This window comes from Ranitomeya variabilis, chromosome 7, assembly GCF_051348905.1.
Source record: "Ranitomeya variabilis isolate aRanVar5 chromosome 7, aRanVar5.hap1, whole genome shotgun sequence".
In the NCBI taxonomy this organism is placed as follows: Eukaryota; Metazoa; Chordata; class Amphibia; order Anura; family Dendrobatidae; genus Ranitomeya; species Ranitomeya variabilis.
In genome coordinates this window covers 165,360,456-165,504,634 of record NC_135238.1, presented here as the reverse complement: position 1 = coordinate 165,504,634, position 144,179 = coordinate 165,360,456, and the positions used below count along the sequence as shown (strand labels likewise).

The window sequence follows — 144,179 nt, the reverse complement described above, 5'->3', positions numbered from 1 at the left end:
TACTAAGACCTTTCTGATGATCTTTTTACTTATAGACCTGAGACAGGGACAAAGGGGCATCCTCTACATCTGGAGGAAGGAAGGTTTAAGCATAATCACAGATGCGGATACTTTACTGTAAGAGCAGTGAGACTATGGAACTCTCTGCCGTATGATGTTGTAATGAGTGATTCATTACTTAAATTTAAGAGGGGACTGGATGCCTTTCTTGAAAAGTATAATGTTACAGGTTATATACACTAGTTTCCTTGATATTGCTTTGATCCAGGGAACTAGTCTGATTTCTATATGTTGAGTCGGGAAGGATTTTTTTTCCCAATGTGGAGCTTACTGTTTGCCACATAGTTTTTTTTTGCCTTCCTCTGGATCAACATGTTAGGGCATGTTAGGATAGGCTATGGGTTGAACTAGATGGACTTAAAGTCTTCCTTCAACCTTAATAACTATGTTACTATGTTACTGGAAAAATGACTTCCACGATTGGGTCAAATGCTGGTTTACTATCAGCACTTTTCAGAGTCACACTGACTCCTTCAGGATATCCATACATCTGATGGGTATACATCGGGATGAAACTGAAAGGGAGAAGATACAGATTAGGTATTATAAAAACAATTTTTGACAGTGAGGGTGATCAATGAGTGGAACAGGCTGCCACAAGAGGTGGTGAGTTTTCCTTCAATGGAAGTCTTCAAACAGAGGCTGTACAGACATCTGTCTGAGATGGTTTATTGAATCCTGCACTGCATTGAGCAGGGGTTGGACGCAATGACCCTAGAGGTACCTTCCAACTCTAACATTCTATGATTGTATGATAAGACCCTTTTGCGAGACAACCTGGAAGCTGCAGACGGACATGAAGCAGGGTTACTGGAAGCTGCAGGCAAACAAGTGAATTCCTGGAGACCACTGACAAGTAACAGATTTACTGGAAGCTGCAGACAAACAGGTGAAGTCCTGGAGACCACTGACAGCAGGGTAACTGGAAGCTTGATTAACAAGTGAAGTCCTTGAGACCACTGACAGGTAGCGGGGTTACTGTAAGCTACAGACAAATAGGTGAAGTCCTGGAGAACACTGACAGGTAGCAGGTTTACTGGAAGCCGCAGACAAACAGGTGAAGTCCTGGAGACCACTTACAGGTAGTGGGTTTACTGGAAGCCACGGAGAAACAGGTGAAGTCCGGGAGACCACTGACAGCAGGGTTACTGGAAGCTGCAGATAAACAAGTGAAGTCCTTGAGACCACTTACAGGTAGCAGGGTTACTGGAAGCTACAGACAAATAGGTGAAGTCTTGGAGACCACTGACAGGTAGTTGGTTTACTGGTAGCTGCAGACAAATAGGTGAAGTCATAGAGACCACTGACAAGTAGTGTTTTCTGGAAGCCACAGACAAACAGGTGAAGTCCTGGAGACCACTGACAGGTAGCAGGTTTACTGGTAGCTGCAGACAAATAGGTGAAGTCATAGAGACCACTGACAGGTAGCAGAGTTACTGGAAACTGGAGAGAAACATGTGAAGTCCAGGAGACCACTGACAGGTAGTGAGGTTACTGGAAGCTGTAGATAAATAGGTGAAGCTATAGAGACCACTTACAGGTAATGTGTTTTCTGGAAGCCACAGAGAAGCCGGTGAAGTCCTGGAGACCATTGACAAGTAGCCCTTTTACTTTAAGCCTCAGACAAATAGGTGAAGTCCTGGAGACCACTGACAGGTAGGGGGTTTTATGGAAGTCACAGGCAAACAGGTGAACTCAAGTAGATCACTGACAGATAACAGGTTTACTAAAAGCTGCAGAAAAGCAGGTGAAGTCCTGGATACTACTGACAGGTAGTGTGGATACTGGAAGATGCAGACAAACAGGTGAAGTCCTGAAGACCACTGACCGTAACTGTGCATAGACAACTAAAAAAATTACTAGCATTTCTTAATACCAAGACACAGGTGTAGGTTGTAGGAAGCCTTATATAGGTCTAGGAAATACAACACCTGAGACCACGCCGGGCTACTTGCAAAGCCCAATGTGGAGCGCAAAAAAGTCTAGTGGACCGGGGTGTAGGAAGCAAAATATGGATCCGGGAACAGCTGTGTAATAGCATTCTTGACTTCTTTACATTTTACTCAGCATCCGATGTTTTTAGAATTAGAGTTGTAGATATATAAATGAAATTTGTCCTTGTTTTGCAGACAAATCAGCTTCTACTTTACTGGGAAGGTTTGTACAAGATTTTGGAGGTGTTTATGGGAATTTCTGTCCATTCACCATTCATTGAGAAGAGCATTTAAGAGTTCAAATGCCAATGTTGAACTCAAAGGTGTTGGATGGAGTTGGGGTCAGAGCTCTGTGTGGCCAGTCAAGTTCTTCCACACCAAATTCACCAACCATGTCTTTATAGAACTTGCTTTTTACACCAGGGTACAGCGACGGTAATACAGAAAAGGGCCTATCCCAAATTCTTCCCACAAAGTTGGAAGCATACAATTTTCTAAAATGCCTTTATAGAGATGTTATTCAGATTAAGGCAGGAAAAACAACCCATAAGATTTTCCCTTCTCCATAAAACTTTACAGTTGACACAATGCAGGCAGGCAGGCATTCGCAATACCAAGACTTATCCTTGAGACTGCCAAAGAGCGAAGAGTGATTCATCACTCCACATAATGCATTTCTACTGCTGCAGTATTTAGTAGGGATTTCATTAACTGACTTGGATTATATACACCTGTGACAATGAGATTGAATGACAAACCTGAATTTGATGATTAAGACATGTGTCCTGTCATATTATTCATGAGTTAATAAGTCTGGTCAAATCATGAGGAAAGTGCTTCCTCTTCACTTTAGCCCACATTCCCACTATGAGTATTTGATGAGTTTTTGATGTTGAAGATTTCCTGCCCTTATTGGTTAAATTAGGTTACTTGCATTTTTGTCATTACGGTTTTTAATGCATTTTTTTGCATAGAGTTTTTGACTTTATGTTTTTTTGTGCCTTTTAGCTATGTCATGTTTTAACCCCTTTAGATACATCCAATGTCGCCTCTCCCTGTTTGATGCAGGCACTGGCAATGAGCCTGAAAGTTTTCCGGCACATGTCAGCTGACACATGCCCCTAACAGCTGCGGGTGGAGTTGAGATCCATCCGTGGTTGTTAACATGATAAATGTTGCTGATTGTACCTGAAGCGTGTTACAATCCCCGCCAATTGGCACCCGTGTCACATGACCATGGGTTGCCGATGGCTTGCCATTACAACCCGGAGTTTGCAGGAGACCCCTGTGGTTGTCATATCCGGATAGCTATGAGCGCCACCCAGTATCCGGCACTCATACCAGATGAGCATTTTAGCTACACATAGCAGTGCCGAAGCCCTGCCATGTGTAGTGCAAGTGATCAGAAGATTGTAGCTTCTAGTCTCCCATGGAGACTATTGAAGCCAGTAAAAGTCAAAAAATATAAAAGAAATTAAAAGTTAATCTCACTCCATTCAACATAAAACAATTTAAAATAAAAAAGCACATATTTGGTATCGCTGCTTTCAGAATCGCCCAATCTATCAATATATAAAAATAATTAATCAAATCGGTAAACGGCGTAGCAAGAAAAAAATCTAAACTCCAGAATTAAATTTTTTTGGTTGCAGAATATTGCATTAAAATGTAATAACAGGCAATCAAAAGATTGTATCTACAACAAAATGTCACCTTGGCACGCAAAAAATAAGCCCTGACCCAGTCCTAGATCAGGAATAATTGATACACTATGGGTCTCGGAACATGGCGACATTTTTTTTTTTTTACAAAATCTAGATATTTTTTCACCACTTAAATAAAAAAGAACCTAGACTTGTTTGGTGTGTATGAACTCGTAATGACCTGGAGAATCATAATGGCAGGTCAGTTTTAGCATTTAGCCAACATGGCAAAAAAAAAAAATGGTAGAATTGCACTTTTTTTGCAATTTCACAGCACCTTGAATTTTTTCCCCATTTTTCAGTACATTATATAGTAAAACCAGTGATGCTGTTCGAAAGTACAACTCATTCCGCAAAAAACAAGTCCTCATATGGCACTATTGACGGAAAAATAAAAAAGTTATGGCTTTGGGAAAAAGGAGAGCAAAAAACGTAAACTCAAAAATGGAAAAACCCAAGGTGTTGAAGGGGTTAAATAAAGCTATTTTATTTTTAGATATATTTTGCTTTGACAAGATTTTAATAATACAGTCATTTCCGCAGATGAAATGCCGATGTGGTTTTTTTACCTGCAGATTTTCCGCATTTAATACAATTCTACGTGGAAAAATCTGCACATAAAACTCAGCGTACCCACAAAAAGAAACTGACACGTTGTGGATTTGAAACATGCACGCAGGTCAGTTTTTGCTGCATAAAAAAGCACAGAGGGCAGGAGATTTCTATAAATCCCTTCCACTTCGCTGGAACTGTAAGACCCTGCATTTTTGATGCAGCAAAAATACACAGAGTCAAAAACTCATGGAGCTTAACCTTATGGTGATGATTCACAGGCTGTGATAGCAGCATATCGATCACATGCATGGGAACCATACAACATCGAGAAACCAGAGTGTAGAACTCTAGCCTTTTCTTCATACTGGCAGAACCTCAGCAGATTATTACACCTTTGTCACCCATAGTGTCGCCACCTCTAAAGACTGCATACGTCCATCATGGGCAGGTGACATATCATTGGTATGGTAAAGTGTCAGTATTTTGGTTCTTATTCATGTTGGGAAACAATTAACCATCATAAAATGTTGAAATAATGGTAATATGCATTTTTTTCCAAATTCCTCATATTATTAGTATTAGCAAGTGTTACATTACAATAAAATAATAATAACCTATAATGACTAAATTGTGGGGTAAATACACGAAACTACCCAAGGGCAGTAGAATATTCCCTCCATTATCATTTGCTTTATAACTTTCTAAACTTGTTGCTATGTTTTGTTTGATGCTAGATGAGCAGCAGGGCCGGCGTTAGGGGCAGGCAGACCAGGCAGCTGCCTGTGGCCCCCGCTCCCCCAGGGTTCCCCAGCTAGCGGCAAGTCATGCAGCCGCTATGGGGCCCCTGAGAGGCAGGGGGACCCGCCTGCGCCGACTCCCCCGCCGCATTGAACTGTACCGGCGTCTGCCTGTAAAGTTCAAAGCAATGATGGAGGAGAGAGCGTCACCTGACGCTCCCTCTCCCATCATTCCCTGCTCTGCCTCTGACACAGTGGGTGCGTGTCATCGCACACTCACTGTGTGCCAGGCAGTGCGACTGCAGCCGCCGACACAGGAGCAGAGAGCAGCGCGGGCATGAGGAGAGGTGAGGAGCTTGTGTTTTTTTTTTACTGGACTGTGGGGCCATTCTCGGGAGGAGAGAGGAGGGGAGGGAAGGGGGGATGTGGGCAGTGCTGTATACTACTATGTGGGCAGTGCTGTATACTACTGTTTGGGCTGTGCTGTTTACTACTGTGTGGGCAGTGCTGTATACCACTGTGTGGGCTGTGCTGTATACTACTGTGTGGGCAGTACTGTATACTACTGTGTGGGCAGTGCTGTATACTACTGTGTGGGCTGTGCTGTATACTACTGTGTGGGCTGTGCTGTATACTACTGTGTGGGCAGTGCTGTATACTACTGTGTGGGCAGTGCTGTATACTACTTTGTGGGCTGTGATGTACACTACTGTGTGGGCTGTGCTGTATACTACTGTGTGGGCTGTGCTGTATACTACTGTGTGGGCAGTGCTGTATACTACTGTGTGGGCAGTGCTGTATACTACTGTGTGGGCAGTGCTGTATACTACTTTGTGGGCTGTGCTGTACACTACTGTGTGGGCTGTGCTGTATACTACTGTGTGGCCTGTGCTGTATACTACTGCGTGGACAGTGCTGTATACTCATGTGTGGGCAGTGCTATATACTACTGTGTGGACAGTGCTGTATACTACTGTGTGGGCAGTGCTGTATACTACTGTGTGGGCAGTGCTGTATACTACTGTGTGGGCAGTGCTGTATACTACTGTGTGGGCTGTGCTGTATACTACTGTGTGGGCTGTGCTGTATACTACTGTGTGGGCAGTGCTGTATACTACTGTGTGGGCAGTGCTGTATACTACTGTGTGGGCAGTGCTGTATACTACTGTGTGGGCTGTGCTGTATACTACTGTGTGGGCTGTGCTGTATACTACTGTGTGGGCAGTGCTGTATACTACTGTGTGGGCAGTGCTGTATACTACTTTGTGGGCTGTGCTGTACACTACTGTGTGAGCTGTGCTGTATACTACTGTGTGGGCTGTACTGTATACTACTGTGTGGGCAGTGCTGTATACTACTGTGTGGGCAGTGCTGTATACTACTGTCTGGGCTGTGCTGTATACTACTTTGTGGACTGTGCTGTACACTACTGTGTGGGCTGTGCTGTATACTACTGTGTGGACAGTGCTGTATACTACTGTGTGGGCAGTGCTGTATACTACTGTGTGGGCAGTGCTGTATACTACTTTGTGGGCAGTGCTGTATACTACTTTGTGGGCTGTGCTGTACACTACTGTGTGGGTTGTGCTGTATACTACTGTGTGGGCTGTGCTGTATACTACTGTGTGGGCAGTGCTGTATACTACTGTGTGGGCAGTGCTGTATACTACTGTGTGGGCAGTGCTGTATACTACTGTGTGGGCAGTGCTGTATACTACTTTGAGGGCTGTGCTGTACACTACTGTGTGGGCTGTGCTGTATACTACTGTGTGGGCTGTGCTGTATACTACTGTGCGGGCAGTGCTGTATACTACTGTGCGAGCAGTGCTGTATACTACTGTGTGGGCAGTGCTGTATACTACTGTGCGGGCAGTGCTGTATACTACTGTGCGAGCAGTGCTGTATACTACTGTGTGGGCTGTGCTGTATACTACTTTGTGAGCTGTGCTGTATACTACTGTGTGGGCTGTGCTGTATACTACTGTGTGGGCAGTGCTGTATACTACTGTGTGGGCAGTGCTGTATACTACTGTGTGGGCAGTGCTGTATACTACTGTGTGGGCAGTGCTGTATACTACTGTGTGTGCTGTGCTGTATACTAGTGTGGGCAGTGCTGTATACTACTGTGTGGGCTGTGTTGTATACTACTGTGTGGTCTGTGCTGTATACTACTGTGTGGGCAGTGCTGTATACTACTTTGTGTGCTGTGCTGTATACTACTGTGTGGGCTGTGCTGTATACTACTGTGTGGGCAGTGCTGTATACTACTGTGTGGGCTGTACTGTATACTACTGTGTGGGTAGTGCAGTATACTACTGTTTGGGCTGTTCTGTATACTACTGCATGGGCTGTGCTGTATACTACTTTGTGAGCTGTGCTGTATACTACTGTGTGGGCTGTGCTGTATACTACTGTGTGGGCAGTGCTGTATACTACTGTGTGGGCAGTGCTGTATACTACTGTGTGGGCAGTGCTGTATACTACTGTGTGGGCTGTGCTGTATACTACTGTGTGGGCTGTGCTGTATACTACTTTGTGGGCTGTGCTGTATACTACTGTGTGGGCTGTGCTGTATACTACTGTGTGGGCAGTGCTGTATACTACTGTGTGGGTGTTAAGGGCTGGCGGAATGCACCGAGTAAATAGTGAGATGATATTTGGTGCGTTCGCAGCCCGGGGTCCACCGTGCAGGAGAGAAACCTGCTGCTGGCAAATGGCGGCACTATATCGCAGTAGAAGCGAACTCTGTTACTTCACAAGTCACCCCTAAATAAAGCAGTGTCCTGTTTAGCTCACAGGAGTACACAGCAACTGCTGAGCTGATAGCAGTCTGTGGTTACGCAGTCAAAGAGGCACACATACAATCTCCTCACCGGAGGTGCCGTATTCTAGCGGCTTATTTCAGCCGAGCCCTGAATACACACATGTATGACCACATTGGGGCAAAACTCATGGCATGAATTGATACTAGTGCATGGCCGTGCGGTCATGCGAACCTTTTATAGCTGCAGCAACTTCAGGACCTTCCCAGAAGGACCAATAGAAAGCTGCCGCAGAACTTGAACAGGTTCAGGACCTTCCTAGAGGACCAGTGGGAGTTGCTGCAGTACCTGAGCATGTGACCCTTGATCTCCAATGAGAGATCTTACCCTGGGACTTAGTCCCAAAGAAGTTTGCTCGCCGCTGACCCGTACTGGCTACAATGGCAGAACCTAGAACGGCAGCAGTAACCCTTTGCACAGTATCAGGCTGACCTAGATGCTGGGACCGATGTCTGCACTGAGCAGGCTCCACTGTGGCAGGAGAAGAATGGGAGAATGCAGTGGAGATGGCTCGAGATTCCCCCTGTGCAGAGGCGAGAACTCGACCCCTAACAGTGGGCAGTGCTGTATACTACTGTGTGGGCTGTGCTGTATACTACTGTGTGGGCTGTGCTGTATACTACTGTGTGGGCTGTGCTGTATACTATGGGGGTATATTATATTCTATTGGGGAGGCTGTTTAATATATTTTGGGGGGTACATTATACATTATCTTCTCTATGGAGGAGGCTGTGTTATATACTATGGGGGGCTGCATTATATTCTGTGGGGTGCTTTATTAGATTTTATGAGGGATGATTGCATCATACTCTTTGATGGGGCTATATTATATTCTTTGGGGAGGTGGGCTGTATTACATCCTGTTCGGGGCTACATTATATTTTATGGGGGGGCTGTATTATATTTATATTCTATGAGAAGTGATTGCATCATACTCTGAGGCGACTACATTATACTATATATGGGGGGCTGCATTATATTCTATGGGGAGGTTACATTATACTCTGTGGGGGTTACATTATACTCTGTGGAGTGGCTGCATTATACTCTGGGGTGGCTGCATTATACTCTGTGGGGTGGCTGCATTATACTATATGTGGGCTGAAGTATACTGTATCGAGCACTATAGGGAAATACATTATACTATATGAAGAACTATGGGGTGCATTATACTATGGGAAGTGAATTGTACTTCATGGATGACTATAGCGGTGCATTATACTATATGGAGCACTGTGAGGAGTGTATTATGCTGTATGGAGGACTGAGGAGTATATTTTAATAAGTGGAGGACTATGAGGAGTATATTATACTATATGGAGGACTATGGGGCACATTATATGGAGGACTATGGGGTGTGCATTTTACAATATGGAGGACTGTGGTGCACATAATATATGGAGGAGTATGGGGTGTATTATACTAAGCAAGCAAAATGCTGCATATTCATTGGGTGATTGGATTGTTTATGATGGGAATAAAAATCATTGTTCTCAGCAGCACATCGCCGGTGTAAACTGTAGATGTGCTGCTGATAACATAATACTGTATGGTGATCTGTTAGTGATCTATTAGTGATTGTTCTGTCCCCATCATTCTTTCTCAGACGGTGGAAAGAGGCCGGGAAACAATCGTTGAATGACTTCAATATTGTCGATCACACGCGTTTAGCAGCCTGAGATCAGCGCATGTAAATACAGCAGAAATGCTTCTGTGTAATGTGCAATATGTTAGCATTTGGGGCCCCATTTTAAACATTGCCTAGGGCCCCACTTTGCCTAAAACCGGCCCTGATGAGCAGAACCCCTCTTCTTTCATGTTAGCATCTGTGGATAGATATTTGGTTGAGTGGCTGTGTCTTGGATCTTTTGTGGACATGGTGATGAGACGCTGATCTTATTGCTAACTGAACCTTCATCTCAGGCCTGTCCCACACGTCCAGATAATTCCGGTACCGGAAAAATCGGTACCGGAATTATCTGTGTCCGTGTGCCCGTGCGTTTCTGTGGCACATCAGTGTGGCACACGTGCGGCACACGTGTGCCGCCCGTGTGCTGACTGGGTACCACAAGCACCGTGCAGGAGACAGCGCTAGAGATAAGCGCTGTCCCCCCCCACGTGGTGCTGAAGCCGCCATTCATATCTTCTCTGCGGCAGCGTTTGCTGTAGAGAAGATATGAATAATCCTTTTTTTTTGTTTGTTTCTCGTGTTTAACATAAAGATCCTTGTCCCCACCCCCTGTGCGCCCGCCCGCTGTTATTAAAATACTCACCCGGCTCCCTCGCAGTGTCCTGACCTGGCCGCACCTTCTACTGTATGAGCGGTCACGTGGGGCCGCCGATTACAGTCATGAATATGCGGCTCCACGTCCCATTGGGGTGGAGCCGCATATTCATTTCTGTAATGGGCGGCCCCACGTGACCGCATACAGGAGAAGCTGCGGCCAGGACAGGACACTGTGAGGGAGGCGGGTGAGTATTTTAATAACAGCGGGCGGGCGCACAGGGGGTGGGAGGGGGGTGGAGACATGGATCTTTATGTTAAACACGAGAAGCAAAAAAAAAAAAAGGATTATTCATATCTTCTCTACAGCAAACGCTGCTGCAGAGAAGATATGAATGGCGGCTTCAGCACCACGTGGGGGGCACAGCGCTTACTGTAGCGCTGTCTCCTGCACGGCACACGGACTGCACATGGACAACGTCCATGTGCGGTACGTGTTTTACACGGACCCATTGACTTTAATGGGTCCGTGTAATCCGTGCGCTCCCACGAACACTGACATGTCTCCGTGTTTGGCACACGGAGACACGGTCCGCAAAAAATCAATGACATCTGCACAGACGCATTGATTTCAATGTGTCTACGTGTGTCAGTGGCTCCGGTACGTGAGAAAACTGACACCTCACGTACCGGAGCCACTGACGTGTGAAACCGGCCTCAGAGACTTCTCTATGATTGAGCTGTTTTTTCAATGGTGTGGCTATTGGAGTAAGGTCAAAGCCAGCAATAAAGTGAGACAAACCTCGCAAATCACCTTACCAGTCTTAGCCTGTTTTGCACATCATTTATACGTTTGCACTAAAATGAAAATATGTCATTAGTTTTCTTCTATACAATAATAAGCTGCCCACTCCTGCACAGGGTCCACCAGAGGAGTCACCTTTTTAACCATGGGCCAGTCCAAGCCTGCTACTATATTACACTTCACTATAGCTCTAAAACTACATGATCCCAATTTTTCATATAATTGCTCATAACATACAACCATATACAAAATATGGAGTGTGTAAATAATACAAAAAGGTAAACCATCACATTTTATGTTATGCATTGTGTTACTGCGTTTATTATTCAGACACAATCTGAAGTCCCTATAGCTTCTTTGAAGGACATCAGACGACAATTTTGTTACATCAGAAGTCAGATTTGTTTTATGGCATAATACAAACTAAAATAAATGTCCACCAGTTTCCTACTAACAGAACCACAGAGCAATGTTGGGGAACTTGAATTCATCACTGCTTTTCTATAATTAGATTTCATCTGCTTATACAGCAGAACTGAACCTGCACTAGAATATCTTGCAGAAGGTATTTCCCGCATTATAATCATTAGGATGCCCAGAAGTAGCACATGTGACAGCAAAGTGACCATCATTTTGGTGCTTAGGTTTCAGTGCAATGTAGCAGTGACCTCGCTATGAGGAATAGGACATGATTTTGTATGTACATATAGTATTGCGTTGCAGTTTTTCCAGTGATGGTCACACTAAAGCCTCTAAGGTGACAAGTGTGTGAATTTTATTCCTAAAGTCGTCTATACACTTGAGATATCTGTTGACTGAACACTTCAGCCGAGAGCTATTTTTCATGACGGACATTTGAGTTACACCCAGCTTTGGCTATTTCTTCTGTACAGTGACCACAGTTGCATTACCAGTGACCAAGGATCTGGCAGGAGTATTAAAACATCTATTGTGATAGTGTATCACGTTACATAATTCATGATTTACCTAAGTATATGTCTAACACATTCATAAAGAATCTATTACTTGCATCCTACTGAGTGTCGTTGAATATTCTAAGGTCCTTCGTAAACTTGAACTCTTGGTTTGGTCTACATGAGGAGAAGTTAACAAACTTCTGACACACCTTTTTTGGCAGCTTGTCTTCTACTGGAACAAAAGACCAAGCCAACATATTTACTAAAACCAGTCACACATATCAGATGGCTGTTGGTCGAACAACGCTTTGGCCGATCGTTTGGCCGAGAGCAGCTCCGGTAACAGCTGATCGGAGCTGGATGTCACACCCCCACCCATTGCATTTTGATGACCTATTTAAAAAAAAAAAAAAAAATAGAGACAGTTCTAAATTTACCATATTTAGTTACTGTAGATCTTATAAAGCTAAATCACAATAAATTCTTACCGATGACTTGTAAGTTCTTCTGACATCAGTATAGTAACACTCCTGCTGTCACTCACCTTGCTTCTATCATTGCCCACTGATGACATCTCTACTCAGGGAAAAAGACAGAGGTGATAGCAGCAGGGACTGAAGATGTGGGCAAGAGGGACAGAAGAAGTTTGATGCCAGCCACTGCAGATGCGGACAGCATACACAGATGAAGTGTAGCAGTCACACTTTACAAACATTTGTTATAGGTGAAATTGTCCATTTTCATAAACTTTATTATGTACGGGCATCCGAGCTCATGGCGTGGCCTCTAATAAATAAAGATGAGGACTATAGCTAAAGTGGCTTTTGGTCCTAAATTCTATCATTATTTTCAGTGGTCATACTGTCATGCTTTTTTTCCTATGATAATACAGGGAAAATTAGCAGTTATATTACAGTAGAAAAGAGATAACATGTTGTAAGGGTTTCACTAGCAAGATACACTGCTATATGAACTACTAGCAGGATACCCACAATGTGAGTATAGGAAGACCCAAATGTGTCATTTTGCCCATGTAAGGTAAGGTTTTTTCCTGAGGAAGAGGTCCTGCATGAACTCGAAACGCGTTGACTGTTAACCTGAATGAAAACAAGCATTGAAGAATATCATCCGCCATTCATCTTTATCAGCAGCGCAGATTTGGACACATACACCGTTTCACCATTATCCTCGGTCTCTGGACCTGTGTCCTGCAACAGCTGATCCATGCTTTTTACATGTTGCTTAGTTGCAATAAAACAAGGTGAGTGTACCTCTCCCCGGTGCACCCCATGTTTTTAACCAGTTAAGACCCTATTTGTGCTTTATTTTCTCTCCAGATTTTTTACTTCAGGAAATGGTTTGTGTCCCTTATATAGGACGGTACGACACTGCACCTAGTCATTATTAAGGGTCATAGTGATGGCGGGTGACAAAGGAGAATTTTAAGGTTGTGTATACTGTAAAAGTTATTTTGATAACACCCAAAGTCCTTAAAAATTGGATGCAAAACATCAGTATGATATACTGATTTTTTTTCACACTCATATGCTTGAGTAGGTGAGTCTAATCCGAAATACCGAAGAGAATGGTGTTATCTGAACAGCTCTGTAAAATAACATTGATTTGAGTGCTGTCCGTGTGAGGTCTGTTGAGGCCATGTGAGGACAGCAGTAAGATGGAAAATACAGTAATGTGAACATACACATAGGAAGTGGTGTGATTTGACTTCTCTACAGTTAATATTCCGGCACTTGTGTTTTATATAAAGTACTTTACTTCTAACCTCTGTGACACTAGTTACTACTCACGGATAAGCAGTGAGACTGGGTAGTCAAGAGGTTCGAGGTCAAAAGCTGAGAGAGTACGTCATAGAGAAAGAGAGAAAGGCATTGTCAGGAAACAGTCTGAGGTCAATATTCTAAGAAGATAGTGGATCAGGACAAAGGGGCTAGGCAAACGGATGGTCAAGACAAATCCTAGGTCAAGGAGCAGAGATCAGAATACCAGACAGGGAGCACAGAGCAAACACACACCTCATAACCAAAGCTACAATTGGCAGCAATCAAAGGCAGAGGTCCTGATTGGATGACTAAACTGTCTCTCCTGACACTAACAGGTCAGCACTAGAGATGAGCAAATATTTCAATGTTCGGTTCAGATTACGATCGCCGAATTTGCAATATTCATCAATTTATTCATCAAATATTCACCGAACATAACCGAACGCCATTCAAGGCAATGGGAGGCAAAAACCAAACACATGCACAACACATTATAATGGCCCCAAAAGCTGCCAAAACACATCAAATGAGGGACAGACACCAGGAAAGTGTTCTCAATTCACCCACAGTACAAATTGTAGCATGGCACTGCAGCAATCAGCCAGGCATGATATATCGGGGTCTGGGCCAGCATTTACAGCTTTCAAATGAACATCACAGTAAGACGAGGTGGGTGAGGGATCAGTGTAGGCCTCCTGTGCTGGGAGCCCTGATACTACATGCAACATCTCAAACTGCTTTCATGCTGAGCCATGCTCAGGTGGCACAAATATATACATTTTGTAGACTACTATTGTCAGAAAAATCTAAGGATAGTAACACAGGTAGATGACTCCAATGAAGTGGAGGCCTGAGAGTCTCGGAGGCCTACTGCTACAGACAACATGCATGAGGGAGACCAAACCAGGAGTTTACACATTTCCAAAAATTAGTGGCAGACACCAGCAAAGTGGCATCAAATTCACCACAGTATATGTAGTGTAATATGGACCGATAGATCTTCCACTACACCCAACCCAGCAGATGGACACTCAACCAGGAGTGTTCACATTTCCAAACATTATTGGCAGACACCACCAAAGTGGCATCAATTTCACCACAGTATAGATAGTATAATATGGACTGACAGGTCTTCCACTACACCCAAACCAGCAGATCGAGACTCAATTAGGAGTGTTCACATTTCCAAAAATTATTGGCAGACACCACTGCAGTGGCATCAATTTCACCACAGTATAGATAGTATAATATGGACGGACAGGTCTTCCACTATACCCAACCCAGCAGATGGACACTCAACCAGGAGTGCTCACATTTCCAAAAATTATTGGCAGACACCACCGCAGTGGCATCAGTTTCACCACAGTATAGATAGTAAAACATGGACCGACAGGTCTTCCACTACACTCAAACCCTGCAGATGGACACCCAACCAGGAGTGTTCACATTTAAACAAACGAGGACCTGACACCACCGAAGTGGCATAAACTTTGCAAGAGTAGAAATAATATAATTGGGTCCGACACATCTTCCACTACAGTCAACCCAGCAGATGTAGACCAACCATGACTGTTCACATTTCCACAAACTTGTGTTGGAATGTTATAAAGGAAGATTTGTGGATTATGTCCGCGCTGCCAACCAATTCGAAGCCAGACGTAGCGAAGGACTTAATGGTGGTTTATTCAACTCGTTTCAGAGTCTATATGACTCCTTCGGGAAATACCACATCAACAACATTAATGTTGATGTTGGTATTTTCTGAAGAAGGAGTCATATAGACTCTGAAACGCATTGAATAAACCACCATTAATTCCTTCACTACGTCTGGCTTCGAATTGGTTGGCAGCGCGGACATAATCCACAAATCTTCCTTTATAACATTCCTGCTATGGTCGCGTGTCGACCCGTGGATCTGCGACAACTGGCATATACATGCTTTCATTACACCACAATCAGGTGAGCAGCTCTTTGCTAATACGATACTTGTAAATCTTGAGATAATACCCTATCTGGGCTTTTCTTTTTCCTGCAAGTTTTTATTAACACAAATTTGTGTTAACATCTGCAGGAGCAGCAACAGCAGGCACTGAAGCCACACTAAAGATATCACAGAGTGCAATTACGTGACATTATTGCAGCATACTAAAAAAATGCAATATCGCCTAGTCTGTACAGTCTGTGATTGGGGTGCAAAAGTCCTTGGAGATCCATGACTTGTTCATCTTGATGAAAGTTAGGCGGTCTACACTTTCAGGGGACAGCCAGCTGCACTGATCCGTCAGGACACCACCAGCAGCGCTGAAGACATGTTCTGAGAGAACGCTGGCTGCCGGGCACGATAAAACCTCCAAGGTGTGTGAGGCGAGCTCAGGCCACTCATCCATTTTGGAAGACCAAAATGTGAAAGGCTCCAAACTCTCTCTGGTGGTATTGATATTCAGTTCTAGATACTCCTGTACCATCCTCTCCATTCGTTCACCACGTGTAAGACTTGAACTCTGTTGTGCTGGTCTAAAAAAAGTGTCAAAGGTCTAACAGAAATTGCTTCTTCCAGTTACACTGCTGCTGCTAATGTTTTGGTGCTGACGAATTGACAAGCCGGAGGCTGGAAGTCTAGAGCTGCAATGTGAACTGTGTGCTTCACTGCTGTCTTGTGGAAAAGCTCTCTTTAGGTTGTATAAAAGTGTTTCGATACTCCAGCATTTGTGGATCCCTTGCCAGGGTGGGAAGCATCTGGAAAAATTTGGCTTTACAACGTGGATCTAACAGAATGGCAACCCAGTAGTCAGCACTATTTCTAATCATAACTATACTGGCATCTTGTTGCAGATAGTGCTGCAAGAAGGCACTCATATTTTGGGCTCTACCATGAGGTCCAAGCCCATGCTGTGTTGGTGGCTGGGTAACACTGATGTTTGTTTCCTCCATCCCCTCCCGCTAACCCCGAACAACAGAGAGGGGAGGATTATCCTCTTCATCTCCTGACAATTGCTTGCCCATCACCTCTTCCTCCTCCATTTGTTTCTCTGATCTTACACCTTCACTAACAATTTGTCTGTTATCACCTGCCTCCCTCAATCGCAGTAATCCACCTTCCCTTGGCACCTGCCTGTGGAGCGCCCCCAGTAGGGCTATGGGGTACTCGGTACCGGGTCCTTCGGTTCTCGGTGGGGATGTCATGGTGGCTGACCCGGTCCGTGGCCCTAGGGATGTCCGTTGTAAATGGGGGAAAGGTCTTTAAAAGGATATGTTCGTGACGCCACCTGTGGTATTCGGTCAGGGTGACCGACGCTGCTGTGAGGGGTCCACTGGGGTGATGTTTTGGCAGCTAGATGGTATACCATCCCACAGGTGAAGTGTATCCCCAGGGCTTCCCAGAGTGTAGATGGTGGATGGTGTGAGGCGCAGTGAAGAACGAGGACACAAGGTTGCAGTCTCTTTACCTTTACTGAAGGCTTCAGTGTCCACAGTTCAGGGTACGGACCACAGGGTAGGCAGAGTCCGGCCGGTCTGAAGGCAAATCCAGAGTCCCCTTATCCAGATGGAAATCAGTAGCTTTCCTCTAGCACCTGGGTGTTGTAGTGCCTCCCTGCTGAGCTTCTCGGTAAGGTCCTCACAACTATTGTAGATGTTATGTCTCTTTCTCTCTGTCCCCCTGATGGATAGGATAGGACAAACCCGTATGACTGATGGCCTGAGGCTTTTTACAGGGACGCTATCACGCTCCGGCCCCCACAAGTTGCCACCGTGCCTCCTGGGTATAAGGTCGGGCAGCTAAAGTGGAAGTAACTGTCCTGCCAGTCTCTGAAGTAAAGGGTAGAGATCCTTACTCCCTCGGTATGCTGGCCACCGGATTCTGCGCCTCAGAAGGAGGCAGCCTTTCACAGGGCAGAACTCCTTCTGGTTTCCTCTCCTTTTTGCTATGACTTCGTTTCTCACCCTCTGCAATACACTTCTCTTCTAATGTCTCTTTCGTAGGATGCTGCCGCACGTGGGGCAGGCGCAGCTCCGTGGACCCTTGTCCTCCTCAGACCGCAGTCTGGATCTGAGTGGAACTCGCTCCAGCCAGCTTCTCCCTCCTTCTGCCTAACTTTCAGTCAACACCACCAGTTTTATCTAATTGTGAGGAGTGCCCTAATAGATAGGAGGGTAGCTCCCCCTGGCGGCCTGGAGTGTGAAGTGTAGTGTATGGTTTGTGATACCTGGTAAAGAGATCTCCTTTTTTGCCTTCAGAAGTAATATCGCTTCCCCTGGTGGAAGAACGACATTGCTGCAATGACCAGGACTCTGGGGCGCTGCACCTGTGTGATGATAATCTGGAACTTAGAGACAATGTTATCCCTTCCGCATCCTCCTCTGCTTCCTCCTCTTCTTCTGGGACCACCATCCCTCCTGCAGGCTATTCAAAGTCTGCTCCAGCATATAGATAACCGGAATAGTGATGCTGATGACGGCGTCATTAGCACTAACTATCTTAGTAGCTATTTCGAAACTGTGCAGAAGGGTTCAGAGGTCCATAATCTGTGCCCACTCCGTAAACGTGATATGCGCCATGTCCTTACTGCGTTGGCCTAGGCTACACAACATGACACACTGTGTCAGGGCTCATTGCTGCTGCAACAGTCACTGCAACATGTGCAGAGTGGAATTCCACCGTGTTGGCACATCGCACATCAACCTGTTAACTGGCATGGACAAAGACCTCTGTATCGATGCAAGTCGATGACCTGAGAGCTGCAAATGTCAGAAGTAAGCACACAGCTTCCGTGCTTTTCTGCAGCAGCTCACCCAAGCCAGGATACTGGCAGAGAAAACACTGTACCACCAGGTTGAGGACATGAGCCATACAAGGCACGTGTGTGAGCTTGCCTCGCAATAGGCTGCTAACCAGGTTCGCACCATTATCGGACACCACCTTCCCAGAATGCAGGTTCAGCGGAGCCAGCCATTGATCAAACTCAGCTTGGAGAGCTCTCCAAATATCTCTTCAGCTGTATGACTGCAATTTCCAAGGCATATCAATTTTAACACTACTTAATTGAAGTGAGCCCTGGCTGCACAGTACGGAGGTGGTAGGGATTCGCTCTGCACTGTTGGAACGTGTGGCAGAGGTTGAGAGCGCAGGTGGAGGCCCTAGAGGAGATAGAGGAGGAGGCAGAAGCAATGGAGGAAGTGTTATAGAGGTTTGTCCTGCAAGCCTTGGGGATTCCAAGACTTGTGGAGCAGCGCCTGCCCCCACAGCCACCAGAGTCACCCAGTGCCCAGTTAGCGAGATGTAATGCCCTTGGCCATGCTTACTCATCCAAGTGTGTGGTGAAATGCACCCTGGCAGACAGAGATTTAGTCAAGGAACAGGTGATGGATTGAGAAAGTTTTGGTGAGCTCTTTCTTTGAGATTGGTCAAAAACAGCAGGCATGTCCGCTTCCGTTACAGGTGACGGCGGGCTTTCAGTCAGTGTGACTGGAGCGGGTAAAGTACCCGAGGTTCTGCAGTCGAAGAACTGTGTCTCAATGGTTGGCATAGTAACAGAGGAGGAAGAAGAAGCAGCAGATGCAATTGATGGGGCAGCCGATGGTTGTTGAGGTCAGCATTTTAGCGAAGTGGGATTCCCAGAGTAACGCAGGTTGATTGTGCATGTGAAGGTTCATACATATAGTAGTCAAATTATTGCACTTTTTAACTCTACTCAGTTTTCTATTGCAAAGTTGGCAGATTACTTGAATTAGCTTATCTTTTGCAGTGTCAAAAAAGGGCTAAGCTAGGCAACCCTTGCCACCCCTGCGAGCTGCAGACCTGTGGACGCTGCTGGTCACAGCCACACTTGTGGCTGAGGATACATTGCTCATCATGGCTGCATCACTACGTGGCAACACACGGCACAATGTAACCTCCTTGTCTTCCTCCTCAGATGACCTCCTCAGCTGTGTGCCTCTATGTTCACCCCAACTGGGATCTAACACATCATCATCATCCTCTGTGTTATCACATTCCTTGCCCTGATAGCACAGTACAGTCCGCTTGCACCTCAGATATCTGAGTCTCATAAGACTTTATTTTCACTTTCATCCACTTCCCCTTTAACTGGACACCTAGGGCCATGGACCGGGTCACCGCCACTGAGAAAACCACTTTAAGTACCACAGGACCCGGTACCGAGTACCCCACGGTCCTATTGGGCGATCCAACTTTGGTGTCACGAACAGGATTCGTACCCCGGCATTGCCGGGTGCTGTGTGCCATAGACTTTGTTAAACTGAGTGATAACTGCCATTACCACACCGCGTGGCTCACAAGGAACAGAGGAGGTGTGTCTTTGTGGGTGGAGCCAGAGAAAAGGAGGGTGAAGGAAGCTGCGCTTCATGCTCTGCTGTGCGCGGATAAATGAAGCAGGAGGCCCCGGACTGGAGGACCGGAAGGAACACCATACAGACCGCCGGTGAGGCAGCTGCAGACTCCGGTAACAAAGCAGCGGGTCTGGCTGAGGTTAACTGGGGGGAAGGAATATGTCCAACCCGGGTGGAGATTCTGCAGCGGTTGCAGCCGCAGCCCCCTTGATGCCGCCAGATCCTGCAGCGGCTGTAGCACCTATAAACCGGCCAGATCCAGCTGCAGTTACAGCCTCCATAATGCCACTATCGATGCTTTACATACTGGGAGCCGCCTGGTTACTGCAGTACTCAGGGGAGTCACACACCCTGAGTGATTTTAAGAAGAGATTCTGCAGTTTGTTTGAGGTGTACCCCCTGTCTGAACATCAGAAAGACAGCATCATCACTGGCCAGTTAATTGGTGCAGCTCAGAGGGAAGTAAAGTCCTGGCTGGATGCTGATAAAAGGACTGTTAAACAAATCATGGCCAGGTTAAAGGACATCTTTGACACCCACACTGCAGCAGAGATAAAGATGAGATTCTTTGGGTGCAAACAAAGGGTGCAGGACAGTACACGGGACTGTGTTCTTAACCTCCAGGAGGCGCTGTGGGCCATTAAGCAGATTTACCCTGACAGCGTGCAGGATGGGACAAATTGTTAAAGGAGCAATTTATTGAGGGAATTCTGTCTAGCACCTACAGGACACAGCTGCGCATCTTGGCCCTACAAAACCCTGACCTGGACTTTGCACACTTTAAAGATAGGGCCATGCGGGTGCTGCATGAACCAAATTCCAGCCACATGGGGCCCCCTAGGCGCCCAGCAATTACATACCACCAGGAGGTGACATCTTTTCTTCAGGACCCCATTGAGGCCGACGCACAGACCCTGGTTAATGACTCTGATGCAGGACTGCGTCTCTAGGTCCAGTAGCTGACCAAAAGTGTGGCTGCCTTATCTAAAACTGTGCAGTCTATGCAAGTTTCCGCAAAGGAGAAGATCCAGCTGGCCTCCCATCCAGATGATGTCCTGTGGAGACAGCAGAAGAGGATCCCACCGACAAGAGGGAGAAGCAACGACTGCTACGACCAGGATGGATGACCCATTTGCCATGCTGCAGCAAGGCGGGACACATCGCAAGATTCTGCAATTTAAAGAGCAACCCCTGGGGCAGAGGGCCAATCCCCAGGAGTAAGATGACCAGGCCCACAAAGCTGGTGGTGAGCCAAGCACGTTAGAGGATGACCAGTCCTCCCAGTTGTGATTGATGGCATCCTGATAAACGCTTTACTGGACAAGACCTCTCAGGTGACGACTATGCCATTTATTCTTTACAAACGGTACTGGGCAGACTCTGATCTTTTGCCACAAGTGGGGTACAAGGAGTTGACCATTAAGGTGAGGCGGGTAGAGTTGAAAGCCCAAGGTCTGATAATTGTAGATATTGATCGACGAGAATGTAACCCAATGATGACCTTAGGTACTAATGTAATAGAAAACTGTCTTGGTGAGGTTATTGTGTTGTTGCAACAGGTGGCTGAAACTGCTGGTTCCAGTGAGCAACGGGTCCTGCAGAAGGAGATCAAAGTACTAATGCAAAGACAACAAGTAGAACTATCTGGTGGAGAAGTCAGCAGTGTCAGAGTGAGTGACCCGATCCCTATTGCAGTACCCCTAAGGAGTGAAATGTTAATTTGGTGTCAGGCAGCCATAAGCCCCTGGGGCCAAGATTATCAGGCAGTAGTAGAACAAGTGTACTGCGACAGTAGGTACCAATATGTATCCTGAATTGTGGGGAAAAAGAGGTCCATTTTCCCAGATACAGTATGCCACCCTTCCTAAACTGTTCACTGTCAGTAACAATGCCATATAAACAGCAGAACCCTCGGTTCCGTCCGACCAGGAGGAGGAGGACAATGGCTCTGCAGAATGGAGGATTGGTGTCAGAAGTTACTAAATTTAGTAAGAAGAGAAAGTTATTGGATTTTTTAACTCGGCACACTGGCACCTGAGGGGTTAAATCTCATCATTGAAAAGGTCACATAATGGCTGGACTTTTGCCCCGTTCTCTTATTATTTTTATGCATTTTATTGTTTTTATTCTATTTGATTTTATAATTATTATGCTATATCCTGTCTTTTTTACCTTTTTAGATATATATGTTTTTAAACTGCGTTTGCAACTTGTATCTTAATTAATCATGTGATTCCATCTAATCATGTGTTCCGAACAATTGCTCCTTAAATCTCATTGGTTGGTGCTCCTTTATATACTCACTCTGGCCCACTCTCTGTATACTGCCACCTGATGAAGACGGAGCTGTTCCGTCGAAACGCATTGTGGATTTCAATAAACAAAGAAACTTTAAATCCTTTCATCTGTGTCCTGTGCGCTCCCATGTGACCGGAGTATCTTGCAACTCAGAAGTTACATGTAGGCACTGATTCCACTCCTTTGCACCAAAATCATGGGGCTTCCCGGGTGGTCCAAGAATATGAGGGGGTATTCAGCAAACACCGACTAGACTTTGAGCAGGTAAAAGGGGTTCAACATCATATCCACACTGGAGATCATCTGCCCTTTAAACAAAGGTACCAGCCTGTACCACCAGCTCACTATCAATGTGCCAAGGGTATGTCAAGGTAGATGAAGGAGGCGGGTGTGATCAGAGACAGTTGTAGCCCCTGGGCAGCTCCGTTATTCCTCGTTAGAAAGAAGGATGGTACAATGAGGAGATTAACCGAATTACACATAAGGACGCCTACACATTACCCAGGATAGAGAAATCGTTAGCTGAACTGAAATCCAATCACTATTTCGCCACCTTAGATCTCACCAGTGGGTATTGGCAGGTTCCCGTGGCAGAGGCGGACAAAGAGAAGACTGCCTTCTTGACACCGATGGGCCTCTCTGAGTTCAACTACATGCTGTTTGGACTGTGCAACGCACCAGGGACGTTTCAGAGGATGATGGAGTGTTGCCTCGGGCACAAGAACTTTGAGACCATTCTGCTGTACCTGGATGACATCATTGTCTTCTCCAAAACCTATGAAGACCATTTGAAGCACCTGGCTGAGGTGTTTGAAGCCCTCTCCAACTTTAGCCTGACGGTGAAGCCATCCAAATGCCACCTGCTGAAGCTCAAGGTGCAGTACCTAGGTCACGAGGTAAGAGCCGAAGGTGTGGCACCGGACCCTGACAAAGTCACTGTGATCAGGGACTGGCCAAAACCCAGCAACATTCATGAAGTACGGCAGTTCCTCGGGTTGGTAGGCTACTACTGAAGATTCATCAAGGATTTCACCAAGCTAGCCACACCTCTGCCAGACTTGCTAGTGGGCCAATCTAAGAAGGCTAAGAGCAAGATTCCTCTGTTTGAGTGGAATGACAGGTTGGAAGAATCCTTCACCCGTTTGAAGTTGGCTCTCAAGGGAGGTGAAGTCCTGGCTTATCTTGACTATGACCAACCATTTGTACTCTACACAGATGCCAGCAATGTGGGATTGGGAGCAGTGCTGTCCTTGGTGCAGAAAGGCAGGGAGAGAGTGATTGCATATGCCAGCAGGAAGCTTCGTCCCACCAAAAGGAACCCCGACAACTATGGTTCCTTTAAGTTAGAGTTTCTCACCATAGTCTGGGCTGATGTGCTGTCCAGAATGCCCAATTTGCCAGAAGAGGAAGAAGATCTGGAAGCACTCAAAGAGATCGAGTTACCAGCCTTCCACCGCCCCGAGGCGGCTCAGTACTCCCATTGTGCGAGCAACAAGCGCAATAACAGGCGAGAAGCCACGCTGAACCCGTTTCCCCATCATGGATGGACAGAAACACAGGTGTCATGATTCCCCAATGGCATGGGAACATCAGAAACACAAAATAACAGACTAGCCCTCGGGTGATGGAAACTCAAGCTGACCGTGACCTAAATCTACCACACAACTAACAGTAGCCAGGAAGCATTCCTACGGCTGCCTAGATGCCATGCGCCAGCCGGAGAACTAACTACGCCTGGAAGAGGAAGGAACAGACCTGGCTTACCTCTAGTGAAATTCCCCAAAGATGATAGTAGCCCCCACATATATTAACGGTGAGTTCAGAGGAAAAGACATACACAGTATGAAGGTAGATTTAGCAAAGCGAGGTCCACTTACTAGATAGAGGAAGGATACAAAAGAGGACTTCACGGTCAGCTGAAAAACCCTTTCAAAAACCCATCCTGAAATTACTTTAAGACTCCTGTGTCAACTCATGACACAGGAGTGGCAATTTCAGTCCACAAGAGCTTCCAGTAACAGGAAATGACAAACTGTAAACTGGACAAAAAATACAAAACAAAAAGGACAAGAGTCCACTTAGCTGATCAGCAGACTGGTAGCAGGAACATGCAACTGAAAGACTCAGGTTACAATGATGACCGGCAAGGAAGTGACTGGAGAGCAAGGCTAAATAGGGAACTCCCAAAACTGATGGAAGCAGGTGAGCTGAGGCAGAAAAGAACACACAAGTCTCCAGTACCACCAGCCACCACTAGGGGAGCCCAAAAAGCGGATCACAACACACAGGATAGTGACCCATCAGTCCGCCTGGTAAAGGAATTGCTGACACAAGCTGAGTCACACACTGGTCCAGATGCTCCACAAGAGACCCAACAGTTGTGGAGGAGAAAGGCAAGCTGTTTATCTATGAGGGTATGTTTATCTGTGTCGGAGGAACATCGACCCAAGCACTCACAAGCTGGTCTGGCAGGTGGTAGTCCTGAGGCGGGATGCGCCAATGATCTTGGAAGCATACCACGAAGGAGCAGGACACATCGGATGGAAGAAGTTGGAGGTTCTACTTCGTGAAAGATTTTGCTGGATTTGCATGAGGAAAAAAGCCATTGAGACATGGTGTCGAGAGTGTGGCCCCTGCAACCTGCGCAGGAAAGATCGTAACAGCCAGAGGGCTCATCTACAGCCCATAGTCACCAAACAACTGCTTGAACTGGTAGCCTTGGACCATGTGAAGCTGACCCCAAGCCGTTCAGGCTATGTCTACACCGTGACAATAGTGGACCATTACTCAAGGTTCCTGGTAGTCATGCCTGTTAAATAGAGATGAGCCACCTCCCTAGTGTTCGGGTTCGGTTCGGTTCGTCGGACAGGGAGATGTTCGCTGAACTGTTTGACGAACTGTTCGACGAACACCGTCGAACCCCATTGAAACCAATGGCAGGCAAACACAAACACATACAAACACATGGAAAACACATAGAAAACACCTTAAAAGGTGTCCAAAAGCTGACAAACTGCTCAGTAGACACAACAAACACATGGAAAAGTCACAACTACACATAGTCATGTGAAAAGAAAAGAGGTGGAGGAGTAAAAGGAGGAGGAGACACAGATATAGGCATGTCATGCCCTTCTAAAGTTAAGAAAGGCTGGAGTAAAAATCTAAACTCACTCTACCAACACCCAGACGTCTTGAAAAAAAAAAAAAAGAAATATCATTAGGTAGAATAGCGGGGGGTCCATTCAGAACACTTTCCCTAGAAGACGTAGTGGTACCCCCGTTGGGAGTTGTGTCAAAAAATGAACCCAATACATTCAGACTAATCCACCATTTGTCATATCCAAGGGGCAGGTCAGTAAACGACAACACCGACGAGGAACCAAGTACAGTACTATGTACTGTACCTCCTTTGACGAGGCAATCAGGCGGGTCAAGAAGTTGGGAAGGGGCACCCTAATGGCCAAAACAGACATTGAGGGGGCGTTCCGGTTACTACCTGTGCCTCCGAATAGTGTCCTCCCATTGGGCTGCTTCTATGAAGGAGCATACTACATAGATCGCTGTTTGCCCATGGGGTGCTCCATATCCTGCTCACTATTTGAAGCGTTTAGTTGCTTCCTCAAATGTGTCGTCATGGACGTTTGTAAGGTGGCACATATTATCCATTACATCGATGACTTCTTATGCCTGGGCCCAAAAGATTCGCCACAGTGTGAAAACACGCAGTAGTCCACTTGTGAGAAGGAGAGAGCTGGAGGGAGAGTGGACACCCCAGAGCCGAGGGGTTAGATTGAGAAAGAAAGAAGGTGGTGTAGCTTGCTTCATGGGTGGGGTACTCTGCTGAGTAGCAGAAATTGCTACTAGGCCCAAAAGGATTTCCTTGGCCAAATGCCATTAAAAAATAGTAGTTAGGTAAACAGGTGGTGTAGCTTGCTTCATGGGTGGGGTACGCTGCTGAGTTGCACCAAATTCTACTAGGCCCAAAAGGATTTCCTGGGCTAGATGTCGCTACAAAATAGTAGTTAGGTAAACAGGCGGTGTAGCTTGCTTCATGGGTGGGGTACGCTGCTGAGTAGCACTAAATTCTACTAGGCCCAAAAGGATTTCCTGGGCTAGATGCCGTTACAAAATAGTAGTTAGGTAAACAGGCGGTGTAGCTTGCTTCATGGGTGGGGTACGCTGCTGAGTTGCACCAAATTCTACTAGGCCCCAAAGGATTTCCTGGGCGAGATGCTGTTAAAAATAGTACTTAGGTAAACAGGTGGTGTAGCTTGCTTCATGGGTGGGGTACTCTGCTGAGTTGCACCAAATTCTACTAGGCCCAAAAGGATTTCCTGGGCCAGATGCTGTTAAAAATAGTACTTAGGTAAACAGGCGGTGTAGCTTGCTTCATGGGTGGGATACGCTGCTGAGTAGCACTAAATTCTACTAGGCCCAAAAGGATTTCCTGGGCTAGATGCCATTACAAAATAGTAGTTAGGTAAACAGGCGGTGTAGCTTGCTTCATGGGTGAAGTACGCTGCTGAGTAGCACCAAATTCTACTAGGCCCCAAAGGATTTCCTGGGCCAGATGCTGTTAAAAATAGTACTTAGGTAAACAGGCGGTTGGTGGCTGGGCTACTCTGCTGACTAGCAGACACTGAAGCTTTGGAGCAGACCTCTGAATCCCAGGCCATAGTATGAGTAAACAACTCTGCAGATGACCCCACCCACCTGGAATTGACGATGGCAACGTCATGTAAAACTCAGCAAGGAGACTAAATCAAAGAGTCTCCATTTTTTCCAAAAATTCGGCCACAGACACCACTTAAGTGGCATCAATTTCGCCAGAGTTTTTTAAAACGGTTGGTGAGGTGATTTTCAAAAATCATCAAGCTTTAAGTCTCCCCAAGATGACACAGGGGTAGAAAAGTCCTTGCAGATTCAGGATTTGTTCATCTTGATGAACGTTAGTCAGTCTACATTGTCACTGGACAGCCGCGTGCGCTTATCTGTCAGCACACCACCAGCAGCGCTGAACACACTTTCAGAGAGAACGCTGGCTGCGGGGCACGACAAGATCTCCAAGGCGTGAGTGGCGAGCTCAGGCCATTTTTCAAGATTGGAAGCCCAAAAGGAGCAAAGGTCCAGTTCCACAGTCATGGCATCGATGTTAACTTGGAGATAGTCTTGTACCATCCTCTCTAGGCGTTGGCTGTGCGTCAGACTTCTTGTCTCCTGTGGCCTTGCAAAGGATGGTTTAAAAAAATCTTGAAACGATTGGAAAAAATTGCTGTTACCACCAGATACGATGTTACTGTTAGGCCATGTGCACACGTTCAGTATTTTTCGCGTTTTTTTCTTGTTTCTTCGCTATAAAAACGTGATAAAAATGCGAAAAAAACGCTAACATATGCCTCCCATTATTTTCAGTGTATTCCGCATTTTTTGTGCAAATGTAGCCTTTTTTTCCACGAAAAAATCGCATCGCGGAAAAAAAAGCAACATGTTCATTAAAATGCGGAATTGCAGGGGATTCCGCACACCTAGGGGTCCATTGATCTGCTTACTTCCCGCACGGGGCTGTGCCCACGATGCGGGAAGTAAGCAGATTATGTGCGGTTGGTACCCAGGGTGGAGGAGAGGAGACTCTCCTCCACGCACTGGGCACCATATAATTGGTAAAAAAATAAGAATTAAAATAAAAAATAGTCCTATACTCACCCTCTGATGGCCCCGGAGTGTTCCCGCCTCTGTGCTGCACGCTGGCTTCGGTTCCTGTAGCTGGTGTGCGGTGAAGGACCTTGCCGAATGACGTCACTGTCCTGTGATTGGCCGAGACCGCTCACGTGACCGTGACGTCATGGAAGGCCCTGCGCGCACACATCAGCTATAGGAACGGACGCCGGTGAGGAGATCTGATGTCTGCGGGTGAGTATAAGCATTTTTTTTATTTTTTTTATTATTTTTAAACGTTCTATCTTTTACTATAGATGCTGCAAAAGCAGCATCTATAGTAACAAGTTGGTCACACTTGTCAAACGCTATGTTTGACAAGTGTGACCAACTTGTCAGTCAGTTTTCCAAGCGATGCTACAGATCGCTTGGAAAACTTTAGCATTCTGCAAGCTAATTACGCTTGCAGAATGCTAAAAAAACGGAAAAAAAACGCAAAAAAAACGCAAAAAAAAAATGCGGATTTCTTGCAGAAAATTTCCGGTTTTCTTCAGGAAATTTCTGCAAGAAATCCGCAACGTGTGCACATACCCTTACGGTTAGAGTGATGACTCGATAGTCCCACGGTTGGCAAGTTAGAATTCAGAGATTGACTACGTGTACCACTGGTGTTTTGTAGAATAGCAGATGTTAGATTCTGTAACAGTCTCTGCTGATACTCCTGCATGAGTGAATCCCTTTCTATGGCAGGAATTATATCACCAAATTTGCTTTTGTACCGGGGATCTAAGAGTGTGGCAACCCAGTAGTCGGCATTACTTCGGATTCTGACAATCCGAGGGACATGTTGCAGGTAGTGCAGCAAGAAGGCACTCATGTGTCTTGCGCATACAGGAGGACCAAGTCCTTGTTGTCTTGGTGGTGGCGAGGTGAGAATCATGCTTCCTTCGTCTGCCCTCTGCCTCCAATCTCGCACAACAGAAATTTGATCAAGTTCTCCCTCTTCTGATGAGTCTTCCATGCCCAGCGCCAGTTCGTCCTCCACTTCTTCCTGCACCTTCCTCAACAGTTTGGTTGCTACCATGCGCCCTCGGTAATCCCTCTCCCCCAGCCTCCAATGCCAGCCGCCTTGGTGCTGCCAACCTTCTTGACCTTGGAGATATGATCTCCTCCGTATACGACTCTTCCTGTTCCTCCTCCTCCTCTTGTTCCACCACCTGACTCCGAACACTGTGTAAGGTGTGCTCCAGCATGTAAATCACCGGAATGGTCATGCTGATAATGGCATCGTCAGCACTAAACATCTTCGTTGCTATTTCAAAACTGTGCAGAAGGGTACATAGGTCCTTGATCTGAGACTACTCCTGCAGCGTGATTTGCCCCACCTCTTGAGCTCGTTGGCCCATGCTATACGTCATAACGTATTGTACCAGGGCTCGTCGGACAGTGCAGACACTGCTCCTAGGCCCTAAACTATTAACTGGATTAGATGCAGTGAAAAAAGAGATACACAGGCGGTGTAGTTAGTTTCACAAGCGGGCTACTCTGCTGACGTGCAGACACTGCTCCTATGCCCAAAACTTTTAACTGGATTAGATGCAGTAAAAATTGAGATACACAGGCGGTATAGTTTGTTTCACAGGCTGGCTACTTTGCTGACGTGCAGACACTGCTCCTAGGCCCTAAACTTTTAACTGGATTAGATGCAGTGAAAATAGAGATACTCAGGCGGTGTAGTTAGTTTCACAAGCGGGCTACTCTGCTGACGTGCAGACACTGCTCCTAGGCCCTAAACTATTAACTGGATTAGATGCAGTGAAAATAGAGATACACAGGCGGTGTAGTTAGTTACACAGGCAGGCTACTCTGCTGACGTGCAGACACTGCTCCTAGGCCTTAAACTATTAACTGGATTAGATGCAGTAAAAATTGAGATACACAGGCGGTATAGTTTGTTTCACAGGCGGGCTACTCTGCTGACGTGCAGACACTGCTCCTAGGCCCAAAACTATTAACTGGATTAGATGCAGTAAAAATTGAGATACACAGGCGGTATAGTTAGTTTCACAGGCGGGCTACTCTGCTGACGTGCAGACACTGTTCCTAGGCCCTAAACTATTAACTGGATTAGATGCAATAAAAATTGAGATACACAGGTGGTATAGTTTGTTTCACATGCTGGCTACTCGGCTGACGTGCAGACACGGCTACTAAGCCCAAAACCCCAAAACGATTTACTGGGTTAGATGCCGTAAAAATTGAGATACACAGGCGGTGTAGCTAGCTTCACAGGCGGGCTACTCTGCTGACGTGCAGACACTGCTACTAAGCCCAAAACCCCAAAACGATTAACTGGATTAGATGCAGTGAAAATAGAGATACACAGGCGGTGTAGCTAGCTTCACAGGCGGGCTACTCTGCTGACATGCAGACAATGCTACTAGGCCCAAAACTATCAACTGGATTAGATGCAGTGAAAATAGAGATACACAGGCGGTATAGTTTGTTTCACAGGCGGGCTACTCAGCTGACGTGCAGACACTGCTACTAAGCCCAAAACCCCAAAACGATTTACTGGGTTAGATGCCGTAAAAATTGAGATACACAGGCGGTGTAGCTAGCTTCACAGGCGGGCTACTCAGATGACTATCAGACAATGTTACTAGCCCAAAAGGATTGGCTGAGCTAGATTACACCAAATGCTGTGACTAACACTTGCACAGCACTGGCTCAGACCTGCCTGGCAAACAGTGCTATGAACTGCTGTAACCTACCCTGAAAAGGGCTGATATTACAACTAGTCCTAACTCCCGACTCCCTAAACCTATCTCTCAGAAAATTCGCTGGCAAAAAAAGACTCTTTGACTGTATAGCGCCCACAGCAGCAGCGGTGCCATCTAACACTAAGCTGCAGCAGTGAGGAAATGGTGACGATGGGGCAAATGGCTGGTTCTCATTGGGCAAGGAGTGACATGTGACATACACAGCCAATGACACATGCCCTTGCTTGTCTGCATCGCATGCACATTGTTGTGTGTGTGCGCACTGCTGATAGGCTGAGAGACTGCACCGCCCCTCTGTAAATGCGGGAAAGAAAAAAAAATGGAGATCGGCGTTATTTCAGCACAGATCTATCCAACGCCCCCCCCCCGCCCACTATACACTGAAACAGTCCATTAACAATGATAAACAGTTTTAATGTGCAAATCAAGCTAGGCTTTTGGTGAACAAACAGTTATCGAACAGAAACTCGAACAGCCGAATTTTAAGCAAATTGTTCGGGTTCGTCCGCCCAAAACAGCTCGAATTTGAAATTGGCGAACAGTTCGACTCGAACACCACTCATCTCTACTGTTAAAGACCAAACAACACAGACGGCAGCCAAGGCATTTCAACAACACTTTGTCGTCCACACGGTTACCATGAAAAGGTGCTCACCGACCAAGGCCCAGCCTTTGAGGCAGAAGTGTCCCAGGAGTTCTGTAACCTGTATGGATGCAAGAAAATCAGGACAACGCCATATCATACACAAACAAATGGCATGTGCGAGAAAATGAACCAGGTGGTAATTGACTTGTTGAAGACCTTGCCCTGAAAGAGAGAAACCAATGGCCAGAGAAGTTGCCGGACTTGGTAGACCTATACATCCATATCCTGGTGAATTCCACCAACTGCACTCCAGCCTACTTGATGAGAGCGAGACCTGGCAAGTTACCTGTTGACTTCGACATGGGAGTCTAAACACCTGACACCACATCATCAGATGCAGACTAGGATACAGAGCAGCAGCAGCAATACCGCAAAGTAGAGGAATGCATGGAAAGAAGTTTGTCCCAAGCAAGACAGAGGCAAGAGAGAAACTATAATCAGCACGACCCTGCAGTTCCCTTGTCACCTGGAGAACAAGTTCTCAAAAGAAAAAGAAGAATGCGCAAACTAGATGATGAGTGGGAGGCTTAACCATACACCGTCATGCCCTCAAACTTTGATAACACCAAGGTGTGCCTCATTAGTCAAGATGGAGGAGAAATCTCAACAGCAGTATCAAGAGATCATCTGAAGGTATGCCCTGATCAACCAAGTGACAGAGAGAAAGACCAAGATACCCCTCAACCCATAGAAGAGAAGGAAAAGAAAATCAACACCATTCTTGGAGACATTCCCCAGTCATGGACATAAGTAAACCAAGCTATCATAGTGCCCATTTTAACCTTTCCCCAGTTTGTAGTGCCAGAAAGAGATGTGACTCAGGATCAACCTGAAGACCATCAGGCTTAAGCAGCAGATTGCACACCAGCAGCGAAGCAAGAGAATCCACCCCCTGCCAACGGTGAATCTGTCATGCCCACGGTGACCAGGAACAGTCGTAGGAGATCAGGTATACCTGTGCTACATAGAATCACCCGTAGCATATCTAATAATGAGCACACTACACCAGTGGTAGCAAGTATAGTGAATCCAGTCAGGACACTATCAATAACCGTACTGCGTAGATCTACCCGTAGTACTAGAGGTCAGATTCCAGTCCGGTATAAGGACTAAAATGTGACTAAAATGTGAATGTATTGAAAATGTGTAAATAAGTTAAAATGTTTACTGCATATATTGCAAAGCATGAGTACCTACATAGACTACTGAATTAACTTTTAAAAATGCATCATAACCTGGAAAAGGACAATTGGGCCACAGGACTATGTGTGGTCAGGACACTCTGTTTGTACATAGTTACCCTGGTTTGGCCAAGAAAAAAAACCGCCCGCATGGCCGAAGATTAGGCCCACCAACAGAGAGTCCTGTAGCCACGCCTGGGAACGAAGCAAAGGTGGGTTGGGGCGGTTCCCACCTAGGCAACTCAAAAGTCTGGAGCTGCTAGTAAGATGGCAGTGCCCATGACAGGATCAGGCTGTCAGCCATATGGGTTGGGAGTATAGAACACTGAGAGGACTTATGCAGAGCTTCAACACACGGTTTGGGAACCTACCCGTGCACCTCATACGGTTGTGCACACGTGTATCTCACTAAATTATGCAGAGCTTCAGGCAGCAAGGGCCAGAGTTCAAAGCGCAGAAGGAAGGCCTCTGAACCCACCTGGCTAAGTGGATCCCAAGCTGTTTCCAGGCTGCCCGGACCCCAACACCACCTGCTACCTGTATCCTGGACTGCATGTGTATTCCATCAGTAAAAGGTAAAGGAAACTGCTACCCTTGTGTTCCTCAATAAATAACTGCACCCTCGGTCCTGCACCCCATCATTTACCATCCCTTACCAACTGTACCAGGTAGCCCTGGGGCCCCGCTCTACCTGTGGAGAGCCGAACCATGCAAGCTGCATTAACATCAGCCCCAGTGGTCCCTTTAAGCAGTGTCGGCCATCCCGGCCGAACACCACAGGTGGTGTCACTAATCATCCATTATAGCCTTTATTTCCACTTTCATCCACTTCCCCTTTAACTGGATGACCAGGGCCATGGACCGGGTCACCGCCACTGCGACCACCCCTTTATGTTCCACCGGAACCGGTACCGAGTACCCCATGGTCCTAGCGGGCGCTCCACTTCTATATTAAAGGTTTGCTCAGTTTAATCGTATATGCCTTTTTCATCTCTACCCTAAGCGCTACATTAAGACCGCTACTCTTCTTCTTTATTCGATACAGTTACAGTAGCCTAGCTTTGGGTGGTCCCCATAATTTTTTTTCCCGTTTTCCAGTACACAATATGTTAAAACCAATGGAGCTGTTCAAAAGTACAATTCGTAAAAAACAATCCCTCACATGGCCATATTGATGACAAAATAAAAAGTTATGGCTCTGGGAAGAAGGGGAACAAAAAACGAAAATGCAAAAACAAAAAATACCTCCGGGGAGCCATTTCGGGTAGGTTCCTCTCTCTTCCTGTACCACTCATTGACTTGTATGGTTCAAGATTATTGTACTTGTTTTTTATTATGTATACCCCTTTCACATATAAAGCTCTATGGAATAAATGGCGCTATACTAATAAATAAATAATAATAATCTGCAATCTGATGGGGGGGGGGGTTTCAGAAAAATCCAAGTTTTTCCTACATGTAAATGAGCTGTTCCAGGGTATGGGCTGGACACTGATCTGCATGAGAATCTGCCTCCAGGGATTATATTAAATGAAAGGAGGCATTACAAGTGTGAGACATGTAATAGCCGCTCACTTATCTTACTGCAGAGCTGTGTGTGAATATACCTAACACAGCTGCAGTTTACTCTCACTGCTTCTGTCGCGCCCCCTCCACCGCCGCAGGGCCGAGGGGTACCCGGTACCGGGCCTCCGAGTTTCTGCTTCTGGGGTTGTCACGGCGGCTAGGCCCCGGTCCGTGACCCTGCCGTGGGGGCGCACAGTAGAATGCAAGGTGTGGGTGTTGGTGGTGATGATAGCGATGTAGCGGTGCAGTTGTGGGGTGCAGGTCGCGATAAATAACGAGGACACCAGGTTGCAGTCTCTTTACCTCTTTACTGGAGATCTCTGAGTCCTCAGTCCACAACACGGTTCACCAGGCTACGCAAGTCCAGCCGGTCCAATGGCACCTCCAGAGTCCTCCTCTCAGGTGGAAATCTGTGCCTTCCTTCTAGCGCTATGTGTTGTAGTCCTTCCCTGCTGTGCTCACGGAAAGTGACCCCACAACGGTTGTGTCTGTTTCTTAAGTTCCCTCACAACTCGATTTGATGTTCCTCTGTAATCCACCCCTCCCTGTATTCAGGTTGGAATGGCACCCGTTTGTCAGGTAGGCCTGGAGTTCTTCCGGGACCCTAGAGACGCCCCTCTCCCGCAATTGCCCCCCAAGACTTCATAGGTGATATGTGGTAGACAGCCCGCCTGAGACCGACTGTCCTGCCGCTGTTTGGAGTATGGCTTGAAGCTGTATTCTAATCCACTCCCTCGGCGTTCCGGCCACCGGTATTGCGCCTCAGCAGGGTGCTGCCTCTTTCAACAAAACCCCTGCTGGTATTCTCCTTCTGCTTGATCTCGTTTCTCACTCAGCACAATCTGCCTCGCTTCTAGTCCTTTCTTGGGCACCGCCGCTAAGCTGAGCAGGTACGGTCCCGTTACGTTCTCTCAATGCCAAGCCTCTGCCAGGATCCCACCCCTGGCAGAGACCCTACAGTCTCTCCCTTCACAACACCCTCTGCCACAGGGTGTTGCTCTGTTCAATCCCGTCAGCGTTCTCTCTAACTTCCTGCCTGACCCCCAGTAACACTATGGTGGGGAGTGGCCTAATGAATAGCACCCTTAGCTCCCCCCGGAGGCCCTGCTGTGAAACATATTGGTGTCTGTGATACCTGATTGGAGGAACTCCTTCAGTGCCATCGAACGTACCATGGCTCCCCTTAGTGGCTGAGCCACAGTACTGCAACGACCAGGACTCTGGGGCGCTGCACTCCCCCCTGGTTAAACACAGTACTCCGGGACTGGGAAGAAAAACAACAATACAGATTAGTAAACAGACATACAATTTTGTTGAGTGCAATACAATAAGTATACTTGAACAGGCTTCCCTTTATGGGAGGTGAGGACACTTTTAACGTTACAAACATAGTCAACATTATAAATTACAGGCTATACATAACTCCTGTTACCCAACCGGGTATTCTACTTAGTGCAAATTCTGGAACAATAAATTAACATTGCCTTTAAGAAACATACACTCTTAGTTTACCAAAGGCCTTCCTATAATCACATTACAGGGTAGGGTAACTTCACATTCTCCTACTTTGAACCTGCAGGACCGCCTGTCCCTATGGCACCAGACCTACTGCCTCTCCTTTCTTTTACAGGACCGCCCCGTTCAGCCAGGGCCTACTGCCTTTCGCTACTATACATAGTATAGACATAACATTCCTTTCGTTTAAAGAACTCTGAGCCAGCTCTACTCGGCTCCTTTAAGGACTCACTCTCTAACCCCTACGGGTTCGCTTTCTGTCCTTAGTAACAAAGTAACTTTCTATGGGGACGCAGGGTTTACCTTCTATCCTCACCTTCATCATTACTTCTTTACTTTCAACTATGCAGATCTCTACTTCTACCCCTGCGGGCTCTCTGCATCTCTTCCTTTCACAAAACATTATTTTCAGATTTCACAATTCAAACAATTTAAACACATATAACTTTTCGTGTAAAACAGTTACATTCTTTTCAAAGCATCATCATATTACTGTTCTAAAACAGTATCGCTTTCAAGTTCAATTCCACGCATCCCCTTTAAGAGGGGACCAAGCCTTTCTGAGGTAGCTCGTCTTCTCAGCCTACCAGTCCACGCAAAGGCTCCGGAATGGCATCTTCGCAAAGTGTCTTTTAACTAAAACCAGTAGGAAAGGTATCTTCGCAAAGTGTCTTTTAACTAAAACCAGTAGGAGGCACCCTTAAGAAGGTGCAACTATTTACAAGGAAGTTCGAATCATGCACAGTCCATGATTACTGCAGTTTGTGTAACTTTTGTGCAAAACTTCAAAGAAACAGCAGTAGTGACCCCGGGTCAACAAAGGGGTCACCTTTTAAAGTTTACCCTGGACGGGTTTAGCAACAAACAATCAAGAACAGTTAAAGGAAAACTATTTACATTTTTCAGGTTTCCGAGGTTTATTCTTCTTCAGGTGGCTTTGGTTCCGGGACCCCGGCCACTGTAGCGCCAGTGTCCGCGGTGGGTCTTCCCAGTGCAGTCAGACCACCTGACGCCTGAACCTGAAGACGGATCCTGGCTGTCAGCTCAGTTGCTGCAATGATATGGGCGGTGGCAATGTTGGTAAGCTCCGCTACATTTAGTTCAGTCGCAGCTGAGGTAGTAGATGACACTCTCTCAGATCCACATCGGCGAACGTTGCGGGCACACTCTTCCCGGGCACTCCGATGGCGGGTATCTCCTGACCGTGCAGGCTTCAGACCCTGGTTCACGGCTAATGCAGCGGGGATTTGTCCCATCTCTTTCCAGTCTTTCCATTGGGAAATCAGGCACTGTTTATATTGTTCCCAAGTGAGCACGGCAACGGCGTGGCTTCTTCTCCAAACCCCATTCGACTTAATCCGGGGGGCCTCCCACCGGAGAATCACTCCCTCCGAGCTCACATCCAGGAACTCTCCCATTGCGGTCGGTGGCAGGGGTACCAGACCCTTCATCACTTCGGGGGAGGATGCCACCATTCCCGCCGTGAAGAGGCGGCTACTGTCGTGAGAGGGGTCGGTCGCGAGAGCGGGATCGAGCGGGGAGGCAGGGGTGTCTTCCGTACCTACGCCTGATGTGGTTCCACCGATGTCGCTCCGGTCCGCCAACAAGGGCGCTGGAGTCGGCTGCAGCCCGGACTGCGGCTCCTCCAATAGGATTCTCGGATTCGGCTCCGCTTGCTGTAGTTCCTCCTCCTCTAACTCCGAAGTCAGGATTGGTGGACGTAGCCCCGCTGTCGGGTCCGCAGGCCTCCGGTCCATCGTTGGTGAAGGAGGACAAGCCGGAATCGCTTCCTCCTCGCTCAGGCACTCGCCGTTCATCATCGCTGCCCGATAGTCGGTGGCAGTGCATGCACCTAACTCCGCCATTTCTCCGAGGTCGGGCTTCTCCGTCCCCAGCCCCTCGCTGTTGCATATCAAGGGGTGTTTCTCTTCCGTTTTGGGGCGGGTCATTCCTCTGCAACCAGAAGTGCAGGGGGCGGTAGCCATTTCTCGCGCCACACTGGGAGTCTTCGCCCATAACACGCCCTCCTTCCCCTTGGATGTAGCAATGGCGGCGCCTTTTGGCGGGAACTTTTGGCGGTTAATGGCGTAGCACAGTCTTACAATAAAGTACAGTTCAAGCACAGTAAATCACAGTCTCTAGGCACACATGACCTGATTCTTCAGGCTTAAGTAGATCCTGTTCGTGACGCCAAGTTCTGTCGCGCCCCCTCCACCGCCGCAGGGCCGAGGGGTACCCGGTACCGGGCCTCCGAGTTTCTGCTTCTGGGGTTGTCACGGCGGCTAGGCCCCGGTCCGTGACCCTGCCGTGGGGGCGCACAGTAGAATGCAAGGTGTGGGTGTTGGTGGTGATGATAGCGATGTAGCGGTGCAGTTGTGGGGTGCAGGTCGCGATAAATAACGAGGACACCAGGTTGCAGTCTCTTTACCTCTTTACTGGAGATCTCTGAGTCCTCAGTCCACAACACGGTTCACCAGGCTACGCAAGTCCAGCCGGTCCAATGGCACCTCCAGAGTCCTCCTCTCAGGTGGAAATCTGTGCCTTCCTTCTAGCGCTATGTGTTGTAGTCCTTCCCTGCTGTGCTCACGGAAAGTGACCCCACAACGGTTGTGTCTGTTTCTTAAGTTCCCTCACAACTCGATTTGATGTTCCTCTGTAATCCACCCCTCCCTGTATTCAGGTTGGAATGGCACCCGTTTGTCAGGTAGGCCTGGAGTTCTTCCGGGACCCTAGAGACGCCCCTCTCCCGCAATTGCCCCCCAAGACTTCATAGGTGATATGTGGTAGACAGCCCGCCTGAGACCGACTGTCCTGCCGCTGTTTGGAGTATGGCTTGAAGCTGTATTCTAATCCACTCCCTCGGCGTTCCGGCCACCGGTATTGCGCCTCAGCAGGGTGCTGCCTCTTTCAACAAAACCCCTGCTGGTATTCTCCTTCTGCTTGATCTCGTTTCTCACTCAGCACAATCTGCCTCGCTTCTAGTCCTTTCTTGGGCACCGCCGCTAAGCTGAGCAGGCACGGTCCCGTTACGTTCTCTCAATGCCAAGCCTCTGCCAGGATCCCACCCCTGGCAGAGACCCTACAGTCTCTCCCTTCACAACACCCTCTGCCACAGGGTGTTGCTCTGTTCAATCCCGTCAGCGTTCTCTCTAACTTCCTGCCTGACCCCCAGTTTACCCACTATGGTGGGGAGTGGCCTAATGAATAGCACCCTTAGCTCCCCCCGGAGGCCCTGCTGTGAAACATATTGGTGTCTGTGATACCTGATTGGAGGAACTCCTTCAGTGCCATCGAACGTACCATGGCTCCCCTTAGTGGCTGAGCCACAGTACTGCAACGACCAGGACTCTGGGGCGCTGCACTTCAGCTCCATCTCATAGGCAGCTAGTGTTGCAGTACAGCAGAGGATAGCTGCAAAAAAGTGTTTGCAAGAAGACAAAGTGCAGTACTACAGTTCTGTGTTAGTTACATGTCCCCCACTGGTAACTCCCCCTTTTCTTTAAAATAATCTCTGGAGGCAGATTCTCATGCAGATCAGTGTCCGGCCCATAGTATGGAACAGTTAATTTGCATATAAGAAAAACGTGGATTTCTCTGGAATAAGACATCGGATCACAGATATCTAGGTATCATTTTATTCAGCTTCCTATGACCTGCATGCCCATATAAATGGCATAGGAGGGTTGATCCTACTGCCAGATTTCCTTTAAGAAATTAATCTTTAGCTACTTTACAATACACAGTAGGAAGCAGATAGCACAATCACATATCAGCTTTTACATGACAATAAAATAGGTTGGATAAATACTTAAAATGTGGAAAAAATAATAACTATATCTCCTACGGTCTCTCTTCATCTATGAGGCTGGAAAAAAAGCAGTGGCTAGACTTTTGACAACTATAAGATTATCATAATGATCTTGCTCTCATCACTCAGTTAATATGATCATGAGTCATCAATCATTGTTATTTAGTCCAGCACTGTGGGAGGACTGCCCAGCGATCCACTTGAAAATGATTTGCGCCAGAGAATCAGGTTTCTTAGACTGTCTTGTCCATCTTTTCATCGTGAACCTGGGACTAGTCCAAGATTGTTTTATCACTCTTTTCCCGATCCTTACATCACTGTTTCTTGGGAACCTAGAGATATAAATGCAACTTATGTTCAAGTTGTTTTCTGTAAGATCTGTAACCAGTCTGATAGACATTGAGAGTTCTAATAACTTTTAGTACAAAATTAATATTTTTTAACGATAATATTAATTTTTTTACTAGCTACACTATGTTATGTCCTATTAATAAAGTGATAAAAATCAAGATTTAGATACTAAATATGTTAAATAAATAGAGCTGCAGTATATTGACGTCATTAAGACGTCAATATATTGAAATGTCATTGAGATACTGCAGAAAATAAAAATGCTGTATTTTGGAATACATGGGAAACTGATATTAAAGGGGTAGTCCCATCACCAAGATCCTACACCAATATGTAGTAAGTGTAATAATAATATTATTAGCAAATCTCTCCAATTAGAAATTTAGTATAGTTCTTTTGATTTGCTATGATGCTTAGTCCATGTGCATGGCATTGCAGTAGCTTAGGTATTCATGGTTATGACCACTCATAAAGTGACACTTAGTTAGCTCTTTGTGGTCATAACCATGGATACCTAAGATACTGTAATCTGCACATGGGTTAAGCACCATAGCGAATCAGGAGAACTATATTAAATTTCTGATTGGAGGTATTTGCTAATATTATCATTATTACACCTACTACATATTGGGATAGGATCTGGAAGATGGGAATATCCATTTAACAATATAATTGTCTGCTTTGTAATCTACAGAAATCATTTTAAAATTAAGTGAATAGTTCTCCCCTCACTTTTGCTCCTTTCATTGTGACATTAGAGACCAAACTGCCAGATATAAATTTAATGACCAATTGTTTAACCCCTTCCCGACATGTGACGGTATAGTACGTCACATGTCGGGACCCCCGCTTTGATGTGCGCTCCGGCGGTGAGCGCACATCAAAGTCGCGACATGTCAGCTGTTTTTTACAGCTGACATGTGCGCGCAATAGCGGCGGGTGAAATCGCGATCACCCGCCGCTATTAACTAGTTAAATGCCGCTGTCAAACGCAGACAGCGGCATTTAACTACCGCATCCGGCCGTGCGGCCGGATATGAGCGCATCGCCGACCCCTGTCACATGATCGGGGGTCGGCGATGCTCCTCCATTGTAACCATAGAGGTCCTTGAGACCTCTATGGTTACTGATTGCCGGTGGCTGTGAGCGCCCCCCTGTGGTCGGCGCTCACAGCACACCTGCATTTTAGCTACATAACAGCGATCTGATGATCGCTGTTATGTAGCAGAGCCGATCGGGCTGTGCCTGCTTCTAGCCTCCCATGGAGGCTATAGAAGCATGGCAAAAGTAAAAAAAAAAAGTTTTTAAAAATGTGAAAAAAATAAAAAAAACATAAAAGTTTAAATCACCCCCCTTTCGCCCCAATCAAAATAAATCAATAAAAAAAAAAAAAAACCTACACATATTTGGTATCGCCGCGTTCAGAATCGCCCGATCTATCAATTAAAAAAAAGCATTAACCTGATCGCTAAATGGCGTAATGAGAAAAAAATTCGAAACGCCAGATTTACGTTTTTTTGGTCGCCACGACATTGCATTAAAATGCAATAACGGGCGATCAAAAGAACGTATCTACACCAAAATGCTATCATTAAAAACGCCAGCTCGGCACGCAAAAAATAAGCCCTCACCCGACCCCAGATCACGAAAAATGGAGACGCTACGAGTATCGGAAAATGGCGCAATTTTGTTTTGTTTTGTTTTTTGCAAAGTTTGGAATTTTTTTTCACCACTTAGGTGAAAAATAACCTAGTCATGTTAGGTGTCTATGAACTCGTAGTGACCTGGAGAATCATAATGGCAGGTCAGTTTTAGCATTTAGTGAACCTAGCAAAATAGGCAAGCAAAAAACAAGTGTGGGATTGCACTTTTTTTGCAATTTCACTGCACTTGGAATTTTTTTCCCGTTTTCTAGTACACGACATGCTAAAACCAATGATGTCGTTCAAAAGTACAACTCGTCCCGCAAAAAATAAGCCCTCACATGGCCAAATTGACGGAAAAATAAAAAAGTTATGGCTCTGGGAAGGAGGGGAGCGAAAAACGAAAACGGAAAAACGGAAAAAGCTCCGGGGGTGAAGGGGTTAAAGGGAACCTCTCACCAGATTTGACCTATAAGAGATACAGCCAACACCGTTCAGGGCTGATATATAGTACAGACCGAAAGTTTGGACACACCTTCTCATTTAAAGATTTTTCTGTATTTTCATGACTATGAAAATTGTAAATTCACACTGAAGGCATAAAAACTATGAATTAACACATGTGGAATTATATACTTAAAGGGAACCTGTCGCCCCCCCAGGCGTTTGTAACTAAAAGAGCCATCTTGTGCCACACTAATGCTGCATTCTGACAAGGTGGCTCTTTTAGTTATTGTTCATTGCACTGCAGAAATAATCACTTTTGAATTTGGTCCCTCATACCTGCGAAATTGCCAGGGAGGAAGGTCTTTCCCCCCTCATCCAAACGCACCACATCCGTCACTCTGCGAGATCCCGTGGGTGCACGCAGGCGCAGTAAACAAGACATCAAGTGATGTCAGTTGTCGGGCATCGCGAACTGCGCATGCCCAAGGCAGAATATGACCGCGCAGGTGCCTGGACAACTGAATAACGCCGATGAGGCGGCACCCTTCTCGCAGAGTGACGGCTGGGAGGCGTTTGGATGAGGGGGGAAAGACCTGCCTCCCTGGCGATTTCACAGGTATGAAGGACCAAACTCAAAAGTGGTTATTTCTGCAGTGCAACGAACAATAACTAAAAGAGCCACCTTGTCAAAATGCAGCATTAGTGCTGCACAAGATGGCTCTTTTAGTTACAAACGCCTGGGGAGGGTGACAGGTTCCCTTTAACAAAAATGTATTAAACAACTGAAAATATGTCTTACATTCTAGGTTCTTCAAAGTAGCCACCTTTTACTTTGATGATTGCTTTGCACACTCTTGGCATTCTCTTGATGAGCTTCAAGAGGTAGTCACCGGAAATGGTTTTCACTTCACAGGTGTGCCCTGGCAGGTTTAAAGGGAACCTGTCACCCCCAAAATCGAAGGTGAGCTAAGCCCACTGGCACCAGGGGCTAATGTACAGCATTCTGCAATGCTGTAGATAAGCCCCCGATGTATCCTGAAAGATGAGAAAAAGAGGTTAGAATATACTCACCCAGGGGCGGTCCCGCTGCGGTCCGGTCCGATGGGCGTCGCGGTCCGGTCCGGTGCCTCCCATCTTCTTACGATGACGTCCTGTTCTTGTCTTCACGCTGCGGCTCCGGCGCAGGCGTACTTTGTCTGCCCTGTTGAGGGCAAAGCAAAGTACTGCAGTGCGCAGGCGCCGGGAAAGGTCAGAGAGGCCGGTCGTATGTGCACTGCAGTACTTTGCTCTGCTCTCAACAGGGCAGACAAAGTACGCCTGCGCCAGAGCCGCAGTGTGAAGACAAGAATAGGACGTCATCCTATGAAGATGGGAGGCCCCGGACCGGACCGCAATGCACATCGGATCGGACGCCCGCCGAGGTGAGTATAATCTAACCTCTTTTTCTTATCTTTCAGGATACATCGGGGGCTTATCTACAGCATTACAGAATGCTGTAGATAAGCCCCTGATGCTGGTGGGCTTAGCTCACCTTCGATTTTGGGGGTGACAGGTTCCCTTTAATAAGTGGGATTTCTTGCCTTATAAATGGGGTTGGGACCATCAGTTGTGTTGAGCAGAAGTCTGGTGGATACATAGCTGATAGTCCTACTGAATAGACTCTTAGAATTTGTATTATGGCAAGAAAAAAGCAGCTAAGTAAAGAAAAACGAGTGGCCATCATTACTTTAAAAAATGAAGGTCAGTCAGTCTGAAAAATTGGGAAAACTTTGAAAGTGTCCCCAAGTGCAGTTGCAAAAACCATCAAGCGCTACAAAGAAACTGGCTCACATGAGGACCGCCCCAGGAAAGGAAGACCAAGAGTCACCTCTGCTTCTGAGGATAAGTTTATCCGAGTCACCAGCCTCAGAAATCGTAGGATAACAGCAGCTCAGATTAGAGACCAGGTCAATGCCACACAGAGTTCTAGCAGCAGACACATCTCTACAACAACTGTTAAGAGGAGACTTTGTGCAGCAGGCCTTCATTGTAAAATAGCTGCTAGGAAACCACTGCTAAGGACAGGCAACAAGCAGAAGAGACTTGTTTGGGCTAAAGAACACAAGGAATGGACATTAGACCAGTGGAAATCTGTGTTTTGGTCTGATGAGTCCAAATTTGAGATCTTTGGTTCCAAATTGTGACGCAGAAAAGGTGAACGGATGGACTCTACATGCCTGGTTACCACCATGAAGCATGGAGGAGGAAGTGTGATGGTGTGGGGGTGCTTTGCTGGTGACACTGTTGGGGATTTATTCAAAATTGAAGGCATACTGAACCAGCATGGCTACCACAGCATCTTGCAGCGGCATGCTATTCCATGCGATTTGCGTTTAGTTGGACCATCATTTATTTTTCAACAGGACAATGACCCCAAACACACTTCCAGGCTGTGTAAGGGCTATTTGACCAAGAAGGAGAGTGATGGGGTGCTACGCCAGATGACCTGGCCTCCACAGTCACCAGACCTGAACCCAATCGAGATGGTTTGGGGTGAGCTGGACCGCAGAGTGAAGGCAAAAGGGCCAACAAGTGCTAAGCATCTCTGGGAACTCCTTCAAGATTGCTGGAAGACCATTCCCGGTGACTACCTCTTGAAGCTCGTCAAGAGAATGCCAAGAATGTGCAAAGCAGTCATCAAAGCAAAAGGTGGCTACTTTGAAGAACCTAGAATATAAGGCATATTTTCAGTTGTTTCACACTTTTTTGTTAAGTATATAATTCCACATGTGTTAATTCATAGTTTTGATGCCTTCAGTGTGAATGTACAATTTTCATAGTCATACAGAAAATACAGAAAAATCTTTAAATGAGAAGGTGTGTCCAAACTTTTGGTCTGTACTGTACTGCATTCTATAATGCTGTATATCAGCACCCAATCTGACCTGCAAGGGAAGAAAAATAACTTTTATTATACTAACCTGCAGGGCGGTCTGGTCCGATGGGCGTCGCTCTTCTTGGTCCGATGCCTCCCTTCTTGCGATGACACCCTGCTGCTTGCTTCATGTGGATGATGCGTCTCCTCGGCACTGCACTCCTGCGCAGGCGCACTTCTCTGCCCTGTTGAGAGCAGAATTAAATACTGCAGTGCAGGCAGGTACGAACTGGTGTTGAAATTCAGACCTGGCAGTTGAAATCGCACAGGCCCATGTTGTCCCTGTCCCCATGAACCAGATGGGATATATTACTAATATTACCCTGAATGGAAGAAAGGAAGATTTACTACAAGATCAATATTTCTAATGATACCCATGGCCTGCTGTGTTAAGTGACAGAGTCAGCAACTGTGTGCTCCATCACAACTCTTAACAGTATGGCTATCTTGAGAACACCGATTCTGTTAACAATGTAGCAGACAAGGCAGCCCATGAACAGACAGACCCTTCTGGCATTTGCCAGATGGCCAGTACGGCACTGAGTGCAGGTGCCGGGAAAGGTTAAAGAGCCCTGGCGCACTGCAGTACTTTGCTCTGCCCTCGACAGGGCAGAGAAGTAAACCTGTGCAGGAGCGAAGTGCCAAAGAGACTGTGTGGATGATGAAGGGATGTTATTTTTCTTCTCTTGCAGGGAGCGGGTTGGGGGCAGATATACAGCAGTATACAGTATAATTAAATTTAGGAAGTAGAATTAGTTTAATTAAGTTTATCTATCCTGGTACAGATAACTGTAGTTTCCCCCATACAGAAAATTTAAGCTTGGCATAGTCTAGAAAGGGGAAGATATTAGTAGGCAGATCATTTACACTATCCTTTTGGGTAACAGTTCCGAAATATTTAAACTGAGTCACCACAGGCAGATGCAATACTGTTTCCAAATTTTCAACCTGGGTATGCGACAAAGACATGAGCAATGATTTATTCCAATTTATAAAGAGGCCACAGTATTCACTAAATTTATCTATGGTAGATATGACATTTGATAAGGTATCCACATCTTGGTCCATAAAGATTATCATGTTATCTGCATATAGCCCAAGACAGTATGCTTTTCCGGGGCTGCATGAGTGCTGCTTGTGTCGGGGAGCTACATTTCATTGATGGTATCAAGAATTCACACTTGTACTGTTCTATATTGAAAGAGAAGATGCTGCCATTACTTAGTGCCCTTGGTGAACGTGCACTTTTCCAATATGACAGTGAACCAAAACACACATCTGTTGCACTTCGGAAGAAGAACAGGGTGACAGTGATTCAGCGGCCAAGTGTCTCCTGATCTGAACCCAATCGAACACCTATAAGAAATTCTAAAGAGACAAGTTGTCATTAGGGTTGAGCGAAACGGGTCGATCATTTTCAAAAGTCGCCGACTTTTGGCTAAGTCGGCGTCTCATGAAACCCGATCCGACCTGTCATGATCTCTGCAGGCAGAGATCATAGCAAGCCTATAGAGGGACAAGCTCTCGGAAGATGGAACTATACTGACCATGAACTAAGCCTGCCGCGCAACTAGAAATAGCCAGGTAGCATTTCCTATTAATCGCTAGATGCCCAGCTCTGGCCTAAGACCTAAATAGCTAGCAGAGGGAAATATAAGACCTGGCTCACCTCTAGAGAAATATTCCAAAGAAGACAGTAGCCCCCCACATATAATGACGGTGAGTTCAGATGAAACAACAAACGCAGCAGGAAAATAGTCTTAGCAAATTTGAGGTCCGCTTACTAGATAGCAGAAGACAGATAGTATACTTTCATGGTCAGCAGAAAAACACTAACAAAACACCATCCAGAGATTACCTTAAACTCTGGCATTAACTCATAACGCCAGAGTAGCAATCCCTGATCGACGAGAGCTTTCCAGACACAGTAACAAAACTTCAGCTGCGAACTGGAACAAATAGGCAAAACAAAACATGGACAAAAGTCCAACTTATCAGTAGTTGTCTAGAAGCAGGAACAAGCACTGAGAGGCATCAGATAACATTGTTGACCGGCAAGAAACCACCAGAGAAATGAGCTTAAATAGCGACACCCACTACTGATGGAATCAGGTGAAACAGGAAAGAGGATGACAAGTCCAATTCCACAAGCGGCCACCGGGGGAGCCCAGAATCCAAATTCACAACAGTACCCCCCCCTCAAGGAGGGGGCACCGAACCCTCACCAGATCCACCAGGGCGACCAGGATGAGCCCTATGGAAGGCACGAACAAGATCAGAAGCATGAACATCAGATGCATTGACCCAAGAATTATCCTCCTGGCCGTAACCCTTCCAGTTGACCAGATACTGGAGTTTCCGTCTGGAAACACGAGAGTCCAAAATTTTCTCCACAACGTACTCCAACTCACCCTCAACCAACACCGGAGCAGGAGGCTCAACAGAAGGTACAACAGGTACCTCATACCTGCGCAATAACGACCGATGAAAAACGTTATGAATGGAAAAGGACGCAGGGAGGTCCAAACGGAAAGAAACAGGATTAAGAATCTCCAATATTCTATAAGGGCCGATGAACCGAGGTTTAAACTTAGGAGAAGAGACCCTCATAGGGACAAAACGAGAAGACAGCCACACTAAATCTCCAACACAAAGCCGAGAACCAACACGACGATGACGGTTGGCAAAACGCTGAGTCTTCTCCTGTGACAACTTCAAATTGTCCATAACCTGCCCCCAGATGTGATGCAATCTCTCCACCACCGCATCCACTCCAGGACAATCCGAGGATTCCACCTGACCGGAGGAAAATCGAGGGTGAAACCCCGAATTACAGAAAAACGGGGACACCAAGGTGGAAGAACTGGCCCGATTATTGAGGGCGAACTCTGCCAATGGCAAAAAAGCAACCCAATCATCCTGGTCAGCAGAGACAAAACACCTCAGATATGTCTCAAGGGTCTGATTAGTCCGCTCGGTCTGGCCATTAGTCTGAGGGTGAAAAGCAGATGAAAAAGACAAATCTATGCCCATCCTAGCACAGAATGCCCGCCAAAATCTAGACACAAATTGGGTACCTCTGTCAGAAACAATATTCTCAGGAATACCGTGCAATCGGACAACATTCTGAAAAAACAGAGGAACCAACTCAGAAGAAGAAGGCAACTTGGGCAGAGGAACCAAATGGACCATTTTAGAGAAACGGTCACAGACCACCCAGATGACAGACATCTTCTGGGAAACAGGCAGATCTGAAATAAAATCCATCGAGATGTGTGTCCAAGGCCTCTTAGGAATAGGCAAGGGCAACAGCAGTCCGCTAGCCCGAGAACTACAAGACTTGGCCCGAGCACAAACGTCACATGACTGCACAAAGACTCGCACATCTCGTGACAGAGAAGGCCACCAGAAGGATCTTGCCACCAAATCCCTGGTACCAAAAATTCCGGGATGACCTGCCAATGCAGAAGAATGTACCTCAGAGATGACTCTGCTGGTCCAATCATCCGGAACAAACAGTCTATCAGGCGGACAACGATCCGGTCTATCCGCCTGAAACTCTTGCAAGGACCGCCGCAGATCAGGAGAAACGGCCGACAAAATTACTCCCTCCCTAAGGATACCTGTGGGTTCAGAATTACCAGGAGAGTCCGGGTCAAAACTCCTAGAAAGGGCATCTGCCTTAACATTCTTAGAACCCGGTAGGTATGACACCACAAAATTAAAGCGAGAAAAAAATAAAGACCAGCGCGCCTGTCTAGGATTCAGGCGTCTGGCAGTCTCAAGATAAATCAAATTTTTGTGGTCAGTCAATACCACCACCTGATGCCTAGCCCCCTCGAGCCAATGGCGCCACTCCTCAAACGCCCACTTCATGGCCAAAAGCTCCCGATTCCCAACATCATAATTCCGCTCTGCGGGCGAAAATTTGCGAGAAAAGAAGGCACAAGGCCTAATGACGGAGCAGTCGGAACCTTTCTGCGACAACACTGCCCCAGCACCGATCTCCGAAGCGTCAACCTCAACCTGAAAAGGCAGATTCACATCAGGCTGACGCAACACAGGGGCAGAGGCAAAACGGCGCTTAAGCTCCTGAAAGGCCTCTACAGCATGAGGGGACCAATTAGCAACATCAGCGCCTTGTCTGGTCAAATCAGTCAGTGGTTTAACGACATCCGAAAAACCAACAATAAATCGGCGGTAAAAGTTGGCAAAGCCCAAAAATCTCTGAAGACCCTTAAGAGAGGAGGGCTGAGTCCAGTCACAAATAGCTTGCACCTTGACGGGATCCATCTCAATGGAAGAGGGAGAAAAAATATACCCCAAAAAGGAAATTTTCTGGACCCCAAAAACGCACTTAGACCCCTTCACACATAAAGAATTAGACCGCAGAACCTGAAAAACTCTCCTGACCTGCTGGACATGAGAGTCCCAGTCATCAGAAAAAATCAGAATATCATCCAGATATATTATCATAAATTTATCCAGAAAATCGCGGAAAATATCATGCATAAAAGACTGGAAAACTGAAGGGGCATTAGAAAGACCAAAAGGCATGACCAAATACTCAAAGTGGCCCTCGGGCGTATTAAATGCGGTCTTCCACTCATCCCCCTGCCTGATCCGCACCAAATTATACGCCCCACGAAGATCAATTTTAGAGAACCACTTAGCACCCTCTATACGAGCAAACAAATCAGTAAGCAATGGCAATGGGTATTGATACTTAACAGTGATCTTATTCAGAAGCCGATAATCAATACATGGTCTCAAAGAGCCGTCTTTTTTTGAGACAAAGAAAAACCCAGCTCCCAAGGGAGAAGAAGATGGACGAATATGTCCCTTTTCCAAAGACTCCTTTATATATTCCCGCATAGCAGCATGTTCCGGCACAGACAAATTAAACAAACGACCCTTTGGATATTTACAACCCGGTATCAAATCTATGGCACAATCGCACTCACGGTGCGGAGGTAACGACCCAAGCTTGGGTTCGTCAAAGACGTCTTGATAATCAGAGAGGAACTCAGGGACTTCAGAGGGAATGGACGACGAAATAGAAACCAAAGGTACGTCCCCATGAATACCCTTACATCCCCAGCTCAACACAGACATAGCTCTCCAGTCCAAGACTGGGTTGTGAGACTGCAACCATGGCAATCCCAGTACCAAATCGTCATGTAAATTATACAGCACCAGGAAACGAATAATCTCCTGGTGATCCGGATTGATACGCATGGTTACTTGTGTCCAGTATTGTGGTTTATTATTAGCCAATGGGGTGGAGTCAATCCCCTTCAGAGGAATAAGAATCTCCAATATTCTATAAGGGCCGATGAACCGAGGTTTAAACTTAGGAGAAGAGACCCTCATAGGGACAAAACGAGAAGACAGCCACACTAAATCTCCAACACAAAGCCGAGAACCAACACGACGATGACGGTTGGCAAAACGCTGAGTCTTCTCCTGTGACAACTTCAAATTGTCCATAACCTGCCCCCAGATGTGATGCAATCTCTCCACCACCGCATCCACTCCAGGACAATCCGAGGATTCCACCTGACCGGAGGAAAATCGAGGGTGAAACCCCGAATTACAGAAAAACGGGGACACCAAGGTGGAAGAACTGGCCCGATTATTGAGGGCGAACTCTGCCAATGGCAAAAAAGCAACCCAATCATCCTGGTCAGCAGAGACAAAACACCTCAGATATGTCTCAAGGGTCTGATTAGTCCGCTCGGTCTGGCCATTAGTCTGAGGGTGAAAAGCAGATGAAAAAGACAAATCTATGCCCATCCTAGCACAGAATGCCCGCCAAAATCTAGACACAAATTGGGTACCTCTGTCAGAAACAATATTCTCAGGAATACCGTGCAATCGGACAACATTCTGAAAAAACAGAGGAACCAACTCAGAAGAAGAAGGCAACTTGGGCAGAGGAACCAAATGGACCATTTTAGAGAAACGGTCACAGACCACCCAGATGACAGACATCTTCTGGGAAACAGGCAGATCTGAAATAAAATCCATCGAGATGTGTGTCCAAGGCCTCTTAGGAATAGGCAAGGGCAACAGCAGTCCGCTAGCCCGAGAACTACAAGACTTGGTCCGGTCAAACTGTCATGATCTCTGCAGGCAGAGATCATAGCAAGCCTATAGAGGGACAAGCTCTCGGAAGATGGAACTATACTGACCATGAACTAAGCCTGCCGCGCAACTAGAAATAGCCAGGTAGCATTTCCTATTAATCGCTAGATGCCCAGCTCTGGCCTAAGACCTAAATAGCTAGCAGAGGGAAATATAAGACCTGGCTCACCTCTAGAGAAATATTCCAAAGAAGACAGTAGCCCCCCACATATAATGACGGTGAGTTCAGATGAAACAACAAACGCAGCAGGAAAATAGTCTTAGCAAATTTGAGGTCCGCTTACTAGATAGCAGAAGACAGATAGTATACTTTCATGGTCAGCAGAAAAATACTAACAAAACACCATCCAGAGATTACCTTAAACTCTGGCATTAACTCATAACGCCAGAGTAGCAATCCCTGATCGACGAGAGCTTTCCAGACACAGTAACAAAACTTCAGCTGCGAACTGGAACAAATAGGCAAAACAAAACATGGACAAAAGTCCAACTTATCAGTAGTTGTCTAGAAGCAGGAACAAGCACTGAGAGGCATCAGATAACATTGTTGACCGGCAAGAAACCACCAGAGAAATGAGCTTAAATAGCGACACCCACTACTGATGGAATCAGGTGAAACAGGAAAGAGGATGACAAGTCCAATTCCACAAGCGGCCACCGGGGGAGCCCAGAATCCAAATTCACAACACCGACCCCTGTGCTTGTCGGCCATGCGGTACGCGACTTTCGCGCCAAAGTCGCGTTTCAATGACGCGAAAAGCGCCATTTCTCAGCCAATGAAGGTGAACGCAGAGTGTGGGCAGCGTGATGACATAGATCCTGGTCCCCACCATCTTAGAGAAGGGCATTGCAGTGATTGGCTTGCTGTCTGCGGCGTCACAGGGGCTATAAAGGGGCGTTCCCGCCGACCGCCATCTTACTGCTGCTGATCTGAGCTTAGGGAGAGGTTGCTGCCGCTTCGTCAGAAGCAGGGAGAGCGTTAGGCAGGGTCCACTAACCACCAAACCGCTTGTGCTGTAGCGATTTCCACTGTCCAACACCACCTTCGGTGTGCAGGAACAGTGGAAGCTATTTTTTTTTTTTTTTCCTCAGCGTTGTAGCTCATTGGGCTGCCCTAGAAGGCTCCGTGATAGCTGTATTGCTGTGTGTACGCCACTGTGCAAACCAACTGCTTTTTTCAAAGCACATATCCTCTTGTTCCTTTCTGCACAGCTATCTTTTTTGTTTGTCCACACTTTTTATTTAATTTGTGCATCAGTCCACTCCTATTGCTGCCTGCCATACCTGGCTTAGATTACTGCAGGGAGATAGTAATTGTAGGACAGTCCCTGTTTTTTTTTTTTTTTGTGGGAGATTAAGATTGGCATTTCTGCTACAGTGCCATCCCTGTGTGTGCCATCTCTCACTGAGTGGGCCATAGAAAGCCTATTTATTTTTTCCGTGATTTGTGTTCTAAATTCTACCTCAACACAAAAACACTACATCAATCAGTGGTAGAAAAATATTGGCCTCAGTCAGGGCTTGTGTGCCACTGCTGTGTGTGCTATCTCTCATTCAGTGGGCTATAGAAAGCCTATTTATTTATTTATTTTTTTTCTTATTATTTGGTTTCTAAAGTCTCCCTGAAAAAAAACAAAAAAAAAAAAAACAGTGGGAGAGTAATATTGCCCTTTCAGCTTGTGTGCCAGTCTTGACTCCTGGGTGTGCCACCTCTCTCTCATTCAGTGGGCCATAGAAAGCCTATTTATTTTTTTGGTTTTTTTAATATTATTTGGTTTCTAAAGTCTCCCTGAAAATAAAAAAAAAAAACTTAAAAAAACAGTGGGAGAGTAATATTGCCCTTTCAGCTTGTGTGCCAGTCTTGACTCCTGGGTGTGCCACCTCTCTCATTCAGTGGGCCATAGAAAGCCTATTTATTTTTTTAAAAAAATATTATTGGGTTTCTAAAGTCTCCCTTAAAAAACAAAAAATACATAAAAAAACAGTGGGAGAGTAATATTGCCCTTTCAGCTTGTGTGCCAGTCTTGACTCCTGGGTGTGCCACCTCTCTCATTCAGTGGGCCATAGAAAGCATTTTTTTTTTTTCCTTGATTTGTGTTCTAAAATCTACCTCAACACAAAAACACTACATCAATCAGTGGTAGAAAAATATTGGCCTCAGTCAGGGCTTGTGTGCCACTGCTGTGTGTGCTATCTCTCATTCAGTGGGCTATAGAAAGCCTATTTATTTATTTATTTTTTTTCTTATTATTTGGTTTCTAAAGTCTCCCTGAAAAAAAAAAAAAACAGTGGGAGAATAATATTGCCCTTTCAGCTTGTGTGCCAGTCTTGACTCCTGGGTGTGCCACCTCTCTCTCATTCAGTGGGCCATAGAAAGCCTATTTATTTTTTTGGTTTTTTTAATATTATTTGGTTTCTAAAGTCTCCCTGAAAATAAAAAAAAAAAACTTAAAAAAACAGTGGGAGAGTAATATTGCCCTTTCAGCTTGTGTGCCAGTCTTGACTCCTGGGTGTGCCACCTCTCTCATTCAGTGGGCCATAGAAAGCCTATTTATTTTTTTTTTTAAATATTATTGGGTTTCTAAAGTCTCCCTTAAAAAACAAAAAATACATAAAAAAACAGTGGGAGAGTAATATTGCCCTTTCAGCTTGTGTGCCAGTCTTGACTCCTGGGTGTGCCACCTCTCTCATTCAGTGGGCCATAGAAAGCATTTTTTTTTTTTCCTTGATTTGTGTTCTAAAATCTACCTCAACACAAAAACACTACATCAATCAGTGGTAGAAAAATATTGGCCTCAGTCAGGGCTTGTGTGCCACTGCTGTGTGTGCTATCTCTCATTCAGTGGGCTATAGAAAGCCTATTTATTTATTTATTTTTTTTCTTATTATTTGGTTTCTAAAGTCTCCCTGAAAAAAAAAAAAAAAAAAAAAAACAGTGGGAGAGTAATATTGCCCTTTCAGCTTGTGTGCCAGTCTTGACTCCTGGGTGTGCCACCTCTCTCTCATTCAGTGGGCCATAGAAAGCCTATTTATTTTTTTGGTTTTTTTAATATTATTTGGTTTCTAAAGTCTCCCTGAAAATAATAAAAAAAAAACTTAAAAAAACAGTGGGAGAGTAATATTGCCCTTTCAGCTTGTGTGCCAGTCTTGACTCCTGGGTGTGCCACCTCTCTCATTCAGTGGGCCATAGAAAGCCTATTTATTTATTTTTTTAAATATTATTGGGTTTCTAAAGTCTCCCTTAAAAAACAAAAAATACATAAAAAAACAGTGGGAGAGTAATATTGCCCTTTCAGCTTGTGTGCCAGTCTTGACTCCTGGGTGTGCCACCTCTCTCATTCAGTGGGCCATAGAAAGCATTTTTTTTTTTTCCTTGATTTGTGTTCTAAAATCTACCTCAACACAAAAACACTACATCAATCAGTGGTAGAAAAATATTGGCCTCAGTCAGGGCTTGTGTGCCACTGCTGTGTGTGCTATCTCTCATTCAGTGGGCTATAGAAAGCCTATTTATTTATTTATTTTTTTTCTTATTATTTGGTTTCTAAAGTCTCCCTGAAAAAAAAAAAAAAAAAAAAAAAACAGTGGGAGAGTAATATTGCCCTTTCAGCTTGTGTGCCAGTCTTGACTCCTGGGTGTGCCACCTCTCTCTCATTCAGTGGGCCATAGAAAGCCTATTTATTTTTTTGGTTTTTTTAATATTATTTGGTTTCTAAAGTCTCCCTGAAAATAAAAAAAAAAAACTTAAAAAAACAGTGGGAGAGTAATATTGCCCTTTCAGCTTGTGTGCCAGTCTTGACTCCTGGGTGTGCCACCTCTCTCATTCAGTGGGCCATAGAAAGCCTATTTCTTTTTTTTTTAAAATATTATTGGGTTTCTAAAGTCTCCCTTAAAAAACAAAAAATACATAAAAAAACAGTGGGAGAGTAATATTGCCCTTTCAGCTTGTGTGCCAGTCTTGACTCCTGGGTGTGCCACCTCTCTCATTCAGTGGGCCATAGAAAGCATTTTTTTTTTTTTCCTTGATTTGTGTTCTAAAATCTACCTCAACACAAAAACACTACATCAATCAGTGGGAGAAAAATATTGGCCTCAGTCAGGGCTTGTGTGCCACTGCTGTGTGTGCTATCTCTCATTCAGTGGGCTATAGAAAGCCTATTTATTTATTTATTTTTTTTCTTATTATTTGGTTTCTAAAGTCTCCCTGAAAAAAAAAAAAAAAAAAAAAAAACAGTGGGAGAGTAATATTGCCCTTTCAGCTTGTGTGCCAGTCTTGACTCCTGGGTGTGCCACCTCTCTCTCATTCAGTGGGCCATAGAAAGCCTATTTATTTTTTTGGTTTTTTTAATATTATTTGGTTTCTAAAGTCTCCCTGAAAATAAAAAAAAAAAAACTTAAAAAACAGTGGGAGAGTAATATTGCCCTTTCAGCTTGTGTGCCAGTCTTGACTCCTGGGTGTGCCACCTCTCTCATTCAGTGGGCCATAGAAAGGCTATTTATTTTTTTGGTTTTTTTAATATTATTTGGTTTCTAAAGTCTCCCTGAAAAAAATAAATAAATAAATTAGGTGGGAGATTAATATTGACATTAGTGCTTGAGTGACAGTCCTGCGTGTGTGTCATCTCTGTGATTTTGTGCCACAGAAAACAGAGTGTGTAACATTGTGCCTGATTTTCCTTGTGGTCTCACCAACCTGTTAAGGGATATTGAAATCATACTGAAGTTATAGCTCACCGTGTAAGTTGTTTGACAGCAACAAATAAAGTTACTTTGGTTAAGATTTTAAAACAATGAGGAAGTCTGGTGCAAGAGGTCGTCGTGGGCGTTCATTGTCAGCTGGTAATGATGGTAGTGGTAGTGGAGCATCAGGTGGTCGTGGGGATAAAAATATTCCACCTAAGTCTGGAGCTGTGGAGCCAGTTTCGTCGTCAGGCTACACAAGGCCTCGAACGCTCTCTTTTCTGGGAGTAGGAAAACCGCTTTTAAAGGCGGAGCAGCAACAGCAAGTTTTGGCTTACATTGCAGACTCAGCCTCTAGCTCTTTTGCCTCCTCTTCCGAAACTGTTAAATGTAAAAGCAGCGCGTCGCTTGTGGATGTTCACGGTCAGGGACAAGTCGCTTCCTTGTCCTCCTCAGCAAAAACTACAACAAGAGAGAAGGATGCAGCAGGCGACACAAGGGGTCACTCCATGGAGCTCTTTACACATACCGTCCCTGGCTTAGAAAGTGAAACATTTAACAGGCCATGCCCATTACAAGTATATTCTGACATGGAGTGCACTGATGCACAGCCACAGCCAGAGTACTATGCTGCTCCTTTGACTCAGACCACCACATTGCCCTCTCAGGGTACAGATCCACAATCAGACCCTGATGAGACTATGTTGCCCCGCCACGAACGCTATACCACCGACCGACACAGTGACACAGACGAAGTTGCACACGAGCTCGAAGAGGAGGTAATAGATGACCCAGTTATTGACCCCGATTGGCAGCCATTGGGGGAACAGGGTGCAGGCGGCAGTAGTTCAGAAGCAGAGGTGGAGGAGGGGCCGCAGCAGGCATCAACATCGCAACAGGTTCCATCTGCCGGGCCCGTATCTGGCCCAAAACGCGTGTCAAAGCCAAAACCTGTTGGAGGACAGCGTGGCCATCCGGTTAAAGCTCAGTCTGCAATCCCTGAAAAGGGATCCGAGTCTAGGAAGAGTGCAGTCTGGCATTTTTTTAAACAACATCCAACTGATCAGCGCAAAGTCATCTGTCAAAAATGTTCAACTAGCTTAAGCAGAGGTCAGAATCTGAAAAGTCTAAATACTAGTTGCATGCATAGACACTTAACCACCATGCATTTTCAAGCCTGGACTAACTACCAAACGTCCCTTAAGGTTGTAGCACCCTCGGCCAATGAAGCTAGTCAGCAACGCAACATCCCTTCCGTCACTGTAAGGCTACCATTTTCCGCACCACCGGCAGTATCTGTGCAGGTTTCTTTGCCAGCCAAAAGCAGTCAGGGTCAGGGAACCACCAGTTTTGTAGGAGGAAATATTGCATCTAGGGCACCGGCGGAAACAATACCGTCTCCAACCGTCTCTCAGTCTGCCATGTACACCGGCACACCCGAAAGTTCCACGATCTCCAGCTCTCCAGTCCAGCTCACCCTACATGAGACTCTGGTTAGAAAAAGGAAGTACTTATCCTCGCATCCGCGTACACAGGGTTTTAACGCCCACATAGCTAGACTAATCTCGTTAGAGATGATGCCCTACCGGTTAGTTGAAAGCGAAGCTTTCAAAGCCCTGATGGAGTACGCTGAACCACGATACGAGCTACCCAGTCGACACTTTTTTTCCAGAAAAGCCATCCCAGCCCTGCACCAGCATGTTAAACAGCGCATCGTCCATGCACTCAGGCAATCTGTGAGTACAAAGGTGCACCTGACTACAGATGCATGGACCAGTAGGCATGGCCAGGGACGTTATGTGTCCATCACGGCACACTGGGTGAATGTGGTGGATGCAGGGTCCACAGGCGACATCAATTTAGGGACAGTTGTGCCTAGCCCACGGTCTAGGAAACAGTTGGCTGTAGGCGTTCGCACCCCCTCCTCCTCCTCCTCCTCGTCCTCCTGCAGAAGCTACAGCTCTTCCACAGAACGCAGTCTGCCAACCACTCCATCGGCAGATGACACTGTTGCACACCAGTTGTCCCCTTATGGGCCAGCTACTGCCAAGCGTCAGCAGGCTGTATTGGCTATGAAGTGTTTGGGCGACAACAGACACACCGCGGAAGTTCTGTCCGAGTTCTTGCAACAAGAAACGCAGTCGTGGCTGGGCACAGTAGATCTTGAGGCAGGCAAGGTAGTGAGTGATAACGGAAGGAATTTCATGGCTGCCATCTCCCTTTCCCAACTGAAACACATTCCTTGCCTGGCTCACACCTTAAACCTGGTGGTGCAGTGCTTATTGAAAACTTATCCTGGGTTCTCCGACCTGCTCCTCAAAGTGCGTGCACTTTGCTCACATATCCGACGTTCGCCTGTACACGCCAGCCGTATGCAGACCTATCAGCGGTCTTTGAACCTTCCCCAGCATCGCCTCATCATAGACGTTGCAACAAGGTGGAACTCAACACTGCACATGCTTCAGAGACTGTGCGAACAGAGGCATGCTGTTATTTATTTGTGGGAGGATACACGGGCAGGCAGTAGGATGGCAGACATGGAGTTGTCAGGTGTGCAGTGGTCTAAGATACAAGACATGTGTCAAGTCCTTCAGTGTTTTGAGGAATGCACACGGCTGGTTAGTGCAGACAACGCCGTAATAAGCATGAGCATCCCCCTAATGCGTCTGCTGATGCAAAGTTTGACGCACATAAAGGAGCAGGCGTCTGCACCAGAGGAAGAGGAAAGCCTTGATGACAGTCAGCCATTGTCTGGTCAGGGCAGTGTACAGGACGAGGTAGCGGGCGAAGAGGAGGTGGAGGACGAGGAGGATGATGGGGATGAGTATATTTTTAATGCCGAACCTTTCCCGGGGGCACAGGAAATTGGTTGCGTGTCACGGCCGGGTTCTGGTTTTTTGAGGGACACAAGTGACGTAGATTTGCCTGCAACTGCCCCTCAACCAATCACAACCGGAGATTTGACAACTGGAACTTTGGCCCACATGGCGGATTATGCCTTACGTATCCTAAAAAGGGACACACGCATTACGAAAATGATGAACGATGACGATTACTGGTTGGCCTGCCTCCTTGATCCACGCTATAAAGGCAAATTGCAAAATATTATGCCACATGAGAACTTGGAACTAATATTAGCAACCAAACAATCAACTCTTGTTGACCGTTTGCTTCAGGCATTCCCAGCACACAGCGCACGTGATCGTTCTCACACGAGCTCCAGGGGGCAGCAGACTAGGAGTGTTAGGGGTGCACACATCAGAAGTGGCGTTGGACAGAGGGGTTTTCTGACCAGGTTGTGGAGTGATTTTGCTATGACCGCAGACAGGACAGGTACTGCTGCATCAATTGAAAGTGACAGGAGACAACATTTGTCCAGTATGGTTACTAACTATTTTTCATCCCTTATCGATGTTCTCCCTCAACCGTCATTCCCATTTGATTACTGGGCCTCCAAATTAGACACCTGGCCAGAATTGGCAGAATATGCATTGCAGGAGCTTGCTTGCCCGGCAGCAAGTGTCCTATCAGAAAGAGTATTCAGTGCTGCAGGTTCAATATTAACCGAAAAAAGGACTCGTCTGGCTACCCAAAATGTTGACGATCTAACATTCATTAAAATGAACCACAACTGGATTTCGAAATCTTTTGCCCCACCTTGCCCGGCCGGCACCTAGCTTTCCTATGAAAAGCTCTTGCCTGTGAATTACTTTTCTAATGTCTAATTTGCTGCAGCTGATTGTACAGCATACGACATGTTTACACCTCCCTAAATGGCAAAACTCCCCACACGGGGCCGTGGTATCGCGACTTGGCGCAAGCACCCGTGAGACTGCTGTTTGTCTGAAGAGGTGGGTGTGCTCGCTTTTGGTTGACGGCATTGCTACTGGGTCCCTCATAGTACAATGTAGTGTCTCTGGCGGTGGTGGTGCGCACCCAACGTCAGACACACCGTTGTAACATGAGGGGCCCTGGGGCGGTCCCGCCGGCCTCAAGAGAGTTCCCCCCTACCCCAGCTCAAAATGTGCTCTACCACGTGCAAAATTATGTCGCACAGCTCCACCAATCTTTAGTCTATTCGCTGACATCATTCAATGTCTGGCACTGACAATACAAATTTGTAGACATCTATGATGCAACTTAAAGTAGTCTGTGTCTGTGTCCTATATTGGCACCATTAAATAGTTACTGCCAAATTACTATGTCAGAAACTCAGTAGATGAGCCCACCCCTGTACCTAAGTATGCCACCTTTTTTTTTGTTTTGGTTGTTTTGCGAGACATTAACATCTATTTATATTTTGGGAGTACTGGGACAGACACTCCTTGCACTACTCCTCCACTCACCACCAAGCTGCCTGTGTATCCATGTAACCGCTGTAAAGCTGCCATGAGCCTATTGTTTGTTATTTTAGGCCTTTGATAGCCTGTCTGCGGTCCCTACTTTAAATACTCCTCCACTCACCACCAAGCTGCCTGTGTATCCATGTAACCGCTGTAAAGCTGCCATGAGCCTATTGTTTGTTATTTTAGGCCTTTGATAGCCTGTCTGCGGTCCCTACTTTAAATACTCCTCCACTCACCACCAAGCTGCCTGTGTATCCATGTAACCGCTGTAAAGCTGCCATGAGCCTATTGTTTGTTATTTTAGGCCTTTGATAGCCTGTCTGCGGTCCCTACTTTAAATACTCCTCCACTCACCACCAAGCTGCCTGTGTATCCATGTAACCGCTGTAAAGCTGCCATGAGCCTATTGTTTGTTATTTTAGGCCTTTGATAGCCTGTCTGCGGTCCCTACTTTAAATACTCCTCCACTCACCACCAAGCTGCCTGTGTATCCATGTAACCGCTGTAAAGCTGCCATGAGCCTATTGTTTGTTATTTTAGGCCTTTGATAGCCTGTCTGCGGTCCCTACTTTAAATACTCCTCCACTGACCACCAAGCTGCCTGCCCGTGTATCCATGTAACCGCTGTAAAACTGCCATGAGCCTATTGTTTGTTATTTTAGGCCTTTGATAGCCTGTCTGCGGTCCCTACTTTAAATACTCCTCCACTCATCACCAAGCTGCCTGTGTATCCATGTAACCGCTGTAAAGCTGCCATGAGCCTATTGTTTGTTATTTTAGGCCTTTGATAGCCTGTCTGCGGTCCCTACTTTAAATACTCCTCCACTCACCACCAAGCTGCCTGTGTATCCATGTAACCGCTGTAAAGCTGCCATGAGCCTATTGTTTGTTATTTTAGGCCTTTGATAGCCTGTCTGCGGTCCCTACTTTAAATACTCCTCCACTCACCACCAAGCTGCCTGTGTATCCATGTAACCGCTGTAAAGCTGCCATGAGCCTATTGTTTGTTATTTTAGGCCTTTGATAGCCTGTCTGCGGTCCCTACTTTAAATACTCCTCCACTCACCACCAAGCTGCCTGCCCGTGTATCCATGTAACCGCTGTAAAACTGCCATAAGCCTATTGTTTGTTATTTTAGGCCTTTGATAGCCTGTCTGCGGTCCCTACTTTAAATACTCCTCCACTCACCACCAAGCTGCCTGCCCGTGTATCCATGTAACCGCTGTAAAACTGCCATGAGCCTATTGTTTGTTATTTTAGGCCTTCGAAGCCTGTCTGCGGTCCCTCCTTCCACTAGGCCTCCACTGACCAGACCACTGCTGCCCGTGTACCCCTGGAACCAATTTTAAAGTGCCTACAGCCAGCCCATTTTATTGTGTTAGGCCTTCGAAGCCTGTCTGCGGTCCCTCCTTCCACTAGGCCTCCACTGACCAGACCACTGCTGCCCGTGTACCCCTGGAACCAATTTTAAAGTGCCTACAGCCAGCCCATTTTATTGTGTTAGGCCTTCGAAGCCTGTCTGCGGTCCCTCCTTCCACTAGGCCTCCACTCACCTGACCACTGCTGCCCGTGTACCCCTGGAACCAATAATAAAGTGCCTACAGCCAGCCCATTTTATTATGTTAGGCCTTTGAAGCCTGTCTGCGGTCCCTCCTTCCACTAGGCCTCCACTGACCAGACCACTGCTGCCCGTGTACCCCTGGAACCAATTTTACAGTGCCTACAGCCAGCCCATTTTATTGTGTTAGGCCTTCGAAGCCTGTCTGCGGTCCCTCCTTCCACTAGGCCTCCACTCACCTGACCACTGCTGCCCGTGTACCCCTGGAACCAATAATAAAGTGCCTACAGCCAGCCCATTTTATTATGTTAGGCCTTTGAAGCCTGTCTGCGGTCCCTCCTTCCACTAGGCCTCCACTGACCAGACCACTGCTGCCCGTGTACCCCTGGAACCAATAATAAAGTGCCTACCGCCAGCCCATTTTATTATGTTAGGCCTTCGAAGCCTGTCTAAGGTCCCTCCTTCCACTAGGCCTCCACTCACCTGACCACTGCTGCCCGTGTACCCCTGGAACCAATAATAAAGTGCCTAGAGCCTATTTTTTTATTTAATTTAATATTAATAAAGCCAGGATGAACTACGATATACCACGCTATGAGCTACCCAGTTGACAATTCTTTTGCGAGAAAAGCCATCCCACCCCTCCACCTGCATGTTAAAGACCGCATTGTCCTTGCATTCTGTCAATTTGTCAGTCCAAAGGTATACCTGACAACAGACACATGGACCTGTAGGCCTGGCCACGGAAGGTTACGTGTCCTTTGTGGCTAAATGGGTTAATGTATTGGATGCATGGTCCACACAGGGGACAGCCTGCAAAGTCTGTCTGCAGTCCCTAGTTCAAGTTGTCCTCAACTGAATAAAGCTGAGCTTCTACCTTCTGGCTCTGATTAACTGCTGTTTTTAAAAAAATTGGCTGTTCCGTCCTTCTAAAGGTGTCTGCCCCTGCCTGGTGTTGTCCTCAACTGAATAAAGCTGAGCTTCAACCTTCAGTTCCAAACATACAACAGAAAACTGGTACAATACAAAAAGTGGCCTCCAGCTACAAAAACTTTCTCCTACAAGTAGTTAACTGACAGTTTTTTTTCCAGTGAAAACACAGATATGGCATCCAACGAGTGTTGTCCTGTCTCGTCTTCTTTATATTATTGCCAAGAAGCTGCAACTGAATAAAGCTGAGCTTCAACCTTCAGTTCCAAATTACCATTTTTAAAAAAGCAATTGGCTGTTCCGGCCTACTAAAGGTGTCTGTCTGCCCCTGCCTGGTGTTGTCCTCAACTGAATAAAGCTGAGCTTCAACCTTCTGTTCCAAATTACCATTTTTAAAAATGCAATTGGCTGTTCCGGCCTACTAAAGGTGTCTGTCTGCCCCTGCCTGGTGTTGTCCTCAACTGAATAAAGCTGAGCCTCAACCTTCTGTTCCAAATTACCATTTTTAAAAATGCAATTGGCTGTTCCGGCCTACTAAAGGTGAATGTCTGCCCCTGCCTGGTGTTGTCCTCAACTGAATAAAGCTGAGCCTCAACCTTCTGTTCCAAATTACCATTTTTAAAAATGCAATTGGCTGTTCCGGCCTACTAAAGGTGAATGTCTGCCCCTGCCTGGTGTTGTCCTCAACTGAATAAAGCTGAGCTTCAACCTTCAGTTCCAAATTACCATTTTTAAAAATGCAATTGGCTGTTCCGGCCTACTAAAGGTGTCTGTCTGCCCCTGCCTGGTGTTGTCCTCTACTGAATAAAGCTGAGCTTCTACCTTCTGCCTCTTACTAACTGCTGTTTTTTAAAAAAATTGGCTGTTCCGGCCTACTAAAGGTGTCTGTCTGCCCCTGCCTGGTGTTGTCCTCAACTGAATAAAGCTGAGCCTCAACCTTCTGTTCCAAATTACCATTTTTAAAAATGCAATTGGCTGTTCCGGCCTACTAAAGGTGAATGTCTGCCCCTGCCTGGTGTTGTCCTCAACTGAATAAAGCTGAGCTTCAACCTTCAGTTCCAAACATACAACAGAAAACTGGTACAATACAAAAAGTGGCCTCCAGCTACAAAAACTTTCTCCTACAAGTAGTTAACTGACAGTTTTTTTTCCAGTGAAAACACAGATATGGCATCCAACGAGTGTTGTCCTGTCTCGTCTTCTTTATATTATTGCCAAGAAGCTGCAACTGAATAAAGCTGAGCTTCAACCTTCAGTTCCAAATTACCATTTTTAAAAAAGCAATTGGCTGTTCCGGCCTACTAAAGGTGTCTGTCTGCCCCTGCCTGGTGTTGTCCTCAACTGAATAAAGCTGAGCTTCAACCTTCAGTTCCAAATTACCATTTTTAAAAAAGCAATTGGCTGTTCCGGCCTACTAAAGGTGTCTGTCTGCCCCTGCCTGGTGTTGTCCTCAACTGAATAAAGCTGAGCTTCAACCTTCTGTTCCAAATTACCATTTTTAAAAATGCAATTGGCTGTTCCGGCCTACTAAAGGTGTCTGTCTGCCCCTGCCTGGTGTTGTCCTCAACTGAATAAAGCTGAGCTTCTACCTTCTGCCTCTTACTAACTGCTGTTTTTTTAAAAAATTGGCTGTTCCGGCCTACTAAAGGTGTCTGTCTGCCCCTGCCTGGTGTTGTCCTCAACTGAATAAAGCTGAGCCTCAACCTTCTGTTCCAAATTACCATTTTTAAAAATGCAATTGGCTGTTCCGGCCTACTAAAGGTGTCTGTCTGCCCCTGCCTGGTGTTGTCCTCAACTGAATAAAGCTGAGCTTCAACCTTCAGTTCCAAATTACCATTTTTAAAAAAGCAATTGGCTGTTCTGGCCTACTAAAGGTGTCTGTCTGCCCCTGCCTGGTGTTGTCCTCAACTGAATAAAGCTGAGCTTCAACCTTCTGTTCCAAATTACCATTTTTAAAAATGCAATTGGCTGTTCCGGCCTACTAAAGGTGTCTGTCTGCCCCTGCCTGGTGTTGTCCTCAACTGAATAAAGCTGAGCCTCAACCTTCTGTTCCAAATTACCATTTTTAAAAATGCAATTGGCAGTTCCGGCCTACTAAAGGTGAATGTCTGCCCTGGCTGTTCCGGCCTACTAAAGGTGAATGTCTGCCCCTGCCTGGTGTTGTCCTCAACTGAATAAAGCTGAGCTTCAACCTTCAGTTCCAAATTACCATTTTTAAAAATGCCATTGGCTGTTCCGGCCTACTAAAGGTGTCTGTCTGCCCCTGCCTGGTGTTGTCCTCAACTGAATAAAGCTGAGCTTCTACCTTCTGCCTCTTACTAACTGCTGTTTTTTTAAAAAATTGGCTGTTCCGGCCTACTAAAGGTGTCTGTCTGCCCCTGCCTGGTGTTGTCCTCAACTGAATAAAGCTGAGCCTCAACCTTCTGTTCCAAATTACCATTTTTAAAAATGCAATTGGCTGTTCCGGCCTACTAAAGGTGAATGTCTGCCCCTGCCTGGTGTTGTCCTCAACTGAATAAAGCTGAGCTTCAACCTTCAGTTCCAAATTACAATTTTTAAAAATGCCATTGGCTGTTCCGGCCTACTAAAGGTGTCTGTCTGCCCCTGCCTGGTGTTGTCCTCAACTGAATAAAGCTGAGCTTCTACCTTCTGCCTCTTACTAACTGCTGTTTTTTTAAAAAATTGGCTGTTCCGGCCTACTAAAGGTGTCTGTCTGCCCCTGCCTGGTGTTGTCCTCAACTGAATAAAGCTGAGCCTCAACCTTCTGTTCCAAATTACCATTTTTAAAAATGCAATTGGCTGTTCCGGCCTACTAAAGGTGAATGTCTGCCCCTGCCTGGTGTTGTCCTCAACTGAATAAAGCTGAGCTTCAACCTTCAGTTCCAAATTACCATTTTTAAAAATGCCATTGGCTGTTCCGGCCTACTAAAGGTGTCTGTCTGCCCCTGCCTGGTGTTGTCCTCAACTGAATAAAGCTGAGCTTCTACCTTCTGCCTCTTACTAACTGCTGTTTTTTTAAAAAATTGGCTATTCCGGCCTACTAAAGGTGTCTGTCTGCCCCTGCCTGGTGTTGTCCTCAACTGAATAAAGCTGAGCTTCAACCTTCTGTTCCAAATTACCATTTTTAAAAATGCAATTGGCTGTTCCGGCCTACTAAAGGTGAATGTCTGCCCCTGCCTGGTGTTGTCCTCAACTGAATAAAGCTGAGCTTCAACCTTCAGTTCCAAATTACCATTTTTAAAAATGCCATTGGCTGTTCCGGCCTACTAAAGGTGTCTGTCTGCCCCTGCCTGGTGTTGTCCTCAACTGAATAAAGCTGAGCTTCAACCTTCAGTTCCAAATTACCATTTTTAAAAATGCAATTGGCTGTTCCGGCCTACTAAAGGTGTCTGTCTGCCCCTGCCTGGTGTTGTCCTCAACTGAACAAAGCTGAGCTTCCACATTCTGGCTTTCGCCCTATACTATCAGATATTAAACTGCATTTGGCCTACTAGTGTGGTTATGCCCTTGAAACAGTGTCTGCTGCTCTTGGGTTTGCTACTCCACTGAACAAAGCAATGCCGCCTGTTTAGTCCTGTTACCAATTTTGAACTGCATTTAGCCTACTTTATTCTTTGGCCCTATATCTGTTTCCTCCTCATCCTGCCCATTGCCCAGCCACTGCTAGATGAGTCTGCTGGTACATTGACCTAGACCACTACATTCCCCTTATACTCTACACAGCCAGAATCTGACCCTGCTGAAAGTAAGGTTCCCCTTCCCGCATGTTATACCACCTTACACAGGGACAGAGAGGAAGGTGCAGATGAAAGTGCAGGTTCCTTCATCAGGTGGGGGGGCATACTCGTTGGCGACGTCACTGGCACAGGGCCCCTCAGAGTACGCAAAAGTGTCGCTGCTGGTGGGAGGCGCCCCCGCCATGCAAACACACATCGCTGTACTTTGAGGGGCCCTGTGCCAGTGCCAATGCGAACGAGTGGGCCCCCCCTGCTTGCTCAGGATCACAGCACTTGCAACGTTGAAATACTTACCTTTCCCTGCAACACCGCCGTGACGTAGTCCGCATTTCCTGGGCCCACGAAAAACTTGAGCCGGCCCTACTCCCCCCACAACGTTTGCCAAATGACCCCCAATTCCCTATGCCCAACTATTATTATAAAGTTAATTAAGATTGACAAGCTTCAGAAACAAGAATGGATGTTTTTGGCATTAAAATGGGCACTGTAGGTGTTTTCCTGGCCTCCACTCACTGCCGACTATGCTTCCCCATTGACTTGCATTGGGTTTCGTGTTTCGGTCGATCCCCGACTTTTAGCGATAATCGGCCGACTGCACTCGACTCGACTCTGGACAAAATCGGGTTTCACAAAACCCGACTCGATCTTAAAAAAATGAAAGTCGCTCAACTCTAGTTGTCATCACTCTCCATCCAGCATACAGCCTCTCGAAGAGCTCGTTGTTGAAAAATGGAAAAAGATAGATGTTGTAAAATGTTGCCAACTTGTTCATTCCATGCCTAGACTTGGTGCTGTCCTTAAAAATGATGGAGGTCAAAAAATACTAGCTGTAGCAGTTTTTGATGTAGGGTGTATTCATTTTTGCATCAACTAATTTGAGTAAAACTGAAGATTTTTTTAATTAAAGTTATATTATGAACTTTACTTTCATGTTATGGGTTAAGAAAAATGTTCTATGAAACTCGGTATTTTCAAAATTCTGGAATTTGTTCTTGTGCTCAATGAGATATTGATTAAAATCTTACTTTTAAAATGGGGTGTACTCATTTATGCTGAATATTGAGAAATTACTTCCGATCCGTTCAGCAAACACTGGATTAATCTGGCCAGTCACAGAACCGGTCACTTGGCACAGAAGAGGACTGGAGTGGTACAATGAACAGCAAAAGACGGCAACCAGTAATGTGAGGATTCACATTAGGTTCCCTTTCAGATGTAGACTTTATTCTAAGAGAGGCATGGCAGTGTTAGGTCCTGGAAAAGAGAAACGCCTTACCGTGGCTTCCAGGTACACATGAATTGGCCAATTTATGCGCTAAGCTTTCTCAATTTTTCATATTTCTAGTGCAGTAAGTAATGCAATTCAATTTTCATATTTCATATTTGCATGCTATGGCTCTACAGAGTGCTGCCTTTTTTGTTTTTGTTTATGAGTTGGTGACTCTAGGTTAGCACCTGTTCACACTAAGTTTATGTTTGGATGTGATGGTCACTTTTTGAAATTTGCATCCATTCATCTTTTGCTTTTCTTCATCCAGCACAGACCACCATCAATTTTTCCAGCCAGGACACATCTCTGCAAAAAAAATAACACAGTTATCTAGAGGCCATTTCCCAATTTTTACCCAACTTCTACAGTAGGCCAGATAAATAAAAAAAGCAACAGTGTCACCTTGCACAGTAGCAGGACCTCCCCCTCTCACTGAAAACAGTATCCTCAAAAATAAAATATATCACAGCAATAATAATATCCCTTAATTATCCCCTACAGTAATAATGTCCTACATCCTGGCAACTTCCTGTAATAATGTCCCCCATCCTTGCCGCATATGTCTCCATCCTGCCCCCATATACGTCTGCATCCTGTCCAATATATGTCGCCATCACGCTTCCATATATGTCTTCTTATTCTGTCCCCCATATGTCTCCATCCTGCCACCATGTATGTCCTCTCATCCTGCCCCATACATGTCCTCTCATCCTAAATCCATATATGTCCTTTCATCCTGCCCCCATATACACTATGTTCCAAATTATTATGCAAATTACATTTTTATCAGATTTTCCTAAATGGTCGGTGCAAATGACAGTCAGTCTAATAAAAGTCATCACACGTTAGATTATACATCGAATTTTATTGAAGAAACCTCCCAATGATAACAGTATAATCTCCAAAATGAATAAAAACTTAAAATGCACTGTTCCAAATTATTATGCACAGTAGAATTTCTATACATTTGATATGTTTTAAAGAACTGAAAATGCTCATTTGTGGAATTTGCAGCATTAGGAGGTCACATTCACTGAACAAAAAAGCTATTTAACGCCAAAACATCCCAACAGGCCAAGTTACATGTTAACATAGGACCCTTCTTTGATGTCACCTTCACAATTCTTGCATCCATTGAACTTGTGAGTTTTTGGAGAGTTTCTGCTTGTATTTCTTTGCATGAAGTTGGAATAGCCTCCCAGAGCTGCTGTTTGGATGTGAACTGCCTCCCACCCTCATAGATCTTTTGCTTGATGATCCTCTAAAGGTTCTCTATAGGGTTGAGGTCAGGGGAAGATGGTGGCCACACAATGAGTTTATCTCCTTTTATGCCCATAGCAGCCAATGACTTAGAGGTTTTCTTTGCAGCATGAGATGGTGCATTGTCATGCATGAAGATGATTTTGCTCCTGAAGGCACGTTTCTGCTTTTTAGACCATAGAAGAAAGTTGTCAGTCAGAAACTCTATATACTTTGCAGAGGTAATTTTCACACCTTCAGGAACCTTAAAGGGCCTTACCAGCTGTTTCCCATGATTCTGGCCCAAAACATGACTCCTCCACCTCCTTGCTGACGTTGCAGCCTTGTTGGGACATGGTGGCCATCCACCAACCATCCACTACTCCATCCATCTGGACCATCCAGGGTTGCTCAACACTTATCAGTAAACAAGACTGTTTGGAAATTAGTCTTCATGTATGTGTGGGCCCAATACAACCATTTCTGCTTGTGAACACTGTTTAAGGGTGGCCGAATAGTAGGTTTATGCACCACAGCAATCCTTTGAAGGAGCCTACACCTTGAGGTTCGAGGGACTCCAGAGGCACCAGCAGCTTCAAATATCTGTTTGCTGCTTTATAATGGCTTTTTAGCAGCTGCTCTCTTAATCCGATGAACTTGCCTGGCAGAAATCTTCCTCATTATGCCTTTATCAGCACAAACACATTTGTGCTCAGATACAGCCACAAATCTCTTAACAGTGCGATGATAGAGTATTTCTCTCTGCCAAACTGGGAAGTCTCTTTAATGTCACACACTGTCTCAGCAGAGCAAGCTTGGGATCAGCCCAAGACAGCCCTGGGTCAGAGTTTGCACCTGGTCCTGCAATGCAACCACTGTCCTGGCGGGTCCTAGGAACCTGGGGATCTCCTCATTTTCCAGCTCTTCATACCCAACTTCTCGCTCGGGTTTAGTATGTTTTATCCTGGACAGGGCATCAGCATGAGTGTTCTCCCCTCCCCTTTTGTGAACAATTTTGTACCAAAACTTTGCCATTCTTGCCACCTATCGTTGTTCCAAAGCTCCCAGCATTGCATTTTCTAGATGGGCCAACGGATTTCTGTTGGTGCGTACTAGTACTTCAGAACCGGACAAATATTCTGTGAACCTCTCCGTCATAGCCCACACCAATGCTAGCAGCTCCAACTTAAAAGAACTGTAATTGCCTAGATTTCATTCGGAATCGAGAAGAGACTGACTTGCATGCGCGAACATCTTCTCTTTTCCATCCTGTATCTGTGACAACACAGCCCCAAGTCCCAGCAAACTCCTGTCGGTGTGGAGAATAAACGGCTGAGAAAAGTCCACATAGGCCAACACAGGAGCTTCCCTCAATGCCTTCTTCAGATCTTGAAAGGCTTCCTCTTGGTGTTCCTTCCAGCGAATGTTCCAGTTCTTGCGCCCGAGGGCACTCCTTTCAGCAGCTCCAGTAGCAGTCTAGTTCGGCAGTCAAACTTCTTCACAAAATGATGGTAATACCCGGTCAGTCCCAGGAATGCTCAAACATCCTTCACCATCTCTGGAGTGGGCCAATCCTGTATCACAGTGATCTTCTCTCTGGATGGTTTCACCCTTTCAGAGGAAACAACATGGTCTAAATGCTCAATCTGAGTTAGGAACAAATGACATTTTTGAGGTTTCACCTTTAGACCGTGCTTCTGAAGATGACTAAACACCTGTTCCAGTCATTGCAGATGTTCCTCAAACGAAGCAGCATAGACTATGATGTCGTCTAAATAGATAAGCATGGCTTCGAAGTTCGAATCACCCAAATACCTTTCCATGAGACACTGAAAAATTCCGGGGGCATTGGCCAAGCCGAACGACATTCAGTTGAATTCAAACAGGCCCATGGGTAAAATAAAAGCGGTCTTTGCTCGATCTTGTTCTGACATCGGCACCTGCCAATAATCGCTGGTGAGGTCCAACATAGAAAAAAATGTGGCTTTTCCTAGCGCGGACAGGGATTCCTCAATCCTGGGTATGCCTCTTCATCTCCACCCTAAGTGCTCCATTAAGACTGCGACTCTTCTTCTTTATTCATTACCTATCCCTCTGTTAGGGTTCGCGGCTGGAACTGCACTGGAGCTGCAGTAGTCGAGGCATTCACCTTCATCCCCTTGAAGACCTGGGTTCATGTGATCTTCAGGACCTGCAGTCACGTGGTGCTCGGTGCTCAGTGTGCCTGTGCATGGCTCTCATCGCTCACCAGCATCAGGAGACAACGCAGCTTGCCCGGAGCACATGGATGGTTACACCATGGTTCCGAGTGCTTCCAACATCAACTCATGCCTATCACCAGGGTCATGCAGGGCTTGCATAACCCTTAAAGGTTAGTAGCCCTTTGGCAATTCATGTGCTAATTCATCAACACATTGTTCCAACTGGTACCACTCATATGCGCTCCCCAAACCTTTTATTTTGCACTGTAACTGTATCGGCATGCACAGCACTCCGATACAGTTACATTCAGGGGTAGAGCAGGGAGAATCAATCTCCCTGCTCTGCCACCTGGCTGCTATGGGGCCCCTGAGCAGGCTGGGGTGCCCAGTGCCAGCAGTGGGCTCCCCCCTGCCCATCATCGCAGGTTCAACTGTATCGGCTGAATGCCAATACAGCTGACCGTATTGATGAATGAAGGAGCATTACACTCCCTCTCCCATCATTCCACTCTCAGCGTCTGACGTCCCTGATGCAGACACTGACAGTGGGCACGATGACATCACTACTTGGCGCTTGCTGTCCAGAGATAAGCGGGAGCACGGAGCAGCAGAGGAACCAGGAGGAAGAGAGGTGAGTATTGTATTCATTTTTATAGAGGTGCATTATACTAAAGAGGCCTAAGGGGTGCATTATATTAAAGTCTGTCTATGGGGGGCTGCATTATACTATAGAGTCTGCCTATGGGGGCTGCAATATATTACAGTCTGCCTATGGTGGCTGCATTATTTTAGAGTCTGTCTATGGGGGGGCTGCATTATATTAGTCTGCCTATGGGGACTGCATTATATTAAATTCTACTTATGGGGGGCTGCATTACTGTATACTGCAGAGTCTGTCTATGGGGAGTGCATTATATCATATAGAATCTGCCTATGGGGATGCATTATACCATATAGAGTCTGCCTATGGGGGTGCATTATACTATATAGAGTCTGTCTATGGAAGGTGCATTATACTATATAGAGTCTGCCTATGGTGTGTGCATTATACTATATACAGTCTGCCTATAGGGGTGCATTATGCTATATAAAGTCTGTTGTGAATTCCGCTATTGGGCTCCCTCCGGTGGTTGTAAGTAGCACTTTTGTGAATTCTGCTCTTGGGCTCCCTCCTGTGGTTTTGAGTGGTATAGCTGCTTCTTGGATTTAGCATCAGCAGCGGCTTCCACTGATCGTCTTTCTGGCTCGGCTATTTTAGTCTGGCCTTATCTCTCAATCAATGCCAGTTGTCAATTGTTCCTGCATGGAGCCACTGCTCTTTTGGATTTCCCTGACACTCGGTCCAGTTCAGCAAAGATAAGTCCTTGCTTGTCCTTTTGCAGTCCACTTGTTGTGGACTTATTTGTTCAGCACATTCTATGTTTTGCTCCTTTGTCCAGCTTATCAGTATGGATCTATTCAGCTAAGCTGGAAGCTCTGGGCTGCAGATTTTGCCCTCCACACCTTTAGTCAGGTGTGGAGATTTTTGCATATCTCTGCGGTGGACTTTTTCTAGTTTTTATTACTGACCGCACAGTGTTCTTTCCTGTACTATCTATCTAGCTAGAAGTGGCCTCCTTTGCTAAATCTTGTTTCATACTACATATGTCATTTCCTTCTCCTCTCACAGTCAATATTTGTGGGGGGCTGTCCTATCCTTGGGGATCTTCTCTGAGGCAAGATAGCTTTCCTATTTCTACCTTTAGGGGTAGCTAGTTCTCCGGCTGTGACGAGGTGTCCAGGGAGTGACAGGAACATCCCACGGCTACTGCTAGTGTTGTGTTAAGATCAGGAACTGTGGTCTGTATAGTTACCACCTGCTCAGAGCGAGTCGCATGTCGCTCCTAAATTACCAGACCATAACAGTACAACTGGCCAAAAATGAGTTGAATGCATCTCAAAAGAAGGAAAAGAAAAAGAGTTCTGAGCCATTTTTTTTTCTTTAGTCTGTTTTGTCTTTTTCCTTCCTCTTAATCTCTGGGTGCATTTGGGCGCGGACATGGATGTTCAGGGTTTGTTTTCTCGTTTGGATCAGCTTGCTGCAAGAGTTCAGAGTATCCAAGATTATGTTGTTCAGACTCCAGCCTTAGAGCCTAGAATTCCTACTCCAGATTTGTTTTACGGGGATAGATCTAAGTTTTTGAACTTTAAAAATAACTGCAAATAGTTTTTTGCTCTGAAACCCCGTTCCTCTGGTGACCCCACTCAGCAAGTTAAAATAGTTATTTCTCTGCTGCGTGGTGACCCTCAGGACAGGGCATTCTCCCTTGAGTCAGGGGATCCGGCATTGCTTAATGTAGATGCATTTTTTCAATCGCTCGGATTATTGTATGACGAACCTACCTCTGTGGATCATGCGGAAAAAACCTTGTTGACCCTGTGCGAGGGTCAGGAAGCGGCAGAATTATACTGCCAGAAATTTAGAAAATGGTCTGTGCTCACTAAATGGAATGAGGACGCTCTGGCAGCAATTTTCAGAAAGGGTCTTTCTGAAGCCCTTAAAGATGTTATGGTGGGTTTCCCCACGCCTGTTGGTCTGAGCGAATCTATGTCTCTAGCCATTCAGATTGATCGGCGCCTGCGCGAGCGCAAAGTGGTGCACCATATGGCAGCATCCTCTGAACAGAGTCATGAGCCTATGCAATGTGATAGGATTCTGACCAGAGCGGAACAGAGGGGATACAGACGTCAGAATGGGCTGTGTTTTTACTGTGGTGATTCAGCTCATACTATCTCTGATTGCCCTAAGCGTATTAAGAGGGTCGCTAGATCTGTTACCATTAGTACTGTACAGCCTAAGCTTCTCCTGTCTGTGACCCTGATTTGCTCATTGTCATCTTTCTCTGTCATGGCATTTGTGGATTCAGGCGCTGCCCTGAACTTAATGGACTTAGAATTCTCCAGGCGCTGTGGTTTTTCTTTGCAGCCTTTGCAGAGACCTATTCCTTTGAGGGGTATTGATGCTACACCGTTGGCCAAGAATAAACCTCAGTATTGGACACAGCTGACTATGTGCATGGCTCCAGCACATCAGGAAGATTGTCGTTTTCTGGTGTTGCATAATTTACATGATGTTGTTGTACTGGGTTTTTCATGGTTACAAGTACACAATCCAGTGTTGGATTGGAAATCGATGTCTGTGACTAGTTGGGGTTGTCAAGGGGTACATAGTGACGTTCCTTTAATGTCAATTTCCTCTTCCCCCTCTTCTGATGTTCCTGAATTTTTGTCAGATTTCCAGGATGTATTCGATGAGCCCAAGTCCAGTTCCCTTCCTCCACATAGGGACTGTGATTGTGCTATTGACCTGATTCCAGGCTCTAAGTTCCCTAAGGGCCGACTTTTCAACCTGTCTGTGACAGAACATACCGCTATGCGGAGCTATGTTAGGGAGTCCTTGGAGAAGGGGCATATTCGCCCGTCTTCGTCACCATTGGGAGCGGGATTCTTTTTTGTTGCCAAGAAGGATGGCTCCTTGAGACTCTTTATTGGTTATCGCCTTCTTAATAAGATCACGGTCAAATTCCAATACCCTTTACCTTTGCTCTCTGATTTGTTTGCTCGGATTAAGGGGGCTAGTTGGTTTACCAAGATTGACCTTCGAGGGGCATATAATCTTGTTCGTATTAAACAGGGTGACGAATGGAAAACTGCATTTAATACGCCCGAAGGCCATTTTGAATACCTGGTGATGCCTTTCGGGCTTTCTAATGCTCCTTCTGTATTTCAGTCCTTCATGCATGACATTTTTCGCAATTATCTTGATAAATTCTTGATTGTGTATTTGGATGATATTTTGATTTTTTCCAATGATTGGGAGTCTCATGTGAAGCAGGTCAGGATGGTATTCCAGATCCTTCGTGATAATGCTCTATTTGTGAAGGGGTCTAAGTGCCTATTTGGAGTTCAGAAGGTCTCTTTTTTGGGGTTTATTTTTTCTCCTTCGTCTATAGAAATGGATCCTGTTAAGGTCCAAGCCATTCATGACTGGATTCAACCCACATCTGTGAAGAGCCTTCAGAAATTTTTGGGCTTTGCTAACTTTTATCGCCATTTCATTGCCAATTTCTCTAATGTGGTTAAGCCCCTGACCGATTTGACGAAGAAAGGCGCTGATGTGACCAATTGGTCCTCTGAGGCTGTTGAAGCCTTTCAGGAGCTTAAGCGCCGATTTACTTCTGCCCCTGTCTTGCATCAGTTGGATGTGTCTCTTCCTTTTCAGGTTGAGGTTGACGCTTCTGAGATTGGGGCAGGGGCCGTTTTGTCACAGAGGAATTCTGATGGTTCCTTGATGAAACCATGTGCCTTCTTTTCCCAAAAGTTTTCGCCTGCGGAACGCAATTATGATGTCGGCAATCGGGAGTTGTTGGCTATGAAGTGGGCATTTGAGGAGTGGCGACATTGGCTTGAGGGAGCCAAGCACCGCGTTGTGGTCTTGACTGATCATAAGAATTTGATTTACCTCGAGTCGGCCAAGCGGCTGAACCCTAGACAGGCTCGATGGTCCCTGTTTTTCTCCCGTTTCGATTTTGTGGTTTCATATCTTCCGGGATCTAAGAATGTTAAAGCAGATGCCTTCTCTAGGAGTTTTTTGCCTGATTCTCCTGGAGTTCTTGAGCCGGTTGGCATTCTTAGGGAAGGGGTGGTTCTTTCTGCCATCTCCCCTGATTTATGGCGGGTGCTTCAGGAATTTCAGGCTGATAAACCTGACCGCTGTCCTGTGGGGAAGCTGTTTGTTCCTGATAGATGGACAAGTAAGGTAATTTCTGAGGTCCATTGTTCGGTGTTGGCCGGTCATCCTGGGATTTTTGATTTTTGGTACCAGAGATTTGGTGGCTAGGTCCTTTTGGTGGCCTTCCTTGTCGCGGGATGTGCGTTCTTTTGTGCAGTCCTGTGAGACTTGTGCCCGGGCTAAGCCTTGCTGTTCCCGCGCTAGTGGGTTGCTTTTGCCTTTGCCTGTCCCTGAGAGGCCCTGGACGCATATTTCCGTGGATTTTATTTCGGATCTTCCTGTGTCCCAGAGGATGTCTGTTATCTGGGTGGTTTGTGACCTGTTCTCTAAAATGGTCCATTTGGTACCTTTGCCTAAATTGCCTTCCTCTTCAGATTTGGTTCCATTGTTTTTTCAGCACGTGGTTCGTTTGCGTGGCATTCCGGAGAATATTGTGTCTGACAGAGGTTCCCAGTTTGTTTCCAGGTTTTGGCGGTCCTTTTGTGCTAGGATGGGCATTAATTTGTCTTTTTCTTCAGCGTTCCATCCTCAGACAAATGGCCAAACTGAGCGAACTAATCAAACCTTGGAAACCTATTTGAGATGCTTTGTGTCTGCTGATCAGGATGATTGGGTGGCTTTCTTGCCGTTGGCCGAGTTTGCCCTTAATAATCGGGCCAGTTCGGCTACTTTGGTTTCGCCTTTTTTTTGTAATTTTGGTTTCCATCCTCGTTTTTCTTCAGGGCAGGTTGAGCCTTCTGATTGTCCTGGTGTAGATTCTGTGATGGACAGGTTACAGCAGATTTGGGCTCATGTGGTAGACAATTTGACGTTGTCTCAGGAAAAGGCTCAGCGTTTTTCTAACCGCCGTCGGTGTGTTGGTCCTCGGCTTCGTGTGGGGGATTTAGTCTGGTTATCTTCTCGTCATGTTCCTATGAAGTTTTCTTCCCCTAAGTTCAAGCCTCGGTTTATTGGTCCTTATAAGATTTCGGAGATTATCAATCCAGTGTCTTTTCGTTTGGCCCTTCCAACCTCTTTTGCCATCCACAATGTTTTCCATAGATCCTTGTTGCGGAGATATGTGGTACCCGTTGTTCCCTCTGTTGATCCTCCTGCCCCGGTGTTGGTTGAGGGGGAGTTGGAATATGTGGTTGAGAAAATTTTGGATTCTCGTCTTTCGAGGCGGAGGCTTCAGTATCTTGTTAAGTGGAAGGGTTATGGCCAGGAGGATAATTCTTGGGTGGTTGCCTCCGATGTCCATGCTGCCGATTTGGTTCGTGCTTTTCATTTGGCTCGTCCTGATCGGCCTGGGGGCTCTGGTGAGGGTTTGGTGACCCCTCCTCAAGGGGGGGGTACTGTTGTGAATTCCGCTCTTGGGCTCCCTCCGGTGGTTGTAAGTAGCACTTTTGTGAATTCTGCTCTTGGGCTCCCTCCTGTGGTTTTGAGTGGTATAGCTGCTTCTTGGATTTAGCATCAGCAGCTGCTTCCACTGATCGTCTTTCTGGCTCGGCTATTTTAGTCTGGCCTTATCTCTCAATCAATGCCAGTTGTCAATTGTTCCTGCATGGAGCCACTGCTCTTTTGGATTTCCCTGACACTCGGTCCAGTTTAGCAAAGATAAGTCCTTGCTTGTCCTTTTGCAGTCCACTTGTTGTGGACTTATTTGTTCAGCACATTCTATGTTTTGCTGATTTGTCCAGCTTATCAGTATGGATCTATTCAGCTAAGCTGGAAGCTCTGGGCTGCAGATTTTGCCCTCCACACCTTTAGTCAGGTGTGGAGATTTTTGCATATCTCTGCGGTGGACTTTTTCTAGTTTTTATTACTGACCGCACAGTGTTCTTTCCTGTACTATCTATCTAGCTAGAAGTGGCCTCCTTTGCTAAATCTTGCTTCATACTACGTATGTCATTTCCTACTCCTCTCACAGTCAATATTTGTGGGGGGCTGTCCTATCCTTGGGGATCTTCTCTGAGGCAAGATAGCTTTCCTATTTCTACCTTTAGGGGTAACTTGTTCTCCGGCTGTGACGAGGTGTCCAGGGAGTGACAGGAACATCCCACGGCTACTGCTAGTGTTGTGTTAAGATCAGGAACTGCGGTCTGTATAGTTACCACCTGCTCAGAGCTAGTCACATGTCGCTCCTAAATTACCAGACCATAACAAAAGTCTGCCTTTTGGGAGTGAATTAAACTATATAGAGTTTGCCTATGGTGAGTGCATTATACTATATAGAGATTACCTATAAGAAGTGCATTATACAATATGGAGGCCTATGGGAAGTGCATTATACTATAGGGAGGCCTATGGGGAGTGCATTATACTATACCAGATGGAGGCCCGATGCTATCGCATCGGAAGGGCGGTAATGTCAAGATGGGGTAGGCTTTGCAGTGTTGAGAATCTCCCCCCATGTGCTCACCCACTTATCCACCTTAACTTTCCCCATGTGCTGACTTCTCCCATCTGTGCTCTCTTCTTTGACCTGTCCACCCCATGTGCTATCCCCCTTGTCTGCTGTCTTTCTCCTTCCTGTGCTTTGTTCACTCCTCATGTGCTGTCCCATTTGAGCTGTCTCCCCCCTGTGCTCTATTTCTCTCACCCCTGTGCACTTTCTCTCTCCCCATCTGCCGTCTTCTCTCATGTCATCTCTTCTTTGATCTGTGCACCCCATGTGCTCTCCCCCTTGTGTGCTCTCTCTCTCCACCACTGTGTTGTCTTCTTCCCTCATGTATTCTCTCATTTGAGCTATCTCCCCCTGTGTGTTCTCTTTCCTATGTGCACTCACCCCTGCCCCTGTGTTAAAACTAAAACAATTTTAAAAATTGTCTGTGTCTGACCGTGTGCAGAACATACCACAGCTCCTGGGCAGGGGTTGGAAGCAAAAGACAATACTGACATTACAGCAGGAGACAGCAGAGGATACATTTTGTGATGTAAAATATTGTTTAAAAACAGTCAGTGAAATATTGTACCTGACAAAATTAATCCTCTGTGATCCCCTGCTGTAACATCAGTATTGTCTTTTGCTTCCTCCCCTGCTCTGGAGATGTGGTATGCTCTGTACACGGTCAGACACAGACAATTTTTTAAATTAATTTTCATTCGTGGGAAAACCCCTTTAATGTGACCGGCTTCCTCTGCCTGTAGACATGTTGCTCACTGCCGCTGGGATCAGCCGAATAATTCACTGCGCCTGGCAGTAAATTAGACCACCACCATCTTTGTGTAGACAGATGCGGCGGTCACATTAAAACTGTGCATGCGCTTCTCCTGTACAAAGATGGCGGCGGTCAGTGAATCATTCGGCTGATCCCAGCGGTGGGGTGTTCGCGACAGTGTTCTGGTGGTACCGTGCAAGAGGCTATGTACGGTGTATACAGTGTGTATGTGTGTGTGTGTGTGGTGCGTACGGGGTATACAGTATGTGTGTGTGTGTGGGGTCCGTATGGTGTATACAGTGTGTGTGTGGTGCGTACGGCATATACAGTGTGTTTGTGTGTGTGTGGTGCATTCGGCGTGTACAGTGTGTGTATGTGTGTGTGTGTGTGGTGCGTACGGCATGTATAGTGTGTATGTGTGTGTGTGGGTTGACGGTGTTCCGCTGGTGGTACCGCACAAGAGGCTGGTACCACCAGCAGTTTCCATATTGAGACACCCATCACTTGGGTGTCCCAATATGGCAGTCGTTAAACTTCCACCGCTTGGAATTCTGGGATCCGGACACATCTGGACGGAACAGGATGTGAAGACATTATAAGGTAAGTATATATTAAGATAGATTCTGTGTATGGGGACTGCATTATACTATATGGAGACCTATGGGGAGTGCATTATTCTATATTGAGGACTATCTAGTGCATTATACTATATGGAGGCTATATAGGGGGTTATCATACAGTGTGGAAATTACAGTGAAGGGACCATTGTATAGTGTTGGAGCCATCAAACAGTTTGAGGGATACTAAGGGGTCAGTATATATACAGTGAGGGGGCATTATACTGTGTATAAGAGAGCATCATGCTGTGTATAGGGGAGCTGTACAGAGGGGAGACTCGGGACATTATTAAATGTAAAGTGGGTACTTATTGTTATAGGGGAACTCAGATTACTGTGACTGTCAAAGAGGCACACAGAGAGCATTATTACTTTCTAGAGGACAAAATATCGGCACTGTTTTCTAGGGCATTTGCACCCAGAATTACTATATTCTAGAGGGGGTGCTTTAGAATTTAGAGGACACACAGTACCATACAATAATAGGGACACATACAGCAGCAGCGGCTCCGTATTGGGGTATCAGCAGGATGAGCGGTTGGTGCAGGTTGGGAATAGTCCCATTGGGGACAGTGCTGAAAATATGAGACGTGAAATGTGTCTTTGTTGTATTCTCTGCAGCCGAGTCCTGGCTGGAGAAGTTGTCATATCGGTCTGGGCCAGAAGGAAAAGACAGGAAAAGTGAACAATTCCATCAGAAAGAAAGGCAGCGGTAAGTTACCATCTATAGCTGTGCTGTGATCTCTTATATGTTCTGTAGGACTGGTATCTACCACTGACCATATGGCGGTAATAACAATATTGGTCTTTATATAGAGATTATTTTCAGTAACAGCGCGGTCATCTGCTGAGGTTCTCCTCCACTATTAGGGTGCGTCACCGAGTTGTAATCAAGGTTACCTGGTTAGGGCCCACTCAGCTGTTTTGCCTTCCCCCTCCAAATCAAAACCCTGGCTACGCCTCTTATTCTGATGCTTTACTTTTAAAAACGATGATTAGCATTTGTAATTTTTTCTAGTATTGACTTTAGATTGCTCCTGGCCTTGCGTTCCGTTCATTTAAAAATTACCTACCTGTTGGTGAACGTTCTGTAGCCATTGATTACATTTTTTCTACGCTGAACTGCAAGATTACAATTTACTGAAGCAAATCCAGATCCTTGTATGTGGATAAGGGTGAATTCTAGAGAATCCTTTAGACCCCATTACTTGTTTTAGTTGCCACCAATCACATTAAGACTTAGAGGGTTAACTTCAAGTAGTTTTAGTGCAAGTAGAACTACAAAATATAAAAAGGGCATAACTGTGTGCAGAACACAGCATAGCAAATGTTCTGCAGCCTTGGTCATCTGGGAACCCAAAGTGAAGCCATCATGGCTCCATCTAGGTGACTCAGAAGTTTCCCTCAGTAGAAGGAACAGTAAGGCCCTTTTTTGAAGCTGCATGTGGATTTCTAAATTCTAGGCTGTGATACTACTGCATAACACTTCAGTAAAAATTCTAAACTATCAAGTCTCCAATATGCATTTCACAGTCTATGCCAAAATTAGACTTTGTCATAGGCACACAGTCATTCGTCTATGCCACTAATATTGTCTCTACCAGACCGGCTAAGTGTGATGATAACCTCTCATCACAGTGTTTTTGGGGATGTAGCCAAAAAGGCTTCAGGTTATGTCTACTGGCTTTACCTAAAGGTCGAAAGGTTTTAGAGTAGAATTTCCTCCTACAACTGTTCCCCCTAAGTGGATGTTCATGGACAGTAAAACTGTATCTAGTGTTCACTCGGAACTACTCGTACAAGGTTCGGACCACTGTATAGTCATAAATGTGTTAAACACATGGGATTACATGGATAAGGTTGTCATGTATGCTGTAGAATAAATTACCATGTGTTCTTCATCCTCTTCTACCTCGTGATAACATAATACTCCAGTGTATTACTGGACTGTTAATAAAGACAGTATATAAAGGCACAAAACCTGATGAGCACTCTATGGTGATTGTCTGTGGACACCCCCTTCTAAATTCCATGATATTAGCAATGCAACTATGCAATCTTAATAGTGAAAAGTGAGTTGCAGTGTGACTGACCTGTTAGAGCTGTACCTGCAATGTATATGTTATTAAAATCATCTTCATTCTCAACAATAGACAGATTTTTAATTTTAGTGTTTATTGCTCATTGCCTTGAATACAGTCCTCCACTGCAGTCTATCAGGGGTGGCTGTCTCCTCGGCAAGAAGCAAAGTTATCAGAAGCTCTGCCCAATAGAGCTTGTAAATGCTGCTCTGATACTTGCCAGATCATTACAGCATCTGAGCCAGAAGTGCATTAATACCGCTAAACAATTTTGCCAATCAAGCATGAATGGACCGCCCGCCAACAAGGAGCAAGAGGGGAGGCAAGGGAGTGGTGCGCTCCTGCAGATGGTGTTGAGAACTCCCCTTTAACATCTTAATTAATTTGCTTTTCATTGCTGAACTATCTCAGGTGTCAGCAAGAGTTAGGGTGCTTTCACATTCTATTCAGACACCCATTTGGTGGCCCCATCGGAGTTTCCGTCCGAGCCCCCCACAACACTGGATTCGGACGAATGTGCTAACGGGTTCTTAGACTATAATGGTGCCAATAGAGAGAACATGCACTCTGACTTGCATCCTTTTCGAGCATGTACGCCTACTGGCTTTGCTCAGTGACTCGGCATGGGGGATGGAGATTTGGTTGGCTAATACAGGGTCCAAAAAAGGTTACATAAGATGGTTTGCACTACTATTAATAAAGTTGTGGCGACTCATTCACCCAACATCTGTAATAATGGATAGTTAAATATACATACCTTATTTGCTAGTTATGGCAGAGGTAAGGATGGAGATAGTTTGTTCTGTGGTCAGATGATTCAACATTTGAAATTCTTTATGGAAACCACTTAAAGACAAAGTAGGAGCTCTCCATGGTGAAGTCATGGTGATGACAAGGAAGAGTAGATGGAATCTGTTCACCTGGTAGAGTCGGGCAGGTCAGGATATCGCTGATGAGATTAGTGGTGAAGTGGTATACCTTGTATAGACTGCTGCTACACCCGTTGAAGCCGACAGGACTGCTCATTAAAACAATTATGAGGCAAAAAAACCTTATGGTGATTGGTGCTATCATGATGAAGACAAGGATGATAAGGTGTAGAAAAACAAATAACATTCATTAACCCTTAACCCCCGGGCCATTTTCCGTTTTTACGCTTTCATTTTTTGCTCCCCTTCTTCCCAGAGCCATAACTTTTCTAGTTTTCGGTCAAAATGACCATGTGAGAGCTTGATTTTTGCTAGACAAGTTGTACTTTTTGAACAACACCATTGGCTTTAACATATTGTGTACTGAAACACGGGAAAAAAAGTAGGTCCGATCTTTTGGTCACCCATTATTGCATTTTATTGCAATGTAGCGGCGACCAATAAAATGTAATTCTGGCATTTTGACTTTTTTTCTCATTACGCCGTTTAGAGATCAGGTTAATCCTTTTTTTATATTGATGGATCGGGCGATTCTGAACATAGCAATACCAAATATGTGTGTGTATGTTTGATTTTTTTTTATTTTTTTGTTTTGAATGGAGCGAAAGGGGGGTGATTTGAACTTTTTTTTAAAATATTTTTTAAAACTTTTTTTTTTTACTTTTTGAATGCTTCAATAGTCTCTATGGGAGACTAAAAGCTGCAGTTGTCCGATCGGCTCTGCTACATACAGGCGATGATCAGATCGCCTGTACGCAGCAGATGGTCACTTTCTATGAGCGCCGACCATGGGGCGGCGCTCATAGAAATCTGGCTATGACAACAATAGAGGTCTGCTGGAGACCTCTGGTTGTCATGCCAACCCATTGGTGACCCACAATCACGTGATGGGTTCACCGATGGGCGCGATTTCCGGAAGTGCAAGTTAAATCCCGCTGTCAGAGATTGACAGCGTCATTTAACTTAACAATTCCACCCGTGGCTGTTAGAGGCACATGTTAGCTGTTCAAAAGAGCTGACATGTGCCGGGAAAGATGTGGGATCAGAACCAGAGCCCACATCAAAGGGAGGGAGTCCGATGTGGGCTTCTTATTATGCCTAACGTCAGAAAGGGGTTAAAAGACAGCAACCCATTTCAAAATCAATCTGGATATTATGTTTATATAGCTCCACCTGGCTAGGTGTTCAATAGTCGGGGATTTGGTCTTGCTCGGCCCTTATTCATATTTGTCATTTGACATATGGTAAGGTTTCAATACTAGAGCTTAGGACTGTCCTGAATAGGGCCAACTAGACATGATGAGATGCCTTTTACGCTTTTTTGATAAAAACAATGTTAACTAAGTACCCTTTGTTATTTTCATACACTATTGCTATTTATTTTCTGCAGGGTATTTGCTCAATTTGTTTTAATCTTAGGTTTTGTCTATGTAGTGGCCAGTGTGAACATGTGCCTACAGATTGCATGCATACCATCTAATATTCCAGGTAATTCCTTTTGTTTTTAACTCCATGGTGAAGTACTGGTGATAACAGGAAAGCGTAGCTGGAATCTGTTCACATGGTGGAGTTGTGTAGGTCAGGTAAAGGTCTGATGAGTGTAGTAGCGAAGTAGTGTCTCTCGTGTAGACTGCTGCTCCACCTGTTGAAACCGACAGAAGAATGGCCCATTAAAACAATTGCTAGGCAAAAGAAACGTGGTGGTGGGTGCTGTCACGATGAACACCAGGTCGATAAGGTGTAGAAAAACAAAGAACATTCATTAAAAGATAGCAATGAGTTTCAAAATTGATCTGATTTCTTCCTCAGGGTATCACACAAACAAGTATATAAAGCAACTTATAAAGAAAGCTGCGATTCAAGAAAATTACATGTCCCACCCACTGGTGAGTGTCAAAACCCAGGCACACAATAAAGCAACATATGAATAGTTTATAAGCACAATACAAATAATGAATAGAAGATTATATATACAATCTCTAGATGTAAAAATATGAAATAATTGTGAAACAAATATGAAAAAAATTCCCCAAAATGGAGAACCACGGACGCCATGTCCTGTGGACTCAAGAAAGGAAGGGTCATTCAGCTTGTTATCAGTGCATTAGAGCCTATGGCATCTTCAGTTTGCACATCTTAAAAGGCATTTTCAATGCAGAGCATTATATAGAGGTTTTAAAACAAGGGGTAGACAACATTTTTCGGTCCACTTTGTCACACTGAACCAATCCAGGGGCTGCATTGAAAAATAAGGGGGTATTATATTCTGTGACATTTATGGCATGTGGAAAGTATCTATATATAATTGTCTAAGGGGTACTAACGTCTTTCTGTCTGCAACTTCCGTCACTGAAATCCTGCGTCGCTGATTGGTCTTGCCAGCTGCCTGTCATGGCTGCCGCGACCAATCAGCGACGGGCACAGTCCAATTAGTCCCTCTCTACTCCCGTCCAGTCAGTGCCCGGCACCCGCTCCATACTCCCATCCAGTCACCGCTCACACAGGGTTAATGCCAGCGGTAACGGACCGCGTTATGCCGCGGGTAACGCACTCCGTTACCGCAGCTATTAACCCTGTGTGTCCCTAACTTTTTACTATTGATGCTGCCTATGTAGCATCTATAGTAAAAAGATGTAATGTTAAAAATAATTAAAAAAAAAAAAACCTGCTATTTTCACCTTCCGTCGTCCGACGATGCGCTCGCGCCTGCCGCCATCTTCCGTTCCCAGAGATGCATTGTGAAATTACCCAGACGACTTAGCAGTCTCACGAGACCGCAAAGTCTTCTGGGTAATTTCGCAATGCATCCTGGGAACGGAAGATGGCGGCAGCCGCACGCGCATCGCCAGAGCTTCGCTGGATCCCGGCGGGTGAGTATATAACTATTTTTTATTTTAATTATTTTTTTTAACAGGGATATGTGCCCACACTGCTATATACTACGTGGGCTGTTTTATATACTGCGTGGCTGCTAGATACTACGTGGCCAGTGTTATATACTGTGTGGGCTGTGCTATATATTACGTGGCCAGTGTTATATATTGCGTGGGCTGTGTGATATACTGCGTGGGCTGTGCTATATACTACGTGCCCTGTGTTATATACTGCGTGGCCTGTGTTATATACTACGTCGCCTGTGTTATATACTGCGTGGCTGCTATATACTGCATGGGCTGTGTTATATAGTATGTGGGCTGTGTTACATACTGTTTGGGCTGTGTTATATACTGCTTGGCCACTGTTATATACTGCATGGCCTGTATTAACGCATCGGGTATTCTAGAATATGTATGTATGTATGTATATTGCAGCCACATAGTATATAGCACAGGCCACGTAGTATTTGTCTGCTATATACTACATGGCTCCTATATACTACGTGGCCTGTGCTATATACTATTTGGCTGCTATATACATACATACATACATATCTAGAATACCCGATGCGTTAGAATCGGGCCACCATCTAGTATACTATAAATGTGTGATAGATACAAGTTCTACTTACAGCACTCTTCCCTTTACCAATAAGTGCTCCAAAATTGTGTAACCATGATGAGTTTTTAGTGAAATTTTGATGCAGTTCATCAAAAATACAGCATTGCTAGCAAAGTGGATGGGATTTATAGAAATCTCATTCCAACTCTGCTTTTTTCTGACATGTGGTGCATGTTTTAAATCTGCAACATGTAAATTTCGCTTTCAAGATCTCTGAGCTGTATATGAGGATTTTCCCCATAGAGCTGCATTAGATGCAGAAAATCTGCAGCTAAAAAGCACGTGATCCACTCATGACTGGATCAATAACGTTTTGTCAGAGCTAAATACTAGGCAGTATCAACAAACAAAGCAGCTTTATTTAAAGCATGACTTACCAAAAAGAGACAAATTTACATTTGCGTTTCATTGCAACAGGCGGGATGATGTCACATGATCACTCCTACTTCACAGAGCCTATGTATACCGGCTGTACAAAGGGGTGCATTGCATCCATCACACTTCGGAGTCTTGATTATTTTCGGGGAAGGTATAATGCTCAGAATCATTATCATCAGGTTCCATAGTCTCCATTCCTTGATACGTAGTCTTTATTATGGCAGAGTCAATAAATCTGTGTGCAAGTCCTCTAATGCACGGTACAGCATAACATCCATAAACGATGAGTACACTAGTCACTATTTCAAGAGATATCAACACAGAAGTGACCGACCCTGCCAGACCACTTTCCAAACCATCCTTTAATCCAGGAAGCAAACATGTCATCATATCCAGAGTTCTCAGCCTGTTCATTAGATAGGACAGTCAGTCCATCAAAATGGTATGCATGCAATCTGTAGGCACATGTTCACACTGGCCACTACATAGACAAAACCTAAGATTAAAACAAATTGAGCAAATACCCTGCAGAAAATAAATAGCAATAGTGTATGAAAATAACAAAGGGTACTTAGTTAACATTGTTTTTATCAAAAAAGCGTAAAAGGCATCTCATCATGTCTAGTTGGCCCTATTCAGGACAGTCCTAAAAACAGATGCATGTGGGATAGCTGCGGAGACACCATCACGTGTTTCTCAACGCAAGCAGTGAATAGCCAGGCCTTATCCCGGGAAGGAACAACCACGGGAAGGGCAGCATCCAATACAGGAAAACCACCTATGCCAAGCATGGTATCCATCCACAGACAGCTGTTTCGGGGTGTTTGCCCCTCATCAGTGTGGAGCAGGAATCTGGCTATTAGGAGCAGTGCCTAGTAAAAGGCTGTAAAGGCACAGATGATTGGCCTCGGGGAGACCAAAACATCCAACACCGCGGAGACACCATCACGTGTTTCTCAACGCAGTGATCCAGAACACTGCCCCATCCCTTATGGGAAATATGCAAATGCATGTGGGATAGCTGCGGAGACACCATCACGTGTTTCTCAACGCAAGCAGTGAATAGCCAGGCCTTTCCCCGGGAAGGAACAACCACGGGAAGGGCAGCATCCAATACAGGAAAACCACCTATGCCAAGCATGGTATCCATCCACAGACAGCTGTTTCGGGGTGTTTGCCCCTCATCAGTGTGGAGTAGGAATCTGGCTATTAGGAGCAGTGCCTAGTAAAAGGCTGTAAAGGCACAGATGATTGGCCTCGGGGAGACCAAAACATCCAACACCGCGGAGACACCATCACGTGTTTCTCAACGCAGTGATCCAGAACACTGCCCCCATCCCTTATGGAAAATATGCAAATGCATGTGGGATAGCTGCGGAGGCACCATCACGTGTTTCTCAACGCAAGCAGTGAATAGCCAGGCCTTTCCCCGGGAAGGGGCAGTGTTCTGGATCACTGCGTTGAGAAACACGTGATGGTGTCTCCGCGGTGTTGGATGTTTTGGTCTCCCCGAGGCCAATCATCTGTGCCTTTACAGTCCTAAAAACAGAGACTACTTTGTGGGTTAGTATATTAGCCATGTATTTTGCTAATGTACAACCTGATTCCTCATCTATTCTCTTGAAAATTTTTAACTGAGGTAACAGAAAGGGTCTCCCATATACAGTATGTTTTCAAAGAGAGTAAACCCTAGAGATGTTGGTGACAATGAAGCCCAATTTTCCCTGTTTTCTGCACATTATTTTTTTAACTTGTTTTCAGGGTACCATTGTGGCTCTCCACCAGCACTGCAAACTGGGGGTGGTAGGCACCTATAATGACAAGGCAGTACTTTTTTGCCTCACACATTCATTTCAATAAAGTCCATACAAATGTGTTGGGAGGGGTATTCAGGATGTGGGAAGTGTCCACTGTTTGGTCTTAAATTCCCTTGTGAGTTGTTTTTGCACAAGTGAGGCAGGCTAAACAAAAGTAATTAGTAAAGCGTATGTTGAAAATACTTTAGATATTATATCTATCATCCCTCTTGTTGAGACTGTTGGCAGATATGCAACAGAAACAGACTTATTTGTGTGAAGGAGGAGTTTACACTTTTCTGATAGTAGATGGCGATGTTGTTACTGTTATATGCTTAGTTGAATGTAATGCATAAGAGTCGCCCGCCAGGGCCGTGGGGTACCGGGTCCAGTACTTAAGGGAACGTGTCACGGCGGCGATCCGGCCCATGTAAAAGGGATATTGATTAAAGTTTATGTTCGTGACGCCACCTGTGATATTCGGTCAATATGGACCGACGCTGCTTAGAGGGGTCCTCTGGAGTGATGGTATGGCAGCTAGATGGTACAACTTCCCACAGGTGAAGTAGGTCCCCAGGGCTCCCAGTGTATAGGTGAAGATGGTGAGAGGTGCAGTGAAGAATGAGGACACAGATGTGCAGTCTTTTTACCTGGTTTACTGTAGCTTCAGGCAACCGCAGTCCAGGGCACCAGATCACAGGACAGGCAGGGTCCGGCCAGCTTGGAGGCAAGTTGGGAGTCCCTTTTTCCAGGTGGAGATTAAAGCCTTTCTTCTAGCACAGTGGTAATGTAGTCCCTTACTGCCTATGGCTTCTGATAAGATCCTCACAGTTCTTCTCTCTGTCCCCCATATAGGTTAGGACACAAACCCGTATGACAGGTGACTCGAGCCTTTTTACAGGGTCTCTATCACGACCCGGGCTCTATGTGTCACTGTGTCTCCTGGGTGTTATGGCGAACAGGTGATGTATAATCCAGCCGGTTTCTGTTATGTGTCTTAGAGTCCCACAAAAGCATCTGTTGTCCGGCTACCGGTGTCTGCGCTTTGCCAGGGAGACAGTCCACTCACTGCTGTCCTCCCCAGGTGTCACTCGCCTGTGCTTCTCTCTCCTACACGCTCACTACAATCTGTTCTTCTTTCGGTGTTATCTCTGTCCAGGAGCTGCAGCACTTTCTCGTGGCTGCATGGCCCCTCTACTTCCTTCCCCTCTGTCTCTCTGACAGGATCTAACTCACTTTCCCTCCAAACCACAATATATATAGGGGAGTCACCTAGGAATAGGATCAAAAGCTCCCCCTTGTGGCCTGGAGTGTGAACATGTTGCATACTTGTGTTTACCTGGTGAAAGATATCCTTCCTTGCCTCCAAGCTTGACATCACTCTCTCCGTGAGGAAAGCAATGCCACTGTGACAACCAGGACCCTGGGGCACATATACTTGTTGTACTTTGGCTTCACTTTCTCTCTGGTAAAAGGTCCTTTAGACTTCCAGTTATACTGTATTAAGAAGCTGATGCATGTACCTCATGTTTTGTGCAGATAAAGTTGAATTACCCTATATAATCTACTCTCACAAGTTTCTTCTGCGACCACAGTATGCAACAGAGACATGGCTAATGCCATGGCTCAATTCTGCAGGGTATCTAAATGGGTTACTGGGCAATATGTATTTGTTTTCTGCAGATACAGAGGCCATCTTTTAAGATAGCACCTTTTCTTACCCATTTGGTATGTTCAGATTTTGGGAATGCTTGCTGTATCTCTTTGAGGATTTATAAGTCAATAATTTCTAGACTGGTCTCATGTAATATTTGTGGCGGCTGCTTGTTTTGCAGCCATAGCTGTCTTTTCATTCCCCTTGGAGATGGGGTCATTCTTACAAGTATGTGCTTCACATTTGCTTGTCCCATTTATATACTAATGTGAGCAAACTCTAAGCCCTATCATAAAATGTGCTAGCACTTGCAGCTGATTAATGGTCTTAATTCTGATTAAGTGATACAAATTAATATAAAATTATCATAACAATAGTGAGTAAAATGAAATTCATCCTATTGGTTCGGCCCTCCACATCAGTCACAGTCTCTCATGTGGCCCCTGGGTAATTAATTGTAACAGAAACACTTTGCAATTCATCCCACTATATTAATCCTACAATACGGTAAATGGCAAAATTCGTTGGCACTATATGAATATATAATGACAATAATTAGTTTATAATGGGTTTTCTTAGACACACAACCTCTTTAAGGTGGAACAATTGTGTTCACACCAAAACTCTTTAATGGTTTGAGCAGATTCACATCTAAGAGCAGCTGAACCAACTGGCCAGGGAAACCGTCCAACCAATCAGTAATAATTTTTATAAATAGCTTGCGCCACGTCTATGTCTATATGTGTCTGTAGGGCCGCGCACAGTGTTGTTTACGATCAGCGCTATACACTTAGCAAGTTCACAAATGTGCATAAACCACTTTAATTTTCTGTGGACTTGGGCGGCAAACAAAATATAAAACTTTCCCTGGGCAATAAAAGTGTTAAAGGGGAGTTAGAAAAAAAAGTGCTCTGAAACAAGATGTTAGCGTAAAGATGCCAAAGGTGTTTTCTAAATATAAAGCCTTTCCCAGCACGGATTTACAAGGACATGAATCATGGCTGTGATTGCTGTGCACATATCACTGGTAAACAGCTGGACCCTACAGCCCTATTTAAGAGTGAGATTTTGTCCTAAAGTGACAAGAAAATCTTCCATCTCGGAGGAAGGAACTGGGGCTCTTTGTAAACCTCTGCGTTCATCTGCAGAGAAGAGATGGTCTGGCAGTGTGGATTTGGCAGAGATCAGGATTTTTGTCTTTGATAATAAGGCAGCGACAGAACTTTGCAGGCAGGGTATAGCTTTATGATCAGCAAATATCTTGCATTATTTATAGCCGAGAACATTTTTTATAGCGCTGTGATATTTCTATAACATGTTGCTATAATTAATAGCTGCTTAGCTACTAAAATTCATTATTGATGATTGTACGGATGTAGCAGATCTAGATTTGTAAAAAAAAAAAAAGATTGCCAGATGTATTAGAGTAAATCTGTCATTGGGCTTAACTCATCATCGCAGTATGTCATGTGCGGATCAACTAGAAAGTTATTGCAATGAAAATAGTTACACGGCTAGACGACAAATTCAATTCCATTCAGCGATATATTACATTATTTTTCATAGAATATAATTTGAATATTAATTAACTCATAGACACCAAATGTACACAGGCATATAGTTGGCTGTAGAAACATATATGTATTCTGTAGACGCTGGCACCTTTCTGGGCACAGAAGTTTGGAATCCTGCACATCCTAGTGAAGGCACTTCTTGCATTAGGTAAAGGAATGTATAGAAATAATGGTTTCCGTTAGTCAAGTGGCTTCTTCGTGAATTCTAAGCCGCCTCTGTGTCTTGAGATGTTAGCTCTCCTTCAAAATGTAATTAATATACAAAAGCAGGGAGGATGGGGGGCATGTGCGTACAGTACATTCTCTCTGAAACTGGAGGAGGTGACAAGGACGACTTGCCATATACGTCTGCTTTTATTTTTAAACCCCGGGCTGCACACTGCTTGATCAACACTTTTCTGCAAATGAAAGGAAGGGAATTGGGGGAGGGCAAATATGACTATGTCAAAAGGGGGGCGGTGGGAAGTGTAAAGGGAAGGGGGGGTCATAGACTTTCCTGTACCCCATTCCGTTGAACATGAAATTCCATCCTGAAATCACATCCTCTGGGAGAACTTGGAATTTATGAGCTGGAGGGGGAAGAACTTGTGTGATTTACTGCAAAGGAACTGCACAAAATTCCTTCAAGAAATTAAGGGCAAAATGTTCCCACCTGCAACTAGATGTCAACAAGAGCTTTCCAGGCGGCTTATTCATGTGTGTTTGTCCTTTACACTTATCCTAAAAATCCGGCAGGCTGAAAAAAATAGAAGTCCCATGGCTTGATGTAGCCCTGACCCCCTTATATTCCATTTATAGTCTTAGTCCTTATGACATCCTCCTTGCCTGGGGAACTGTCCAATCCAGCAGCATGCATGGAGATTGTGCTAGGTACTAAGCGAAATATAAATATGCCCTAATAGTGAAAAACACACTGGTCCCACTTCTAGGCTCTGGGCTGAGGATCGTCCTGATCTTACCTCCTCCCTCAAGATAACACTTGGGCTGGTTTCTCTTTGGATCCTTATCTACCTCCCCTGTTTAAACTAAAGCACAATGGCACCCAAGAAAGACGTGAAGAAACCCGCAGCTGCCGCTGCCCCAGCAGCACCAGCCCCTGCCCCAGAACCAGAAAAACCCAAAGAACCAGCATTTGACCTGTCCAGTGTCAAGGTAACAGGGCTGCAAAGGGATGTGATGTGCTTTGGTCACTGGAAACTTAGGGGGTTAAGGAGAAGCTGATTCCTGCAGGTTGCACTCTTTAGAAATGTCTCCTTCTTAGGACACTTTGAAGACTAGACCCAACATTTCAAAGCGTCCTCTTGTGTATTGTGGATGTTTTTGTAGTTTTTTTAAGCACATTATCAGAATTAGGGATATATTTTATGGATATTACTTGTAATTTACGCGGTATAGTGCACTGAAATGAACACAATGGAGTAAGATCCAGTTGATCTAACTCTAAGTGGTTGGAAGTTCTAACGAACGTATCCTGAATCATGCAGAACGTGTCTTATACATTTATTTTACTTACCACTCATTGTAATATTTAAGCTATGTACCTGGTGATCTACACTCATCCAACAAGATGTATCAAATATTCAAGGAAAAGTCTTGAAAAGGGTTAAATAAAGAATAATTTTACTGTTTCCAGTGACCTTACACCACCCATCTCTCTACTGTGTGCAGTCAATGAATGCAGTGTGAAGTGTGATGTGGCCTCCTGAACATTGCTCCTTGGAGTGGTGGTAGGACTGACAGGTGGAAAGTTAATTACTCTGCCTCTTCTACAACTCTCCTCCTTCCTAGCATCCAATTGGTCTATATATGTGGCTCAGAAGGAGGATACCCTAATATGGGGAATAAAGGCTTGACTTCCATTATAAATCAAGATTAATGCATAATAGGTTGTTGCTCTGCTTGTAACCTAAGGTCCATCTGATGTACATTTCTTGGGTCATTGATTGCAATCTATTATCAGGATTGGTAGAAGCTGATTGTAACATTCTTCGATTGGAATAGAAGCATAAAATATCAATACAGTATTATGACTACTACTGTTATGTCACATCTCCACGAGGACCCATTCCCCCTGGGGGTGCCAACCGCCTGTAAATTAATTGACAATCCGTCAAATTAGCAAACAGTATTGAATGGGTGTCAAAACCATATGATGTGTTAATTTTTTAGGGTGATGGTAATGCTGGTCATTGTAATAGTAATTTTCCTCATTTTACAGCTCGTAGTAAATTCTGGTTATTAGGTTTTATCTGTGTGTTGACCTATAGGCATATGTAACTAATTATCTTCATCATTCATTAAATTTTTGGTTGTCCGTGATTTTTTTTAAAGTTGTTTAGAAGAAATGTAAAAAGTTCAGGTTGGCATCTCTGCTCCCCCACTACACTTTCTTACAAAACGTAGCATAACGCATTATCTATTTGTCAGCCTTAGCTTTATAGGCTATGGATTTTAGGTTTATTGCTTCTGATATTGATTTATGAAGATGTGAGTAGTAGTGGCGTGACTTTATAAAGAGAACAAGTCGCCAAGTCAAAAGTGGCCAGTCGTTGCCCTTATTTTATTCTTGTTGCTCCCTGTTGTGTTCAATATATACATATAATCTGGGGATATATATATATATATATATATATATATATATATATATATATATATATATATATATATATATATATTTATATTTATATATCCAGAGAAACATCGGCACTGCCTAAATGGGTGCGAATCTCCCCCATGGAAGCTGGTAAAAATCAAAAAAGGAGTCAGCACATCCACAACAATGAAAAAGTAAGGATCATTTATGCACCCACACCAGCTACGTTTCTCAAGAAAGGCTCCATAGAGAGAAATGGAATGTAGCTAGTGTTGGTGAAAAAAGAATCATAACTTTTTCTATTTTTTTCACTGTTTTGGATGTGCTGCCTTTTTATACATTTTTTTTTTAAATCCACCATTCAGTTCCAGAGACATGGGCCTTTGTATTCGGTGCTAAGTTTTATGGGTTGTTTTTTTTTTCCCAAAGGGGTGTGGCTCATACAGTCATAATGCAGAGAACCCGAAAGAAAGTCCTGTTATCCACACCCTATAAGTAAAGACCATAGAAGTTAGCACTGAACAAAGAGGGCCATATCTCTGGAAACAAACAGCAAGTTTAAAAATGTAAATATTAAAAATGGAATACGGGAGCAGCAAAAATTAAAACAAAAAGCAAAAACTGGGCACTTTGGACTTGGTGACAGGTCTTCTTTAATGAAGGTTATGAACTAATTGCTATCTTATACTATGTTTTATGTTATTTTCCCATTCTCCATTTCAACGGTAATTCCATTGAGTCATGACGGAGCAAAGTTCTTGAGGTCCATTTTTGCAGTGCTGTTTTAATGTTACGCTTTCCATTCATTTCCTTGCTGTCTTAAACCGTGACGCCAATATCTAATGGCGGTGGGATTAGAGGCAGCGCTACATCACACGATCAATTAGGGTTAAAAAAATAAAGATCGAGTCTCATTTTTACTTCAATAACTTCATCCTATCAGATAACTTTCCCTCCGCTCAGGTCATCTAAATGAATCTGTAACTGAGCTTAATTGTCTTGGTCATAAAATAACAGGAATATCATTAAGCTCATCGACGAATTGTTTATAGAATTAATTTATTTGCTTCAAAGGCTTTAACAATCTTATTTAGAGCACGAGCCGCTATGTGTGCTTAGCTGTAATAGCAGCTTTAATGAGAATTGCCTTCTTAATTGGGCATCGAGGGTGCTCTTCCAGTAAACGTTGCACAACAGATTTCTTCCGATTGCAAAGGTTATGTGTTCAGCAATACATTAAAATACTTAAGGAGCTAATAAAACGCCAATGTTTATACGTATTGTCATTTAGCAGCTGTTACTGCGGTGGGCGCCTTACTTTGTTCTGCAATCCAATTATACCAGAATGACAGCCGCGAGCCATGATCGCCATCTGCTGGCCACTTCCCTGCATTGCAACTGTCATTACAGCAATAATTAGTGATTATTGCTTTTATTATATTGTATTCCTTTTTTAACCCTAGCAAATTAAATTGTATTCTCCACTTTAGAATAATGTCTTTCAATATAGCCATATTGGGAGAAAACTATATTACACTAGCATTATTCTCAGGGTTCATGTAAAACACACACCTATGAATTGCTTTTTTTATGTGTGTTTTTGTGCATGTGTGTGTAATACTTTAAATCTTTTATTGCATCAAGTGTGTTTTTGTGTGAAGTCTTGTAACGTGATCACTTGCCAGCCAATATGCCCTAATGGAAGACTGCAAGTCCGGAAAAAAGGATTACAGTAAAGTAAGAATTTAATGGTGCCAATGCATTGACAGAACGTGACGAGATTATTGACATTTCTTACATACATAGGGACATTAGATCTGTTTTTGATAGGATGGTTTATCCAATTATACAGGTGCATCTCATAAAATTAGAATATCATCAAAAAGTTAATTTATTTCAGTTGTTCAATACAAACAGTGAAGCTCATATATTATATAGAATCATTACAAACAGAGCAATCTATTTCAAGTGTTTATTTCTGTTAATGTTGATGATTATGGCTTACAGCCAATGAAAATCCTAAAGTCATTATCTCAGTAAATTAGAATACTTGAAAAAATGATTTTAACATCCGAAATGTTGGCCTACTGAAATGTATGTTCACTAAATGCACTCAATACTTGGCCGGGGCTCCTTTTTCATCAATTACTACATCAATGCGGCGTGGCATGGAGGCGATCAGCCTGTGGCACTGCTGAGTGTTATGGAAGCCCAGGTTGCTTTGATAGCAGCCTTCAGCTTGTCTGCATTGTTGGGTCTGGTGTCTCATCTTCCTCTTGACAATACTCCATAGATTCTCTATAGGGCTGAGGTTAGGCAGGTTTGCTGGCCAATCAAGCACAGTAATACTGTTGTTTTTACCCCAGGTATTGGTACTTTTGGCAGTGTGGACAGGTGCCAAGTCCTGCTGGAGAATGAAACTTCCATCTCCAAAAAGTTTGTCTGCAGAGGGAAGCATGAAGTGCTCTAAAATTTTCTTGTAGACGGCTGTGCTGACTTTGGTCTTGATAAAGCACAGTGTACCAATACCAGCAGATGATATGGCTCCCCAAACCATCACTGATTGTGGATACTTCACACTAGACCTCAAGCATCTTGGATTGTGGCCTCTCCACTCTTCCTCCAGACTCTGGGACCTTGATTTCCACAATCCACACAATCCAAGCTGCTTGGGGTCTAGTGTGAAGTATCCACAATCAGTGATGGTTTGGGGAGCCATGTCATCTGCTGGTGTAAGTCCACTGTGTTTTATCAAGACCAAAGTCAGCACAGCCATCTACCTGTCCACACTGCCAAAAGTACCATTACCTGGTTTAAAAACAACAGTATCACTGTGCTTGATTGGCCAGCAAACTCGCCTGACCTTAAAGGGAACCTTTCACCCCGTTTTTTCAGTATGAGATAAAAATACTGTTAAATAGGGCCTGAGCTGTGCATTACAATAGTGTAGTTTGTGGACCCCGATTCCCCACCTATGCTGCCGAAATACGTTACCAAAGTAGTCGTTTTCGCCTGTCAATCAGGCTGGTCAGGTCGGATGGGCGTGGTGTCTTCCCCCAGATCTTGCGTAGTTTTCCGTTGGTGGCGTAGTGGTGTGCGCATGTCCAAGGTCCCGAATCCTGCACAGGGGTGTGAAAATAGCAGCGATGTCCGTTATTCCATTGGTGGTCGGTGGGCGCGTGCGCAGATGGCTATCGCGGCGGCCATTTTCGTGAAGCCGAGATGCGAACTCTGCTTCACGAAAATGGCCGCCGCGATATCCATCTGCGCACGCGCGGATGCCCGTGGCCATTTTCCTGAAGCCGCGGCCAGCAGAGCGCCGCTTCTGCGCACGCGCGGCCAAAGCAAGATGGCCGCGCCCACCGACCACCAATGGAATAACGGACATCGCTGCTATTTTCACTCCCCTGTGCAGGATTCGGGACCTTGGACATGCGCACACCACTACGCCACCAACGGAAAACTACGCAAGATCTGGGGGAAGACACCACGCCCATCCGACCTGACCAGCCTGATTGACAGGCGAAAACGACTACTTTGGTAACGTATTTCGGCAGCATAGGTGGGGAATCGGGGTCCACAAACTACACTATTGTAATGCACAGCTCAGGCCCTATTTAACAGTATTTTTATCTCATACTGAAAAAACGGGGTGACAGGTTCCCTTTAACCCCATAGAGAATCTATGAGGTATTGTCAGGAGGATGATGAGAGACACCAGACCCAACAATGCAGATGAGCTGAAGGCTGCTATCAAAGCAACCTGGGCTTCCATAACCCCTCAGCAGTGCCACAGGCTGATCCACTCCATGCCACGCTGCATTGATGCAGTAACTGATGCAAAAGGAGCCCCAACCAAGTATTGAGTGCATTTATTGAACATACATTTCAGTAGGCCAACATTTCGGATTTAAAAATCATTTTTCAAGCTGGTGTTATAAAGTATTCTAATTTACTGAGATAATGACTTTTGGGTTTTCATTGGCTGTAAGCCATAACCATCAACATTAACAGAAATAAACACTTGAAATAGATCACTCTGTTTGTAATGACTCTATATTATATATAAGTTTCACTTTTTGTATTGAAGAACTGAAAAAAATAACTTTTTGATGATATTCTAATTTTGTGAGATGCACCTGTATATTGCAGTTGTCATAAACACAAATCAGTCATCTGGTGTGATAGATTATGTTATCAAATCAATTAGTTTGCTACATAATTGAACTGTGTAAATTGCAATTAGTGGAGTCATAGCAGAAAGTTAAACTGGTTGTCCATTACTTTGATATTGATGACCCATGCTTTCAGATCACTTATCCTTTTGGATGACTTATTCAACTGACTATGATCTAAACTGCAGTACCATGTGGTGGCCACTAAGCAAAGTATGGCACTGTGCTGTTCAGCTCTGTATACCGTATTTCTATAAAGTCTCCACCATGACAGCTGATGATTGGTGGAGGGGCCAGGTATCAGACCTCCACCAATATGATATTGATGACCTGTAATAAGATTAGGTGATCAGGATCATAGTAGTGGACAAGCTCTTTAACTTCACATATGCAATGTATTAGACCAGCAAATGGGAAACCTGCGCCCTCTAGTACACAGGTTGGTATTACATCTTCATTCAACGCTAGATTCCATATGCAATTAGTCTGCAACCTAAGAAGTCTCAGTGGGCCAGCGCCCTTTTGGACATCTGCTCCTGTGACTTCAAAGTGTGCCCTTTACTGACAAGTTATACTGCCATTTATAAATAGTAGCACCAAGAAAAACACTGGTTTTGCCTAAATTACCCAATGAGATTTTGCTGGTTAAAACTCAAATGAATGAAATATGATCCATGTACATAATATTATTGTTCAGTGTTATCATTTTTTTAAATGTTAACATTGATCAAAATTCCTATTTTTATAGCTGACTTTTCTATGTTGAATTGTAGCAGATTTCTGCTGAATGGTATATTGGATGAATATTGATTTAACAGTAGGCCTTTTACTGTACACACCCGCTACTGTTCATTAACCCAACTTTTACTTATAACGTAAAATAGAGAGCTCAGTGAATAAGCAATATTTAGTATGATTATTTACAAAAAAATAGTGTAATAAAACATATCAGCTCAACAAAATTTATATTTATTGCTGTAATTCTAAAATGTATGCAGAAATGTGAGGATAATGCCTGCTCTGTGTAGGCATTATGTGGTGTTGTTACATCAGTAGGTGACACCAACCTTTAAACTCACCTTATTCAAAATCAGGGGCAACATCGAAGTCTAGAGGCCACATAGTAAAGTTATAATTGAGCCCAACGCCTGCCTTTCCCTGAGAAACAAATCTAATGCAGAAGGTGGGATCACAGCACATAGGTGAAGTCACAGTACAGCACACCTGCCAATTTTAAAAAATACAGAGAGGGACATGTATTGCGGCATTTACACAGTAATGTGCCCTTATTGAAGCCCCTTAGTGTTCTCACCCATTGCGAAATATCTTTTAGGGCACCAAAAAGTCTCCCCAAACACAGTATGATACCCTTGCAGTGAATTCCTTCAAAGTACCCTCCACATGTAAAATATGATGAAGCCACTGTGCTCCCAGCACAGTATAATGCTGGCAGAGTGTCTTCAACACAGAATAATGCCCCCACAGTGCCCCCAACACAAAGTGATAACTCTACAGTGCCCCAACATAGAATGATATCTCCACAGTGCCCCAACACAGAATGATATCCCCACAGTGCCCCAACACAGAATGATGCCTCTACATTTCCCCCAACACAGACTGATGCTCCCACAGTGCACCCAACACAGAATGATGCCCATACAGTTCCCCCAACACAGAATGACGACTCAAGTGTCCCCAGCACAGAATGATGACCCCACAGTGCCCCAAAACAGAAGGATGACTCCACAGTGCCCCCAACACAGAATGATGCTCCCACAGTGCCCCAACACAGAATGATGCTCCCACAGTGCCCCAACACAGAATGATGCTCCCACAGTGCCCCAACACAGAATGATGCTCCCACAGTGCCCCAACACAGAATGATATCTCCACAGTGCCCCAACATAGAATGATACTCCCACAGTGCCCCAACACAGAATGATGCTCCCACAGTGCCCCAACACAGAATGATGCTCCCACAGTGCCCCAACACAGAATGATATCTCCACAGTGCCCCAACATAGAATGATACTCCCACAGTGCCCCAACACAGAATGATATCTCCACAGTGCCCCAACACAGAATGATGCCTCCTACAGTGCCCCAACACAGAATGATATCCCCACAGTGCCCCAACACAGACTGATGCTCCCACAGTGCACCCAACACAGAATGATGCCCATACAGTTCCCCCAACACAGAATGACGACTCAAGTGTCCCCAGCACAGAATGAAGACCCCACAGTGCCCCAAAACAGAAGGATGACTCCACAGTGCCCCCAACACAGAATGATGCTCCCACAGTGCCCCAACACAGAATGATATCCCCACAGTGTCCCCAATACAGAATGATATCCCCACAGTGCCCCAACACAGAATGATGCTCCCACAGTGCCCCAACACAGAATGATATCTCCACAGTGCCCCAACATAGAATGATACTCCCACAGTGCCCCAACACAGAATGATGCCTCCTACAGTGCCCCAACACAGAATGATATCCCCACAGTGCCCCAACACAGAATGATGCTGCAACAGTGCCCCAACACAGAATGATGCTCCCACAGTGCCCCAACACAGAATGATATCTCCACAGTGCCTCAACACAGAATGACGACTCAACAGTGTCCCCAGCACAGAATGATGACCCCACAGTGCCCCAACACAGAAGGATGACTCCACAGTGCTCCCAACACAGAATGACGACTCAACAGTGTCCCCAGCACAGAATGATGACCCCACAGTGCCCCAACACAGAAGGATGACTGCACAGTGCCCCCAACACAAACTGATGCTCCCACAGTGCCCCCAACACAGACTAATGCTCCCACAGCACCCCCAACACAGACTGATGCCCCCACAGTGCCCCAACACAGAATGATTTCCCCACAGTGCCCCCAACACAGAATGATTTTTCCAGTGCCCCCAACACAGAATGATTTTCCCAGTGCCCCAACACAGAATGATATCCCCACAGTGCCCCAACATAGAATGATGCCCCTAGAGTTCCCCAACACAGAATGATGACTCCACAGTGCTCTCAGCAAAGTATGATGCCTTCACAGTGCCCCAACACAGAATCATTACTCAACAGTGTCCCTAACACAAAATGATGCCCCCACAATGCCCCAACATAGAATGATGCCCCCACAGTGCCCCACCACAGAATGATACCCCACAGTTCCCCAACACAGAATGATGACTCAACAGTTTCCCCAGCACAAAACGATGCCCCCACAATGCCCCAACATAGAATAATGCCCCCACAGTGACTCCAAAACAAAATGATGCCCGCACCAAGCCCCAACACAGAATGTTACCCTCACAGTGCTCCCAACACAGTATGATGACTCAACAGTGCCCTAACACAGAATTATGACTCCACAGTGCTCTGAGAAAAGTATGATGCTGCCACAGTGCAACAAACATAGTATCATGCCCCTACTGCCCCAACAAAATATGGCCTCTACAATGCCTCACAAACAGTATGATGTCCCCACAGTTCCCACACACACACATTATGAGACCCCAACAATGATCCTGCCCCATAGTATGATGCCCCATAGACAGTATACCAGCCTCTAAAGCCCAATCACACTCAGTGTAATGCCACAAGAGCCCAACTTCAGAGTATGATACCCCGCAACATTGTATAATGGCTCCCACAGCCCACCACTCAGTATGCCCACACCAGCCTTCCACACACAGTATGATTGCCCCCACAGTCCCCCACGTATTATAATGGCCTCCACAGCTCCTCACATAAATGAAAGACCCCAGAGCCATCCATACAGTATGATGGTTTCTAATGCCAACCATACAATATGACGGCCCCCACATAGTACAATCCACACTGTATGATGCCTTTGCAGCTCTCCACATCACGTTATGAGTCCTTAGAGGACTCCACAAGGACTGACTAATAATATAAAAAGTATTCACCTAGACCCATTCCCCTTATTTGCTGTTGTGTGCAGCTTAAGAACTAGATCTGCACAGACAAAGGCTCCCTCCTCCACCATCTCCACCATTCTCCATGCTGAGAATTCTAAAACTATTAAAATTGAGAAAACAGGGGTGAGGGAATGGGCTGTGGTGCCCCATATTGGCCGAGTGGTCTTCCGCTATTAGTGGTTTACAACTGTTCAAAATGTAGTTGCTTACATCACATCAGATGTCAAACGCATTATGTCAGATAGTGAATTTAAGGAGTCACAGTTGTATTACCAGGTAATGTCAGCCCTTGAATAATCTTACTTAATTATTCTAATGATTTAAAGCGTTCTTTAGATTTTATGACGTGATGTCATATTTAGTATAGGATGTGCTATCACTTTACTATCATTAGGGTTCTGAACTCTTGGACCTCCATAGATCCTGAGAGAGAAGGAAACTCAATGCCGGTGTGGTACAACATCTTCTGGACTGTTCTTCTTCTTTTCTGTGGCCCCCCAACCACAGTGTTGTGCATGGACCTTCAGCACAGCTCCATTCATATAAATGGAGTCAGCTGCAGTTTCCTGTACAGCCGAGTAGCTAGGAGAACTCTATGGAGGTAAAAATTAGAAGGGGCACGGAGCTTGACTAAGGCCGGGGTCACACTTGTGAGTGCAATGCGAGAAAGTAGCGCGAGTCTCTCTCATCAACACCCGGCACTGCCGCCGGCACTCGGGACCGGAGCGTTCAGCTGCATAGAAATACATGCAGCCGCACACTCCGGTCCTGAGTGCCGGCGGCAGTGCCGGGTATTGATGCAAAAGTCTTGCACGAGTTTTTCGCATTGCACTCGTAAGTATGACACCAGCCTGACACAACATTTCCTTCATCGTTAACGGTTCCCAAAATTGCACCTTCCTAATCATAACTTGACAGCATATCCTAACAATATGGCATCATGTTGTGGGATGGGATAACCTCTTATAATATTAACATATACAAATGTTTTTGGTAGTTGTAAATTATGTAAAATTCCACTTTAAAGAGAACCTGTCATGTCCCCAAATGCTATTAACCTGCATATATAGGGTTAATCTGAAAGCTAAAAGTGGTCTAAAGCTGCCCGGCAGCCACATTGAAAACATGAAATTTATTCCTCCTGGCAACTTATCAATTATTTAGGAGCAGCTTCAGTTAGAGAGCAGCGACTGTAACCTCGCCTGGCACGATGACTGACAGCAGCTCTGTACTGATCCACTGCTGAGCCGCTGTCAGTCAGTGCCAGGGTGGGGTTACAGTCACTGCTCACTATGTACTGAGCGTCGGCTGAAGCCATGCCTCTATGACTGCGAGCCGCAGGCTGCCGGGAGGAATAACGTTAATTTCCTCATAGGCTTTCTGCCATATCCATAACTCATACCCAAATATTAATGGTGTGTACATGTCCTATGATTACTGACACACCATTTTGTTCAGTATTTAGCATTAGTTAACAAATTTGAACCAAAGCCAAGAGGGGGCCTAAAACAGTAGAGATACAAACTTTTCATTTTACATCTTTGTGTAGGTTCCACTTCCAATTTTGGCTTACAAATACTGATTCTAAATACTTACCAAAGTACCGAAGTGTGAAAGGGGAGCAAAAAGTCAGATATTGACTTACGCATCATGCATTTATTCTTTACTTGTAATAAATACTACTCATTGAGATTTTACCTTTGAAAGGTTAGGGTCACTAACATTATTTGCATGCTAATGCTAGGCTGCTCTGATTAAGGCCTCTTTCACACGTCTCCAGTACGTGCGGTGACAGTTTTTACACATACTGGAGACACTGACACATGTAGACCCATTCAAATGAATGGGTCTGTGCACATATCTGTGTTTTTCACGGACTGTGTGTCCGACTGACCCACACGCAGACATGTCCGTTTTTATGCAGCTACATGGATCCCACGGACAAATTCAAGTCAATGGGTCCATGTAAACATGTACTGCACACTGATGCCGTCCATGTGATGCTTCAGTATCACACTGATGGCTGCAAGTGAAGAAGCGCTACAGTAAGCGCTGTTCCCCGGCGGCTGCTGCTAAAGCCGTCTCTCATCAGTCTCCCCTTCTCTGTCGGCAATCGGCACGAGCATAGGAGAATGATGTCTGAACGATGACAGCAGTTGGGGGCATTTGGGACTCTTACCCCCATCATCCGACACCTGCTGCCACTAATAACAGTGACAGCAGGAGCGGATGATTGGGGTATTCTACAGCCGCCACCTGCAGTCTAACTAAAAAAATGAATGAAAAACCCCATGTGGTTTCCCCCCTATTTTCTTGAACCAACCAGACAAAACTCACAGCTGGGGACTGCAACCCTCAGCTGTCAGTTTCTGCAAGTTTGTTTATCAAGAATAGAGGGGTCCCCATGCTGTTTTTTTCATTATTTCAATAAAAAAAACGGCGTGGGGTCTCCCCCATTTTTGACAATCAGCCTTGGTAAAGCTCATAGCTGGGGGCTTGTTTTCTCAGGCTGGTAAGGGGCCACTGATATAGGCCCCCCCAGCCTAAAAACAGCAGCCCAGAGCTGCCCTGAAAAGGCTCATCTATTTATATAATTGCTTTAAATTGTCTGTCATCCACTTCCATCTGGACGTCTTCGAATCCCACAGTCCACCCTGCCGCACTGTAAGTACGCCGACTGTCATATTGGAATACCCAAGTGATGCCCTTGCGCAGTACCACCAGCGGGTCATCGCCGGACCTTCCGGGTCGGCGGGGGAGGGGGAGCGGCAGCTGTCCATCATACTCACCTACTCGCGTCTCTGCATGTCCCTGCTTCTCTGGTGCTAGGAGCTTCTTCCTGTGTTCAGCAGTACGATGTGACCACTGAACATAGGAAGAAGCTGCCGGCTCCCAGAGACCATCTGTCAGTGAGAAGCTGCCATGGACCGTGATGGGAGCAGGTGAGTATAACAGGGAGGGTGAGCATTCCGATATTCACCACGGGCTGCTCCTTCTTCCGTGTCCTCTGCCTGTGACGTTCAGGTCAGAGGGCGCGATGAAGAAGCTGACAGCTGAGGGTTGCATACCCCAGCTGTGAGTTTTGCCTGGTTGATTCAAGAAAATAAGGGGGAACCAACGTTAGGTGTTTCATCCATTTATTTAGTTAGATCACAGGAGGTGGCTTGGGAATACCCCGATCATCCGCTCCTGCTGTCACTGTTATTAGTGGCAGCAGGTGTCGGATGATGGAGGTAAGAGTCCCAAATGCCCCACCTGCTGTCATCGTTCGAACATCATTCTCCTCTGCTAACGCCAATCGCCGGCAGAGCAGGGGAGAATGATGAGAGCCGGCTTCAGCACCAGCCGCCGGGGAACAGCGCTTACTGTAACACTTCTTCCCCGGCGGCCATCTGTGGGGTACTGATGCGGCACACAGGTGGCACACGGTTGCCACACGTATGCCACATGTAGTACACACATGGACACACCGAAACGGATATCTCCAGTACCGGTTTTTCTGGTACTGGAAATATCAGGATGTGTGAAACCGGCCTAGTAGAGGAATCTCTGGTATGAATGGTCCATCCTTAGACCATCCATATCAGATAATTATCTACATGGATAATCAGCTGATTAATTGGGCCCAGGTCCCCTTCTTAGGAGTCACAGCGCCATACATTGTGTAGTGGCCATGTCTGGTATACAAAAAAGATAGCGGGCAACACAAAGCATGAGTAAGTCCGGGATCAACCATATGCATATAAGAAAGACTATAAAGAGAAACTAAGAAAAAGGATATGCATAACACTGGGATCAACCATCAAAAGATAACAACTTTATTCATACAAAAAGGCACATCAAAACAAGACATACATTTAAAAGCATTTAAAAGCGGAAAAAACGGAAAAAAAAGCTTACTGGCCATGTCTGGTACTGCAACTCTTGGCTCAATCCTATTTGAATGGACTTGAGATCCTATTCCAGGCAAATTTGCTAGAATATTCAGAGCTTAAACAATGTTGGAGACATCACACTCATAGAAACACCGCAGTCCCTTTAATAAGTTGATTGGTGGGGGGCTGTTAGGAATTGTACCCACCAATAAGGTATTGATAGACTGTAGGAAAAAGCCATCAATACTAAAGTTCTGACAAAATCATTTATTATAAAGAGCATTAAGGATAGGTGCCATAGATGCAAAAGAATGTCGGAATTACAAATAGACTTTCTTCTCGATTATCACTTTCACATTCCAGTGATTACATAGCAAATCCTTTAATGCCAGAGGCTTTAGTAACTCAAGCTTGTACATTAGACTACCACTAGATGGCGTACACTACTAAGAAAACTTTTAGTTGGAGTCTTAGAAAGCCTATAGTAGAAAAGGATCCTAGACTGCTAATGACTATATATATATATATATATATATATATATATATATATATATATATATATATATATATATATATATATATATATTTATATATGGACTTTTGTGGCAAGTATTTGATGAATTGCTGGGGGGGGGGCGTGTTCACCCGTAGTAGCATTATTGTGCTTCTCCATTTCATTATACAGTGTATATATATATATATATATATGTTACAAAAAAAGCAGGCAGCACTCCATTTTCATTAAAGATAATATGTAGGATTTTAATGGACCCACATGTCTCTGCGACGTTTCGGCTCAAATGAGCCTTTCTCAAGCAGTGAGCATTACAACTTAGTGTATATATATAGACAATTCAATCATCCAATTAAAGTGCCATGTTTAACTTATACTTATTAATATTAGTTACATAAAGTGCTTAGGTGCTAATTAGTGTCCGGTGTTCACACATTTCATCTGGTGAGTAAATAGTAATCTCTGCGGTTATACCGGCTTACCTAAGGAGAGACATGCTGTCAATGGAGGAATCAGCGTTCTAAATTGATCACTGCGCATGTCTCAGCGCTTAGTATTACATCATAATCACATGTGTGACTGAAGGCCAATCGAATGCTAAAGGGCAATACCCAAAACCCGGCGCATGCGCTGTAGCATCCATAAGCGCCATATTGGATGCGGCAAACCGCGCACAGTTCTATTTATCGCCATCTTGGTTGTGGAAAATGTAAATACTAGTGAAAAACATATATTTTAAATAGAATCAACCGCCTCTATATCACTTCCACATAGAGGCGCACATATAAGATGCCTATTATCGCTCACAGGATACTTCGTGTCCATACCACAAACTAAAAATCCCTATCGGTATATAACTCATTTGAGCCGAAACGTCGCAGAGACATGTGGGTCCATTAAAATCCTACATATTATCTTTAATGAAAATGGAGTGCTGCCTGCTTTTTTTGTAACATATTGACTGAGGACGACCGGTGGACGGGTGGTCTGTGGGCTTTGCACCCGAAGATAAGTATAGAAGTTGTGCTGTTCCTTTTTTCTGCTATTATATATATATATATATATATATATATATATATATATATATATATATATATGCATGTACACATTTATACATTTAGATTTCTGTTGATTCCACTTGGAGTATGAAAAAAATGACAAGTATATGCAAAATTACATAAAACATCACGGAAAAGAAGATGCAACAATATACAGTATGTTCGATATTATGGGTAGTAAAATAGAATGAATCATCCTTCTGGTGACACTTTACTTAGCCGCTTCCCCTTTACAAAGTAGTAGCAGCTTTCCGTATATTTGATCTCTCCAGGTCGTTTGTTCTGATCTGCAGGCTGATTATATCATTCTGTACTGTCCGGCTACTTTACAATTGAGCAGTCATCAGTAGGGTTCTTTAGTTCTGGGATTCCCACAAGAAGGGAGCGGAAAGCTCGTGCTGTGTATTTTTAGACCTGGCCACGTTATTTACCCAGTTGTAAGTTCTGAAGGAATGGTTATTCCTAAAAATCTCTCACTGCCCAAAATTGTCCCTGGAAATCTCCTCCTTCTTGCAGAAAAAGTTGCTGACAAGTTTTACATGCATTAAAGCGTGTCAAACCCACTTCCTACTAAAAATAGCTCTCCAAATTAGTGGTCCTGGAAGGAGATCCCTCCTTTTGCTTTGCCCTAAGAAAGCCAAAAAGTCACCCAGAGGAGGGGCTAGCTTCCCCTCTGACATCTGAGATGGGCGGTCATGTCACTGCCCCCGGATAAATAAGAGGAGCTCGGCCGGGGCAGAAGGACCACACGCTCAAGCCCTCCTCAGGACAACTGCTCAGCTCCCTGCTCATCTCCCAGTCCCAGGCTCAACATGGTGGGTGTCCTAGTTTGTTTCTCTAGCTATATACTATCATTGCACAACACAGACTAGAAGAACTTTACATGAGACCTTATTAAAGGCGCTTCACTTTTAATAATACATGACACCTAAATGGGTCTTGGCATAAAAGTGAAGCTTCCATCCTAACATATATTATAAATATAGTTCTGGAGTATATACTTTTATTAAAATATTTTTTATTATTTATCTGTTTAGGTTAAGCCCTTTACCTTATCATGTTTAGAAACATATAGCCTTCGGTGTTGCCTATTTGTATAGCAGTAATTAGTATCCACTGGCAGGACAGCAAAGGATTCTGGGATAAAAGCCATCCATGCGTCCAATGCAAAGTCTCTGCGTAGGATTGTAGCAATTAACAATCAATAAATCTAATACAGGATCTGTCATAAGCTTAGTAATAGGAAACACAATATTTTTCTATCTACACTTTCTGTCAATGCCATTTCCACCATTACTAGCCTTTGGCATTTTTCTCTTTTCCTTGCAGTCTTTCTCCGCAGATGAGGTTGCTGGTAAGTGATAGCTGGAGATGAAGTAATGCCTTTCCACTAGTGATGATGATAATGACCGTTTAATAATATTTTACAAAAAAAAAAAAATGCCAAAAACAAATGGCAAGCAATCTTCCGCAGGAGTCACCATCATCTGGTCGCCCCATCCTTAGGCATCTCCTTCATTGCCGGCCTTGTTTGGTTCCCAGCTTCCTGTATGTCCCATGTGCTTGGACTTATCTTCTGCACCTCAGAAAGCTGTGAACATCAGACTACAACAGGCCTTTAATCGTAGTGTTTCGACCGATTTTATTTTTTAACAGATTGATTTCTCTCAAGATCAGCAGGATGGTAAGTTGGGAGCCGGGCCGGACATGAAATCTGATTTTATAGCTACTAAGTTATGTTATATAAAACCTACAAGAGAAAAAGTGAACTTCGTTACCCCAGAGTTTTTGTTCACGTTTTCTCTTGTAGGTTTTATATGTTTTGTGGCCAATGTGAACATGCGTTTAAATTCTGCATATGTACCAACTCAAGTCAAGCTCAACTTTTGTATTTTTTTTTAAGTTATGTTATATGCACAGCCCACAATCCTTATAGTCTGTGTGTTTAGTAAAATGTCTCCTGTGCCAATCTGGCACTAAGAGTGGAATATTCTACTTTATTTATTTTATTGGTGCTAGATTTGCCCTGGAGCTGATTTGCTAAATTCACAAGGTGTAGAATTGATCTATGTATCCCATGCTTTAGTAACTAAGACTCTTCTTCTGGCTTTGATGACTTTCCCTTATACAAGAAGGTACTTTGTTACAAATGTGGGATACACAGGGTCTGTATCAGAGCTGCAATGAAGACTGTAAATATTTACATTAATAATGTAAATATTTATGGAAATTAATTAGATTAGTTCCTGATGGATGCATAGACTGATAGTGTAAGACTGGCCCAAGTGTGCGTCATTCGCGATACCATAGATAGCGGGTGACATGACCGTGTGAGTCACAGAGGGTATTCCTGGGTACCGTAGCGTTGCCAGGCCATGCCCATTACTTTTAACAGCTAATACCACTATAAATCAGTCATCAGAGCTGTAATAATGTTCACTGCTTACTCCCTGTGTACATTGTAAAAATAAGACTATTACACCGTCACCTGTTATGCCCGGTGTTGATGTAGAGCCGAACAGGCGTCACACCGTGTAATTCTTGAGGGACTGCCAACCTCTAACACCGCATTGCTCAAATGAACTCTTATGTATAATATTGACATACAGAGAGTTTCTGCAGCAGCTGAGGCTTGTAGTGCCCCATGAAATGCCCAGGCAAAGACATTATTACTTAGTATCACATGGTACATGGCATACCGGTCATATATTAATATCTGCCCACATTCATATATGATCTGCATCACCTCTCATTGGAAAGATCTATCCTGTAACCTGTAATTCAAGTATATTATTATTAATATTATTTATTATTATAGCTCCTTTTATTCCATGAAACCCTACATTGTGTTGTGCTGCACAACATTCTATGAGGATTTTTTTTCTAATTACATATTGCATTAATTAGTAACAAACTTGAAGACCCCATAGATAGATGACACCAAACTGTGGTAATATTTCGATGAGTAAACCTGCCAGGTGCAGCTCTTGGCCGAGCATGTGGCACTTGTGAAAGCAAACGCTGACACTGTCAAACTCTTCTTTGGTGACAGGTGCCTATGTTGAGCATGTTAATTGCTAGTTGCTCTGGCGCTTTAAGGGTTAGGGGGTCGGTACGTCTATTCAGTTAGTGCTAGGAATGGGATATCTTATTACAGGAGCTCTGACCCTTCGCTAACATTAGCAGCTTTTTACAGTCTGCCTGTAAAACCATCTCTGACTTGATTTGGAAGCCGTTCCGTGTTACTGAAAATAACCCCGTTTCAAATGTCCCAGACTGAAAAAAAAGTAGCTGAACGAGCACAAATTCCATCTCCGCTGTTACAAGTGGTCATTCCGGGCTCTAGCATTCTTATACATTAGATCTTTTAATTCTATACATAGTACAATCAATGATAACAGTTTTAAAAAAAGCAAAGTAATGTTTCTACCACTTGACCAGCTCACATTTACTTTCTTTAATTCCTGTAGACTTCAAAGAGGCTTTCCTGCTCTTTGACAGGACAGGTGACAGCAAGATCGCCTACAGCCAGGTTGCTGATGTCATGAGGGCTCTTGGCCAGAACCCCACAAATGCTGAGGTCAAGAAAGTCTTGGGCAACCCATCTAACGAGGGTAAGTAGTCTACCTGTATTGACATATCATACTAGTATAGTATTAAAAAATGATAAGTAATGGATACAGTACATATATTACAACCTTGAAGCTTCTAAGATGATGGCCTGTTTGTAGGTTCTCTTCGTTGTAACGATCTTGCATACAGAAGATTGGCCATACGATTCTTGTAATTAAATGTTAGACCAAATTACAAAATGTATTCATCTCAAAGGCGTTCTGGATTTCTAAATAGATTATTTGTCTCTATATATGGCTAATATTATACCTATATTATATAGGGGAAAATTATTATTATACAGGGGGAAATTACCGTATGTAATTTTTAGTGAAGAACGAAAGGAAACTATTAATTAATCCCAGGCAGATATTGACTTCACAATATGTAAATGAAAAAGTTTTAATATTATGTGCTGAGACCAGGATAATATTTCATATATTCTTCACAGAGATGAATGCCAAGAAGATTGAGTTTGAGCAGTTCTTGCCCATGCTGCAGGCTGTTGCCAACAACAAGGACCAGGGCACTTTTGAGGACTTTGTTGAGGGTCTGCGTGTCTTTGACAAGGAAGGCAACGGCACCGTCATGGGCGCTGAGCTGCGTCACGTGTTGGCCACATTGGGTAACTTGTTTCTTCATTGCCTATACATTTCTTTAAGAAGTAGTGATCTGGAGATGTGATCATTGACAATTTGTTATGCCTGTCCTAATAGGTGAGAAGATGAAGGAGGATGAAGTAGAAGCTCTCCTGGCAGGACAGGAAGACTCCAATGGCTGCATCAACTATGAAGGTAAGCAAAGAACAGGATATATTACAGCTTTACATATAATCCTGAGTATATTTTCATTATTTATTGATTCGTCCATTTATTGATTCATTAGTTCATTTATTGAAAGTGACCAACACCTAGTTGTTTGGATCTTTGTTGTCATTCGGTAACTTTTGATATTTTTTTTTTATTTCCCAGCCTTTGTGAAGCACATCATGTCCATCTAAATGTATCATCTAAAGTAAGTCATATCTTTGATTCAAACTATGATATTTAACCCAAATTGTTGCCAATATAATACAGCTTTGCAACATAAAATATTACAGAAAAATGTATTATAAGAATGTATATTATACAAAAATATATTATTAAAAAAATAAAGAGAATATATAATAAATAAGATATATTAGACAGATATATATATATATATATATATATATATATATATATATATATATATATATATATATATATATATATATATACACTCACCGGCCACTTTATTAGGTACACCATGCTAGTAACGGGTTGGACCCCTTTTGCCTTCAGAACTGCCTCAATTCTTCGTGGCATAGATTCAACAAGGTGCTGGAAGCATTCCTCAGAGATTTTGGTCCATATTGACATGATGGCATCACACAGTTGCCGCAGATTTGTCGGCTGCACATCCCAAAGATGCTCCATACAAGGCAGGATGGATCCATGCTTTCATGTTGTTTACGCCAAATTCTGACCCTACCATCCGAATGTCGCAGCAGAAATCGAGACTCATCAGACCAAGCAACGTTTTTCCAATCTTCTACTGTCCAATTTCGATGAGCTTGTACAAATTGTAGCCTCAGTTTCCTGTTCTTAGCTGAAAGGAGTGGTACCCGGTGTGGTCTTCTGCTGCTGTAGCCCATCTGCCTCAAAGTTCGACGCACTGTGCGTTCAGAGATGCTCTTAGGCCTACCTTGGTTGTAACGGGTGGCGATTTGAGTCACTGTTGCCTTTCTATGAGCTCGAACCAGTCTGCCCATTCTCCTCTGACCTCTGGCATCAACAAGGCATTTCCGCCCACAGAACTGCCGCTCACTGGATTTTTTTTCTTTTTCGGACCATTCTCTGTAAACCCTAGAGATGGTTGTGCGTGAAAATCCCAGTAGATCAGCAGTTTCTGAAATACTCAGACCAGCCCTTCTGGCACCAACAACCATGCCACGTTCAAAGGCACTCAAATCACCTTTCTTCCCCATACTGATGCTCGGTTTGAACTGCAGGAGATTGTCTTGACCATGTCTACATGCCTAAATGCACTGAGTTGCCGCCATGTGATTAGCTGATTAGAAATTAAGTGTTAACAAGAAGTTGGACAGGTGTACCTAATAAAGTGGCCAGTGAGTGTATATACTGTATATATCAGAATAAATATAGTTTCAAATTATTTTGACTGAATTGAGTAAAAGTTAGATTAAAATTATTCCAGGGATTTATACGGCTCTATATTAGATACACAGTATGGATATGGACTTCTACTTAACCCTGCAATGCAAGATTTATTTTAATATTAGATGATGTGACATAATTAAATATTATATTATAGTATTTCCATGGATATCAATACTAAATTTCCTTTTATTTTCATCTCTTTTAGCACTACCTTTGAATGTCTCAGAAGACCTGGAGGCATGGAATCTGTACAAAGACCAGCAACTGGTCATTACCAACTTTACGGAAATGTACTGTACAAAACACCCATCAACATTTTTTATTCACCACCATTGGGACTCGTTTTTTTTCCATAAATCCTGTTATTTAAAGGAAAGACCACACAGGACGTATCACCCTGGCAAAGCTGGCGGAGATATCAGTCAAGCAGATATGTGTAACATGCCATGGATCACTGTACATCAAAAGACATCTCAATAAAATACCCTTTGTTAAGATGGTGGCTACAAAGTCTTTCTTAATTTACCTCTGCCCTTGGTGTTGGGCCAATATACCAAAGAACACTGTGTCATTCACTGCCAGAGGCCACACTAGCCTAAGGTGTAGTGGGTTTTCCTGATAGTAGAGTGGTTAATTTATTGTATTTCTGTATTCTATACTGTCTAAAAATAAAATTTTATTGAAAGAAACGTAAGGATGCTTTGTTGTTGGTGGGACAAGAAATCTCTAGAAGCCTTAAAGAACGCCTGTCACTTCTTCTATTGTTTTGCCAATGAAAACAACAATTTTGGAGCATCTTTTAATAGAATTCTACATTGTCCATACCTCTCTTCTACCTAGAAACCTAGGAATACATTGACAACTAGGTGTTACATACTCTGTCTAATGAGTGCTGGCAGAGTCGGTGTGTGTACAGACGCGCCTTTTGATCGGGAGAATGGTAACACCCAATTGTCAGTTTTATACATGTGTTTCTTGGAGGAATAACTGAGGAATGGCACAATTTAGAGTTTGAAGGAAAGGCCCTCCAGCATTGTTGTCCTTTACGGGATACAAGTTTTAAGTAAAAAAGGTCAGATGCCACAACAGGTCTTCTTTAAATCTTCTCAAGGCCAAACTAAACTTATATAAGGTATATTGAGACAAGGTGGGAACAGTGTCATCACATGAGTCTTAGACTAGCAGTACATGTGATAGCATTGAGTTTACAGTAACATGTAATGAGTTTATAACATGAACCTTCAAATACTCCTCATATTAGTCACTAGCACAATGCTATAAGCAAGGTAGATGCAGCTAATAAACTGAATAAATACAGTACACTATTGGCAGTTGGGGGTCTTTGGAAGTCCCTTCATGCAGTAATCCTTACCGATTAGACATTACATGCTGGGGCTTGTAATTTTCCATATCATATGAATTTTAGATTGTATTCGAGAAATGGTTAATTTTACTGCAAATAAAATGTCTTGGGAATCATTTCTTGAACACTAATGATGTGGTCATCTGAGAAAAAAGAAGTGAAGGAGCTCACTACGCCAATATCGTCCCGGATACTCCAGGAAGTTGATGAATGAATGTCAATTCCTGCTGGTGAAGTTCAGCTATTGTAGAACCAAAGAAGAAAAGCATTTCTATCCAGAAAATCAATATTTGTTATTAGAAATTAATTTAAAAACAGGATAAAATCTTACACATTTCTGGCATTCACTACACCCTTAGTCATAGGAAAATGATGTTGTCATCTGAGAGGTCAACAAGTTGAAGTGACCTGCGAGAGTCGAACTTGTAGCAGAATGTGTAAATCAACCCATATTGACAAGCGACTGGTCCCAAAGTCAGCTCCATATGGGGTCCTCTGCTGGGCTTTTGGGGAGGATCCTTACATACTCTGGTTTGGCCAGTCTGGACCCTGACATTTGTATGGCTATATTGCGACAGTTGCAAGAAACTCTAAGATTTGTGTTATTCATTATATTAATGCTAGGGGTATCATATGGTCTGGTAAATTAACACCAATAAATGTGGTTGTATTAAAAAAACTAGAATATTATGTCACATGCTGAAATTATCCAAATGTAGATGACTACACCCCAATGGAGCAATTTAATCTGTTTAATGTTAATCCTGATGGATTAAACAGACAAATGTCGATATACATACTAATCTAAGATCTACTTGATGTTGATAAATCCAGTATTAAACATGTAAACCCTAGATTACAATTAGTTTCGCAGAACTAAAGAAGGGAACATCGTGGATGCTGCTGTCAAACTGTCATGGGGTGGTCCAAGTGTCACCAACAAGTTATAAATATACTGTATATTCCAGTACTAAAATATCACATCATGTAGAGGGAGGGAGAGAGATATTAGTCCTGATCTACTATTTTCTGCCCAATTTCCAGGATAGAAAAGTGACCGGTCTGTGTCTACATCGGGAGCATACCTCAAAAAACAGTTTGGGGCTACAGATCAATATTAAGAAGAATTGCTTTTCTGAAGCTTTCGTAATACCGGAGGCCACATACCATGAAGTTATATCCATTTCCAGAGACGTAACTTGAAGCTCATTCCTAATTTCTAATGCAAAGTCTGCAACATGCTCCCCCCAATGCCTTCATGTGCCATTTATAATACTGGAATCTTCTTACATAGTGAAAGAGCTGCTAAGCCCCCTCAGAAACCGTGATTCAGGTGGGTCTGTTTTGCACCACTTATAGCTGCACCACTACAAAGCTGAAGAAGAGAAGAGAAATTGATGTAGAAACTTACAAGACCTTCATTAGAAATCCCATAACATCTAAGTAATAGAATCTTATTCTTATTTAATGTGTGATACCATCTATATGAAGACTATGATATGCTATGAATATGAAGTACGGGAAAGAAATATATCTTGGTACCGTGTTAGCCAGTAGATAGAAAAATAGTCTCGAAAGCTTGCAATTTGTTACCATCTTTTCAGTTAGCCATTAAAAGGTATCAACCACTGAGGACTCTCAATTCTAAATATGAATATGAAGTAGCATTCATGTTTCAGTGTCACGTGTCATAATGCTTTAACATGTTATACTCTTTCATAACTAAATATTAGGACAATCTTTGTAGAGTCTGGTGAATTTCCAAGGTTTGCCACTACACCTGCTATAATGCTAGATCAGATCTCCGGATATATAATACTTAAACTGTAGATGAAGTGATATTGTGTTAGGCATCTGCTCCGGCTCAGTAGGGCTTCATCACCTTCTCCTATAGCCACTGCTCTCTGCTGTTCTCGATGCCAGGTTCTGGAAGTGGCCTAGCATGCTCCCATGTCATTATCTGCCTAGGCCTATATATGGCCTAACAAGACACACACCTGTGTCTTGGTATTAAAACTCTTAGTTTTCCTGTGTCCTGTCTCCCTGCTGCTCAAGTGCTTCTAGTTCCTATTCCATACATGTCTTCAGGTGTCCTGTATCCCTGCTGCCTCCAGTGCCTCCAGTTCCTTCTCCATGCCTGCTTTCAGGAGTCTTGTCTCCATGCGGCCACCAGTGCTTCCAGTTCCTGCTCCATACCTACTTTCCGGTGTCCTTTCTCCCTGCTACCTCCAGTGCTTCTAATTCCTGCTCCATACCTGGTCAGGTGTTCTGTCTCTCTGATGCCTCCAGTGCTTCTAGTTCCAGCTCCATACCTGCTTTCAGGTGTCCTGTCAGTTGTCTCCAGTGCTTCCAGTTCGTTCTCCATGCCTGCTTTCCGGTGTCATTTCTCCCTGCTACCTCCAGTGCTTCTAGTTCCTGCTCCATACCTGCATTCCATAACACACTGTTAGACAAATATCACACTATACATATCATAAAGTACACTGCATTGATATGAAGAAAGAATGGACATAAAATAATAGAATGATGATGGTGATTATACAGTTTCCACTGGGATATTCCTAGTCATATCATGAGTAAGGGTGCAGAAATGCATTGATGCTCTAATTTATGGACAGCAGATAAATGAAGTTATTTTAACAATGCACCAATGAAGCTGAAAAGTTTTACTCCATTGAACTGGGTCCCACAACTATTACTCTTATTCCTAGTCTACATTTCATGGCTGAAACAGGAATAACTTCTTCTAAGTCCTGGCTGCCAGAAGTGGGGTTACGTGAGAAGCTGAGCACAGTTGCACAATGCTGTGTAACTCCCATAGAAATGAATGTGAGTTATGCAAACAGTGTGGCACAGCAAGCTACCCTGTTTCCACAACTCAGGAGTTTCACCACCAGTGTACCTCGTGTTTAAAGGGAACCTGTCACCACGTTTTTGGAAGATGGGATAAAAATAGCGTTAAATAGGGGCAGAGGTGGGCGTTACATTAGTGTGTTTGTTATGCGTTTATTACCCACCTAAGTTGCCGAAATACCTTTGCAAAGTCTCCGTTTTCGCCTGTCAATCAGGCTGGTCTGGTCAAAAGGGCGTTGTCTTCCCCCAGATTTTGCGTAGTTTTCCGTTGGTGGCGTAGTGGTGTGCGCATGCCCAAGGTCCCGAATCCTCTGCCAGGGGATTTAAAAGAGCGCGCTGTTCGTTATTTCATTGGTGATCGGTGGGCGCGGCCATCTTCCTTTGGCCGCGCGTGCGCAGAAGCGGCGCTCTGCTGGCCGCGGCTTCAGGAAAATGGCCGCGGGATGCCGCGCGTGCGCAGATGGATATCGCGGCGGCCATTTTCCTGAAGCCGCGGCCAGCAGAGCGCCGCTTCTGCGCACGCGCGGCCAAAGGAAGATGGCCGCGCCCACCGATCACCAATGAAATAACGAACAGCGCGCTCTTTTAAATCCCCTGGCAGAGGATTCGGGACCTTGGGCATGCGCACACCACTACGCCACCAACGGAAAACTACGCAAAATCTGGGGGAAGACAACGCCCTTTTGACCAGACCAGCCTGATTGACAGGCGAAAACGGAGACTTTGCAAAGGTATTTCGGCAACTTAGGTGGGTAATAAACGCATAACAAACACACTAATGTAACGCCCACCTCTGCCCCTATTTAACGCTATTTTTATCCCATCTTCCAAAAACGTGGTGACAGGTTCCCTTTAAACACTGTTTCTGTAACTCCTAACTTTTTAAGCTTACATGGAGTATTTGATTGGTACCGGACTTCATTCCCCTTTTGCCGGCTCTATAATTTTTCGCTGGCAATGTTAGAAAGTAGTGCTGAGAATACTTTGCAATAAAATTGTCATCCAGGAGGCCCAGCAGCCTGGTTTCAGCTGTTCACCATTCCCTAGTAATGAGGGGTGACAACTGACACTATTCCATTAACAACAGAGAAGGATGAGTTTAGTATTAACTTCTGCCAATCCATATAATTTATTTTAATATTTCCCCTGAGAAAAATATGCTATAAAAATCCTAAATGACTTATAGATGGGTAATCACAGAGACAGATTGCTATTTTACATCCAAATCAGTAAACCATAGTAGTATAGTATCATGTTAATATATCCAACTACATTACATATATATAGATATATATATACACTGCTCAAAAAAATAAAGAGAACACTCAAATAACACATCCTAGATCTGAATGAATGAAATATTCTCATTGAATACTTTGTTCTGTAGAAAGTTGAAAGTGCTGACAACAAAATCACACAAAAATCATCAATGGAAATCACAATTATTAACCAATAGAGGCCTGGATTTGGAACGATACTCAAAATCAAAGTCGAAAATCAAATTACAGGCTGATCCAACTTCAGTGGAAATGCCTCAAAATAAGGAAATGATGCTCAGTAGTGTGTGTGGCCTTCATGTGCCTATATAATCTCCCTACAACGCCTAAGCATGCTCCTGATGAGGCGGCGGTTGGTCTCCTGAGGGATCTCCTCCCAGACCTGGACTAAAGCATCTACCAACTCCTGGACAGTCTATGGTGCAATGTGACATTGGTGGGATTGATGCGAGACATGATGTCCCAGATGTGTTCAATCGGATTCAGGTCTGGGGAACTGGCGGGCCAGTCCATAGCTTCAACGCCTTCATCTTGCAGGAACTGCTGACACACTTCAGCCACATGAGGTCTGGAATTGTCCTGCATTAGGAGGAACCCAGGGCCATCCGCACCAGCATATGGTCTCACAAGGGGTCTGAGGATCTCATCTCGGTACCTAATGGCAGTCAGGCTACCTCTGGCGAGCACATGGAGGGCTGTGCGGCCCTCCAAAGAAATGCCACTCCACACCATTACTGACCCACTGCCAAACCGGTCATTCTGAAGGATGTCTCAGGCAGCAGATCGCTCTCCACGGCGTCTCTAGACTCTGTCACATCTGTCACATGTACTCAGTGTGAACCTGCTTTCATCTGTGAAGAGCACAGGGCGCCAGTGGCGAATTTGCCAATCCTGGTGTTCTGTGGCAAATATTAAGCATCCTGCACGGTGTTGGACTGTGAGCACAACCCCCATCTGTGGACATCGGGCACTCAGACCATCCTCATGGAGTCGATTTCTAACCGTTTGTGCCGACACATGCACATTTGTGGCCTGCTGGAGGTCATTTTTCAGGGCTCTGGCAGTGCTCCTCCTATTCCTCCTTGCACAAAGGCTGAGGTAGCGGTCCTGCTGCTGGGTTGTTGCCCTCCTACGGCCCCCTCCATGTCTCCTGGTGTACTGGCCTTACTACTGGTAGCGCCACCAGCCTCTGGACACTACGATGACAGACACAGCTGTGGAGAAACAGGGTCAGTGGGTGCTCTCGTCCACTGGCACGGCTGTCTTTAGCAAGACTGCATGGACCACGGCTCATACCACTGAACGCCCGCTCTATCTCCCCATGGGCAATACACTACACAGACAACACAGGGTTAAGGTAAAACAGTGTGGGAATACTTTATTGAACCACAACACACAATAGCAAACAGAACAATCCCACCATGGCTGGAATTGTTTGGTTATATGGGCGCATATAAAAGGTCACTGCGTCTCCACGTATTTCCAGTATGACACGATGTCAGAGCTCCTAGGGTCACATGGGCGCATATCAAAGATCACTGCGTCTCCACGTATTTCCAGTATGACATGATGTCAGAGCTCCCAGGGTCGCTACTCCATCTGTGGATGAACGCACAGAGAAGAGGTAATGACAAGCATAGGGAGATGACCAAGAACTGTCCATAGAGTCCATACAAGGTCCAAAGCCAGTTGACACGAGAGCCACCAACTGGCTTATCTGACCATCTCCATGGAACCAGGCGACCAGCGGGTCCCAAACCTGGCTTTCTCCAAACATATCCATGGTTCAGAGATGGTCACTGGATCAGATCTGTGTCCTTCCAACCGGAGCCGAAAACCCCTAGGTTGTTTCCTATAGAATAATAGATCAGTGTCCCTCGTGATGGTGCCATGATGAATTGGCTGCAGTCCTTTTTCTTGTCTGTTGGGTGGTTTGCAGAATGTCTGGCTGGTAGCTCTGTATTACTTCAGTCTCCAGGATGTGATCTCTGAGTCTTTTTATACCCAAGGCATGTAAGCTATTTTTAGAATTACGCAGGGTCCTTCAATCCAACATCAAGATAAGGTAAACAATGGTGATGGGATTAAGTAGCACTATTAGCATATAAGCACACATCAATAAACAAAGCTTAAGGGTACCGTCACACATTGAAATTTTCATCGCTGCGACGGCACGATTCGTGACGTCGCAGCGTCGTATAAGCATCGCTCCAGCGTCGTAGACTGCGGTCACACGTTGCAATCACGGCGCTGGAGCGATGCCGAAGTCCCCGGGTAACCAGGGTAAACATCGGGTAACTAAGCGCAGGGCCGCGCTTAGTAACCCGATGTTTACCCTGGTTACCAGCGTAAACGTAAAAAAACAAACAGTACATACTCACCCGTCGGTGTCCTTCAGGTCCCTTGCCGTCTGCTTCCTGCTCTGAGTGCAGCCGTACAGTGAGAGCAGATCGCAGCACCGCTGCGCTCTGCTCTCACTTTCCGGCCGGCACTAGTCAGAGCAGGAAGCAGACGGCAAGGGACCTGAAGGACACCGACGGGTGAGTATGTACTGTTTGTTTTTTTACGTTTACGCTGGTAACCAGGGTAAACATCGGGTTACTAAGCGCGGCCCTCGCTTAGTTACCCGATGTTTACCCTGGTTACAAGCGAAGACATCGCTGGATCGCTGTCACACACAACGATCCAGCGATGTCAGCGGGTGATCAAGCGACGAAAGAAAGTTCCAAACGATCTGCTACGACGTACGATTCTCAGCAGGGTGTCTGATCGCAGTAGCGTGTCAGACACTGCGATATCGTAACGATATCGCTAGAACGTCACGAATCGTAACGTCGTAGCGATGGAAATTTCAATGTGTGACGGTACCCTAACACACTCTATGTACAGTCACTATTACAGACTTAGGCCATGTGCACACGTTCAGTATTTTTCGCGTTTTTTTCGCGTTTTTTCGCTATAAAAACGTGATAAAAACGCGAAAAAAACGCTAACATATGCCTCCCATTATTTTCAGTGTATTCCGCATTTTTTGTGCAAATGTAGCCTTTTTTTCCGCGAAAAAATCGCATCGCGGAAAAAAAAGCAACATGTTCATTAAAATGCGGAATTGCAGGGGATTCCGCACACCTAGGAGTCCATTGATCTGCTTACTTCCCGCACGGGGCTGTGCCCACCATGCGGGAAGTAAGCAGATTATGTGCGGTTGGTACCCAGGGTGGAGGAGAGGAGACTCTCCTCCACAGACTGGGCACCATATAAGTGGTCAAAAAATAAGAATTAAAATAAAAAATAGTCCTATACTCACCCTCGATGTCTTCCCGCCTCTCAGCTGCATGCTGCCGCTTCGGTTGCTGTAGCTGGTGTGCGGTGAAGGACCTGTGATGACGTCACTTTCTTGTGATTGGTCGTGAGCGGTCATGTGACCGCTCACGTGACCGCGACGTCATGGAAGGTCCTGCGCGCACACACCATCTATACGGAACGGACGCCGGTGAGGAGATCAGCTGTCTGCGGGTGAGTATAAGCATTTTTTTTATTTTTTTTATTATTTTTAAACATTCTATCTTTTACTATAGATGCTGCATAGGCTGCATCTATAGTAAAAAGATGGTCACACTTGTCAAACAGTATGTTTGACAAGTGTGACCAACCTGTCAGTCAGTTTTCCAAGCGATGCTACAGATCGCTTGGAAAACTTTAGCATTCTGCAAGCTAATTACGCTTGCAGAATGCTAAAAAAACGCGAAAAAAACGCAAAAAAAAAAATGCGGATTTCTTGCAGAAAATTTCCGGTTTTCTTCAGGAAATTTCTGCAAGAAATCCGGACGTGTGCACATACCCTTACACAGTATGTTAGATAGTATATCAGTTGGCAAGTCTGTCTTCTTGACCCACCAGACATAAACACTTAAATTCAAAAGCCAATATACAGATAAAAAGCCAGTTTTTTTTTTGGTTTGCAAAAACATGGTTGTCTCGGAAATTAAGATACAATCTGGTTTCTTCACATTCCTCCCCCAGCTTAATTAACCAGACATGATAGGCTTCTGATCATCCAGTTTCCCTAGAGCATATTCCACATGCTCCCCACGAAAACAAACTCTATATGCAATTGAAGAGCAACCACTGGTATCCACTGGGTGTCATGTCGGACGCTGTTCATACCAGGTTGTTCGACAGACAGCGGTAATTCCGCTTTTGACCACTATGTGCTCATTGGTGTCGGCTAGATTTTATCTAGCTGGTCCGGGGTTAATTTACCTGATGCTCGGATTGGAAGCTGGGCCATGCCCATTGCCTTTAAATAGTTCTCCTGAACATTGGGCGTCGCCGATTATAGCTTCTGTCTTGTGCATTGTTATCTCGGTCTGGAGTGGTGAGCTAGTAGTTGGAGTATCGTTGCTGGTGGTGTATTTCCCTTTGTCTTATTTACTCCTTCCTATATTTGTATTTATTTTGCCCTGCACATTTATAGTGTATTCCTGAGTGACTGCGGCGTGGTGTATATTTTCCGTTATCCTTGTCTGTGTTAACTGTGGGTATTGGTGTATGATATTTTCACTGGGTGGTGGGTGGTGGTTTCAGCCTAGGGTTGAAACAGGAGACAGGGCGAGGGTCGAGGCCTAGACATGCACACCATCAGTGTAAACTCTAGGTAGAGGGTCAGTCAGGATTTCCCTAGTCTGAGGGAAATTGCAGGGGCCCGGGTTATTAGCTCTTGCCCACCTAGTCTCCCCGTGACATTATCGGCCTTTAAAACAAAAAAAAACAAAACAAAAAAAGGGGTTTCCTTTTTTTTGTTTTGCCATGGATCCCATGACTTCCATAACCCGCCAGTTGGAGGCGCTGTCCCTACAGGTCACTGAGTTGAGGGGGGCAGTGCAGCAACAGGGACTGGCAGTATCTAATGTGCAAGCTGGAGCAACAGGTAGAGTTGCTGAGCCTAAGTTTCCATTGCCTGAAATATTTGCTGGGGAACGCAGTAAATTTGTTTATTTTCATGAAGCTTGCAAACTATATTTCCATATGCGCCCAATCTCCTCAGGTAATAAGGCTCAGCGTGTGGGCCTGGTGTTGTCATTGTTAAGCGGGGATCCCCAAGCATGGGCGTTTTCTTTGCCATCTGATTCTGCTGCATTTGACTCTGTGGAGAGTTTTTTTTCCTTTCTTGGAAACATTTATGATGAGCCAGACAGAATGGCTCTAGCAGAATCTAAGATACGCACTATTCGCCAGGGGGAGCGAGTTGCAGAGGATTACTGTTCTGAATTTCGTCGCTGGGCGATCGATACACAGTGGAATGATCCAGCGCTGCGGAGTCAGCTTATTCATGGGGTTTCTGGAAGGGTTAAAAAAGCCCTTCTGATGTACGAGACTCCTACTCCTCTAGATTCCGCTATGAGTCTGGTTGTCCGCATTGATTGCCGTTTGCGTCAGGGGGAGCATGAGACACCGCCTATGGGAGAGGGTTTAGGTTCACGTGTGGTTGCTGCAGGTGAGCCCACGGAGCCTATGCAAATCGCAGGGGTGTCACATGTGAAGCGTCGAGCCCCTGAGCTCAGGAAGCAGGGAGCCTGTTTTTACTGCGGTAAGACTGGTCATTTTATTAACATCTGTCCTCTACTGTCTAAGAAAAACGCAACGGCGGAAAACTTCTAAGCTCAGAGGGTGTGGAGGAGACCAATCTGAGCTTATGTATATCCTCCATGGTGGTTTCTCAATGCATGCTCCCTGCTAAGGTTATAATCACTGGCAGTGAGCTGCCAATTACTGTTTTTGTGGATAGTGGTTCAGCCACAAATCTCATTGATGAGGAGTTTGCGCACACAGCAGGTTTTAGGATTGAAAGACTGCCTCATCCTATCCGCGTGGTCACCATCAATGCTGCTCCTCTCTCACAGGGGGAGATTACTGAATTTGTGGCTGAGGTGAAACTCCACATTGGGGTTCTACATTCCGAGCAGGTTACATGTAAGGTGCTCAGGAATCTTCCTGCTCAGGTGGTTTTGGGTTTTTCATGGTTGTCTATGCACAACCCGGTAATTGACTGGAAGACTCAGGACATAATTCAGTGGAGCGAATTCTGCCAGAATTGCCTGGCTACATGTGTGTCTGCTGTGACTTCAAGCGTTCCGGAGTCACTTCTGGATTTTGTGGATGTGTTCTCTGATAAGGGTTGTTCAGAGTTGCCGCCACATCGCCCCTATGACTGTACTATCAGGTTTAAACCAGGGGCCAAATTGCCTAAAGCAAGGATGTTTAACATCTCCGGTCCGGAGAGACAAGCATTAAAGGATTATATTGCTGAAAGTTTGAGCAAAGGGCACATCAGGCCTTCATCCTCGCCTGTGGCAGCAGGGTTCTTCTTCGTGAAGAAGAAAGATGGCGGATTACGCCCGTGTTTGGATTTCAGGGAATTGAACCAGATTACGGTTCGTGATCCATACCCTATGCCACTAATACCAGATTTGTTCAACCAGGTGGCAGGTGCTAAGTGGTTTACCAAGCTTGACCTCAGTGGGGCGTACAACCTCATAAGAGTCCGTCAAGGTGATGAGTGGAAGACGGCTTTTAATACCCCTGAGGGTCATTTTGAAAATTTGGTGATGCCATTTGGGTTGACTAACGCACCTGCAGTGTTCCAATATTTCATTAATGATGTGTTTTTGCATGTTTTGGGGAAATTCGTTATCGTGTACCTAGATGACATTCTCATATATTCTTGCGACCGTGATACTCATTTAGATCATGTCAGGCAGGTGTTACAGCTTCTCAGAGAGAATAAGCTGTATGCTAAACTTGAGAAATGTGTATTTTCTGTTCAAGAGTTGCCTTTCTTGGGTTATATTGTGTCTGCTTCTGGTTTTAAAATGGACGCCGCTAAGGTGCAAGCGGTGCTGCATTGGGAACGGCCTGATAACCTGAAAGCACTTCAGCGGTTCCTTGGGTTTTCTAACTACTATAGGAAATTTATCAAGGATTTTTCCATCATTGCTAAACCGCTAACTGACATGACTAAAAAGGGTACCAATTTCTCCGTTTGGCCTGAGGCTGCTGTGCTCGCATTTGAATTTCTTAAAGGGCCACTGTCACCCCCCTCCAGCCGTTATAAACTAAAAGAGCCACCTTGTGCAGCAGTAATGCTGCATTCTAACAAGGTGGCTCTTTTAGTTTTAGGTTCAAGTACACCCCAAATAAAGCATTTTTATACTTAGCCACAATTCCTGTCTCTAGCCAGGGAGGCGGGTCCTCACTCCCCAGCTCGAACCGCTCCTCTGCCGTCACTCCAATCTTCCTGCGCTTTCGGCGCCGCCCCCTAAGCGCTGTTATCGTTTCAAAACCGGCTCCTGCGCAGTGTACTGCTGTGCTGCGCAGACGCAGTAAGCTCTGGCCGTCTGACGTCCCAGCCAGGCTTGCAGACTGCGCCTGCATTGCGGCCAGCCACTTTTGGAATCCCCGCCCCGCACTGTGTTATGCATTATGCACAGTGCGGGGCGGGGATTCCAAAGGTGGCTGGCCGCAATGCCCGCGCAGGCGCAGTCTGCAAGCCTGGCTGGGACGTCAGACGACCAGAGCTTACTGCGTCTGCGCAGCACAGCAGTACACTGCGCAGGCGCCGGTTTTGAAATGATAACAGCGCTGAGGGGGCGGCGCCGAAAGCGCAGGAAGATTGGAGTGACGGCAGAGGAGCGGTTCGAGCTGGGGAGTGAGGACCCGCCTCCCTGGCTAGAGACAGGAATTGTGGCTAAGTATAAAAATGCTTTATTTGGGGTGTACTTGAACTTAAAACTAAAAGAGCCACCTTGTTAGAATGCAGCATTACTGCTGCACAAGGTAGCTCTTTTAGTTTATAACGGCTGGAGTGGGGTGACAGTGGCCCTTTAAGAACAGTTTTGTTTCAGCCCCCATTCTTGTGCAGCCAGACGTATCAAAACCTTTTGTTGTGGAAGTCGATGCCTCTGAGGTTGGTGTGGGGGCGGTACTATCACAAGGCTCATCTTTGAGTGATTTGCGTTCATGCGCCTATTTCTCCAAGAAACTGTCGTCCGCCGAACGTAACTACGTTATCGGCAACAGGGAGTTGTTGGCAATAAAGTTGGCCTTTGAGGAATGGCGACACTTCTTGGAGGGGTCGGTACATCAGGTTACTGTTATTACCGATCATAAGAATCTGCTGTATTTGGAGTCAGCCAAGTGTCTGTCCCCCAGGCAGGCTCGCTGGGCATTGTTTTTCACACGGTTCAATTTTGTTGTCACTTACAGACCGGGGTCTAAACACACTAAAGCGGATGCTCTGTCCAGGTGTTTTCCGGGGAGAGAACCTCGGGAACATCCAGTACCCATCCTCTAAAAGGGTGTTGTGGTTTCGGCTCTCACTACCGAGGTTGAGGCTGAGATTGCCGAGGCTCAGGAGGAGGTACCATCTGAGCTTCCCATCAACAAATCTTTTGTACCGCTTCATCTCCGCTTAAAGGTTTTGGCGGAGCATCATGATGCTGTCCTGGCTGGCCACCCAGGGGTTAGAGGTACCTTGGAGTTGGTGTCACGTCGGTTTTGGTGGCCCAAGATCCAACAGGACGTGGTCTCATACGTGTCAGCTTGTACCACGTGCGCTAGGGCTAAGACGCCCCGCTCCCGTCCTGTTGGCACACTACTTCCTCTTGAGGTACCTAGTAAGCCATGGACGGAAATCTCCATGGATTTCATCACTGATTTGCCCTCCTCAGCTGGGAACACGGTCATCTTGGTGATTGTTGATCGGTTTTCAAAAATGTCGCACTTTGTGTCTTTGCCTTCGTTGCCTAACGCTAAGACTCTGGCTCAGGTATTTGTGCAGGAGGTGGTCAGACTTCATGGGGTTCCGTCTGACATCGTGTCTGTTAGGGGTACTCAGTTTGTGGCAAAATTTTGGAAAGCATTTTGCTCACGGCTGGGGATCAAGTTGTCTCATTCTTCGGCATTTCATCCTCAGTCAAATGGTCAGACTGAGCGTATGAACCAAAATTTGGAACAGTACTTACGCTGCTTTGTCTCTAATAACCAGGAGGAGTGGTCTACCTTTCTTCCTTTGGCTGAGTTTGCTATCAATAATCACCGCCAGGAGTCGTCTGGGGAGTCTCCGTTTTTTTGTGTTTACGGGCTACATCCTCAATTTTGTACTTTGAGTCAGAGGGGCTCTTCCGGCGTTCCAGAGGAAAACCAGTTAGGAGCACAATTGTCATCAGTCTGGAGGAGAGTTAAACAGCGCCTGTTCAGTGTGGGTGCTAGGTACAAATGTGTGGCTGACAGTAGGCGTGTGCCAGGTCCGGACCTGAGTGTGGATGACTGGGTGTGGTTATCCACAAAAAACATAAGACTCAAAATACCATCCCTTAAATTGGGTCCACGGTTTATTGGTCCATTTAGGGTCGCCGCTGTCATTAACCCAGTAGCGTACCGATTGGAGCTTCCTACGGTGTATAAGATACACAACGTCATACCTCCCAACTTTTGAAGATGGGAAAGAGGGACAAAGTTTGCGGCGCGTGAAGTGCGCCGCGGCAAATTTTAGGCCACGCCTCTGACCACACCCATTCATAATTAGTCACACCCATATCCACGTCCCAACCACACCCATTTAGCACTGCCGATCACACTGTTTCATATACAATAATTATAAACAAAGAAATATGGCCACACAGTGCCCCATACTGTATAATGGCCACACATGATGCTCCATACTGTACGATGACCACACATGACGCTCCATACTGTATACTGGCTGCACATGATGCTCCATACTGTATAATGACCGCACATGATGCTCAATACTATATAATGACCGCATATGATGCTGCATACTGTATAATGACCGCACATGATGCTCCATACTGTATAATGACTGCACATGATGCTCCATACTGTATACTGGCTGCACATGATGCTCCATACTGAATAATGACTGCACATGATGCTCCATACTGTATAATGGCCACAGTTCTCCATACTGTATAATGACATACAGGCACGCAGCTCACACCCACAGCTCACACACACAGCTCACAGCTCACACACGCACGCAGCTCACACACATGCAGCATCACACACACTCACGCAGTATCACACATACACATGCAGCATCACAAACGCAGCTCACAAACACATGCAGCTTTGACACAAATGCATCACACATGCAGCCATCACACACACACGCAGCCATCACACACACACGCAGCCATCACACACACACACGCAGTATCACACATACACATGCAGCATCACAAATGCAGCTCACAAACACATGCAGCTTTGACAAATGCATCACACACGCAGCCATCACACACACACACACGCAGCCATCACACACACACACGCAGCCATCACACACACACGCAGCCATCACACACACACACGCAGCCATCACACACACGCAGCCATCACACACATGCAGCCATCACACACATGCAGCCATCACACACACGCAGCCATCACAGACACACACGCAGCCATCACAGACACACACGCAGCCATCACAGACACACACGCAGCCATCACAGATACACAAGCAGCCATCAGACACACACGCAGCCATCACAGACACACACGCAGCCATCACAGACACACACGCAGCCATCACAGATACACAAGCAGCCATCAGACACACACGCAGCCATCACATACACACACGCAGCCATCACAGACACACGCAGCCATCACACACACACGCAGCCATCACACACACACGCAGCCATCACACACACATGCAGCCATCACATACACACCAGATACCTCATACACACACACACACACACACACATGCAGCATCACACAGCTCACACACACACACATCACACAATCTCCTCTGTAGTGCAGGGGCGGCTGATGTCCATGTGCAGCTCTTCAGTTTTTTCTGCTCACAGCTCTGCACTGTCCCTGCACCTCCCCCGTCTCTCCTTCTCTGCCGGGATAGCAGATAAGAGCAGGAGAAGCCGGAGCTCCGTCTCTCCTTCTCTGCCGGGATAGCAGATAAGAGCAGGAGAAGCCGGAGCTCCGTGCACACACAGGAGGTAGTGAGTCGCTGACCTTTCATCTTGATTACTGCTGGCTCTCTCCCTCAGCGTGGCAGCGCCGCACAGGGGTCGGGGGGGGGGGGGGCTGCGGGGTCGGTCGGGAGGTGAGACCCAGCTTTTATAAAAAAAAACAAAAAACGACACAAACCTTATTCAGATGCCGCCCCCTGCTGCATTGTCCCCGCCCTAGGCACGTAATGTGAGGCAACTAATGTCCCGTCCGGGATCCCGGGGCTGACTGTCAAAATCAGGACAGTCCCGCGGGATCCGGGACGGTTGGGAGGTATGAGAATGTTTAAAGGAGTATGCAAGTCACATACTCAAAGTCATATAACCGCCTGCTGCCGTGTCTGGAGAATCCTCACAACGTGCGATGTGAACGCTGTGAAGATTCAAATGTCTACAGTCACATAGAGCAACCGAGAACAGCGGCATAAATAGAGTGTGATGGGTTGTGGTGCAAGATTTGAACCGGACCCCCGCATCATATCTATCTATAATATAACACTGGGAGCATCACTGTGTCCGAAGCCTTTATAAACTGAGCAAGCGCCTGCGCAGTCTGGACTCCACAGAGTTATGCATCCGGGGATGAGAATTGTGGCCCAGGAGATCGCAGTATGCGTAAGCACTGAACGCATACTGAGATCTCTGACGGAGAAGCACGGACGTGCCAGGAGGGCAAGTATGCGATATTCCCCTGTCCCCGTTCAACCACTGGGCTACGGCTTCCGTGTCCTCTGGCTGTGACGTTCAGGTCAGAGGGCGCGATGACGTGCTTAGTGCGCGCCATCTGACTGAACAGTCACAGCCAGAGACCCGGAAGACAGACTGGAGCACAGCGGTGGAACGGGGACAGGTGAATTTCGCAAGTGTCGGGGGCCTGAGCCATTTTTTTTTTATCGCAGCAGTGTACGGGGCATATTATGCTATGGAGCATCTTATGGGGGCCATCAGCCTTCATGGAGCAGCATACGGGGCATATGGATGGGAGCAGCACATGACAGAATGGGGGCACAGGATGGGAGCAGCACATGACAGGATGGGGGCGCAGGATGGGAGCAGTGTCATGAATCCCCATGGCTAGGGATAGCACAGGACAAGCAAAGTACAAATATATTACGGACGAGCTCTAGGGTGATGGAACCTGGGCTGACCGCTGCCCTACGCCTGACAAACGCAACTAGAGATAGCCAGGGAGCGTGCCTACGTTGGTTCTAGACGCCACGCACCAGCCTAAGAGCTAACTAGCACTGCAGAGAAAATAAAGACCTCACTTGCCTCCAGCGGAATGAACCCCAAAAGATATAGTTGCCCCCCACATGTATTGACGGTGAAATGAGAGGAAGGCACACACATAGAGATGATATATATAGTTTTAGCAAATTGAGGCCCGCTGTAAACTAGAAAGCAGAACGATACAAAAGGGGACTGAGCGGTCAGCAAAAAACCCTAATCAAAAAAACCATCCTGAGATTACAAGAACCCATGTGCCAACTCATGGCACATGGGGAGAACCTCAGTCCACTAGAGCTACCAGCTAGCATAGAGACATAATAAGCAAGCTGGACAAAAAACCAAACAACTGAAAATCAGCACTTAGCTTATCCTGAAAGATCTGGGAGCAGGTAGGCAGGAACCAAACAGAGCACATCTGAATACATTGATAGCCGGCAAGGGAAATGACAGAAAGGCCAGGTAAAATAGGAAACACCCAGCCACTGATGGACAGGTGGAAACCAAAGGCCGCAACCCACCAAAGTCACCCAGTACCAGCAGTAACCACCAGAGGGAGCCCACAAACAGAATCCACAACAGTACCCCCCCCTTGAGGAGGGGTCACCGAACCCTCACGAGAACCCCCAGGGCGATCAGGGTGAGCTCTATGGAAGGCGCGGACCAAATCAGTCGCATGAACATCGGAGGCGACCACCCAGGAATTATCCTCCTGACCATAACCCTTCCACTTTACCAAATACTGGAGTTTGCGTCTGGAAACACGAGAATCCAAGATCTTCTCAACAACATACTCCAATTCTCCCTCCACCAGCACCGGAGCAGGAGGCTCAACCGAAGGAACAACGGGCACCTCATACCTCCGCAACAACGACCGATGGAACACATTATGAATAGCAAACGATGCTGGGAGATCCAAACGAAAAGATACAGGGTTAAGAATCTCCGAGATCCTATAAGGACCGATGAACCGAGGCTTGAACTTAGGAGAAGAGACCTTCATAGGGACAAAACGAGAAGACAACCACACCAAATCCCCAACAAGAAGTCGGGGACCCACGCGGCGACGGCGATTAGCAAACTGCTGAGTCTTCTCCTGAGATAACTTCAAATTGTCCACCACCTGATTCCAAATCTGATGTAGCCTGTCCACCACCACGTCCACTCCAGGACAATCCGAAGGCTCCACCTGACCAGAGGAAAAACGAGGATGAAACCCCGAATTACAAAAAAAAGGAGAGACCAACGTGGCCGAACTAGCCCGATTATTAAGAGCAAATTCGGCCAGTGGCAAAAAAGCAACCCAGTCATCTTGATCAGCAGAAACAAAACACCTCAAATAAGTTTCCAAGGTCTGATTAGTTCGCTCCGTCTGGCCATTCGTCTGAGGATGGAATGCAGACGAGAAAGACAAATCAATGCCCATCTTGGCACAAAACGTCCGCCAAAATCTAGACACAAACTGGGATCCCCTGTCAGAAACGATATTCTCCGGAATCCCATGCAAACGAACCACGTTCTGAAAAAATAAAGGGACCAACTCAGAGGAGGAAGGCAACTTAGGCAAGGGCACCAAATGAACCATCTTAGAAAAGTGGTCACACACAACCCAGATAACGGACATTTTCTGTGAAACCGGGAGATCAGAAATAAAATCCATGGAAATGTGCGTCCAAGGCCTCTTCGGAATGGGCAAGGATAACAACAACCCACTGGCCCGAGAACAGCAAGGCTTAGCTCGAGCACACACTTCACAAGACTGCACAAAGGTACGCACATCCCTAGACAAGGAAGGCCACCAAAAAGACCTGGCCACCAAGTCTCTAGTACCAAATATTCCAGGATGACCAGCCAACACAGAAGAATGGACCTCGGAGATGACTCTACTTGTCCAATCATCCGGAACAAACAGTCTTTCTGGTGGACAACGATCCGGTTTATCCACCTGAAACTCCTGCAATGCACGTCGCAAGTCTGGGGATACGGCGGACAATATTACCCCATCCCTAAGGATACCAGTAGGCCCAGAGTCTCCAGGAGAGTCAGGCACAAAACTCCTGGAAAGAGCATCTGCCTTCACATTCTTTGAACCTGGCAGGTATGAAACCACGAAATTGAAACGAGAAAAAAACAACGACCAACGAGCCTGTCTAGGATTCAAACGCCTGGCAGACTCAAGGTAAATGAGATTCTTGTGATCAGTCAAGACCACCACACGATGTTTAGCACCCTCAAGCCAATGACGCCACTCCTCAAATGCCCACTTCATGGCCAAAAGCTCCCGATTACCCACATCATAATTGCGCTCGGCGGGCGAGAATTTTCTAGAGAAGAATGCACATGGCTTCATCACCGAGCCATTAGAACTTCTCTGTGACAAAACCGCCCCCGCTCCAATCTCGGAAGCATCAACCTCAACCTGAAAAGGAAGTGAAACATCTGGTTGACACAACACAGGAGCAGAAGAAAACCGGCGCTTAAGTTCCTGAAAGGCCTCCACGGCCGCAGGAGACCAATCAGCAACATCAGCACCCTTTTTAGTCAAATCAGTCAAAGGTTTAACAATACTGGAAAAATTAGCAATGAACCGACGATAAAAATTAGCAAACCCCAAGAACTTCTGAAGGCTCTTAACAGATGTAGGTTGTGTCCAGTCACAAATCGCCTGAACCTTGACGGGATCCATCTCAATAGTAGAAGGAGAAAAAATGTACCCCAAAAAAGAAATCTTCTGGACTCCGAAGAGACACTTTGAGCCCTTCACAAACAGAGAATTGGCCCGCAGAACCTGAAACACCTTCCTGACCTGTAAAACATGAGACTCCCAGTCATCAGAAAACACCAAAATATCATCCAAATACACAATCATAAACTTATCCAGATATTCACGGAAAATATTGTGCATAAAGGACTGAAAGACTGACGGAGCATTGGAGAGTCCAAAAGGCATTACCAAATACTCAAAATGGCCCTCAGGTGTATTAAATGCGGTTTTCCACTCATCTCACTGTTTTATCCGCACCAGATTATACGCACCGCGAAGATCTATCTTAGTGAACCACCTAGCCCCCTTAATGCGAGCAAACAAATCAGTCAATAATGGCAATGGATACTGATACTTGACTGTAATCTTATTCAGAAGGCGATAATCTATACAAGGCCTCAGGGAACCATCTTTTTTTGCCACAAAAAAAAAACCTGCTCCCAGAGGGGACGAAGATGGACGAATATGTCCCTTTTCCAAGGACTCCTTAATATAATTCCGCATAGCAGTATGCTCTGGCAGTGACAGATTAAATAAACGACCCTTAGGGAACTTACTGCCAGGAATCAATTCTATAGCACAGTCACAATCTCTATGCGGAGGGAGCGAATTGAGCTTAGGCTCCTCAAAAACATCCCTATAGTCAGACAAAAACGCAGGGATCTCAGAAGGAGTAGATGAAGCGATTGAAATCGGAGGTGCATCATCATGAACCCCCTGACATCCCCAGCTTAACACAGACATTGTTTTCCAGTCCAGGACAGGATTATGAGTTTGTAACCATGGCAGACCAAGCACTAGTACATCATGTAAATTATAAAGTACAAGGAAGCGAATCACCTCCTGATGAACGGGAGTCATGCGCATGGTCACTTGTGTCCAATACTGCGGTTTATTCATAGCCAATGGTGTAGAGTCAATTCCCTTCAGAGGAATAGGAACTTCCAGAGGCTCCAGACTAAAACCGCAGCGTTTAGCAAATGACCAATCCATAAGACTCAGGGCAGCGCCCGAATCCACATAGGCATCAACGGAAATGGAAGACAGTGAAAAAATCAGAGTCACAGACAAAATGAACTTAGGCTGCAGAGTACCAATGGCAAAAGATTTATCAACCCTTTTTGTGCGTTTAGAGCATGCTGATATAACATGAGCTGAATCACCACAATAGAAACACAATCCATTTTTCCGCCTATAATTTTGCCGTTCACTTCTGGACTGAATTCTATCACATTGCATAGTCTTAGGTGCCTGTTCAGAAGACACCGCCAACTGGTGCACGGGTTTGCGCTCCCGTAAACGCCGATCAATCTGAATGGCCATAGCCATAGACTCATTCAGACCTGTAGGCGTAGGGAACCCCACCATAATATCCTTAATGGCCTCAGAAAGACCATTTCTGAAGTTTGCAGCCAGGGCGCACTCATTCCACTGAGTAAGCACCGACCATTTCCGAAACTTCTGACAATATATCTCCGCTTCATCATGCCCCTGAGAGAGGGCTAATAAAGCCTTTTCAGCCTGAATCTCCAGGTTAGGTTCTTCATAGAGCAATCCCAATGCCAGAAAAAACGCATCCACACTGAGCAATGCAGGATCCCCTGGTGCCAATGCAAATGCCCAATTCTGAGGGTCGCCCCGCAGGAAAGATATTACAATCTTGACCTGTTGAGCAGGGTCTCCAGAGGAGCGAGACTTTAAAGAAAGAAACAATTTACAATTGTTCCTGAAATTCAGGAAGGTAGATCTATCTCCAGAAAAGAACTCTGGAATAGGAATTCTAGGTTCAGACATGGGAGTGTGAACAACAAAATCCTGTATGTTTTGAACTTTTGCCACGAGATTACTCAGGCTGGAAGCCAAACTCTGGACATCCATGTTAAACAGCTAAGATCAGAGCCATTCAAGGGTTAAGAGGAGGTAAGAAGCAGCTAGACAGCAATTAAGGGCTAGGCAGCAAAACTCTGAAGGGAAAAAAAAAAAAAAAAAAAAATTTCCCTTAAACACTTCTCTTTCTCCTGCTTCAGCCCAAACAATTAACACTTTGTGGGCCGGCTATACTGTCATGAATCCCCATGGCTAGGGATAGCACAGGACAAGCAAAGTACAAATATATTACGGACGAGCTCTAGGGTGATGGAACCTGGGCTGACCGCTGCCCTACGCCTGACAAACGCAACTAGAGATAGCCAGGGAGCGTGCCTACGTTGGTTCTAGACGCCACGCACCAGCCTAAGAGCTAACTAGCACTGCAGAGAAAATAAAGACCTCACTTGCCTCCAGCGGAATGAACCCCAAAAGATATAGTTGCCCCCCACATGTATTGACGGTGAAATGAGAGGAAGGCACACACATAGAGATGATATATATAGTTTTAGCAAATTGAGGCCCGCTGTAAACTAGAAAGCAGAACGATACAAAAGGGGACTGAGCGGTCAGCAAAAAACCCTAATCAAAAAAACCATCCTGAGATTACAAGAACCCATGTGCCAACTCATGGCACATGGGGAGAACCTCAGTCCACTAGAGCTACCAGCTAGCATAGAGACATAATAAGCAAGCTGGACAAAAAACCAAACAACTGAAAATCAGCACTTAGCTTATCCTGAAAGATCTGGGAGTAGGTAGGCAGGAACCAAACAGAGCACATCTGAATACATTGATAGCCGGCAAGGGAAATGACAGAAAGGCCAGGTAAAATAGGAAACACCCAGCCACTGATGGACAGGTGGAAACCAAAGGCCGCAACCCACCAAAGTCACCCAGTACCAGCAGTAACCACCAGAGGGAGCCCACAAACAGAATCCACAACAGAGCAGCACATGACAGGATGGGGGCGCAGGATGGGAGCAGCACATGACAGAATGGGGGCGCAGGATAGGAGCAGCACATGACAGAATAGGGGCCAGGATGGGAGCAAATGACAGGATGGGGGCGCAGCACATGACAGGATGGGGGTGCAGGATGGGAGCAGCACATGACAGAATGGGGGCGCAGGATAGGAGCAGCACATGACAGAATAGGGGCGCAGGATGGGAGCAAATGACAGGATGGGGGCGCAGGATGGGAGCAGCACATGACAGGATGGGGGCGCAGGATGGGAGCAAATGACAGGATTGGAACGCAGGATGGAAGCAGTACATATCAGGATGGAGACCATATACCAATATAAATGCTCGCCACCCGGGCGTAGAACGGGTTCAATAGCTAGTCTATCTATATACACACACTGGTATATGTCCCTTATACTGGGCCTCATCTTGGTATATATATCCCCATCCTGGTAATATATATCCCTTATCTTGGTATATGCCCCCCCCCCATTCTGGTGCTGTTCTTTAACTGCTTTATTACCTATGCCGTAATAGTACGACATAGGTAATAAACCCTGTTTCAGCGCGGGCTCCGGTGCTGAGCCCGCTCTGAACTGAGCATCTCAGCTGATCTATACAGCGGAGCAGCGTGTGTGTACGAGGTGTACTGAGCGGAGCCACGTGTGTGTACGAGGTGAACCGAGCGAAGCCGCGTGTGTGTGTGTACGAGGTGTACCGAGCGGAGCCGCGTGTGTGTGTGTACGCGGTATACCAAGCAGAGCTGCATGTGTGTACGAGGTGAACCGAGCGAAGCCGCATGTGTGTGTGTACGAGGTGTACCAAGCGGAGCCGCGTGTGTGTGTACGAGGTGTACCAAGCGGAGCCGCGTGTGTGTACGAGGTGAACCGAGCGAAGCCGCGTGTGTGTGTGTGTACGAGGTGTACCGAGCGGAGCCGCGTGTGTGTGTGTACGAGGTGTACCAAGCGGAGCTGCGTGTGTGTGTGTACGAGGTGAACCGAGCGAAGCCGCATGTGTGTGTGTGTGTGTGTGTGTACGAGGTGTACGGATCGGAGCCGCGTGTGTGTGTGTACGAGGTGTACCAAGCGGAGCCGCGTGTGTACGAGGTGAACCGAGCGAAGCCGCGTGTGTGTGTGTGAGCGAGGTGTACCGAGCGGAGCCGCTTGTGTGTGTGTACGAGGTGTACCGAGCGGAGCCGCGTGTGTGTGTACGAGGTGTACCGAGTGGAGCCGCGCGTGTGTGTACGACGTGTACTGAGCGGAGCCGCGTGTGTGTGTACGAGGTGTACCGAGCAGAGCCGCGTGTGTACGAAGTGTACCAAGCGGAGCCGCGTGTGTGTACGAGGTGCACCGAGTGGAGCCACGTGTGTGTCTGTGTACCGAGCGGAGCAGAATGTGTACCGAGCGGAGCTGCTTGTAATTTTTGTGTAGAGCAATGAATTAAATGTGCCATGATTTGCTGTCTCATAGCACATGATGATACAGTGTCAGACTGTCACAGGGGCTTTGGTAGCCCTTTTATGCGTGGGGAAATAGCAGCCACAATAGCGTCGTGTCGTCACCCTCCCCGTGGGAGCTGCAGCTGCTCCTCCTCAAATGCACTGACTGGAGACAGACATGTCAGTGAGTCACCGATCTGTGACATCGACTACTCACTCACACTGGGCGCTCTGCAATAAGAACACAGCAGTGAGCAGCACTGAGCAGCCGAGGCAAACAGAGGGAGGCTGTGTGTCCGTCCCTCCCTGCTCAGCCCCACTCTCATTCCGCACGATTATTATTAGCCAGGCATTATAATTAGCAGCTCCAGCAGTCCACTCACACTCTGGTCTGCTGCTTACATTGCCGCTGGCACCCAGGCTGTGTTCGGCTGTGTTACTAATTACGTACCTCAAACTGAAACTAGAAGTGAGTCACTCCCCTCTCTCCCTCTCTGAACAGTGACACTGGGAGACTCAGGAACATACAGGGGAAGGGGCGTGGCCTAACAAAAGGGGGCGTGACGGGAGGTCTCCTGCTGTCTCCCGGGATCACAGCGTCCTGCGCTGGACAGCAGGACAAAGAATGAAATCCGGGACAATCACGCACAATGAGGGACGGTTGGGAGCTATGCACAACGTGTTCCACAGGTCTCTTTTAAAGAAGGTGGTGGGTTCTGTGGACGCGGCGCCTATGCCACTTCCAGTCTTGGTGGATGGTAATTTGGAATTTGAAGTCTCCAAGGTGGTTGACTCTCGTGTAGTGCGCCGCACTTTACAGTACTTGGTACACTGGCGTGGTTATGGGCCTGAGGATGGGTCCTGGGTACCAGCCTCGGACATTCATGCGGATTGGCTGGTCAGGTTTTTTCACCGCCGCCATCTGGACAAGCCAGGTCCTATAAGCCGTGAGGGCCCTGGGGTCCCTCGTAGAAGGCGGGGTACTGTCATGTCGGACGCTGTTCATACCAGGTCGTTCGACAGACAGCGGTAATTCCGCTTTTGACCACTATGTGCTCATTGGCGTCGGCTAGATTTTATCTAGCTGGTCCGGGGTTAATTTACCTGATGCTCAGATTGGAAGCTGGGCCATGCCCATTGCCTTTAAATAGTTCTCCTGAACATTGGGCGTCGCCGATTATAGCTTCTGTCTTGTGCGTTGTTATCTCGGTCTGGAGTGGTGAGCTAGTATTTGAAGTATCGTTGCTGGTGGTGTATTTCCCTTTGTCTTATTTACTCCTTCCTATATTTGTATTTATTTTGCCCTGCGCATTTATAGTGTATTCCTGAGTGACTGCGGCGTGGTGTATATTTTCCGTTATCCTTGTCTGTGCTATCTGTGGGTATTGGTGTATGATCTTTTCACTGGGTGGTGGGTGGTGGTTTCAGCCTAGGGTTGAAACAGGAGACAGGGCGAGGGTCGAGGCCTAGACATGCACACCATCAGTGTAAACTCTAGGTAGAGGGTCAGTCAGGATTTCCCTAGTCTGAGGGAAATTGCAGGGGCCCGGGTTATTAGCTCTTGCCCACCTAGTCTCCCCGTGACACTGGGTCCACGCATGGCTTCCTCCACATTCTGTAGTTCCTGCCCTAAATTCTATCCAATCTGTTGAAGCTGGAACATCTCCTGTAGTTTCCATTTCTTGTTGAGGTCATATAGCCACTCTGGTCCTCTTCCCAAGGCCGATTTGGTGGAGTTGGATATATTGGCATCCAAAACCTGCTGTGCATGCCTCATCAATGGTCTGCTGGGTCTGTCTGTATACCTCCCTTGTTGTGGAGCCCTGGATGGTGTGTGAGAACACCAGTCCCCTGCAGCTCCCCCGGTTCCGCTGGGCTGAGTAGTGTCCCACTGCTGCCACCAATTGTGGAGAAACGGGGCCAGTGGGTGCTCTCGTCCGCTGGCTGAGCTGTCTTTAGCAAGACTGCGTGGACCACGGCTCATACCACTGAACGCCCGCTCTATCTCCCCGTGGGCAATACACTACACAGACAACACAGGGTTAAGGTAAAACAGTGTGGCAATACTTTATTGAACCACAACACACAATAGCAAACAGAACAATCCCACCATGGCTGGAATTGTTTGGTTATATGGGCGCATATAAAAGGTCACTGCGTCTCCACGTATTTCCAGTATGACATGATGTCAGAGCTCCCAGGGTCACATGGGCGCATATAAAAGATCACTGCGTCTCCACGTATTTCCAGTATGACATGATGCTAGAGCTCCCAGGGTCGCTATTCTATCTGTGGATGAACGCACAGAGAAGAGGTAACGAAAAGCATAGGGAGATGACCAAGAACTGTCCATAGAGTCCATACAAGGTCCAAAGCCAGTTGACACGAGAGCCACCACCTGGCTTATCTGACCATCTCCATGGAACCAGGTGACCAGCGGGTCCCAAACTTGGCCTTTCTCCAAACATATCCATGGTTCAGAGATGGTCACTGGATCAGATCTGTGTCCTTCCAACCGGAGCCGAAAACCCCTAGGTTGTTTCCTATAGAATAATAGATCAGTGTCCCTCGTGATGGTGCCATGATGAATTAGCTGCATTCCTTTCTATTGTCTGTTGGGTGGTTTGCAGAATGTCTGGCTGGTAGCTCTGTATTACTTCAGTCTCCAGGATGTGATCTCTGAGTCTTTTTATACCCAAGGCATGTAAGCTATTTTTAGAATTACCCAGGGTCCTTCAATCCAACATCAAGATAAGGTAAACAATGGCGATGGGATTAAGTAGCACTATTAGCATATAAGCACACATCAATAAACAAAGCTTTACACACTCTATGCACAGTCACTATTACAGACTTACACAGTATGTTAGATAGTATATCAGTTGGCAAGTCTGTCTCCTTGACCCACCAGACATAAACACTTAAATTCACAAGCCAATATACAGATAAAAAGCCAGTTCTTTTGGTTTGCAAAAAAACATGGTTGTCTGGGAAATTAAGATACAATCTGGTTTCTTCACAACAGCAAACCTTCTTGCCACAGCTTGCATTGATGTGCCATCCTGGAAAAGCTGCACTACCTGAGCCACTTGTGTGGGTTGTAGAGTCCGTCTCATGCTACCACGAGTGTGAAAGCACAACCAACATTTAAAAATGACCAAAACATCAGCCAGAAAGCATTGGTACTGAGATGTGGTCTATGGTCCCCACCTGCAGAACCACTCCTTTATTGAGTGTGTCTTGATAATTGCCAATAATCTCCATCTGTCTATTCCATTTGCACCAGCATGTGAAATTGATCGTCAAACCCTGTTGCCTCCTAAGTGGACAGTTTGATTTCACAGAAGTTTGATTTACTTGGAGTTAAATTTTGTAGTTTAAGTGTTCCCTTTATTTTTTTGAGCAGTGTGTGTATATATATATATATATATATATATATATATATATATATATATATACACACACTCACTGGCCACTTTATTAGGTACACCTGTCCAACTTCTTGTTAACACTTAATTTCTAATCAGCCAATCACATGGCGGCAACTCAGTGCATTTAGTCATGTAGACATGGTCAAGACAATCTCCTGCAGCTGCAGTTCAAACCGAGCATCAGTATGGGGAAGAAAGGTGATTTGAGTGCCTTTGAACGTGGCATGGTTGTTGGTGCCAGAAGGGCTGGTCTGAGTATTTCAGAAACTGCTGATCTACTGGGATTTTCACGCACAACCATCTCTAGGGTTTACAGAGAATGGTCCGAAAAAGAAAAAAAATCCAGTGAGCGGCAGTTCTGTGGGCGGAAATGCCTTGTTGATGCCAGAGGTCAGAGGAGAATGGGCAGACTGGTTCGAGCTGATAGAAAGGCAACAGTGACTCAAATCGCCACCCGTTACAACCAAGGTAGGCCTAAGAGCATCTCTGAACGCACAGTGCGTCGAACTTTGAGGCAGATGGGCTACAGCAGCAGAAGACCACACCGGGTACCACTCCTTTCAGCTAAGAACAGGAAACTGAGGCTACAATTTGTACAAGCTCATCGAAATTGGACAGTAGAAGATTGGAAAAACGTTGCTTGGTCTGATGAGTCTCGATTTCTGCTGCGACATTCGGATGGTAGGGTCAGAATTTGGCGTAAACAACATGAAAGCATGGATCCATCCTGCCTTGTATGGAGCATCTTTGGGATGTGCAGCCGACAAATCTGCGGCAACTGTGTGATGCCATCATGTCAATATGGACCAAAATCTCTGAGGAATGCTTCCAGCACCTTGTTGAATCTATGCCACGAAGAATTGAGGCAGTTCTGAAGGCAAAAGGGGGTCCAACCCGTTACTAGCATGGTGTACCTAATAAAGTGGCCGGTGAGTGTATATATATAGTGAGATAGCGCTACCTGAGTGTGCTGGGAGACGCTCGCTTGGCAACGGGATTAAAGCACTCAGGCACGGTTTCTCACAAAAACCGTTTAGGCATCATAAACCACACCACGACAGTTCATTATACTTGTATACAGTACATCCTCGGAACATAACAACCACCCACAGTCTGTTCCAATGGTAGATAGTTCTCTGCCCGTAACCCCTTTTATCAGGAGTTACCTTACAGGGGCTCCTGCTCCACACATTGACTCCTGTCAGTCCTGGTTCCCAGGGAAGGTGCCGAACTGGGATCACTGTCCTTGTGACCAGGGCAATTCAGATAGTCCAGACCCGCAGACAGAACTGTAGCTTCCCCAACACAGTAGTCATCACAGGCTCTGCAAATACGGCCTCTCAGTGCGCTATTCAGGAAGTCCAGTCCCAGGCACTTCCAACACACAGGCCATCAGTTCATGGCCTCACCATGTGCTTCCAGGAATCCAGTCCCCTCCAGGACATTCCAACACACAGGCCATCCAGGACTTCACACTCTGACCATTCAGGTCCATACATTCAACATGTGACCCAAACCCTGGTCACATTTTGTACCGGTAACAAGCCCCATAGGTGGGAGGTGTGTGTGTGGTTAGCCAGTCCTGCCCAGCTCTCCAACTAACCCTGCAAGCCTCCCTTTTAACTATACAAATACTTGTGGGACTACAGTTCCCAGAACAACAATACTTCAGGCTTACAGCGCAGACTCCCTCTGTGACACATACCGGCTATATATATATATATATATATACTGTACATGAATACAGTACTTGCTATCATGTCACCCTTGAAATTGTTTCCAAAATGAAGTAGTTCTCTCTGAAGCTTATTGCAATAACACGTTTTGTTAAACATATGCTTATTTCCGTTGTGTGTATTGTATATGTCATGTGGGATGTACAGCACATCTCATGATGTATTATCACATAGAGAACAATTTAGGTGTGTTTGGACCTACTTGCAGTCAACCTCTAGCCTGCTGTGTTCATCTGGTCCCCACTACTCACCCAGGTTGGTAACCTTCTATTTTGTCCACCAGTGTGTCTCTAATTTGGTGTCCTCTTCCAATATCTATCTCATAGGTTGATACTGTTTAAAGGTGGCCTTTTATCATCTGTGGTGTCAATATGCATATTTGGGTATAACATGGCATACTATATCCTTAGTAATCTTACTGTATTAACTCTATGGGTCTGCTGCCACCATTAACTATTGCTCTTCCGTGCTCCCCTGTTCAATCAATCTTTATGGGGTTATTGTTTATCTTACCTGGGATCTCTGTTCCTGTTCTCTCGTATTTATACTAATATCTGACAAAATTTGACTGCTTTATAATAGGTCATAGTTGCATTGTCTACTTATTTATTCCATCCTTGTCTTCACATACTTTATCAAACTGTATGTTTGTGCTTTATTCCCTCTTTCTTCTACACACGGTGCACATTATTTGTGCTTTATTCGGCGCTTCTCATTTGTGCTTCACCCAGCACATGCGCGGTTTGCTCCCTCTAGTGTTGCCGTCCTGCATGTGCATCTGCACCATGATGACGGCATACACTTCCTGGCTATAGCCACTTCCTGTTTGTTCCATGCGGCGGCTGCGACTGGCTTACCGAGACATGTCTGCACACCGGTTTGTATTTACTTTATTTGTCCCATTGCTATATTAACCTCATAACTGACCTACAGCCTTACTTCCCCTGACGAAGCTGCTGCAGCGATACGCGTGGGGCT

General features: G+C 45.4%; 1 protein-coding gene and 1 long non-coding RNA gene across 3 annotated transcripts; one reads left to right on the top strand and one right to left on the bottom strand.

The window, feature by feature from the left end:
* Positions 1–92,143: 92,143 nt before the first annotated feature.
* Positions 92,144–113,716, top strand: MYL1 (myosin light chain 1). Of its 2 annotated transcripts, none has more exons than XM_077272234.1 (7): positions 92,144–92,391; positions 109,065–109,092; positions 110,879–111,022; positions 111,472–111,645; positions 111,737–111,814; positions 111,992–112,034; positions 113,427–113,716. In XM_077272234.1, exons 1-6 carry the CDS (start codon positions 92,275–92,277, stop codon positions 112,018–112,020), a joined length of 570 nt encoding a protein of 189 aa, XP_077128349.1. In that variant the 5' UTR covers positions 92,144–92,274; the 3' UTR covers positions 112,021–112,034; positions 113,427–113,716. The 2 variants fall into 2 exon arrangements, with proteins under 2 accessions (XP_077128349.1, XP_077128350.1); XM_077272235.1 differs by lacking the exons at positions 92,144–92,391; positions 109,065–109,092 and adding exons at positions 108,097–108,223; positions 108,738–108,762.
* Positions 113,717–115,757: 2,041 nt separating this feature from the next.
* Positions 115,758–143,959, bottom strand: LOC143785739 (uncharacterized). Its single transcript, XR_013218069.1, has 3 exons — positions 143,715–143,959; positions 116,897–117,010; positions 115,758–115,959 (listed from the first exon to the last, which is right to left on the bottom strand). It is a non-coding gene; the product is annotated as an uncharacterized LOC143785739 (long non-coding RNA).
* Positions 143,960–144,179: the final 220 nt, after the last annotated feature.

Coding starts and splice junctions, on each gene's coding strand:
- MYL1 (XM_077272234.1), top strand. CDS start 92,275: ATGGCACCCAAGAAAGACGTGAAGAAACCCGCAGCTGCCGCTGCCCCA. Junction 92,392..109,064: donor TTGACCTGTCCAGTGTCAAG/GTAACAGGGCTG, acceptor ATTTTTTAACAG/ATTGATTTCTCTCAAGATCA. Junction 109,093..110,878: donor CTCTCAAGATCAGCAGGATG/GTAAGTTGGGAG, acceptor TAATTCCTGTAG/ACTTCAAAGAGGCTTTCCTG.